Raw genomic sequence first — 144,179 nt, forward strand, 5'->3', positions numbered from 1 at the left:
AAAGGGTCCTATGCGAGTTTGGTCCGAATGCGATACAAGTTCAGCCATACTATCTGTATGGCTGAAATTGCATCGCACAGAGATCGCATGTGATTTGCACTGCAGTGCGAATCACATCCGATGTCGGACATCGCACCAGTGGGAACTGGCCCTAAAACCTAGATGCTGATTGATTACTATGCAGAGCTGCACCAGATTCTGTGTGCTCGTTTTAGTAAATTCCCCTCCTTGTATGCGTATTACAAACAGAAAAGGAGACTTGCTTGTTTTTAGAATCAGAGTTTATTATATAGGATAGAAGCAAAAATATACTACACACATTTTAAAATGTGTATTTCATATTTTTATTGCACAAATAAAGATGTGAATGTTTTATAACATAAAGCAAAGATGAAAGAAGTATGCATACATACTCAAAGCGAGAATTTGTTACACAGTAAAAGAAGACAGAAAAAGCTCACATAAAGGAACACTGAAGGAATTGTACTGATATGTGGTTTATTAAAGAGGTTGTACAGGCAAAATAATGCATTCCTTGTAGTACTACACATTAGACAAGAGATGCATATTATCTGTTTTCTTCATCTTGCACACAGTATCCCATTTCTGTTAGCCACGCTAGCCCAATGCTAAATATTCTCAATATAAGATATATTCAGGCAGTCAGATAGAGGCACTGCCTATAATCTCATATTCCTATTAAAAGCCATTGGCAGATGTTATTACAAATCAAAATGATAATTCAGTTTATCACAACCATTTAACTATTGTTTTATTTTTCAAACCATCCAATCAAATAACATTTCTGAAGATGCATGTAAAAGTTCAAATAGTTTATTAACAGTTAAACAGTTATATTTCAGATTAAATAAACAATACAGCATATTTGATACAAATTATGAATATTGTTTTAACAGTCAAACTGAAGTTCATGTTTTGTAGAAATCTTGAAACAGTTTTATGTTACAACAGTTAATTAAGGTAGACAATAAACTCACAAATTTAAAAAAAATTTAAGATTTTTTCAATGTTCAACACAACTTGGTATTATTTTTGCTGATTTATTGTGAAATATTGACACATGTAATTAAAACACTATGAGGGGGAATTTACTAAGGCTCCCTTCACACTTGTGCGACTTCAAAGTTGCGCGATTTTTCCACGATTTCGAGGCCGCGATTTTGACAAAACAGTCGTAGAACTGTGGACCCGACTTTGCCCTGCGACTTGAAGTCTGACCTCAATGAACAGGGATCTGACTTTGATCCCTGACAATACCAGGCACTGTCTGGTATGAATCTTTAGGGGGAACAACACGCACAATGTAAAAAAAATGGCATGGGTTCCCCCTCCAAGAGCATACCAGACCCTTATGATGTCACTGCCAATCATGCTCCGGTGGTGACATCATGAGGGCGGGGCCTCTGAATGACATCACACCGTGACCCCGCCCCATGCCAATATAAGTAGTGGCACACCACACACCCAGCATTAGAGCTGGAGAGAGCATCGAGTCAACATCAGAAGAAGAACAAATAGAGAAGACAGCGGAGAAGACCCAGCAAAAGAGGAGAAGATAGCGGAGAAGACCCAGCAGAGGCAGAAGACAGGGGACAGAGGGAGAAGACCCAGACAAGACATCGGAAGAGACCTCGGAGCTGCCTAATAAATTACTTTAAAAACATGTGTACTGTGTTTTATTTTTGACACTTTTTTAGGTGAATGGGTAGGGGTACAATGTATGCAATACTCATTCACATAGGGTGGGGGGGTGTGAAGGGGGCTTCCGGATTCAGATAAGCTCCCCACCCACAGAACCTGACAACCAAATACCAGGGTTGTCGGGAGGAGGCCCTTGTCCTCTTCAACATGGGGACAAGGTGCTTTGGGGTGGGGGGTGCAGGGCCTCCCTGCCTCAAAGCACTTGCCCCCCATGTTGAGGGCATGTGGGGGGAGCTCACTCATCCCCACCCTCTTTCTGACCTGCCGGGCTGTGTGCTCGGATAAGGGTCTGGTATGGATTTTGGGGGGACCCCATGCTGTTTTTTTGGCATGGGGGTTCCCCTTAAAATCCAAACCAGACTGAGGGGCCTGGTATGTTCTTGGAGGGGGAACCCATGCCATTTTTTTTTTTAATTTGGCGTGGAGTTCCCCTTCAAGATCATCAAAGCACAAGTCACATTCCAAAGTCGGATCAGTTAAGACGGCGATACGACTTTGATCTGACTTCAGTGATATTCAATAGGCTGAAGTAGGATCAAAGTTGGATCAAAGTGCAGGGACAACTTTGAGGTTGGCACGACTTGAAGTTGTACTAATATGAATGGTAGTCATTGGAAATCATGGGGAACTAATTGTCATGAGAATTTGCAGTCCCAAATCATACAAGTGTGAAAGGGGACTAAGACTGCAGCAGGTAGAATCTGGAGTAGTTGGGTATGGCAACCAATCAGCTTCTAGCTTAACTGAACAAGCTGAGGCTAGAAGCTGACTCATTGCCACTCACAGTTGCTCCAGATTTTGTCTGCTCCAGTTTTAGTAAATTTCTCTCTGTGTATAAGAAATGAAGATTAAAGTCCAACTCTGGGCAAAAAAAAAATTCCCATGCGTTGGGGCTGTGTCCACACTGCAAGAGTCAACTGCTCATGTTGTCTAGGGGTGCTTATACTCTCTCGATCCTTCAATCCTCCAGAAAACAGTACTCCCCCACAGATCACGGAGGTGGACTGTTCCTGGTCTATGGAACCCTGCTCTGGGCATAATAACAGGAATAATCAAGAACAGTCCACCACATAAGACTGCTAGACCACCGGGGGAGGGGTTGGGACATGAGCCACAGTCTTGTGCTGGGAGGATCGAAAGATCAAGTAAGTATATCTCTGCTCTCCTCTCCCTAGAAAAAAAATGTGGCTATGTCTTAGATGGTGTCTATTTTGGCTGTAAAGGATAGGGGGTTTAGTTCCACTTTAAGAGATACATTTATGATCTCTACTATCATTAGGAATATAACTTATTTGGAAAGGTAATTTCCACATGGTGTCCCTATTATTTTCAATCTCCTTCAACAAGATATCCATGCTGACATGAAAGAACTACTTTGGTCTAGGATATTCAATATTTGCTGTATCGGATGGATCAATTTAGAGCACCTATTTTTTTCAAAATCAAAAGGACCCAATTTAAAGGCTCTAGGAAAAGTAAAAATCTACCCTTGCAGTGGGGTCACACTGCAAGGGCTGACTGCTCTTTTCTGTCTGGGACACAGAAAAAGCACTTTTGCTTACTTGTTTATCTACTCCCCTGGCAGACGGCGCTCCCCTATGCTCCAGCGGTGGACTGCCCTTTAGCATCCTCACATCCAATGCAGGCCTATTGACTCCTCATAAATGGAATCAGAGGAATCCAACTCCTGGAGTGTAAGGGAAAAAAGGCTACAGGGACTGGTCTAGCAGCACAGTGAGTGACAGTGAAGAATCAAGTAAGTAAAATTACTGTATATTTTCCCCCTAGAAATAAACAGGCAGTTAAACTTTTAAGTGCAGGAACAGCCCCACTGCAGGGGAGGACTTTTAGTTTTCCTGGTGCTCAGCTTTAACTAAATGTCCCTGTTCATTTAATGAGATAAATTTTAAAGTGATACTAAAGTCTCTTTTTTTTAATTGTTTCAAAAGAACAAACGTTATACTTACCTGCTCTGTGCAGTAGTTTTGCACAGAGCAGCCCAGACCCTCCTCTTCTTGGGTCCCTCTTTGACAATCTTGGCTCCTCACTCCCGTTGAGTGCCTCCACAGCAAGCAGCTTGCTATCGGGGCACTCAAGCTGTGCCGCTGCTCTGTGTGTCCATTTAGACATGGAGCCACGGCCCAGCCCGGCCTCTCCTCATTGGCTCACTGACTTTGATTAACAGCAGCGGGAGCCAATGGCACTTCGCTGCTTTCTCAGCTAATGTGGAGGGAGAGTCCCGGACAGTCGAGTCTTTCAAGCAACATTGCTTGAAATGTTTCTAGTCAAGTTCTGCTTCCACAGCCTTCATGGTCAAGGTAACATAAAACCATATGTATAACAAGTACTCATTCACAGTGCAGTTTTGTGCAGGTAGCGAGAAAATAAAATGAACTGCCCAATCTTTAACAAAGTTCAACATTTCAGTGTAAACACATTTGCTTCTGAAGAAACTAATTTTATAATTCAGTTGCCTGGGACAAGCTGTCCTGGGGTGTTAAATGACATGCACACCCTATCCACATGTTAGTAAGTTAGTGAAACGCCATGCTGCAGATCACAATGTCTGGAGACGTTACTAGTTGCAGGCTGCTGACACAAGGACATCATTGTAAGAACTTTGTTAAGGTATTCACAAGACATCAAATGAAAAATGACAATCACCACATAAGACTGATATGCATTGAACCAAAACCACATTTAAAGGGTACTAAATGCAAGAACAAAATGTTATATATAGAAGCTTATCAGTAATTAAATGTAGTGGCTGCATTAGTTTTCTTGTTTGTCAGGCAATTTATTAATTTCATCTGGTTATCTTGTCAGAAAGATATTTCTTGTCTTAGGGTGACAAGGAGGAGCAGCGTTGCAACCCTAGAATGGTGTATTAGGACTTCAAAACATCCTCCTCTCACCCCATCTCTGTAACTTAGTGGGATGTTATATATAGTCTAAAATTAAAAAAATTAGGAAGGAAGATAAACATTTTTTGAGAATGAAATACTGTACTCAAGAAGTTAAGAAGTTGCAAGGACACTGGATTTCTGGCAGGATCAACAGTTATGTTTCTGTATTTACAGAAAATGAACTTAGCCTTAAAGCATAACTAATGCTGCAACCACATTGGATGACTTGTAAGCTGCAATATATTAAAACGTTATTCTTGGTTTAGATAAACTTTAATTGTGAGAAAATGCAGAGTTAATTTCAAGAGAATGTAGCTCAAGGCTAGATTACAGAAACAAAGACCAACATGCAATATATTGGTTTTAATTATAAAGAAGGTCGGGCTTGCCCCAAGATGTTAGTAAAACCCTGACAATCCATAGGTAAGCAATACGTGTCAGTACAATTGCTGTAAAACCATAGCTCGTATCATCTGGTGGGAAAGCTCACATAGCATTTTGTAAACCACAGTTTCTGAGACATCAGCCATATTTTATAGCAGCTGTAATATCACAATTGCCTGACCTAGGATTACAGTTTATAGTCATATCCAAAAGAGTATATTAGTTAAAGAAAAAGAAGACAATGCTCCTTACTAAATTATAACATAATATAAGCCATAATCATTTTTATATATAAAAAGTTGGTGAAAGTATTTTTAAGAAGTTTTCTATTTTTTTAATTGTTTTACATACTTAAAAAAAATATTATTGTAATGCAATGTCCTTTTTATTAGTGTTGCCACATTTGCATGTCATGTTCAAGGCAACCATACCTGTACTTTTATGAATTGCTTTGCTTCACTTTGTCACAACAATGCAAAAATTCCTTTAGAGACCATTAATGTTTATGCATTTTAATGAGCGAGCATTGGCACGTGTCAAGGCATGTGCAGGTTTTACCATTGTTTTTAATGGTGCTTGTTTACAAATGCAATGCATTGACATGCATTGGCCAAAATAAAAGCCATGTCTGCTATTTTATCCATCAATGAGTGGTATAACAAATTTTAATATGAATGGCAAGGCATGTCAAGATATTAAAAAAATCACATAACCACTTTTGATCAGCATGTTACACTTCCTTCCTGTCCAGGCCATCTATTGCATTTTTAGTGTTGTGATAGTTTGACTTACAATTACTCTGTCATACAACCCTGTTCCTAAATTTAATTTAATTTTTTTTTTTAGCAATTTCTTTATGTGGTATTTAATAACCAATGTTTTTTTTTTTACTCTTTACTAAATAGAGGAAAAATATATCAAATAAAAGTTTCAGGATGACATGAATATTTCCAAAATGACCCCATTTTTGGGGGGGATAATAGACACCTCGAGATGATCAAATTTTTTGCCACAATGTTTGGAAATGAAGATACAAGCTGGTACTGATGTGGTTAAAAAATTAATCAATGTGTACTTTAGCTTTTAAAAGTCACCCATTGTAGCTAATTGCAAGTCGTCCATTATTAGAGGAAGGAAGTTGAAAGGATAAAAATTTGAAAAGCTGAAGTATGTTGAAATTGTATTGTGTGCAATAGCTAGAAGTCACAGATAAATCCACAAATAAATATGGGTGAAATGTGTAACTTAGTATAAAAGGTCGAGTTAGCCTTTAACCTCAAATGTTATCTGCAATATGTTTTTTTTGTTTTGTTTTTTAACAGCAATATTTAGGAACAGTGGTAATATCTCTGACAAAACTCTCACAAGTAGCAACTGTCTTCTTTTTCCTTGGTTTGATTTAGTATTAATTTGATGAAGGGTTAAAGGTCAAGAAACTTCAAATGCAAGCAAATTTTGATTATAATAAACATATTGACATATGTAAAATCTTCAAAAGTTTACTAATCTTGGGGTTATTGGACACCAACTTAGGTATGCAATCAACATTTTAAAGCAGACTCTAAGGCCTCATGTGCACTGCAGCTGTCAAAGCCCATTTTACAGACATTTGACTTTTTTTTTGCCCCTAAATGCCCCTCTATGTTAGCCTATATGTTCATGCACACACAGGATTTTAGAGGAGTTTAAAGACAGGGGTGTTTATGGGCAGAAATCGGAATGCACCAAAATTGCATTTGGGAGAGGAACGTTTGGGCAGAAAAACTCCGGATGTGCCTAAACTTGTATAAACGCTCCTAATCGCTGGCCCTATTTAATTAATATGAATTAATATTTAAATGAATAAATGACCAAACGCTTGATGCCCCTGAATAATTCAGCTTTTGCTGTGTTTTTAACGCTGTTTTTCCTCCTGTCAGACAAAAAACTTTCCAAAGAGTTCAGTGTATATGAAGACTAAGAAGTGCTTGCATATACCTTTAGCAGCCTTCAAAATCCTACTGTTGTGGCTGTTCTGAAAGGCAAACATTCAGCACCTCCTGTAAAAAAGAAAGCTTGCTTTCCTTTTCTACCTCCTGATGTTGTCCAATTAGGTAGCTCTTTATAGTGATCAGCCAATAGGGAATATGTTGGGGGTAGGAGCTAATGGCAAGCTCTGACACTACCCAGAAGTATCTGAGTTTTTCTTGTGTTTTTTTTATATAACATAGTCTCCTTAATAGCCCAATAATGATTTGGAAGAGCTGCCAACATGGTTTAAGATGCATTGTTCAACTGCTTGCACCCAGCATATTTTGCTATGTAATAATAAAATACATTCTGCTTAATACCATAACTAATGAGAGATTAGTCTGTCAGTTTGTGCTTGGCAACTATAACAGCTCAGTCTTGAACTGGCAATATTACTGTTCATTAATGTCCCAGGGAGACTTCGGTCTGAATTATGAATTCTTATTGAATTTAGGGATTATGTATTTTATGCCTGGAATGCACGCAATGGCTCCTGATATAAGAATGTTTTTGAAAACTGCCTATGGAATCCTGGAATTTCTTACATGATGCAATTAAAAAAAAAAAGGTCTGCCTTTAATCTACCTCCTGAACCCTCCAATTGACCAGTGAGGAAGCCCTTCATAGTGATAGGCCAGTTGGTAGAAGTTTATAGATTTTAGTAGGATACAAAAAAAGAGTTGCTAGGATAGGGGCATTCATACTCATGACAGTTCATATATTTATACTGCTTATCAATTTAAAAGCCTGAGATGTGCACCTCTGGATTTAACCATCATTCAACTATTCTGAATGTTTTTGGAGATTCTGCCATAGATTTCTACAGGTCAAAAACATGAGAAACATCTACATTAATAAATTACGATCATCTCACTACTCGTGTATTTAGTGGGTTTAAGTTTAGTAATACAATTGTTTGGATTTCTGATCTGTAAAGAGTCTAAGGGTTTTTACACAAAGGCAGGTTTTTTTATGTATCCATTTTGTTATCCATCTATTTTGTGCTGGCATTACTAGTTGGTAGCAGAGAATCATAGGTGCAAAAATGCACATATAGACAGCCTAAGTGTGCTTGCATTTTATACTTAATGGACCTTTAACACCCACAAAGTGAAGCTCTTCCAGAGCTCACAGAACAGTGAAGAAGATCTAGTCATTGGAGCAACCATGGTAATTCATTTGTCAGATTTCAGTTGCTGTAAATAACAGATAAAGGACCCCCCTGTTATGAACTGTTATGTTTTACTACGTAAAGCGGTTCCAAACCTATGTTAGGTGGAAATCCCCATATTTACTCATCTGTCCTATCTGTTTATCAACCAAACTCAAATCTAAACTAGACACTGTTTAAAGATATACCCTATGCTACTAAAATTATTAACAAACCAAATCTGGTGTGACTTAAAGTATCATTCTTTTCAAATGTTGTACTGGTTGCACCCATGACAGATCATTCTAGATAACACATTGTTAGTAAATCAATACAACTTTTTTGTTAGAATTTTAGTAAGGTAATACAAATATGTTAGAGTTTAGTAACATTAGTTTCTTTATTGGTCAGTAATATTAAGCAAGTACATTCACGTTTTTAGAGCAGAACATAGTTTAAAGGAGTTGGACATGCAAGCAGACACAATTCTGTCATAGAACATCAGGGCTGTGAAACTCCTTCCATTGCCAAATTGGTCCCTGCAGCAAACGGAAGTGTTTAGGCTATGTGCAGTGTTCCAGCTGTTATTATGGCAGTGTTTCTCAGCATTCTCTGCCAGCTAGTGGCTAGAGCAGAATGATAAGTGTTGCAGCTGAATCACAACAGTTTGCCTAAATCCGTAGCAGTATGCATTCAGAAACAATTATTTATCAAACTTACCTTACAAATTTTAAAAAAACATACCTTAAGTTAGTGATTTCCATGACAGAAATGAATCTCCATAACACATTTTAATTTAAATGTAACCAATTGTTAGCAGTGTGTTAGTATTTTAAGCACACAGCAGGTTTAAATATACATGTTAGTTACCAAATAGTAATTGATTCATCCAATCTATTAGTAAAGCACATTTTTTTGTTTGATCATAATTAGTTGTGTTAGCTCATCATTGTACAAATGATTTCATGCATTTTCATAAACTAAAGAGTAATATGTTTAATATCAATGGCAACCAATCAGAAAAATTAGGCTAAGGCTCCAAAAGGTGGTTTCTGATTGACCGCCTAGAATTATTGCACACCATCACTCTTCACACTGTAACTAAAACAAACTGGGCATGTAAAGTTAAAGTTGAAGATTATTCTGCTCATATTTTTCCTTCCTTGCCCCCCCCCCCCCATCAACATGCCAATAAGACTTTCTAATAAGACCTTTCAGTTCTCATTACAGACCCAAGGATGTCATCCTTGGGTACCTGTGCTTCTCTATGCAATGTAGGATGGTAGGAAAGGTTGGCACGGTGCTGTACCTGAAAATGTCACAGCACTCTGCCTCAGCACTGTTCCCAAGTGCCCTTAGTCCTGGTGAAAACCGAGAACTGGCTCTTAGGAGGAGTTTTTCAAATATCAAACTGCCTTTATTGAAAGATAGCAGTCTGGAGGAGTGGATATTCCTAGGCAGGTTTCATTTGGATGGAGACTGCCCTAGGTCAAAATGGGATGCTAAGCCTCCATGATTGAAAAAAATAAAATCCAATAAATGAAAGGGGTAGACAGGGACTGTATGGCTGGGGAGGAAAGAAATGGCTAGGTGATGCTAGACATTCTCTAGACAGGAAATAGGGCTGCTTTTATCAGATTGCTGAAGCTTCTAATGCACACCATGAAATGCTCACGTAAGCAACGACTAAAGGTAAGACTGGACTTTAGCTTAAATATAACAAAGAAAACGTTTTGTATAAAAACAAAAATCTATCTAATTGTTTTCTAATATAATCATGTAAAAACATTGTTCAAATGTTTTAGTTCTTAAAATGCTATGCAGATTTGGTGTATCTATTTACTTAAACTAATGGAAAGCTACCTATACTATATTTCAAGCAAACACTCTATTTAGTTACCAAATTTAAAGGAATCTTATCTAAAACATATGTCTGCAGTGTGTCATATGCTAGGACCACGCATGAATTAACTAGATCTGAAAGCTCACACACTCCAAGGAATGGTTGTGCATAGACGGTGAGCAGATGTTACTGAGATCTCAGGGTTTGTAGGCATATGTAATTATGTGTTTAACGGGATATTACTTTCACACAACATGTGGTCCCTCTAAACCAAATTTACTGTAAGCATGGATAGTTTGGATGTTAAAAATCACCTTAGGCACAAAAAAGGTAATTTGTAAGCCATAAAGATAAATATCAGTTGCATTGCCAACTGTGTATATCATTCCAAAAATGTTCACAATCTACAAAATCTAAAACATGAATTACATTTTTTTTACTATGCTAAAAAAATAACAGTAATATTATTATATATACTCTCCCTTTTTTTCTTTAGTGATGGCCTGTGTTTTTTCTAATCTTGCCCCTGTGTATACAAATATATAGTATTTATATCAGTATGACACTAAAAAATGCTCTGTAAGGCAAAGATTAGTACTATCTGCCCCTGCTGACAGCATTGTTTTAGAAGATTAAACTGGTATTAATGACAATCACATAAAGTCTATAGCACTGCATGTATAGTTTCTCCTATACATCTCGTTTCACCTTGTTCTGTATACTATTTAGTCATCAGATTGTGCATCTAGTAGTTTAGAGGTTTATAAATAATATAAATATTAACTATATGAAAATCCCTAATAAAGTACCCTTAAAAAATGTTGTTTATGATAAAGCAAATTTAATTGATACACTGGTGTTTTACTAACAGTTTTTTTCCTGCAACAATATATATATATATGACTATGTGGGCATATTAAAGAATGGCTTTTTTTTAACGACCAGAGCTTAGATTTGATATTTTATTGTCTCAAAGACAATGGTTCCATTAAAGACAATTGAATCAATAGAAAATAAGCCATAGTTTTTATTGCTAAAATACCACCTATTAATGATAACCCTACATCCCATTTGCATTTAAACCATTGATTAGAAAGAAAAGCCAATATGCTATGATAGAAAACAGTGATATAATTTTTGATGGTAATTTTGCAATGACTAAGGCCAACTCAATGTGTGGATTAGACAATTAATTATGGTAACACAGGACATAAGACATGCTTTATGTATAGAAGTGTTTCTAAATAGCAACGACGTTGGATATGTATACTTCTTTACAGTGAAAGTAAGATACCTTCATTAAATAATTATCATCATCACAATGAGTGCAATTTTATTACTGCATGCAAGCAAAGGAGTGTTTAATATTCTGTTAATGATGCCAGAGAAGAAAGAGACAGTTAATTAAATTATATTCAAGTTACAGCACCTAATAAACAGAAAATTCTTCATAAAAGGTATTTTTCAACAATCTCAATTATATGTCAATGTTTATCTGTAGTGGAATAGTTCAAAGTAAAAATTGAATGACATGTTAACAAAACCTTACCAGTCTTACTGGGATGGATACATAAAGATTAACAGAAGAACTGGCATACATCTGTCCTAAAAGAAATGCTGCTCCAGCCTGCATTTGGTGATGGGCACATGTGTGAAGGCCTAGGAATTTGGACTCCCCCCCCCCTCCCTATTACACATTTGGATTTTTTTTTTTTTTGGAAGGGGTAGTAGATTGCTTCCACTTCCTTATTCCTCCCCTAGGCATGAATGATATAGCCTTCATTCATCCCCCACCACCACCACCAACAGTCTCATGGGATATATGTCACACATCCCAGGAGGCTTCAAGACAGCCTCAACCTGTTGCCAGATCTGCCCGGGGAGGGGGACAGCTTTAAGTAATCAGAAAGTCAGTCAGTTCCTGCATCCAAGATGGTGGCATGGGAACAATAGCAGCTGTGAAGACTTGAAGGAAGACAACTTTGGGCTTCTTTGGCTGGTGAGTATGTTTTTTATAAATGCTTGTACTTGCTGACTTTTAGAGGGAATTATATACTAGTGTGAATGCTGACCTTCCCTTTCAGCAAATATCACATGAACAAATGCCTAGTTCTTCACCAAGCCTAGCACTAAATTTAGTCTGGAACAGCATTTTCTTTAGGAAAAATAAACCCCTTAACAGATTTTATTTAAAAAGAGAAGTATGGCCAAACCTATTTTTGGCCTTGCTTCTCTTGTGGGTCACAGGAGTGTTCTTACTTTTGCTCTCCTGTGACCCAAAGTCAACTAACAGCAGGCTATATTCCGCTATCAGGTGACATGGCAGAGCCACTTTAGGCTTTGGAAAGTTCCTGACAATTTTGTTGGGATACACCCAGTTTTCTAATTCACAGCTGCCTCCGCCACTCAGCACACAACTGAGAATCGGAGTTGGTTGCAACAACCCTCTTCCACTGAGGGTGAAGAGGGTGAGCACTGAAGGGGCAGAGTAGAGAGTGGTGACTGACAGTCACTGCTCTCTGCTCCAAGCAGACTGAGAACTGCCATCATGTGATTGCTCAGTTCTCATCCTTAGATCCATCATGGGACAGCTGCAGCATCCAGTGCTCCATGCAGTGCTCCAGCGTAGGGGTAAGCATATATGTTTATTTTATTTTAATTTTTTAGCAATCCCTAAAATTCTCCTTTATCTTTTCATTTTCAGCCTACTTTAGAATACTTGTTACAGAATTTGTATTTGTTTTGGGCAAGCTATTATTTCTATTAATTTTAGATTTCTCAGATACAGATGGAAAATGGTCTGATAGCTCCAAAAACATGTTTGTTTGTTTTTTTTTTTTTTGTTTGTCTTTTTGCAGCATTGCTGTATATTTAATATTTTAGAAGAAAACAAGGAATAATTGTATGGCCAGAATAAGTCAGGTTGCTATACTGTATTATGTCCATTCTAATCAGCATTATGGTATGCATAAAAATAACTTCACAAATCTATTTTTAATAGATCAGTTTCAGTAATATGCTGAAAATGTCATTTGTAAGCATTACCAGTAAAGCTGTAAATAGCAACAGTGTGTTAAATTAAGCTGCCCTTTAATAATGCCTTATTTTCTGTATTAAAAGCTAATTGGACGTATTAAGCCTTCTTTGTATTTAACAATCATGATATTGTTAAAACAACCAAAATAAAAATTACATTTAAAAAAAAAATAAAAAACAAAGTTAAAAAATAATTTGAATTAATAGTTGTACAGCATCCTGTTTCACTTCACACAAGAAAGATGTGGTGGCGTCTACTGACTGAGCACGCTAACATATGGGCTTTCATCATATATCAAGGAAAGATACACCAAATCATTGACTTAAGATTTCAGTATGTCAGTAATCTCAACAAGCACTGCTGTATGAAAAACATACTTTTTGCCCACTAAGCAGAGTAGCTTTGAAAGCAGAATGGACCAAAATAGAATCCTATGTTTTTTGGAGAGTGATGCATTTACATTCAATTATAAAAACATATTAGCAAATTCTTATGAAAAAAACAATGTCGATCTTAAAAAAATGTGTTAAATTTGTATTTGACATTAGCCTGCCCAAATAATAAAAAAAATATTCATATCTATACAACAAATTATGTCTGATTTTCCTGAGATATGGCCCTAAACAAAAACTGAGTTAAGTCCTTTGTGGGCCATGGCTCATCACTTTTGGGGGGCAGAAAATATGTTTTTCACTGTCTCTAATTTTTTTCCACAGTCAAACTTAAAGGGAATTTTTTCTGCTTGATATTCAGGTGTTGTTACTTCCAAATGAAAGCTAGAGTCTCCCAGCTGGAGATTCTAAATGCTCCCCCCCATAACGTATTAAAATATTTATGTGCACTCTTCTGTATGCTTCATTGTGGTTGAGAAGATTACTGTATACTTAAAAATCCATTAACGTGCTTTCCATTAATCTTTGCAGATGCATTGTGGCTTAGTGACAATGCCATTCATCCAGGTACGGAGCAATATAACAGGATTATGGCTGCTATCTAACTAAGTCCTGTGCATGCATGTTGAAGGAATTACAATTATCATTTAAAAGGCAAGTTAAATACAGCACATGTTTACTAGAGATACATTGAATAAACATGCAAGAAATGTACTAGTTTTACTCAGCCAGGGTAATTAAATATTATAAGAAAACAAATAGGCATGTATCTATGTTTCTATTACATTACAAAGAAAGAGCAAGATAAATAATATAGTATGATAACTTTTTGGATTATCCTTCACTTTGTAATAGAGACTTTTTTATGCAGTGCTGTAGTTTTAAAGATGCTCGGTGTGTAACTGTTAGTTAAATAATGAAGTGCAAGGAGTAAAATCTGGAAAAGTCAATCAATTAATCAATTACTCAATTAATATAAATTCACTTTTCGTTGCTAGAGCCATAATAACATCTGATATGCACTTGATTTCTGGTGGTATTTGTTTTAATTATAGCATCATTGCACTTATTGTATATTATCATATACACACCTAGGATATTATTGAATAAAGCATTGCAAATTACAAAGATTGTGCAAAAAGCAACAACTCAAAGCAACCAATCATAATTCATTTTTTAATGATCTAATATATGATGGTTGCTATTTGTTATTGAACAAAACAAACTGTGATTGCTTTTTGCACTTCCATTTACTTTTTGCATCTGCCCTTTGGAACATGGTGGTGTAATTACCGGTGACTTTAGGTTTTCGTATGTAAGTTCTTTGCACTTTACCTTACTGTTGATCTAGTCCCTTGAAAATGTTATGTCTTGCTTTAACGTACTGCTAATTTGTTTCTGATATTAGTATCATACTATAACAGCTTTCTTTGCTAGTAAACAAAATATTGTAGGGAAACTAATATAAACATGTACTGTACGCAGACATGCATTTATATTTTACGCTGTATATCCTAATAGCATATTAGTAGGTTTGAAAACTACAAAGGGGCATACAGCAGAATACATTATCTATAGCTAGGTCTTTATTGCACTGAACCTAGAATGAGAATAAATTAGAAAATAAATGTTGGTTAATAGGTTATATATCCAATGAACCTGCAATGGTTGGGCTTAAAACTCCAATTCTATTTAGTTGGAGATTTTAGCCAATCATATTCAAAAATACACAACGATTTCAGAGTAGGATTCTTACGCCAGTCATTAGCAAAGCAATTTATGGTTAGAGTCAGACAGGGTAATACACTGATAGTAGATCAAGTGTGTCATGCTTTAGATTAGTATAAGATCAGTTGATAGGTTAATTGCACAGATGCTCTTGGTAGAGCCTTCAGCATGCATCAGGAGTTAGTAGGTATTAGTCATTTTCTGTACAAGAATTTAAGCATTGCCTTCTAAATTATGAAGCGTTATGCGTGCATTTTGCATTAGTATTATTGTCACAAAGAGTTAGAAGTTTTATTAGTATATTTTAAAAAATGTATAACAGAACTTTTCTTTTTGCATGCATGAGTAGTCAAACAAAAAAACATGCAGTATTTTCTGTTGAGGGGAAAAAAGAAACGGGTTTGTGTTCCACAAAGTGTTAGAAAGCACATGTTAAAATTTAGCTTCTTTGGTGCACTAAAGCAAAATACTTTTTTCACAAGACAGTTGAACAAAATGGCAAGGTTCTCAAATCACTAAACATTTCATTTGCAGTCAGAGGAAAGACTTCAAGGTTTGGAGTTCATTTTACAACCGGTACGGTATATATTGTATGCCAATATCCGAGTAAAAGATTGTTTCAATGTAGCTTTATACAAATCAATAGAGTCAACGTTCAGTTTTTAGCAAGTGCCTAAGGAACGTGGTACTTTTGTGCTTTGTGTACTCACATCTTTAAACCTTTGGCCTAGGTGCTAATAATCCTTCAGATAAAATAGCTAAATGTTCACCAGATCATCAATTATGTGGCTTAAAGAAAAGAGCCTCTGCTAGGCTGTCTAGTTAAAAATGAATGCTTTTGTGCGTAACCATTTTGTTATTTATTTTTTGTATATGTACCTAACAAGTTCTGCAAGTGATGACGCACTCAGCGAACAGTTCCTTTAAGGGTAAATATGTGATAACACAAAACATATGTCCACCACTACTCCAAGGTTAGGAAATTAGAGGCCATATATAAAGAACAACAAAGGATATCCATTGGAAAACCATGGGAAAAACATTATTTATATTATTTTTTGTAATGTACCTAACAAGCTGTGCAAACAATCAGCTTTAGCATTGCAAGCAATGATGCACTCAGTGAGCAGTTCCTATAAGGGTAAATGTGTGATAACACAAAACATATGTGCACCACTACCCAAAGGTTAGGAAATTAGAGGCCATATATAAAGAATAACAAAGGATGTCCATGGGAAAACCATTATTTCTCCAAGCAATAGTTGTTATGTGAACTTTATCCTATAGTGATAATCATTTTTATTTTGAAATGTTGTTCTAGTGCCATACTAGGCATGAAGAATGCAAATGATCCCAAACATGTTTCAAATACCAGTTATTTAACAACAGGCTAAAAGTTTATGAAGGTAGACTTTAGCCACAGATTTTAAGTAGTACAGCCAAATGGCTAAGGAGCATCTAAATAGGAATCTTAGTTTACCCTTTGGAAAATTTCAGCATGAACATTTTAAGCTACAGCTTGGTTAGAATGTTAGCCAATATGGTGTCTGTTTACGCTGGCTTTTTTAGATCATTATGCAGACCACTAATTTTAATCACCTATGCTCTTAAAGATAAACACTTACATTGTAAACAGTAAAATGCTGTTCCATGTAAAATGCTGTGCAATAAACCGTTTCCATTTCTATGCAAGGCTACTAATTTAGTGTAATTAGGAATTTATTATAACATCCTATAACACTTAAATTAAATTATGGCTAGGATAGCTGTTCTGCTCTGGAAGATGTAAGCCACAACAAAGACATTTAAATGTAATGGTATCAGCTTTCGTAAATAAGAAAATGCATATCTATAAATGACATTGCAGGAGATATAACAGTAGTGCCATGGAACCTTCATATGCAGCCTCAGCTACATAGAAAATATATTGGTGTACTCTTATTAAAGTGTAAAACAGCCATTTCAGTACTATTACATGCAAACACAACAACACGTGTTTTACTTGGTAAATATGGTATATAAAGGGAAACAAAAGGGTGTTTAATTTAGTAACTGTGATTTTAAATGCTAGTTCAATGTGCAAAGTGTGGTGCTAATCTTATAGTGTTACAGAAGCTGTGGTGTTTGTATCTTTTTTTTTCTCGTTGTCCTGGAGGGCTGGAGTGGCTTCCTGCCATATAAATACTGTACCCTTCAGCACCAATTATTGCAACATATTTCGTCTAGCAGGCTGGAATCTCCTAAAAATGGGGATGCTTTATCTTTAACTGTGAAAACTAATCTTACAGAACATAGTTTAAAAAAACAAGCTGTCAGCAATGATAGCTACAGTAAAAGGCCAATATTTACCAAATGAGTTACAGTGCTCACTTCTTAATGTTTTTTACTAAGAGAACACCATTATATCTTCTGGATAACAATATTAGAACTGTATTGGTTCCATTTCAGGTAAGCTAAAACCACGTTCATTTGTCATTGCGAATAGCATTAGGTTGTTAAGGTGCAACAGACATTAGTGGATTTAATACTGTTAGTGCAGTTATTAGTAGAAAATGTTAGTAAATCAGCATTGCAGACTCCAGATCTTTTCCTCTGAGTTGTCAAACTCAGCTAAATCACGCCACCAGACAATTAAAAAGACAGGACAGGCATTTAATGTTAGTGGGTTTGCTTTTTACAAGTTAGTAGTAAGAAGAGAAAAGACAGGCAGAGTCAGGAACTTGAACAGTTTGCTGTTTCTCTGCATGGTTAGTAGAAAGTGAGGTTAGTACAGCATGCTTTATTTCCTGGTTAGTTTTGTTAGTTGTTTGTAAGTGGTGTTAGTCATTTTTAATCAAAAGCTGTAGACTCAGTGATTGCATTTACTGTGTGTCTGCAGTTGTTAGTATGTTAATACACATGCAGTTTTTCACCAATAATACGACTGGGATGCACACATAGACTGATTAGGAAAATATAGAAGTGACTTGATTGACATTTGTTTCTTGCTGACATCCTAGCAATCTCATTTCGGAAACTTGCACTTCTCTTTGGACACATAAATAAATAAGTTGAAGTATGTGACATAAGAGTAAATTCAAAACTAGCCTATTTTACCTGTTAATACTCATTGCATGATGGAGGGTACCTTAAAGGCATTTTCATCCTAAAGTGACTTTAGCTTTTAATCCTTTATACATTGCAGTAGAATCAGTACAAGCCAAAAAGCTAATGTCAGCTCAGGTTGGATGCCCCCATTTACATACTTGCCAACCACCATGAATTCCCTGGACTGTCCACTATTGAAGAGTAGAGTTTGGGTCTGTTATGTCCTGGAATTTTATATGGGAGTGTTGGCATGTATGCATTTTATATGCAAATATCAGAACAAATAATTCATATATAACTCATTTGCAATTGACTTATAGGTAATAACATTTATCATTTCCATTTTGAATAAATATGCTATGCAACATAACTATAATTTAGGAAAATATGCACAAATGTGTAATTGATTTAGCCTTAATCATGCAATTAATTTGTATTGGAACCAAATAATTAAGATAAAAAGAGATGCATACAAGGAGAAACAAATGCGGAAATCGCACCAGGTAGAATATACATAGGCAGCATGGGCAGCATAGTAGTTAAGTGGGTAACACTCTTGCCATTTCATTCTCCCCAGGGTTTTTTCCTTGAAGTACTTTATGTATGTTCTGTCACTGTTTGTAGAGGCCTTTAGGTGGTAAGTTAATTTGTTTCTGGGAAAATTTACCTAGTTCATGTTTGTCTGTAAGTCAGTGATAGGGACACTAAATCGTAAGCTCCTATGGGTTAGCGACTTATGTGAGTGGTCTCTTGTATTCACTATGCCTCATGGAAACATAGAGTATATGGTAATATATAAAAACAGAAAAATAGGTGCATCACAGAAGATAATGTACATCAACATATCCTGATGACCAGAAATGTTTTTAATGGTTCATTTATGCCAGGGAGTCTGTATAGCACCAGTTCCAGCCACCCGACTCAACTGCTTCATGGATGCAGTTTGTCAGATTTGCTCACAAAAATATTAGGGTAGCAAGACTATTTCCTTTATATGAGCCTAAATATAGGCCATTGACTGTATACATGGATCATTGGATCTACCAATTAAATCTATAATGTTCTAATGAGTTGAAATAACCTTTCCTTGTATAGGTATCATAATATGGTAGCACAGTTAAGTGGATCATGCTTTCATTTCAAGCACTGTGATTTAAACTGCTGATGCCATTTACAGCATTAATGTAATGTTCTCTGTTAGTATGCTCCTGACCTAAACTTGCCTTTTTTTATCTAAGTATGTAGCAGTGCATTCCTAATTTTCCATATATTCCCAGAAAGTGTTTCAATGCACATTCTGGAATAATTGTACCTTTTTAAAAAAAAAAAACAATTGGTTCTAAATTATAACTTCAGACATTCCAAAGTAATGAACTGTGCTCCTGAAATGATAATGCTCACCTATAAGTGGCAATTATTTTACAATGCCTTCCCCAGATTGAAATGGTGACATTTTTATACTACATCCTAATAATATTCTTTGGGTAATGAAAAGTCTAAAGTACTAAAATGAAAAAACTTCCCTACTTTATTAGTGGTTTTCACTGGAATAGTGAAACCCTCCTTAATGGGATGAAACTGCATAAGAATGTTGCCATGAAACAGATACATGTGTTTTTCTCTGACCCATGATTGTCATATCAGGAGCATTACACTGCTTTTTCCCTTAGGTAACAAAATGTAATTAGAGCTATAAGAGGAAATGTGGACATGCCATTGGAAAGGTAATCTGTTACAAATATATTCTGCAATGTCATACATAATTCATTTACTTTAAGTTCAAATATATATATATATATATATATATATATATATATATATATATATATATAAAAATATATATGTGTGTGTGTGTGTGTGTGTTACAGGAGTGTACTGTGGACCTTTATGGTTTGGAGTGGGTCATTTTCAGAAGGGGAAAGCCTCTTAATATAGCTGGTGACATTAAGGTCACAGAGGGGCTACAGCCTATCTTCTGTCTACTTGAGTACAATTATTGTGTAATCTCTTTTTCTCCTTCCACATAGATTGCCTATTTTCCTCCTAGTACATGAACACAGTCTGTTGCTATTAAATGTTTTTCAGACAAGTGTTCAAGATACAATTTCACCACAGACAAGTGGAAAATAAACAAAAGTAATGGAGAAAGCAAATTGCTGATGCAGCTCAAATGAAGAACTACAAACAGGCTCTTTACAAATCTGAAGTGAGACTTAGCAAAGAGTTGTAACGATAGCAAGTATTTTGGGAATAAAAACAATAACACTCCTAATGTTCCTCATTTACAGTCCATGCTTTCCCACTTAAGCATAATGCATAAGCATAAATGGAACATTAAAAGGCAAGTTCTCATGAGCTTCAACTAGATACTGTAATTATGCCTTGGCTCAAACTTCCATTAGATGATCATGAATATGTGCTTGTGCATTTGCTTTTGCATGCAATGGTCAAGGGCCATCTTTTATTAACCACTAGAGATACACCATCTCCATCAACCTTGCAAGAAAATAAGTGTAGCTAACTACTTCATTGTGAGCAGCAGATGAGTAATCTACTAATGCAGGCATAATAAAAAAAAATAAACAATCAAATAAGAGCAGATGACATTGGAAAGGTAATTAGCATAATTGTCTTTAAGCATCAAAGGAGTGTGAAAGCCTATTTCAGAATGGAATATGCATTCCGACTTCTAGCTGCTAATTATTCCCACAAAGAAAACTGCATTTTCCAAAATAATCTACTCAAACAAAACATCTGCAGAGCATTTGGAAACACAAAGGGTCTAAAAGACACAAAGCACCTTGCTAGAATAAAAACAAAACCAAAAATAGGTAAGCAGGCAAAAAAATACCTCCCTTGCCTTAATGCATATATTGTTTTTAAATGACATGGAGAAATGACAAAAACCACTGTTTTATGGTCATAATTTAGTGAGTGGTTTTGTGATAGTTGACATATCGTTTTAAAGACAAACCCTGCCAAATAGAAGAAAGATGGTGAGATAAACATTAAGTGAAATCCTTACTCATATCAATGCACTATTCCACTAAATAACCAAGTTTAAATTGTATTCCAATTAGTGTTTACTCCATCAGTTTAACACCTCCCTCTACCTGGAACTTGATATTAAACATAGGATTCTGATGACCCACAACTTAGATTAAGCAGAAGCAGGGAGACAGGGGTTAAAAGTATCCTGAAAATCTAGCACAAGAGTCTAATTTATTTGATGGGCAGAATCAGGGCATACAACTTACTGTAAGTGATAACAGACGTATCCCCTCCCTTTTCAGTGAACTCGACCTTGTGATCCTTTCCTTGAATATTTATAAATTTATATATTTTATACAAGGTGCATCAATATCAACACCTTAAAACTACCAAATATTAACAACACAAGCAACTATGGACAGTAAGGTCAAGGGAATCTAAATGGGATTCAAAAGTGTCTTTGATCTAAATGGGATTTAAAGGTGTCTTTGTCTTTAAGATATTCATCATAAAAATTCCCAGAAGTTCTTTAAAAAAATAAATTCTCGAAATAAAAAGCTAATCTGTGTATTCCTGTAATATGGTGTTTGAGTAAAATAGATGATCCTAGGCTGTTTTTTTTGCTTGCTTTCTCCATTCTGTTTCTAAGCTTTAAAGCTGCTGTTTTTCTATTATTAATTTTTATCTAATAATCAAAAAGTTCATAACTGTGCTATAAAACTCAGGTATTTCTATATAAATACAGAAAACAATTTGCATAAATACTGAAAAAAAATATAACTTTGAAGATTAAACTGTCGAATTGTACTGTATGGGCAGCGTAACGGATCATAGATTCTTCTTCGCATGTGAAGACGCATTGATTTCTGGAAACAGTATTCCACAGGCAAAGCACTTATCTGAAAAGAATTGAAATAAATACACCATCAGATGCCATTTAGTTGCGCCTGCAATGTTGTGTATCAGTAACTCAATTCTGCTGCCTCCTAATTACATCTGGCCCAGACTCTCCTCTTAAATGCATGCTGATTGGCAAAGTAGGTGGCAGATCATTGTCACGAATTGTATACACTTGGGTCTTCAAGACTTAAAGGATGATATTGATTAGTGCTTGTTGACATTCACACACGGAAAAAAAAATAATTGGTTCAGCAGATTATCGTACCTTTGGTTCATTTCCTTGACACAAAGAAGGTGTGACATATAAATGTGCTTTTAAATTGAGCTTTTCTTCATGATGAACTGACACCTTCTAAATTACCATTTAACATGCTATCTAGTGCAATTTAAAAGCTGACATGTGGATGATCGTTAGCTGATTAGTAAAATTAAGTTGCTTAGTTATAGCTCCACTTACCAGCATAAATCTAAGCTGCATATTTTTTAGTGATTTCCATATGCCATGACATATCTAACATTCACAAGCAGCTTGTACTTTTCCATTACTGGTTTAAACTGAAATTTCCATTTAAATGCTGAATAGTTAAATAGTTAATTTACTATAGGCAAACAGGCTGTTCACTTTGCAAGGGAATTTTCCCATAGCTTAATGAATAAGGTGAAGATCTACTGACGTCCATCATTCAATCATGAGAAAGCAAAAATTCTGCTATGATTTCCCTAAAAAAGGAGTTGTGCTGGGGGTGCCTGTGATGGTGCCCATAGACAAACCATTAAGGGACCTCCTGCCTCCCTTATCTCCTTCTTAAGGCCCTATTGACAGCTACATACTTTTGGTTTGATTTTTTTTTGATTGATTGAATGAATTAAAAAATGTGCCATGAAATTACAATGTTGGATGCCTAAAATATTCAGCAGTAACAATTCATATAATACATTATGATAATTCTTATCCTACAAACTTTACAGAGGTTCCAAAACAATATACAGTATATGCTCATTTTATCCAAATAAATTTGACAAATTATGTTCATACATTTTCTTGTGGCCGGATAGCTCTGTATACTCCATGCTTACTAGCACCAAAGCAGTTGCATGGTCTTATATGGTGACAGGTATGCCATTGGGAGTCCTTGGATTTAAAGCGATTGAAAAGGTAAAAAAAAAAAATAATAACATACATGTCTATACTTACTGGCTCTGTGCAATGGAATTGCACAGAACGGTCACGAACCTCCTCTTCTTGGGTCCCCTGCTGGTGCGCCTGGCCCCTCCTCTCTGTCCAATGCCTCTCATGGGGTCACTCATGCGTGCTTGCTCCTGAGCCCTGCTACTGTGCCCATTGACATAGACAGTGGGACACGGCCTCGCTCGTCACTGCCTTTGATTGATAGCACTGGGAGCCAATGGCTCCGGGTGCCCCATCAAAGCCAATTAGACCCAGAAGTGAGAGGAGAGAAGAGCTGCAGATGGGCACAGCACTCGATTGAATGAGGGCTCAGGTACGTAAAAGGGGGGATTCTGATGCCTAAACACTGCATTAAGGTAAAAAATGTTTAGGCTTTAAAACCACTTTATTACTGTTCATGCTTTGGTGATACAAACTTACATGCTTATGTTACTAAAGTCAGATGAAAGATCCTTTTATGGTATAGCATTTCAACATGACTACCTGATATCTGTGTCTGCTTACAGGTGGAAAAAAAATCTGCACAACTATTGACTATTGTCTATTGATACTGTATGTAATATCAGGCTCACATCTGTGTAAAGCAGAAAAGCGGGACTCGATGTACTTGTAGTGACATTAGTTCTTCATGGCACCCCAAACACAGGTAGCAGTCATGCAATTTGCCATGCGTTTAACACTTGACAAAATGCGCAAAAATTCTGCCACAAAACACGCTTGGCTCAGTGCCAAAATTTGGTACATGAGCTTCATTAGAGGGTTTTTGGTGCAGAGAGAAGCCCATTCAGATCAGTGGTACTGCTCCAAAAGTGCAGTATAGAAATGCACAATAAAGCACTAAAAACACATCATGGGAGTGTTGCTCAGCTGCGAACAGGGCCTCACTGCTGACAAGTTATGAGACCAGAGAGTGTATACACATTTATATATTCATAATTATATAAATGGGTATAATGTGGTTTAGATTCAGATTCATGTTCAGTTATGCTACATATGTAAGTACTCCATCAGAAAGGATGGGCGGTCCTGATCTGTCACTAAGCTCAGAATGTGTAGCCATATGTGAGCTGTTTAAAGACTGTAATGTTTTTAACAGATTACTTTATGAACTTCATGTGGATATGTTTAACTCATATAAGTGAGCTATGAATTTCATTTAGAAACAGTAATAATTTGAAACATAAATCCTGTATAAAGTTAAATACCACAGTTAGTAGCATCAAGTAAAGCAGATGCTTCATAAATACTGTATATTTATGCTTATGTGTTAATGTCTTTAGCAGTGTATGTTAGCACTAATTTACCCAACAGAAAAGCCACCAAACAGACAAAGAATATAGACCCTATCTGGAATTATTTTATGTAATTATGCTCTAAAGCAATCCAAAAGATGGTAACCTTGAATTAACAGCCCATTGAGAGCGATTTCTTACTGTATAAAAGCTGTGGGTTCACATCACTGCTCCAATTATCATCTCTGAAATGGCTAGGGATGTAGAAGAGGAAATATGAATAGGTACACAAATTCTCAATTTAAGATAGCAAGTTGTGTTTTTTTTTAAAGTAAAAAAGTATTTTTACCTTAAGCCCTGGTTCACATTGATGCGATTTGGCACACAATTTGACATGTCAAATCACATGCCATATTGGCGGCAATTGCTGGCAATGGAAGCGTCTGAATCAGTGCGATGCCGCATTTGCTGCGCCGCACTGATTCCCAAAAGTAGTTTCTGTACTACTTTTGGCGATTTCAAGGTGCAATTTTCATTGACATCTGTGCAGAAACCCATACAGATGTCTCTGAAATTGCCCCCCGAAGTCGGGACTGACATGCGGGAATGAAATTGTGCAAGGTCACCTGAACTCACATGATTCCATTCCCGCAGTCAGTGTGAACCTAGACTTAAAGGCTAAGTTCACCTTTGTAGAAAAAAATAAATGCACATGATTTTGTAGATAAAAAAATGTGCATTTATTTATTTTTTTGTTACACTGCAGCCTCTAAAGCATTGCACCCATGATCAGCAGATTGCAGGTGTAATGCCAGGATCCTGCAGACACTCAGTACAGCTGTCTGTCCGTACCTCCCATACAGGCAGACAGTTACTAAAGTGTCAATTAACTTTGAAAGGGCTCACCTGCACCCTCAAAATTCATTGTGAACTACAATCCATCTGCCAGAACTCTGCAAATGAATAATGCTGCTGTGTGGGTGGAGCCCTGCACAGCTGCACTGTTTTTTATTTGTGACGGTCAGTGCAGGGAGAAGATCCCCGCCCGCTGTCACGGGAAGGGGGGGGGGATTGGGGATCGGGAATGTGGCAGGTGCTAGGTGCTTTATAGTACCACAATAGGTGAACTTATAATTTAGGACTAACTAAGAGCCTGTGCACATAGGTGGTGTTCATCTGCATTGCATGTGAGTATGAAGGGCATTCCGTGCGTCAGCAAATTTACAATTTCCTCAATTATACCTTGTGGATGACAGTTCTGAAGCTGAGTTCCACCTGCTTTGCATTGCCTCACATTTCTCTAAATGCAGCATGTCCTATTGGAGATGCATTTGCATTGCAGGAAATGCAGGGTAAATGCAGTCATTTGTGGTAAAACACACGTTTGAGCTGCAATGTCCTCAATCCATGACTTTCATCATCCAATTATGTGCAAGCAAAAATGCTGTTTTTTAAATTTTTGCTGGTGATTGAGTACACTTTAGAAAGTGAAACTTCACTACGTTCACTAAGCTTTGGGGCAAGTTTCCTTGCAAAGTGAACAGTCTATCTGCCTTTAGTAAATCAACCCTATTGTGTATGGCAAAGCGAACATTCACTGAGCTTATTCTGAGTTCACTTCAGTCACCCAATCATGTCCCATGATTGGGTCCCAGCAAAGTTATGCTTTTATTTCACTTGCACATGTTTGGGTATTCAAAAGTTCACCTCATTCATTAAGCTAAGTGAAGATTTACTTTGCAAGCTGATTAACATATTTTCCAAATGAACAGTTACCATTATTTTAGTAATTCAAACCTAAAAAAAACTATATTTGAAGAAGGATCGCCAAAGCAGACCCATTTTGTAGCATTACAAAGCAGAGTCTGCATAGGCAAGGCACAAATATGGTTGCTTCAATGTACTGTACTGATCCAATGCATTTTCTCTTGAAAGCTGCCTCTTCTCCTCCCGCCGACATTCAGCTGCTGCAAGAGGAAAGGGGATCAGTATCAGTAAATGCCACCCCTGCCTCCCCTCCTGTCCCTGTTCCTCTTTTGGCTGCCCAGCCCCCCCATATACTTCCCTGGTCCCCCTCCTCCTGCAGCACTGTTGGCTTCCCTCCTCTCCTCTCCTGCTGCAAATAATTATTTCAGGATGGATGAAGGGGGAAGGGGCATATTAACAAGGCTGTTCCTTTTCTGAATGAACAGAGTGAGTGATCGGTGTCGATCACTCGATGTGTTTATTCATAACTGAAGCATAGTAAACTGTGTTCCTTTTTTACCTGAAGCATTGCCAATTGTGTTTACTATGCTTACATTTTTGAAAGAACAAGAATCCAATCAGCACAGATCACTTTCCATTCATTCACTGTCACAGCTGAGGCTGCAGAGAAAGGGACTGGGGAATCTTTGTCCTCACTCCTTTTCCCTGTTTAAAAAGCGAGATATCATTTGAAAAACTTTGGCATCCTTGGATAAAACAACAGTTCCTGTCAAACTTCAATGACTCTGTCCTGTTGCCATGGTAACAGATTAAATGACTTACAGAGACACCCATTCTAAGGCTTCAAAGAAATAATAATAAACTGATGAGCGGGACAACCTTGTGGACCATACCTCTACCTTTCAACCCTTTTTCTTCTTTCTCCACCTTACGATTAAAGCTCATTATCAGAATTTATTTGACCTATATACACTCTACTTGTAAACAATATGTATAGTAGGTATAAATCATTTAAATACCTACAAAAGTAACTAAGGAAATGATATATATCTTTAATTTAGGTTTACGTGAACCCAATGTTTAATATTTGAAATTTCATGATATTTACCTATATAAACCCTACTGTAAAACAATGAGCTTACTTTATAGATCCTTGTAAACTTACTTTATGTATCTTTATAACATTGTATACTCAATAAACTTCTTTTGACAAGAAAAAGCGAGATATCAGGGGTCTGTTTAGACCCCTGATATTCCATCAAAGCCCCACAAGAAGGCTCCTAAAAAATTGTAAAAAAAAATTAAACTATGTAACTACGTAAAAATAAAATAATAAAAATAAAAACGACTCCTCTGCCCTACTGACACAAACCTATGCCCTAATGACACCATCCACTTCCCTACTGACACCAACCTTTGCCCTACTGACACATTCACTGCTCTACTGCTCCCATCCACTGTTCTACTGACACCACCCACTTCCCTGTTGACACCAACCTATGCCCTTCTGACACATCCACTGCTCTACTGACACCATCCATTGTCGTACTGACACCAACCTATGCCCTACCAACACACCCACTGCCCTACTGACCCCATCCATTGCTCTACTGACACTGCCCACTGCCCCCTTGACACCACCCACTGCCCTACTGGCACCAACCTCTGCCCTACTGACACTGTTCATACACTATCCACTGGCCTGCCAACACTGTCTACACACCATCCACTGCCCTGCTGACACTGTCCACCTTTTAAGGCAGCATAAGTTTATATTTTTACAGTGACATTTTTTTAAACTATATTTTTTAAGTTTTCCTTACTATTTAGTTAGGCATTGTTAGTTACTTTCTTAAAATAAAGGTACCGAACCCAGGCGATCTTTGATTTCTTTCATGCTGTTTGGGTAGATCTCCACTTCTCAAAGGTTGTCTAACCTTGAATAAGACTATACGTTCCCTCTAATAAATTTGAACCTCAACACTACCTTGTATTAAGTGAGTGTTCCCTTTTCTGTTTATTTTGCAACATATACAGCTTTTCCTTCTTGTCTGGACTACTTTAGACAATTTGATCTCACTTTAAAGATATGGCAATGAACCAATCTGGCAATTTTCTTTGTATTTTAGGAAGGTTACTATTCCACACAAAAGAAAGAAGAACTGAAGTAAGCTCTGTCTTGGACCTACAGTATTATTTAGTTTCATGTTCTGCTTGTTTGAACAGCAGGATCAGTTTTTTCTTTGCATGTTATCGTAGGAGTATGTTGCTTAGATATTATTATGTAGAAGGATTAATGCACCCCTTACTGTGGAATAGAAGGATATTAGGATTTACAAGGCAGATATATCTCTGACTTAGTAATGCCATACAAAGCTGCACTAGTTAGGTACTTTATATTTCATTCTAGGAGTCTATTACAGTATATTACTCTTTATAGCAGTAATTTTTTGTATTATTTCCTTTAAAAAATAATATATATTTTCTAACATGTGTGTGTTTGTTTTTTTTTAATTTTTTTTGTTATATACTGAAATATTTGTTTACTTTGTCAATCAAATAAATTATAACATAAAGCTATAACTTGCTAAAGAATTGTGTGTAGGGGGAAGAAGGTTAAATAGATGACGAGTTAAGGTGGATTATTACATTATATATAAGGACGCAAATAAAAAGCGGTACATATTGTTAAGAGTATGGGGTTGATTTATTCAAATAAAAAGAGAATGTTGCAAAATAAATGTTCACTTGAGTTAGTAAAAATTAAACACAAAAGCTAAAATATAATATATTGCAACTTACCAGTTCTTTGATGTAATGGCTGAATTTGTTTTCATTTTCCAGGCTAAGAACATTTTTAGCAAGTTCAAAAAATACTTGTTGACTTGTCAAAAATCTCCTTGTCACTTCCTGTGAGCTGATGAAAAGTCAGCCATGGCTGCCCCCCATAGATACAAAGAAAGTGTAATGCCGCCTACACACGGGCGGACTTTTCGACGGACTAGGTCCGGCTGACTTTTCAACGGCCTTTCCGACGGACTTTGGAATGAACGGACTTGCCTACACACGATCAACCAAAGACCAACGGATTCATACGTGATGACGTACGACCGGACTAAAATAAGGAAGTTCATAGCCAGTAGCCAATAGCTGCCCTAGCGTCGGTTTTTGTCCGTCGGACTAGCATACAGACGAGCCGACTTTTCGACCGGACTCAAGTAAGTCGGAAAGATTTGAAACATGATTTATTTCTAGGACCATCGGACTTTTGGGAGAAAAAGGTCAGCTGGAGCCCACACACGGTCGAATTGTCCGCCGGAGTCCGGTCCGCCGGACCTAGTCCATCGAAAAGTCCGCTCGTGTATACGTGGAATAAGACATGAAGGGAGTGAAATCAAGTTTGCAGGATTACCAGGTCAAAATGAATGGGGAAAAACTTAAAAATAAAAAGTTATGAAGCCACCATATCTAATGACTTTAAGCTGTAATATATTACATTTTTGGTTTGGGAAATAGTTACACTCTAAGGGGGTTTCTTACCTAGAGAAATAAACTGTTCACTTTGCAAGGGAATTTGCACCAAAGCTTAATGAATGAGGTGAGGAGCTGCTGGCGTCCATCATCCTACCATGTGCAAACAAAAATTCTGTTTTTTTTTTTCCTTACACATGATTTATTCTTTGCAAATTCACTAAGCTCTGGTGTAAATTCTACTGCAAAGTGCAACTTCCTTTGCAATGTGAACAGCATGTTTGTCTTTAGTTAATCAACCGCGAAGCCTCACAATATAACAGAGCATAATAGCACAGAGAAAATAATACATATATAGAGTCTAATGGTTGATGTAAAACTTAGAACCTAGTAGAAGATACCAGATATTTACACTTAGAGCCTAGGCAAGTTCAAGTCAATAAAGTTTTTTTAGGATTGCAGCCACTACATCTAAGGTCTTGCAATATACTACATTTTTGTTTTTTAGCTTTGCTTTTAGCGTTTCTCCCTTTCAAAACATAATCATGCGCAAGGGAAAAAAAAGGATTTTTGTTTGCACATGAATGGATGACTGAATTGAGCAGTGGTTAACCTTATTCACTAAGCTAAGTGAATATTCGCTTTGCTAAGTGAACAGCCTATACTTCTTTGGTAAACCATTTCTTTTATGTCTATACTTGTTCTGGGTCAGTGGCTAAAAGTAATCAACCTAAAGAGTCAGCATGACAGCCGGGAAACCATGGCAACCAGACAATTTGCAATATGAGAACGCAGCTCTTTCAGCCTTCATGTATCAAGAATGATTTCCATTACATTGGTATGATTTTGATTACAGTTTATTTACAGCTGTCATATTAACCACTGTTTGGTTTAACAGTGATTGTAGTTGTATTAGTGCATCAGTGCTGTGTTTGATCATTTTTTCTTTCACTTATAAATAATTTTGTCTAGAGATTGTCAAAACAGTACTTGAAAAAGGCAATGGGGTTGATTTACTAAAAGCAAATAGACGGTTCAATTTGCAAGTGCAGTTATGTTCTGCAAGGGCATTGTTCCAGAGCTTAGTAAATGAGGGGAAGCTCTGCTGACTTCCATCATCCAATCATGTGCAGGCAAAAATGCTGTTTTTTTTGTTCTTTTTCTTGCATGTGATTGGGTATTCTTTGCAAAGTGAAACTTCACCTTGTTTACTAAGCTATAGAATAAGTGTACTGGCAAAGTGCACAATCTATTTACCTTTAGTAAATCAACCCCATTGTCTTTTGATTTAGCTTGATGGACATATGTCTTTTTCAACCTAAAGCTGGGTACACACTACAGTTTTTTTTTTTACCGTGCAATCCAGCATGTTGCACGAAAAAAAAACCTGCTGTATTAACCATGCTCTGTTAGTTCAACGATCTCCCCCACTAAGCTGTTGTGTTCTGACATGGGCACAGCCCCCCACCAGAACACTCCAATCAGCGTTTTCTGTCATTGGTTGAGAGCGCTGATTGGGAGTCCGCCGGCTGCTGGTTTTCCAGTATGCACATCCAACATACACACGGGCTGAATGTCAGCTGTTTTTTTTTTTTGAACCGGCCGTTGTCTCCCGACATTTGGCCCATGTGTACGGGGCTTAACTATGTAACAATGTAGAAAAAATAACTGTTAGTGCAATTAGAAAAAGCTCTACATATGTTTTGTTTAAAGTGGATGTAAACCCTCCCCTATAACCAGTGAAGTGAACAGCCTCAGATGATACACAGAGATGAAACAAATCTCCCTACATAAGTTTTACATCTGAATATATCCTTTAGAGGTGCACATCGTGTTAGAATTTGTTCTTCCTGCCCCAGCAGGGGAGGGAAGTCTTGGCATACACTGTGTGACAGCTGATTGGAGGAAAGACACCCCCCCCTCCACAAAGACAGAAGAACAAAGATACTTGCAGAGCTGTGCTGTGAATAGACAAGCTCTGTGCTAATCTATTTATAGCACCCACCTTGACACAAATTTCCAGCTGCTTTTATCTCCAGTGTTGGAGAACTTGTCAGAAGTTATCATGCTGAAAACAGAAGAATGGAGCAGCAGAAAGACATGTGACTTAGGGCTTTGGAGAGAGATAAGAAAACACTTCAGATATACAGTATGTGCCCAAGTCAAATTTCATGAATCAATTTTACATCCACTTTAACAGCTGGGATAGATGTAATGGTTACTTCCCATTACTGTTTTTTTTTCATATAATAGCCACCATAGAGAAACATCAGTATCCAAATTAAAAAGCTGACTAAAGCCACGTACACATGAGCGGAATGTCCGACAGAAAAAGTCAGACGGAAGCTTTTCATCGCCTATTGCGATCGTGTGTATGCCTCATCGGACTTTTTTTTAGAAAATTTTGACAGACCTAGAAAAGAAACATGTTCTAAATATTTCTGACGGAACCAATTCCTATCGGGAAAACTGCTGGTCTGTATGTTTTTCCGATGGACCAAAAACGACGCATGCTCTGAAGCAAGTATGAGACAGAAGCTATTGGCTACTGGCTATTGAACTTCCTTTTTCTAGTCCCGTCGTACGTGCTGTATGTCACCTCATTCTTTGGTTTGACAGTGTGTAGGCAAGACCGCTTGAATGGAATTCCGTCGGAGTTCCGTCGGAGAAAACTTCGGAGTTTATTCCGACGGCAAAACCAGTCGTGTGTACAGGGCATAACACCTACCTATGATAATAGTCATTCTGATTATGAATAGACTCTAACCATTTACTTTTTATATTTACTAAATAAAATTTTTAAACATATGGATTTATAAATGGAATGGAATTTTGGTTGAACTAGATGGACTTGTGTCTTTTTTCAATCTGACTAACTATGTAACTATGTACGGATTTCCTTTGGAATATGCACATAACTGTAATAATACCATCTAGTGTTTACCTTGCACTGATATGTGATTGCCACAAAAGTATTGAATCATCAAGTGCTCTCTGAAGTTGTATCAACAGGGAGTGGCGTCATCTTCCTTCACCAGTCAGTAAAACTGGAAGAAAAAGAGAGAAAAAGCAAACGACGCAGCAGAGAGAAAATGCATGCAGCTACAATAGTTCATGTGACAGCAGAGTGTTTTTTACAGGGCATTACAGGGTATTTTATTATTTAGGGCATAAATAATAAAATACTATACAGTCGCAGGCTGATCAATGACATTTTACATCAGCCTGTGTTCAGTTCACATACAGACCATTTTTTAAAAAATGATAAATCTTACTAGGAAGGGAACAAAAACTAGCAAGAAAAAAAAACTATCAGCCTCATGGTAATTTTAATATTGGAACATTTAGCCCATAAAAAATACTAGATTTTTGCTGAATGTATTTTGTTAGTACAGTTCTGATGTTCACGTGCAGTATGCATTTTTATCAGAATAAAGATTACATCTTCCTTTTAATGTTATATTTTAGGATATACTGTACATGGAATTTTTAGTTTTTATTAAGAGGATAAATAACAATGCTCTGATCACTGACCTTTTTCATCTTAATTGTTGCATGTGTGATGCAGATCTGTTTGTGTCTCATTGGTACTTTGGAGTGGTGAGTGACATCAGCTTCTTGTATGCTGCTTCCTATGCAATTGATTAAACTAAATGGTTACAATATATATAGCTATCAACTTAATCTCCACTTTATGCAATAAACAGGATAAAGAAAAACCTTGGTTGGGATAAGAATTACCAGTAAACTTCCAGCATCTGACTGGTTTTAGAAGAGAGCCCATTGCTGAATGGAATAGCACTGCATATGTACTGTAGCTAACATGTTTGCAATCTACAGGGGAAAAAAACACTTTGATTTTTAACCTTATTTAAAGGGTCAGTTTAGATTTTTACAAAAAATAAAAGGTGAACTAACTCACTACACCCTGCCCACACCCCTGGTCCCTGCTGCACTTATTTCCTTCCTTGATTACATTCTTCTGCCCTTGAAGCTGGTGTAGTGGTCCGGGCATCTGAAAAATGCAGTACACCACCCAGATGCTGTGGTGAAAGTGTATTGGTCAGCACCAGCATGTGATTGCGCTGACCAATGAGAATTGCTCTGAGCAGTCCAAGCATGAAAGAATGTAGAACAGTGCAGAAGAGCGTAACTTTCAAATGCCCAGTCAGCTACATCTAGTAAAACACAAAAGAAGAGAGCACAAAGCCGCCCTAGTGTAACTCGGCTTTAATATGGTAAAGTTAAAAACACTACAATGGTAAAACTCACATTGTGTGAAGATAGATACAACATAAGTATTCCACTGTGGCCACACTCCTATAACCACTTCAAGATCCCGACAGGCGAAGGGGGGAGCTGTGGGCATTCAATCTAACTGCCTGGATCCTGGCAGCACATTCATGGCTATAAACCACCACACTCAATGTGCAGGTCCTAATGCACATGCGCGCGGCCCAGCCGGCACTGCTCTTCGAGGACAAACAAACCCAAACGAGCAGGATACAAGGGGCAAGAGAGTGAGGATGTCACGCATGTTGAGCGTGGCGGTAGATAGCCTCAGATGTGCTGCCAGGATTCGTGCAGCTAGGTTGAATGTCCACGGCTCCCCATTCCCCTGTCGGGATCTTGAGGTGGTTATAGGAGTGTGGCCACAGTGGAATCCTTATGTTGTATCTATCTTCACACAATGTGAGTTTGAGCATTGTAGTTGTTTTTATTAACGTTACCATATTAAAGCCGAGTTACATTAGGGCGGTTTTGCGCTTTCTTTTGTGTTTTGTCTGGATGTGTTCCTGCCACTCAGAGGATCCATAGAGAGCAGCAGCACCCTTTCACTTGTCTAATTATCACCAATAGCCAGTTGGAGGGCTATATCAAACTGTTGATCAATGCACCTGCTAGTTTTTTCTTTTGTGTGTATTTTTTAGCTACATCTGTTACATATATAATGTTATGTATACAATTTTAAAATTGTGTGCTTCTTGGTCAAACCTGGCTTCATACCTAGTGAGACAGTTATTGAAGGATGCATAAATACGAATGTTCACACTTTAATATTGACTACATTTTAAGTACTTAATTCAAGTTGCCATATGTTTACCCGCACAGCTTGGCTGTAAAATGTTAGGTGTACACTATACCTCATGATGGTGAAACTTGAGCCAGTAATATCTCTGAATATGTCCAGTCACCAGTGTCTTGTAGTATTTATGGCACTGTATATAAAAGAATTTGTGGGAAAAAAAAAAGATTAGTCTCTTTCACTATCTCTTTGAAATATTTGTTTATATTTTTCTATATAATTGGTATTCTTTAAGGCAGTGGTCATCAACCCTGTCCTCAGGGCCCACTAACAGGCCAGGTTTGCAAGATAACTGAAATATATCACAGGTAATATCATTTGCTGCTCAGTGATTGCAGTATTCTAGTCTGCACCTCCCCAAAGTAATACATAAAACCTGGCCTGTTAGTGGACCAGGACAAGGTTGATGACCACTACTTTAAGGCATTGAGAAATGAGATATACAAATATAAGACATAATAATGAAAATAGATATTCAGGTAAACACGGTAATATTACGTCATAGTCTTTTTATTATTAATAGATTATTTTCATATTATTATTATTATTCTCATAAACCCCCTGTGACGAGGTTGGACATGAACAACAACATTGCTCAGCGCTAACACCCCTTTCACACTGAAGGCGCTTTTCAAGCGTTTTAGCGCTAAAAATTGCTCCTGTAAAGCACCAGAAAAGTGCCTCTCAAGCTTCCCCAGTGTGAAAGTCCGAGAGCTTTCACACTGGGGCGGTGCATTTGCAGGACAGAAAAAAAGTCCTGCAAGCAGCGTTTTTTATACACTGCTCCTAAACCGCCCCTGCCATTGAAATTGATGGGCATCACTACCGAAGCGCCTGCAAAGTGCTTCGACAGCAGTACTTTTCGGGCGCCTTTAACCCATTACAAATCCCTTCTTTGGGATTAAAAGCACCCTGCTCCAGCTCGCACAGTGCCGGTAAAGCGCTGCTAAAACTAGCGGCGCTTTCCTGCTAACACTCGGGCAGTCTGAGTGTGAAAGGGGTCTTAAAGAGAGATAAAAAGAAACATTGTATCTTTCTGTTCATTTTACAGAGTAAAGGGATAAACTTCGGTCTGCAAATGAGGTCAGTTTAACTACTTAAAGTGGTTGTTAAGCCACTTTCACATCTTCATACTCTCTGTGTTCTAATCGTGTGTGACCCTGTGTGAGTGATTTATAAAAAAAAGCCTGCTATACCTTATTTCACAGCTCTTCTCAGCGATGAGCTGGTGAAGATGAACATGATCAGCTGGCTCTCTCCTCTCCTCATCTGACAGATGCAGGGGGCGGGGTCAAGATTCCCCTGCTGATGTCACTCGGGAAGGGAAGAGGTGAGGAGAGAGAGAGACGGCCAGTCACATGATCGCTGAGAGGAGCCGAGCGGTGCTGTGAAATTAGGTATAGCAGGCTTTTTTTGTAAATCACTCACACAGGGGGACACAGGATTAGAACACAGAGGGGATGGAATGAAGATGTGAAAGTTATTTGAGCAGGAGGAGTTGCGGGGTGGGCACTGTCACAAGCTGACAGGCAGGGAGGGAAGGGGGAGAGCACAAAGAGACACATAGCAGGGCTGCAGATGACAGAGGAACGTAAACTGACCATGGTGTTAGGGCTCAGCAGACATGATATACTGTGGTCGGTTTACAGGTGGGATGGCATAGCCAGGCAGGATCAGCCAGGTATTACAGGTGTTAGAGGGGGCCAAATGACACAGCAAAAGCACTGTGCTGTATAAAATGCTTTAAAGGAACAGGATCTTTTTTTTGGAGGGGTTAACAAACGCTTTAAAGACTAATGCCGCCTACACACGATCGGAATTTCCAACGGGAAATGTTCGATGTGAGCTTGTTGTCGGAAAGTCCGACCGTGTGTATGCTCCATCGAACATTTGCTGTCGGAATTTCTGCACACAAATGTTTGAGAGCAGGTTCTCAAATTTTCCGACAACAAAGGAAAGTCTGATCGTGTGTACACAAGTCCAGTGCACAAAAGTCCACGCATGCTCAGAATTAAGCAAAAGGGGCCACACTGGCTATTGAACTTCATTTTTATAGTCCCGTCGTACGTGTTGTATGTCACTGCGTTCTTGACGTTCGAAATATCCGACAACATTTGTGTGACCGTGTGTATGCAAGACAAGTTTGGGCCAACATCCTTCGGAAAAAAATCCATAGTTTTGCTGTCGGAAAATCCGATCCTGTGTACGGGGCATTAGCCTTTTTCTGACACTTGTTGCTTACAAGTTAAAATCAGTATTTTTAGCTAGAAAATTACTTAGAATCCCCAAACATTATATATCATTGTCAGGTTGCGGTTTGTAAATAAACCAGCCAGGCACCATGAGAGATGTCGTGGACCAAATATGGTCACACATTCTTGTGACCATATTTGGTCAAGGATGTCACTTAGGATCCCCAGCTGGTAATGCTACTACCTCTAAATGACAGATCCCTGGCTGGTTTGCTTACAAACAGAAGCCAACCAGGGATCTGTCATTTAGCGGTGGTAATGCAACTACAGTTCAAGGACATATAACATAGCCCTGGCCATTGATTGTAAACAAACAAGCAACTTTAAAAGGGTTAAATTGTGCTGTTTCCTAACTTCACATGCAGCTTTAATTCATTCCTAAGAATGGTATTCAAAAGATTTTTGTACTTTTATTGTTTCCCCTTGGGGACCCATTAAAAGACCCTCTATCCACTGAGCAGTATATACAGTATCTCACAAAAGTGAGTACACACCTCACATTTTTGTAAATATTTTATTATATCTTTTCACGTGACAACACTGAAGAAATGACATTTTGCTAACAATGTAAAGTAGTGAGTATGCAGCTTGTATAACAATGTAAATTAGCTGCTCCCTCAAAATAACTCAACACACAGCCATTAATGTCTAAACCGCTGGCAACAAAAGTTAGTACACCCCTAAGTGAAAATGTCCAAATTGGGCCCAATTAGCCATTTTCCCCTCCCTGGTGTCACGTGACTCGTTAGTGTTACAAGGTCTCAAGTGTAAATGAGGAGGAGCTGTGGTAAATTTGGTGTTATAGCTCCCACTCTCTCAAACTGGTCACTGGAATTTCAACATGGCACCTCATGGCAAAAAACCCTCTGAGGATCTGAAAAAAAGAATTGTTGCTCCAAATAAAGATGGCCTAGCCTATAAGAAGATTGCCAAGACCTTGAAACTGAGCTGCAGCACGGTGGGCAAGACCATACAGCGGGTTAACAGGACAGGTTCCACTCAGAACAGGCCTCGCCATTATCAACCAAAGCAGTTGAGTGCACATGCTCAGCGTCATATCCAGAGGTTGTCTTTGGGAAATAGACGTATGAGTGCTGCCAGCATTGCTTCAGAGGTTGAAGGGGTGGAGGGTGAGCCTGTCAGTGCTCAGACCATACGCCGCACACTGCATCAAATTGGTCTGCATGGCTGTCGTCCCAGAAGGAAGCCTCTTCTAAAGATGATGCACAAGAGAGCCCGCAAACAGTTTGCCGAAGACGAGCAGACTAAGGACATGGATTACTGGAACCATGTCCTGTGGTCTGATGAGACCAAGATAAACTTATTTGGTTCAGACAGTGTCTGTCAAACATGTGTGGCAACCAGGTGGGGAGTACAAAGACAAGCGTGTCTTGCCTACAGTCAAGCATGGTGGTGGGAGTGTCATGGTCTGGGGCTGCATGACTGCTGCCGGCACTGGGGAGCTACAGTTCATTGAGGGAACCATGAATGCCAACATGTACTGTGACATACTGAAGCAGAGCATGATCCCCTTCCTTTGGAAACTGGGCCACAGGGCAATATTCCAACATGATAACGACCCCAAAAACAGCTCCAAGAGGACCACTGCCTTGCTAAAGAAGCTGAGGGTAAAGGTGATGGACTGGCCAAGCATGTCTCCAGACTTAAACCTTATAGAGCATCTGTGAGGTATCCTCAAATGGAAGGTGGAGGAACGCAAGGTCTCTAACATCCACCAGCTCCGTGATGTCGTCATGGAGGAGTGGAAGAGGACACCTGTGGCAACCTGTGAAGCTCTGGTGAACTCCATGCCCAAGAGGGTTAAGGCAGTGCTGGCTGGAAAATAATGGTGGCCACACAAAATATTGACACATTGGGCTCAATTTGGACATTTTCACTTAGGGGTGTACTCACTTTTGTTGCCAGTGGTTTAGACATTAATGGCTGTGTTTTGAGTTATTTTGAGGGGACAGAAATTTACACCGTTTTACAAGTTGTATTCTCACTACTTTACATTGTAGCAAAGTGTAATTTCTTCAGTGTTGTCAAATGAAAAGATATAATAAAATATTTACAAAAATGTGAGGTGTGTACTCACTTTTGTGAGATACTGTATATATTTTTTAATCTGCATTGGTACAGCACATGTCCTTTCTTGCAAAGTGGCATTAAAAAGGTCAGAAAATTAAAAATTTAGCTCCCAAAGAGTTCAGCTTTCATCATATTGAACTTTGCCTGGTTTGTTAATTCCTAATTGCTTTCACCTTTATTTATTATTTCTTGAGGTGCTTGCAGATGCACACACAAATCTAAAACCAATGTCTAAGAAAAATATCTAACAATAATTTGGTGTTTATTATCAAATTTCCTGAAGCTTCTGTACATTCTGATTCCTGATTCCTCTTGTATCAAATTGTAATGTCTGCCTTCATTTTGTAAAGCGCTGGGCAAACTGTTGGGTCTATATAAATCCTGAATAATAATAATAATAATTCTGATGAATTCATATTAATTGGGATTTCTATAAAAGGGACGTTTGAAAGAATAAACTTAGCATATTGCCTGAAATGTGTCTTGTTTATGCTCTAAATGATAGGATGTTGTATTTTATATCTAGAATTTATAATTACGTTTTATCTTATCCCTTTCATGATTAAGCCTATTTTAGAAATTTGGTGTTTACAAGTTAAAATCCGTATTTTTTGCTAGAAAATTACTTAGAACCCCCAAACATTATATATATTCATTTTTAGCAGAGAATCTAGAGAATAAAATGGAGATTGTTGCAATATTTTATATCACACGGTATTTGTGCAGTGGTGTTTTAAACTCAAATTTTTGGAAAAGGGACACTTTCATGAATTTTAAAAAATCAAATCAATCAAACAGTAAAGTTACCCCAATTTTTTTGTATAATGTGAAAGATGATGTTACCCCGAGTAAATAGATACCAAACATGTCATGCTTTATAATTGCACACACTCGTGGAATGGCGACAAACTACGGTACCTAAGAATTTCCATAGGCGATGTTTTAAATTTTTTTTACGGTTACCAGGTTAGAGTTACAGAGGAGGTCTAGTGTTAGAATCATTGCTCTCACTCTGACGATTGCAGCGATACCTCACATGTGTGATTTGAACACCGTTTACATATGCGGGCGCGACTTCCGTATGCGTTTTCTTTGCTGCGCGAGCTCGCGGGGATGGGGCGCTTTAAAAAAAAAATTTTCGTATTTATTTTATTTATTTTTATATTTATAAATTGTATTTAAAAAAAAATAATTTTTGATGACTTTTATTGCTGTCACAAGGAATGTAAACATCCCTTGTGACAGTAATAGGTGGTGACAGGTACTCTTTATGGAGGGATCGGGGGTCTACCCCCGATCCCTCCTTTGCACTTCAAAGTATTCAGAACGCCGAAAAAGGCAATTCTGAATACTGTGTATTTTTTTTAAACCGGCGCCATTGGCAGCCCAGTAAACGGGAAGTGACGTCATGATGTCGCTTCCGCGTTTACAATTAGAAGGCTTCGTTCCAGCTCGCCCCCAGCCACCGGAGGCAGCCGATTGGTCACCGGGCCTCCCGATCGAACGGGAGGCCCGGTAAGAGCGGTGGGAGGCAGCGGGAGGGTATAACAGCCGAGCGGCTTTTAGCCCCAGAAAGCCGAGTACGCACATCTGCGTACGCTCAGCGGAAAGGGGTTATACAATAGTTTTGGGGATAATAAATATGTAAAAAGCAATCATTAAAATTATGTACCTGGTAATACAGAACTAACAAAAATGTTACATTCTAAAATATAAAGTTAGGTTGATTATATATTTGGACACAGGCACACTTTTCATACTTTTGGCTCTGTATGCCACCAGAATAAAATTTAAATGAAACAATCAAAATCAATTTGAAGTGCAGTCTTCAGTTGTTCTTTGTTTATGGGGATTTCTGCCCCATAGTTTTGCCTTCAGCAAATGAAATGCATGCTCAATTGAGTTGAGATTAGGTGATTGACTCAGCCATTGTAGAATATTCCTTTTCTTTTCCTTCAAAGGCTCCTGGGTTGCTTTTGCAGTGTGTTTTTGATTAATGTCCATCTGTACTGTGAAGTGCCAATCAATCAACTTTGCTGCATTTGGCTAAATCTGAGCTGACAGTATATCTCTAAACACTGCAGAATTCATCCAGCTGCTTCTGTCTTCTGTCACATCATCCATAAACACCAATGACCCAGTGCCACTGGAAGCCATGCATGCCCATGCCATCACACTGCCTCCACCATGTTTTACAGATGATGTTGTGTGCTTTGGATCATGAGCTGTTCCAAGCCTTCTCCACGCTTTTTTCTTCCAGTCATTCTGCTACAAAATAATCTTAGTTTCATCCATCCAAAGAATGCTTTTCCAGAACCGGTCTGGCTTTTTAAGATGTTTTTTGGCAAAGTCTAATCTGGCTTTTCTATTCTTCAGGCTTATGAATGGTTTGCACTTTGTGCTAAACCCTCTGAATTTTCTCTCGTGAAGTCTTTTCTTGATTGTAGACTTTGAAAATGATACGCCCACCTCCTGGAGAGTGTCTTTCACTTGTTTGGATGTTGTGAATGGGTTTTTCTTTACCATAGAGAGGACCCGGCGATCATCTACCACTGTTGTCTTCCACAGATGAATTTGTTTCTTTTAAAATCTAAAATTGTGTCTGTGTCCAAATACATATGGACGTATCTGTATTATATAATAGTCATTCTCTCACTTAAAAGACTTGATCATAGACTAGCTCTCCACAGCTTCAATGCTCAGTTAGGTTAGCTTGTCTTTGAGCCGAGTAGGTAACAGTTTATACACAGGTGTTCCAAAAAAAACCTCAGTTTTCCTGATAATAATTAAAATGACATAAAAATCAGCTATAAACTCCCAGTGTTACTTCAAGACTGAATCTCTAAAGAAAGAGTAAAACTTTTTCAATTGAATTGAAAGTATATAAATTACTGTATATTATCAAATACCATGGTAACAGAATGAGTTACGTGAAAATGTGTAGCTTGCATAATGCTTAATAGGTGTTAAAAGGTGTGAATCCCTGCATAGTAAAAATTTGCCATGCATAGTATGCACACACTTGGATTAGTTACAAGTTTTGGAAATGCATTTAATTGCAGCTAAGACTGAGGTAACTTTAGTCTTTGTTTTTTTTTGTTTTCTTGGATCTTGCAAAGTATAATTATGAAATACTGGTAAAGACCCTAACTTAATAATGGCCTTACTTTGTGCTTTATTTTAACTTGTAACTAGTATGTATAACCACTTCAGCCTCGGAAGATTTTACCCACTTCCTGACCAGAGCACTTTTTACAATTTGGCACTGCATCGCTTTAACTGACAATTGCTCGGTCATGCAATGCTGTGCCCAAACAAAATGTGCATCCTTTTTTTCCCACAAATAGAGCTTTCTTTTGGTGATATTTGATCACCTCTGCGGTTTTTATTTTTTGAGCTATGAACAAAAAAGGAGCGACAATTTTGAAAAAAAGACAATATTTTTTACTTTTTGCTATAATAAATATCCTCAAAAATGTTTTTTTTTTTTTTTTTAATTTCTTCATCAGTTTTGACCAATATATATTCTTCTACATATTTGTGGTTAAAAAAATTGCAATAAGCATATATTGATTGGTTCTCGCAAAAGTTATAGCGTCTGCAAACTATGGAAAAGATTTATGGCATTTTTATGGCATTTTTATTATTTTTATTTTTTTTACTAGTAATTGCGGCATTCCGCGATTTTTAGTGGTACTGCGACATTGCGGCAGACAGATCTGACACTTTTGACACACATTTACACAGTGATCAGTGCTATAAAAATGCACTGATTACTGTGTAGATGTCACTGGTAAGGAAGGGGTTAACACCAGGGGTGCTCAAGGGGTTAAATGTGTGTTCCCTAGATGTGTTCTAACTGTATGGGGATAGGACTGACTGGGGGAGGGAGGAGACCTATCGTTGCTCCCACTTAGTAGGAACAAACGATAGGTCTCCTCTCCCCTGACAGAACAGGGATTTATGTGTTTGCGCACACAAATCCCCGTGCTGGCTCTCGTGCGTGCGGCTCTTAAAGGGGATGACGTACCCGTACGGGATTTTTCCCAACCATGCCATTCTGCTGCAGTATATCTGCGTGAGTCGGTCGGCAAGCGGTTAAAAAATGTAACCATAATATGCTGATAATATGTCTATGACTAACTTTAAGATGTGAATTACTAGCAAATGCTGATAAGTTTGAGAAGTATATGTCCACAACAATCCCATGAAAGTGGGTCTGTCCTTTTATGATGACAAGCTGTGGGTGAACATTTTCTATTGGTTTAATGTCTTAAACATGGCCCACTCATATCCTGATAATATACTGTATTTGATATACTAACAAGTAAATACCTGTCCAAATATGCCCGTGTATTCCCCATTCATGGAGACAACTGACTGTGGTGTTATCTCTTCTCCTTGGGGAGGACTTTTATTGTTTGCATTTATTGCCTTTCAGAGCAGCTCCAGCCCTTTATTGCATACTTACACAGTTGATCCAGCAGCAGTGATCTATTCAGGCTTTACTTTCCTGTGACACCCACTTCGAATAATGGATATTTTCTGTTTCTAGGGGAAGATTCAATGACTGATTTTTTGAGCAGCCAACTGCACTTTTTTCTAGTGGTGACATCATCTCCATATTACTTACCGTGCAATTTATGCTCCATATTTTTACATCCATTGCAGTTTTTACTATTTTTTCCTTCCCATATCCTGGTGGTGTGTGTGAATGATATGCATGATTGAGGTGTGCTGCTAGCAGCTCTACATACCCTTATTGACAATGTTGTCATTTTTATCCTTTTCACTGGTGGTAGCGTGTACTTTTTATCCTAATATACTTTTTGTAACATTGTTTCAATAAAGTATTTTTTTCCTTAAACCATGGTGTCTCTATAGAAGGTAACTTTAGGGATCTGTTATCCTCAACATTTTTTCTATATGCCTTTTTCCTTCCAGAGACCACACCTGAGGTGATCAGGAAGTATAGGGATTAGGGATTGGCGATACTTCCAAGTAATTGGTGATCCTCATTTATTACATGCAGCTGTAGTAGTGGTTATTTTTATTTTCTTTTGATTTATTTATTGTAACTGTACTGTCTGCCTTCATTTTGTTAAGCACTAAGCAAACTGTTGGCGCATTATAAATCCTATATATCTTCATCTTTGCTTACCCAAAAAAAAATCCCCACCAGTGACAATAGATCCACCAGCACCAATAGAGCTGCGACTACACCCTAACACCCCTTGTGTCTACATACATTCAGTGCTGGAGGTGCTGCATTCCCCCACATTCCTGCTGAAAAAAGCCATATATATATATTTTTTATATATTTTTTCAGCAGGAATGTGGGGGAATGCAGCACCTCCAGCACTGAATGTATGTAGACACAAGGGGTGTTAGGGTGTAGTCGCAGCTCTATTGGTGCTGGTGGATCTATTGTCACTGGTGGGGATTTTTTTTTGTGAGGAGATCAATTGTTGCTGGCCGGGATCTACTGTTGAGGGAGAGGTCTATTATTGCTGGCTGCTGGAGGGTCTATTGATGCTGGCTGTTGAGTGGTCTGTTTTTGCTGCTTGGGGTCTGATGTTGCTGGGGTGGTATTTTGTTGTGGGGGTCCATTGTTTCTGGGGGAAAGTCTATTGTTGTGTGTGGGATCTATAGTTGCTGGGGTGTGGTCTATTGTTGCTCATTGCAAGGGATCTGTTTTACTATCTTTCTTGTTATCATTAACAAATTCCATGAGAAATGACTGAGTAGCACAAAATGATACTTTGTTCTGTATTCTCTGAAAGGTGCAGTACTGGAAGATAGGTAAGGGGTGGAGCCAAGAAGTGGTGCTCTGAGATGGGTAAGCAAAGATGAAGAGTGACTCAGAATGGGGGAAATTTCTGCGCCTATTCCCTAAGAAAAAGAGCCCTGTTTACATATATTATATTTCAAGCATAAATATGCAGAATAACTGTGAATTAAATAGGAGTGGTCTGTAATTGGCAACATATAAGAAAACAAAAACTACAGCTTAATACCCCAGCTAACTTATTTAGGTTTGAGTTTTTCTGCTGCTGAAGACGTTATGTATGTATGGTAGAAAACCATCAGGATTGAAAAATCTTTAAGCAGTTTGAAATGTTTGGCAGCACGATTTTGACTCTAAAGAACAACAAATGAATATAGTTGTGCAGCCAAATGAATGCATGCATTTTTTTCTTTATGCCCTTCAAGACAACCTAAATATACCTTGCATAATTTATATTTAAAGAATAAGAACTCTCAGAAATTGCATTGGGTATGTGACAGTAGTATAAACTAACAAGGGTAAGTGCAAGTGCCAGACTTTAAAAAGTCGTTTTAAAACCCTGTTTTGTTCTACTTGAGTATTATAATGGTTTTCATTGACCCTTGCGCATATGACATGCTTTTTATTTCAGTTCTCTTTCCGACTCACCTTTTTATTTCATTCTGAAGATTTTCACAATCCAATATATGGGCAGGAAGATGCTTCTTGTAGATATATAGAACATTTCCTAATCCTGGCATCTCTTCTGTCTAAGTATTCTAAAATAAAAACAAAATTACAATTTTAATGAAAGTGATTCCTAAAATCACTTGATTTGCTTCATTGATGCACTTCATTCACTTAAAATCATATTAATTTTAAAAATACCATATAGTTTTCTTAACATTGTGGAAACTAAAAACAGGATCATTAAGGCTATGATCCATGTCAAATTAGATGCGGTCCTTCCGAATGGAGTGGATTGCTATGCCAAACTATGGGTACAACACTTTCTCCCTCCTCACATTGATAAAACCCTCTTGCTCCCATGAGTTCACCGGGCCCTCATTCACTACTGTGATTTGGCCTGCCGGCGGAGCCAGATGCTGGTTGGAACTCCCCCCTCCCCCTTACTATTCTTTCCCTTGCTGTTCCGCCCTTGTCTATTTTCTAATCTTCACTTATCCGCTTTATCCACTCCTATAACTATAGTACAGTTACTAAATGGCATGACTCCCCTGGGAGTCTACGCTACTCCTTATGCTCGTTCACAACCTTAATATGTTTACCAACATCTTTACTGAACCCCAGATCTATGTTCACTGTACATACTCTATATAGGTATTTGATGCCATGGGTATTTGTTTTGTTCCTGATCTATATTGGTTATAATCGATTATTCTAACCCTAAAGGTCCCTGCCTGGAAAACACAATAGCTCCACAGGCAGGATTCTCCGATCAACACTGACTGTGTTGATGGGAAAATCAAGAGATTTTCTTTCCTGCAACCAGTGGTTGCAGGAAAGAAAATCGCATAATCTGTGACCTGCCTTACACAACAAATTAATTTGTTTTTATCCTCCTGATTTAACTGTTGAAAAGCTTTATAGACTTGGCAACAAGATAAAATTCTGGCAGTAAGTACACAATTCAAAATATCTAGATTTCTATAAAAAACAAAAGAGAGCAGTGTTGTCTACTGACTTTGAATAAACTTTAAATCGCACATATGCAAAGGTTCTGCCAAAACAATATATCCAGATCCACTTCCTCCTCTCCTTATACAGAGAAACTTGGACATTTCTAAGGGCCTTCAAACTAATTGTGTTTGCAAGAATCCAGTCCTTGACTATTTAAAATAAAATGCCTAAATACATAAACAAATACCACTGCAGCTTGGGAATTGGCACATAACCACACTCTCTCCTGACTCTACAGCTTCCTTAGGCAGATCATTTTTATTTATTTTATTACAGGCACTTATGTAGTGCTGTCAATTTGCATATATATTATATATTCACATCAGCCCCTGCCCTGATGGAGCTTGCAATCTAAAGTCCCTACTCCCTAACTAACATTCATACACACACTAGGGCTAATTTAAATAGCAGCCAATTAACCTACCAGCATTTATTTGAAGTGTGGGAGGAAACCCACACATCTAATGGAAACAGGAAAAGTCCTGGAAGTTACACACCTCTGGAAAATCCAGTAATAAGGTTTATGGCAGCTTCAGCCTGAGCTCCAACCAGGCCATGCCCACAACATGTTTCCCTCTTCCCATGAAGCTTAGTCTGAGGCTGTGGGTGAAGTGAAAGGTATTGAAGGCATGGCCTACTTGGACCAGAGGCTGAGACTGCCATATACAGTGGGGACGAAAAGTATTCAGATCCCCTTAAATTTTTCACTCTTTGTTATATTGCAGCCATTTGCTAAAATAATTTAAGTTAATTTTTTTTCCTCATTAATGTACACACGGCACCCCATATTGTCAGAAAAACACAGAATTGTTGACATTTTTGCAGATTTATTAAAAAAGAAAACCTGAAATATCACATGGTCCTAAGTATTCAGACCCTTTGCTGTGACACTCATATATTTAACTCAGGTGCTGTTCATTCCTTCTGATCACCCTTGAGATGGTTCTACACCTTCATTTGAGTCCAGCTGTGTTTGATTATACTCATCGGACTTGATTAGGAAAGCCACACACCTGTCTATATGAGACCTTACAGCTCACAGTGCATGTCAGAGCAATTGAGAATTATGAGGTCAAAGGAACTGCCTTTGGAAGAGCTCAGAGACAGAATTGTGGCAAGGCACAGATCTGGCCAAGGTTACAAAAAAAATTCTGCTGCACATAAGGTTCCTAAGTGCACGGTGGCCTCCATAATCCTTAAATGGAAGATGTTTGGGACGACCAGAACCCTTCCTAGAGCTGGCCGTCCGGCCAAACTGAGCTAACGGGGGTGAAGAGCCTTGGTGAGAGAGGTAAAGAAGAACCCAAAGATCACTGTGGCTGAGCTCCAGAGATGCAGTCGGGAGATGAGAGAAAGTTGTAGAAAGTCAACCATCACTGCAGTCCTCCACCATTTGGGGCTTCATGGCAGAGTGGCCTGACGGAAGCCACTCCTCAATGCAAGACACATGAAAGCCTGCATGGAGTTTGCTAAAAAAACACCTGAAGGACTCCAAGATGGTGAGAAATAAGATTCTCTGGTCTGATGGGACCAAGATAGAACTTTTTGGCCTTAATTCTAAGTGGTATGTGTGGAGAAAATCAGGCACTGCTCATCACCTGTCCAATACAGTCCCAACAGTGTATTATGGTGGTGGCAACATCATGCTGTGGGGTGTTTTTCAGCTGCAGGGACAGGACAACTGGTTGCAATCGAGGGAAAGATGAATGCGGCCAAGTACAGGGATATCCTGGACGAAAACCTTCTCCAGAGTGCTCAGGACCTCCGACTGGGCCGAAGGTTTACCTTCCAACAAGACAATGACCCTAAGCACACTTAAAATAATGAAGGAGTGGCTTCACAGCAACTACGTGACTGTTCTTGAATGGCCCAGCCAGAGCCCTGACTTAAACCCAATTGAGCATCTCTGGAGAGACGTAAAAATGGCTGTCCACCAACATTTACCATCCAACCTTACAGAACTGGAGAGGATCTGCAAGGAGGAATGTCAAAGGATCCCCAAATCCCGGTGTGAAAAACTTGTTGCATCTTTACCAAAAAGACTCATGGCTGTATTAGATCAAAAGGGGGCTTCTACTAAATACTGAGCAAAGGGTCTGAATACTTAGGACCATGTGATATTTCAGTTTTTCTTTTTTAATAAATCTGCAAAAATGTCAACAATCGTATGTTTTTCTGTTAATATGGGGTGCTGTGTGTACATTAATGAGGAAAAAAAATGAACTTAAATGATTTTAGAAAACGGCTGCAATATAATAAAGAGTGAAAAATTTAAGGGGGTCTGAATACTTTCCGTCCCCACTGTACCTTCTTATGTGGTTTTGCAGAGATGTGTGACTTCAAAGACTTTTTCCTTTTCTGTTGGATGTCTGGAGCTGGGATGAGCTTTGTCCCTTTTTGCACTCCAAGCGGTTGCTACATAAGAGGACCAGGTGGATCCTTGAGTGCACCTTTAAATTTAGTTTTGGTCACAGGAAACCCACGCAGGCACATGGAGAACATGCAAACTCCGGGCAGGTAGTGTGGTGGTTGGACTTCAAACCGATCACTCTAGTGCTGCTAGGCAGAAGTGCTAACCAATTAGCCACCATACATGCACAAACAGAATCCACAATAGGAGTAAGCATCAAATATAACATTCAAAAGTATTTTTTCCCACAATTCTTTGCAAAATTAAGTTTTTTTTTACAAAATTGTCATATTATCAGGTTATTTCTCACACACAACATATGCATACAACAAATTACACCCCAAAATACATTCTACTACTCTTCCCGAGTATGGCGATACCACATGTGTGAGACTTTTACACAGCCTGGCCACATACAAAGGCCCAACATTGAAGTAGCACCTTCAGGCATTCTACGAGCATAAATGACACATCTCATTTCTCAACCACCTGTTACATTTTTGAAGGCCCTGGAGCACCAGGACAATGGAATTGCCCACAAAATGACCCCATTTTGGAAAGCAAACACCCCAACGTATAATCAATGAGGCATAATGAGCTTTTTAATGGTTCATTTTTTTCCAGAAGTTTTTGGAAAATGTGTAAAAAAAATGAAAACGCATTTTTTTTACACAAAGTTGTCAATTTTTAAAGATATTTCTGACACATAGCATGTATATATGGTGATACCACATGTGTGTGACTTTTACACAGCCTGACCACATACATACAGAGGCCCAACATTGAAGTAGTACCTTCAGGCGTTCGAGGAGCATAAATTACACATCTCATTTCATTCCTACCTATCACACTTTTGAAGATCCTTGAGCACCAGGACAGTGGAATTACCCACAAAATGACCCCATTTTGGAAAGCAAACACCCCAATGTATATTCTATGAGGCATGGGCTGCAGATAGGTACTTGGATAACTTGATGAGCTGCAGACAGGTACTCGGGTACTCTGATGGGCTGGTGACAGGTACTCGGGTACTCTGATGGCCTGGTGACAGGTACTCGGGTACTCTGATGGCCTAGTGACAGGTACTCAGGTACTCTGATGGCCTGTTGACAGGTACTCAGGTACTCTGATGGGCTGGTGACTGGTATTTGGGTACTCAGGGCGGTGACAGGTACTCTGGTACTCAGTACTCATATAAACTGTGACAGGTACTCAGGTACTCAGATGGACTGTGACAGGTATTCGGGTACTCAGATGAACTGTGACAGGTACTCAGGTACTCGGGTACTCAGATGGACTGTGACAGGTACTCGGGTACTCAGATGGACTGTGACAGGTACTCGGTTACTCAGATGGACTTTGACATGTACTCAGATACTCAGATGGACTGTGACAGGTACTCAGGTACTCTGGTACTCATATGGACTGTGACAGGTACTCGGGTACTCAGATGAACTGTGACAGGTACTCGGGTACTCAGATGGATGGTGACAGTTACTCGGGTACTCAGAAGGACTGTGACAGGTACTCGGGTACTCAAATAGGCTGTGACAGGTACTCGGATGAACTGTGACAGGTACTCAGATGAACTGCGACAGGTACTTTGATGGGTGGTGACAGGTACTTTGGGTGGTGACAGGTCCTTTTAATTGGGGGACAATCAGTGTGTGTTGGTATAAGTGGTCTGTAAGTGGTAACGAGATGTTACTTCAATCTCCTTCTCACACATGATCGGTGTGTGAGGAGGAGAACCCGGTAACATCTCGTTAAAGCTCTGTATTTACATTTAGTGATCGGCTGTGAAAGGATCACAGCCGATCACGTGGTAAACAGACGCCGGCTAATGGCTGTTTACCAGCATCGGTGATGAGCAGTGTTCCTAGGAACACACCGCCACTGACGTGCACGCGCAGCACGCTCGCAATCGTGCGCATGTATCGTGCAAAGTGGGGCGGCACCATCTGGGATCGCCCGTTACTTTGTCACGGCTGATCACGTGGTAAACAGCCATTCCCAATGGCTGTTCACCCCCCTCGGTGGCGAGTGGTGTCTCCGTGGCACGCCGTCACCAAAGGTACAGGGCTGCGCGTGCACAGGTTCGTGCACATGCGCTGTTTAAATGGATGGATGCCCCCCAAAACAAGAGCCATGCCACCTGGCCGTCATATGATGGCCGGCGGGCGGCAAGTGGTTAAAGATATGGTATGAACCAACAATGATTTATATCTCAACTTGGATTTGGTTATGCGAATAAATCACACCATACAATCATGTACAAAAAGGAAAGGGATTTGCACCAAAGACCGTAATGTACACAACTTTCATCATCACTAGGGCCAAAACATGAATTGCATGAAGTCTATTTACTTACTGTATCGAGCTGTTTGCCTCAGAGCAATATTCAGATTCATCCCATACCTGCCATATTTTAGAACATTTTTGTACTGAGTCATCTATTAATGCTGTAAGATGTTCCATCCTAATTTGTCTGCCAAGGTAGCTAAAAATTGTGAAAACGTGGGGGGTGAGGTAGATAACCAAAGTCTGGGGATAATCCATTTAGCTGCCAACAATATAAAGGACATCAACCTCCTTTCAGCCCCAGAGATACCTAAGAAAGGGAGACCAAGCAAATAATGTATAGGGTTCAAAGGAATGGAGGTCTCCAGCAGTTTTTGCAGAAGATTTTGAATCTGAGCCCAAAATTGGCTAATAGAAGGGCACTCCCAGAAAATATGGCAATGGGTACCTACAGCCTCATTGCATCTCCAACATTGCTCAGAAGCTGCTGGGTTATGGGTGTGTAAGATATCTGGGGTCCTGTACAATCAGCAATTTTACTGAGACATTGCAGTGGACAAATCTGACACAAAGTGATACTTTTTGGGGACCAGTGACACCAATACAGTGACCAGTGCTTAAAAAAAATTGTCACTGCACTAATGACACTGGCAGGGAAGGGGTTAACATCAGGGGAGATCGAAGGGTTAACTGTGTTCCCTCAGAGTGCTTTCTAACTATATGGGGGATGTTAGCACTGTAGGAAAACATAGATCCGTGTTCCTGCCTAGCAGGAGCACATGATCTCAATCTTCCATACTAGCAGAATGGCGATCTGCCCTGTTTACATAGGCAGACTGCCGTTCTGCACCTCTCTGAGTGATTGCTGGGTTTCCAATGGGTTTTTTTCAGGATCCTCTGGACCAACTGATTGGCTCCTGCTGTGTCCTGCGGGAGTGGGGCTCGGGTGGCGTACGCGCGCCCCAGAGGCCTTGAAAAAATCACATACAGGTACGTAAATTTGAGCTTAAGGGCTGCCACAGTAAATGTATGTGGGGCAGTCCTTAAGCGGTTAAACTGAATGAGTTGTCACCACCACGCACCCTAAAACGTCACAGTCACAGCATGCCCAGGGACTGTGACAGCATAAGGGGGGCGGGGTCACCGCCTATATAAGTCACATCGGAGCGCTCAGAGAGCATTCCAGCCAGAGAGAGCGTCGTGTCAACATCGGAAGAAGAGAAGAAGGAAGAAGGCAGAAGTCCGGGCCACCGCTAGCAAAAGAGCCGCAAAAGAGCAGAAGATAGTGAAGGAGCCCAGCAGAAGACCCGGAGAGCGCGGAGAAGAAGCGGAGAGACCCCCGAAGTCAGAAGAAGACCCCTGAATCTGGAAGAAGACCCCCGGAGCTGTCTAATAAATTACTTTAAAAACCTGTGTAGTGTTTTTTTTATTGACATTTTTTTCCTAGGTGAATGGGTAGGGGTACCATGTACCCCATACTCATTTACATAGGGTGGGGGGCAGGTATCTGGGGCCCCCTTATTAAAGGGGGCTCCCGGATTCCGATAAGCCCCCCGCCTGCAGACCCCGACAACCAACGGCCAGGGTTGTCGGGAAGAGGCCCTTGTCCTCATCAACATGGGGACAAGGTGCTTTAGGGTGGGGTTGCCCGCAGGGCTCCCCCTCTCCCAAAGCACCCACCCCCCCATGTTGAGGGCATGCGGCCTGGTACGGTTCAGGGGGGCTCTCGCCCGTCCCCACCCCCTTTCCTGGCCGACCGGGCTGCGTGCTCGGATAAGGGTCTGGTATGGATTTTGGGGGGGACCCCACGCCATTTTTTCGGTGTAGGGAGTTCCCCTTAACATCCATTCCAGACCGAAGGGCCTGGTATGCTCTTGAAGAGGGAACCCATGTCATTTTTTTATTTAAAATTTGGCGTGGAGTTCCCCCTCAAGATTCATACCAAACAGTGTGAGTTGGTACCCTGTCGGGTTGCCATGGAAATGGCAAACCGCAGCTAAACACAACCGCAGCTAATCGCACTGTGCAAATGCAGCTGATCGCAGTGCCTAGAGTCTTGAATTGCACAGGAAAAAAAACATGCTATTAACTGCAGCAGAATAGCCATCCGTGTGAAAGGCGCCTAATAGCAATCAAAATTAAAAACATTGTATCATTATTTTTAGATCATCATAACACTAAGTATCAATTAAACAAGGTTAGCATTCATTGAATGTTTTTTCATGCACACAATTAAAAATTGTGTGCCCTCCAGTGGTTATTTCTGTCCATATGTGGAAGATCTCATTAACTGCCCACATGGCAACCAGTCAGTCTGCTCAAACTTTATTTAATGCACCTGTCTACAGGAAGAAGATCCTGAGGAAAGAGAGGATCAACAATTAATAATAGGAAGACACATCCCACTCAGAGTTTAATCCTAGGGGTCTTGTATATACCTTACAGTTATTTGTCCACCTGTACTGTAGTTATCAAACAAAGAACCAGGTGTTTTCACCTTAGCCCATACTAACAACTAAATGCATATTTGTTTATTCGAGCCTATTGAATTCAATAGCTTTCCAATATAATTTTTATATTTACCATGTTTAGAAAAAAAAACATTGAGTTCCGAAGAAAAAATGGGTAAAAAAATACTGTTATTATTATTTAAAAGACTAATGCCCTGTACACACGATCGGACATTGATCGGACATTCAGACAACAAAATCGATGGATTTTTTTTCCGACGGATGTTGGCTCAAACTTGTCTTACATACACACGGTCGCACAAAGTTGTCCGAAAATCCGATCGTTCTGAACGCGGTGACGTAAAACACGTACGTCGGGACTATAAACGGGGCAGTAGCCAATAGCTTTCGTCTCTTAATTTATTCTGAGCATGCGTGGCACTTTGTGCGTTGGATTTGTGTACACACAATCGGAATTTAACCAATCGGATTTTGTTGTCAGAAAATTTTATAGCCTGCTCTCAAACTTTGTGTGTCGGAAATTCTGACGGAAAAAGTCCGATGGAGCCCACACACGATCGGAATTTCCGACAACACAATCCGATCGCACTTTTTCCGTAAGAAGATCTGACCGTGTGTACAGGGCATAAGTGCTTGAAATGTCAGTACAGTGTTAAGCATTCTCTGTAAAGGATCATCAAAGATTATAAATGAGCTATGTTTTTTAAAAAAACAGTTTTACACTTAGGTTATATTTAGGTGCAAGGGTGTTTTCTGCCATTTGCACCTCTATGTGATATCAACTAGTTATAGTTCTATTAACAATGACAATGTAAGATGTCAGTAAACACTTAGCATATATATATATATATATATATATATATATATATATATATATATATATATATATATATATATATATATATATATATATACATATATACACAGTACACAGTATCTCACAAAAGTGAATACACCCCTCACATTTTTGTAAATATTTTATTATATCTTCTCATGTGACAACATTGAAGAAATGACACTTTGCTACAATGTAAAGTAGTGAGCGTACAGCTTGTATAACAGTGTAAATTAGCTGTTCCTTCAAAATAACTCAACACACAGCCATTAATGTCTAAACCGCTGGCAACAAAAGTGAGTACACCCCTACGTGAAAATGTCCAAATTGGGCCCAATCAGCCATTTTACCTCCCCGGTGTCATGTGACTTGTTAGTGTTACAAGGTCTCAGGTGTAAATGGCGATCAGGTGTGTTAAATCTGGTGTTTTCACTCTCAATCTCTCATACTGGTCACTGGAAGTTCAACACAGCACCACATGGCAAAAAACTCTCTGAGGATCTGAAAAAAAGAATTGTTGCTCTACATGAAGATGGCCTAGGCTATAAGAAGTCTGCCAAGACCCTAAAACTGAGCTGCAGTATGGTGGCCAAGACCATCCAGCAGTTTAACAGGACAGGTTCCATTCAGAACAGGCCTCGCCATGGTCGACCAAAGAAGTTGAGCGCACATGCTCAGCATCATATCCAAAGGTTGTCTTTGGGAAATAGACGTATGAGTGCTGCCAGCATTGCTGCAGAGGTTAAAGGGGTGGGGGGTCAGCCTGTCAGTGCTCAGATCATACACCTCACACTGCATCAAATTGGTATGCATGGCTGTCGTCCCAGAAGGAAGCCTCTTCTAAAGATGATGCACAAGAAAGCCCGCAAACAGTTTGCTGAAGACAAGCAGACTAAGGACATGGATTACTGGAACCATGTCCTGTGGTCTAATGATACCAAGATAAACTTATTTGGTTCAGATGGTGTCAAGCATGTGTGATGGCAACCAGGTGAGAAGTACAAAGACAAGTTTGTCTTGCATACAGTTAAGCATGGTGGTGGGAGTGTCATGGTCTGGGGCTGCATGAGTGCTGCCAGCACTGGGAAGCGATAGTTCATTGAGGGAACCATGAATGCCAACATGTACTGTGACATACTGAAGCAGAGCATGATCCCCTCCCTTCGGAGACCGGGCCACAGGACAGTATTCCAACATGATAACGACCCCAAACACACCTCCAAGAGGACCACTGCCTTGCTAAAGAAGCTGAGGGTAAAGGCGATGGACTGGCCAAGCATGTCTCCAGACCTAAACCCTATTGAGCATCTGTGGGGCATCCTCAAATGGAAGGTGGAGGAGAGCAAGGTCTCCAACATCCACCAGCTCCGTGATGTCGTCATGGAGGCGTGGAAGAGGACTCCAGTGGCAACCTGTGAAGCCCTGGTGAACTCTATGCCCAAGAAAGTTAAGGCAGTGCTGAAAAAAATGGTGGCCACACAAAACATTGACACTTTGGGCCCAGTTTGGACATTTTCACTTAGTGTGGTGTACACACTTTTGTTGCCAGTGGTTTAGACATTAATGGCTGTATGTAGAGTTATTTTGAGGGGACAGCAAATTTACACTGTTATACAAGCTGTACACTCACTACATTACATTGTAGCAAAGTGTAATTTCTTCAGGGTTGTCACTTGAAAAGATATAATAAAATATTTACAAAAATGTGAGGGGTGTACTCACTTTTTGTGAGAATATATATATGTAAATGTGTGTTTGTGTGTGTGTTTATATATATATATTTATATATATATATATATATATATATATATATAAACACACACACAAACACACACAAGCACACACAAACGGGCACAAACACACACAAGCACACACACACAAACAGGCATAAACACACACAAGCACACACAAACAGGCATAAACACACACAAGCACACACAGATATTTATAGTACATTTCTTTTTACAATAGCTGCTGGAGTGTTTATTTTATGCTTTTTTTTCCTTCTCAATATGTAAAAGTATACACATGTAGCCTGGCAATCTAGTCAGTCTTGTTATTACATAAAGATGCAAATAGTAGCAATCTTCTGAGCCTTGAATACTTTGCAATCTTTTATTAAATGTTGGGGATAATACTACAGAGCACACTCCTGTTAATAATTTTCAAGCACTACATACCCCAGTAATTACAGCTTAGAATGTTCAGCACACAGATATTTAAACACAAAAATAAAATGCCTGATTTCCAAAAGGCTTTTGGAAAGTATGGTTTAAAACGCACAACTGTAGACTAAAGAAGAAAATGAATGATAACCACCATAGCTAAGGACTGATAAACTACAATGTATTACATTTTTGTTATTGGGTTTGGAAACACATTAAAGAAACCCATCCTCATGGAAATATGAAATTTTCATAACTGGTCCTTTTCTGAAATGCTAGGAGTGGGACTGGTATGCTTGCCTTCTGATTTTAATTCCTTTTTGAATCACTGCCCTGAAACAAGTTTTAGGATTAACAGTTATGACTTAACTCGCTGCACACTTGTTCTAGGTTATGAGTTCAAAGCACCACAGCCAGAGACAGCCAGCCAAATAACATCTTATGAAGCAGATCAGCAACCCCCCCCCCCCACACAATTAATTTCATGTTGTTTCCTTTTAATTACTCTAGGTGCAGATAAGTAAGTACAGTAGTTCATGCAATAATAAAGTTATAGGACTAGCATATCACAGAATTTAAGTACATTTAGGCTCCATGCACACTAAAACTCATAAAAACTCATATTTTCATATTTTGAAGCTCATTTTGGGAGTTTGGGCATTTTTTTTAACAGCCCATAAACTCCCCAATGTGTTATCCTATGTGTCCATGCACACATGGACATTTTTGGACGTTTATCAGCAGTGAAGTTTATGGGCTGTTCAGGAGCTGTTTTTCTGCGATAAAGAATGATGTGGTTCAATGCACCAAAAGTAATTGGCCTCCATCCCAAATTTTAGACAAAGAAAAGGGAAAGTGGTCAGCAGGACTTTAAATGAGGACAATCCCTATATAAAGTAAACATGTGGGATATGAAACACAGTGTTGCTTTTATGGGTTCCAACAAAAAAGGGGGAGTTTTTGAATGAGAGATGTATACCAAAAAGCAGTCTTGGCAAAGAACATTTTATTATACCGTGTGAGATCATGTATAACATACTGAATAACACAAAAATGCATACACAGAATCACATACACGCAGGGCATGCTGAAAACTGCATATTGGCATATCATAAAGTAAAAACAAGTCCTGCACAACATGGGCCCATGGAAGGATTGAATGATGTTGGAAAGTCTAGAGTAAAAGAAAATAAGAGACATAAAATTATCTGTATGAACATCATGCATGTATGTAAGACTGACGCATTTCGTTGGGGTATATCAACTCTTCAGGGGCGAATGCAATGGTGAACTATAAAGAAACATAACCATATGGTATAATATTGTAACTGAATAATAGGAATAAATAATGTATAAGAGACAGGATGGACATCCCTATAGATACTCACGTCAACTTCATAGATGTGAACAGTGTATCAGAGCTGTTAAAAAGGTCTGGCACAGGAGTTGAGGTAGATACACGTGGACAAGCAGGGAGCACTGTAGATTCGCCAGGGTAAATGTGCAAATGTGTGTGACGGTGAGCCAAAACTTCTGGGTGTATGCGTTTTATGCTAAATTCTAAACTGTTATTAATATATTTTTATAGAAATGGAGAGGTGTAACCATTCAGCAGTCTGCAAAGCATTTTTCAATTGCATGTTTTCAATCCATGATAGACCCAATCGTGGCTTTATTATACTTTATATTTTCTCAACTCTCATGACTTACTCATACATATATATATATTTTATACTTTATTTCAATCCACCATATCTTGTTCCTAGTACCCAGTTCCACATGGTAGGGTTTGCTTAGTGTGTACATGGATTTTTGGGCCGTTTGCTCGTCTGTTCCCTGGGAGCTGCAATGCGATTTTTGGCGCCCCTCCCTCTTCCACCTGTTCCCTTCCTCCCCGTTCATGGTGGATGGAGGTGGGGGTGGTTTGGGCGGGTGCTCCCTACCACATTGACGCCACTTCACAGCTCTGTGTGTGTGACACCTTTTGATGTTGCACCACACGAGCAGGTTTTTCTTTCCACGTGACGCTGGGCAGGACACGCTGTATCAGCTGGGAGCATTTAAATTCGCCTCACTTGGTGTTTGTCTTTCTGGCAACACCTCATATGCAAGCATTCACCTGTTGATTTTGGTTCCCCATTTCCTTGTGAACCAACAAGGTAAATCATCATAGGTTTCACCTATATTTTTAGCACTTTGTTCTTCATTCTCTTTGGTTCTTTCACTATCTCACCCAGGATATAATTTTCTTCTCTTTCTTTTCTTTCTTTCTTTCTTTCTTTCTTTCTTTCTTTCTTTCTTTCTTTCTTTCTTTCTTTCTTTCTTTCTTTCTTTCTTTCTTTCTTTCTTTCTTTCTTTCTTTCTTTCTTTCTTTCTTTCTTTCTTTCTTTCTTTCTTTCTTTCTTTCTTTCTTTCTTTCTTTCTTTCTCCTTCCTATTTGGTGGTTTTTGAGTATCTAGTTTTTTCATCTATGCTCAGTTTTTCCCTTCATCTGACCTGGTGTATGGGCTTTTCACACTCTTCATCAAAAACATTATACATTCAATATATATTACTGATCTCAATTCGCAGAAATTTTGGCTCACCGTCACCCACATTTGCACCTTTACCCTGGTGAATCTACAGTGCTCCCTGCTTGTCCACGTGTCTCTACCTCAGCTTCCATGCAAGACCTTTTAAATGGCTCTGATCCTCTGTGCATCTATGCAGTTGACATGAGTATCTATAGGGATGTCCATCCTGTCCCTTATACATTATTTATTCCTATTATTCAGTTACAATATTATACCATATGGTTATGTTTCTTTATAGATCGCCATTGCATTCGCCCCTGAAGAGCTGGTATACCCCAACGAAACGTGTCGGGCTTACATAGATGCATGATGTCCATACAGATGATTTCATGTCTCTTATTTTGTTTTACTCTAGACTTTCCAACATCATTCAACCCTTCCAGTGGCCCAAGTTGTGCAGGACTTGTTTTTACTTTATGTTATGCCAAGTACCGTGGCGTCAATATTTATATGTGGTTTACAGCATGCCCTGCGTGTATGCGATTCTGTGTATGCATTTTTGTGTTATTCAGTATGTTATACATGATCTCACATGGTATAATAAAATGTTCTTTGCCAAGACTGCTTTTTGGTATACATCTCTCATTCAAAAACTCCCCCTTTTTGTTGGAACCCATAAAAGCAACACTGTGTTTCATATCTCACATGTTTATTTTATATAGTGATTGGCCTAATTTAAAGTCCCACTGACCACTTTCCCTTTTCTTTGTCTAAAATTTGGGATGGAGGCCAATTACTTTTGGTGCCTTGGACCACATCATTCTTTATCGCAGAAAAACAGCTCCTGAACAGCCCATAAACTTCACAGCCCATAAACTTCAATATGAAAATATGAGTTTTAGTGTGCATGGAGTCTAAATGTACTTAATGTAATTCTGTGGTATGCTAGTCCTATAACTTTATTATTGCATGAACTACTGTACTTACTTATCTGCACAGATATTATTAAAATTAGAATTAAAGGAAACAACATTAAATTAATTGTGGGGGGATTGCTGATCTGCTTCATAATATGTTAGCTGGCTGTGGTGCTTTGAACTTATAACCCAGAACAAGTGTGCAGCGAGTTAAGTCATAACTGTTAATCCTAAAACTTGTTTCAGGTCAGTGATTCAAAAAGGAATTAAAATCAGAGGGCAAGCATACCAGCCCCACTCCTAGCATTTCAGAAAAGGACCAGCTATGACAAACTTCATACTGTATTTCCATGAGGATAGGTTTCTTTAATGTGTTTCCAAACCCAATAACAAAAATGTAATACATTGTAGTTTACCAGTCCTTAGCTATGGTGGTTATCATTCATTTTCCTCTTTAGTCTACAGTTGTGCAGGAGCTGTTTTTCTGACCACAAAAAATGCTTAAAAACGTTAAACGCTGATAAACGCTCAAAAACATGACTTACCAGTGTTTTATTGACGTTTTTGAAACATTGAAAAAAAAAATTTTTCTTCTTCTTCAAAAAAAAAGGCGCTACTAAACGCTAATGTGGAAAAACGCTAATAAACGCTATTGGAAAAATGTTAAAAAATGCTGAAAGACTCACTGCAAAGCTAGTGGTGTTTTTATAGCATTATATTAACATCCAGTGAGCATGAAGCCTAAAGAATATAGCATTCTCTAACAAGCATCACAGAATAAAGGGTATTAGAAAAACAACATCTAAAGTGACAGTAGTGTAGATAGAATTGTAAAAGGCATGAGACACCCTTGGGTGCCCTAAGGAGGAAGCTGTGATGTGGAATGCTGCAACAAATGGTAGGTGTAGTCTATTTGTGCTAATAAGAGGGGCTTAAAGAGGTATGTTTAAAGCGTTTGTAAAGGTTTAGCTTTTCTTTTTTTAAATAACAAACATGTCATACTTAGCTGTTCTGTGCAATGGTTTTAACCACTTGCCAAATGGCTCACGCCGATATATGTCGGCAAAGGGGCATGGGTGCACATAATCATGTACCCGTACGTTGCGCCCCCGACGTGCCCATGGCAATCGGATTCGTAGCAGAACCGATCAGTCTTTAGGTCCAGGCCAATGATTTCTGGCCTGGCCTGCTGATCGGTTCTGGCGAATGAAAATGCTTCCCCTGTCTGCAAGTGTAAACACAGACAGGGGAAGTGATGTCATCTCCCTCTCTGGAATTCTTTTCCATTCCAGAGAGAGGAGAGAGAGCGTCTTACCGTGAATTGCACAACACTACACTAACACCAGTACACGTAGGTACACTTGTCACCCCCGATCACCCCCCCAGTTAACCCCTTCACTCCCTGTTACTGTGTCACCAATTGCAATTTTCAGATTTTTCATTGATCACTGCATTGATGTCACTTGTGACTCTAATCAGTGTTAGGGCAATTAGGCAATTTCTAGGGTACCCCCCACAACTAGTGTCCTGCAGCCTCCAAGAAGACAAAGACAGGCCTGTCGAGCCCATAGTGCCCTTCCTGCTGCATTTGCTAATCCCAGTTGGAGCCCACCGCTTCTGCAGCACTCGTACTTCCCCCATTCACTGGCCAACCGAGAATTCAGGTAGAAACAGATTTTACGCCACTTGAGTTTTATTCACTGTTTTTCACGGAAGATCTCTATAGATCTATTGTGGACCAAAGCAATTTGTATGCTGGTCAATTCATCACCGCTAATCCCCAGTTGACCCTTGCCAGAGATTGGAGACCTATCACTATCTTCGAATTTAAGACTTTTCTGGGCCTATCTCTCCTCGTGGGCATAACTAAAAAAAGTGAGTTGCGGTCATTATTGTCCACTGACCCAATTCACCATATGCCCGTGTTCTCTGCCTCCATGACCAGGGCTAGATACGAGCAGATCTTGCAATTTATGCACTTCAACGACAATGAATTCTGTGGTCCTTGAGGTGACCCTGAATATGATCAGCTCCACAAAATTCAGCCCCTCGTAAACCACTTCATCCAACAGTTTGCAGCCTTGTTTACTCCCAGTCAAGTTGTCTGCATTAATGAGTCCCTGATTAAGTTTTCTGGCCGCTTGTCATTCAAACAGTATCTTCCCAGCAAGCGTGCCAGATATGGGGTCAAGACGTATAAGCTCTGTGACAGGGCAACAGGCTATACATATAGTTTACAAGGGAAAAGATAGTCACGTGGAGTCAGAGAACTGCTCAAACTACATAGGGCAGTTTAAAATTGTGTGGGACTTGGTGTCACCCTTATTCAGAAAGGGATACCACTTGTGTGTGGATAATTATTACACAAGTGTGCCACTTTTTAGTCACTTGTTTGATCATGGAATTGGCGCATGTGGCACCGTGCGATCTAATCACCGGGGCCTTCCTCAGAGGCTTGTAGATTCCCGTCTTAGGCTAGGGGAGAGAGCCTGCTTGAGAAGTAATAATTTTCTTACAGTGAAGTGAAGGGATTCACGGAATGTTTTGCGTCTGGTCTTGTAGAGAAACCCCTCTGTGTGCTTGGTTTTCGGGGTCCTGTACACGGTTAGACTGCCAAAAAGTCCCACACATGTGGTATTCCTGTACTCAGGAGAAGCAGCAGAATGTATTTTGGGGTGTAATTTCACATATGCCCATGGCATGTTTGAGCAATATATAATTATATAATTATTGACTACTTTCTGAAAAAAAAAATGATTGTAATTTTTCCGAAACTTGTGGCAAAATATAAAATATTCCATGGACTCAACATGCCTCTCAGCAAATAGCTTGGGGTGTCTATTTTCCAAACTGGGGTCATTTTGGGTTTTTTGGGTTTGGGGGGTTTTGTGCTATCTGGGCATTTCACGGCCTCCGAAACTGTGATAGGTAGTGAGGAGTGAAATCAAAAATTTACACCCTTAGAAATCCTGAAGGCGGTGATTGGAAGCAGCAGAATGTATTTTGGGGTGTAATTTTACATATGCCCATGGCATGTTTGAGCAATATATCATTTCAGTGACAACTTTGTGTAAAAATGTATTTATTTATTTATTTTTGTCATTTTTCAATCACTTGTGACAAGAAAATAAAATATTCAATGTGCTCAACAAGCCTCTCAGCAAATTCCTTGGCGTGTCTACTTTCCAAAATGGGGTCATTTGGGGGGGGGTATTTTACTGCCTTGCCATTTTAGCACCTCAAGAAATTAGATCGGCAGTCATAAACTAAAAGCTGCATAAATTCTAGAAAATGTACCCTAGTTTGTAGACGCTATAACTTTTGTGCAAACCAATAAATATACGCTTATTGAAATTTTTTTACCCGAGACATGTGGCTGAATGCTTTTTGGCCTAAATGGATGACTAAAATTGAGTTTATTGTATTTTTTTATAGCAAAAATGAGAAAATATATTTTTTTCAAAATGTTCGATCTTTTTTTTGTTTGTATTGCAAAAAATAAAAACCACAGAAGTGATAAAATACCACCAAAGCTCTATTTGTGGTGAAAAAAGGACGCAACTTTAGTTTGGGTACAGCATTGCATGATCGTGCAATTACCAGTTAAAACAGCACAGTGCCAAATTGTAAAAAGTGCTCTGGTCAGGAAGGGGTGAATCCCTCCGGGGCTGAAGTGGTTAAACAGAGCAGTCCTGATCCTCCTCTTCTCAGGTCCTGGTGCTCCTGGCTCCTCCCCCCTGCTGAGTGCCTCCCTAGCAATCTGCTTGCTCTCTGGGGGCACTCGTGTGCTCACTCCCAAGCCGCCTCTGTGTCTATGAGATACACAGAGCACAGCTCGGCCCCACCCCCTGCTCCCACTGCTGTGTCTCAGTCAAAAAGGAGGAAGAGACCTGGGAGAGCTTCTGCTCTTATGAAAATCACTGGATCAGGATCAGGCTCAGGTGAGTATAGGGGGGTGGGGGCTGAGGGGGAAGTTGCACACTGAAGGTTTTTTTACCTTCATGCATAGAATGCATGAAGGTAAAAAACCTTCAGCGTTTAGAGCCACTTTTAATAAAATCTGAGCCTGCTAAATGTATACATGAGAACACAGTCTTCAGTACCCACAAAATATGGATTAATTACTGTGCCAGAAGGAAAAGTCTCACAGAAATAATGCTAACCTCAGCACAATAATTAAAAAAATAAATTAACTCGTCTATTACATATGCTTTTCTGCACATTAAAATAGATAGTGACTTGTCGCATCTGCCTATCGTAGTGATCCTTTACATTATTGTTCAGTGTAGTAGGGCTTCCCCTACTGGCGGCCAGTGTCTTTCTTGGTGGTCATTTTAATAGTTTTCATTACATTACCGGTGTGTCCTCTTTCATTGGTGGTTTGTGTAATAGATGTCTTTTATATTGGTGGTCAGTACAGAAGTTCTCCCTGACTAATAGTGTATTACTCCTTTTCATGGTGGACATGTAGAAGTATCTCCTTACACTGGTGATGAAGATGAAGCGTCTGTTTACACTGGTATTCAGTGGTGAGGTCACCCTTTATAATGGTAGTCAGTGTAGTAGGAATTTTTTTCATTGGTGGTCAGTGGTGAAGTGCCCCTTTATATTGGTGGTAAGCACAGTAGTGACCCATTACATTGATGATCAGGAAGTTGTGTCTCACCACATTAGTGGTGCATGGTAAAGGAAACCAACAAGTGCACTAAATCAAAATGCGCTATGGTTTTCTTTCAATATAGGGCAGAATTCAGGTAATTATTCTAGCAATATTATTAAATACAGTGCATGAGTTCAAACCTTGCAGTTGTATGTACATAAATATGAGGCCTATTAGAGGTGGGCAGAGGTGTAGCATGCCCCCAGCATGGAGATTGAGCTGTCACCAAAAGCTCCAGGTCTCATACTAATGATGAGGAGTTGAGAAGACCAGCCTCAGATCACACATTTGCTGTAATAAACTAGCATTGGCTATCACAGTGATCGCTAACTATGCAGCCTGCACATGTTCTCTTTCTCCTCTTGAATGGAGAAAAATATAAACTGTGTTATAAAACTTTTATTTAGTGTCAATATGGTTTAGGTAGGGGAAAAAAATCAAAATGCACTGGTTCTGGGCCCTACTACAGGTACAAATAACAAATAATGTGGACATATGTGGAATGGCTGTGAATGTTTGGTTGTGCTGTGGTGGTGGGTCTTGATAATGGGAAGATAAATACTGTATAGCTATATAACTAGTTTTTCTTTGATAATAGGTATAGTTCACCTGGATACACCAAGTAGTTGCAAAGATATTACCGTTTTACTAACACATGCCTAATCTGGATTTAGGCCCTGAGATTTGGTTTTAGCTTTCTCATTGTAGAAAATCTGTCATGGAAATTTTTATTTTACAGTCCTGTCCCCCCTGGGGCACAATACATGTAGTATTTAACTCTAGGTATGAAGGTTATAGCTGCAGCTTGCCTTGGCTTTGAGGGCTTTCCCAAACAAGCAATGGCAAGAGGATTGCAGAGGCTGACATGTCCCCCCTCCCTCTACATTCCTCTTGCCATTGCTTGGTTGGGAAAGTGCCCACAGCTGAGGCAAGTTACCGTTATGAAGCAGACATCTCCTTCATAGCTGTTATTGGATTGATTGTGACAGAAGGGGAGAGGGGTAAGTTGGACCTCAGAACTAGGGTTAGAGACCAGATAGAAATATGAGACAGAGGAGTACTACATGTCATTTGTTCTATAAGAAACAAAACGGTAATAAAATATAGGGATAGATCTTCTTTGGAGGTTTAAGGGTTCTCATTTATATTTCCTTGGTGTTCTGCAAAGGTTTGAATAGCAACTTCACTACAACTTGCTTATCTCCTATACAGGCCTTCTTTTTGCTAATGCTATGAACAATGACAAGTCAAGTCTGTCCCACAAGAATAAGCAACAGCTTCTGTTCTGGTGATAAGAAACAAGCTTTTCCTTATCAACCTCATGTATCACTAAGTGCTAACTAAAGAATTGTCTGCGATTCCCACAGCTACCAATCAAATCTTCCCTTTTGACAGCAACACAAGTAGTATATTATGGGCAAAGTCATTACGTCCTTTGTTGAGCTGCACATATTATCAGTTCTCTTTCTACAGTCTTATTCTACATTTATTGCAAGAGGTATATATCTTTCATCTTGGAATCATGATTAAATACATATTGCAGCATAACTCATAATGTGTGCAAGATAAGTAATAAAGACAATAATGTTTAAAAAAGTGATCAAAGTCAAATTCCATTGCATTGTTTCTTTAGTCCTTGTTTTTAACAAAGGCTTTGCAAATAAAACTATAGTTTTTTTCCTATTAAGATGAAAGTGGTGTTATTCAGTGCTCTTTGACGTTGCTCAGAAAGGCCTTCTAAACTCTCTAAAACAATTACTGTCGCATTTGCTAACAAGCTTCATAAATTACTTACAAGTGTCTACTTTAAAAACACATCAGATATAACTCATTAGACCCATTTAACATCACTGCCATTGGTTTATTTTGTTCAGCACATTTCAAAGAGGCCTCTGGACATCAAACTAACAAGGACATTTTTGTTGGCAGACAACTGACTAGCTTGAGATGGAATCTAGGGATTCAAGGAAGTCTTTCTTTGCATTTATGTCATCATAAAAGAGCTAATACATGTTATGTTTTTTTTACCACTACCTTTTCAAAAAATGCTTATTCTTGAGCTCTAATATTGTATTTCTGTAGCAAAGCATTTTTATCTCTCTTTTGCTAAAAAAAAAAAAAAAAAAAAAATCTGTTTTGTATTTCAGCTTTGAGATTCTGATAAGCTTGGTAAAAGTGCAAAGAAATTTAAATTAGGTGGCTTTTTTAAAATCTGCTTTATTTGCATACTTCATATGTGTGTATTTTGGGATGAGATTTAAGTTTTTTTCAACTATACCATTGTATGTGCATAGCAGTACAGAAATAAGATTCCCATGCCCTTATTTTCTGAAGAGCAGCGAGAAGGTTTCTTTTTGTCAGGGAACAGACCACTGAAACAGTTCCAGAACCGATGAATCTTGTGTTTCATTGGGCTTGATTATTATTAGACAGGATTTATATACTGCCACCAGTTTGCACAGCTGTCAGGAAGACTGTGTGCATAGCCATGGCCAAAGATTTCCCTATGAGCATATGCATTAGCATGAAAAAAGCCTCATACACACAACTGGATTTTCCGCAGACAAAACCTCTGACTTTTGTTCGAAGGCATGTGCCCGGATTTTGTCTTGCATACAAACGGCAAGGAATTGTCGGCCAACAACCTCAAATGTAGTGACGTACTATGTGGTTTTTCAGCTCTTTAGCACCACCCTTTGGGCTCCTTCTGCTGATTTTGTGTTAGTAGATGTTTGGTGAGTGTTGATTTGCGCTTTTCATTTTGCGCTTTTCAGTTCGCGCTTTTCATTTAGTTCTTTTCAGCTCGTTTCTGAACGGCCGTTCTCAACCAGACTTGTTGTGGAATCAGAGGAGATAACGTGTTACATGTATTTATTATTGGCCTTGGAGTTATTGCTTTGACCCAAGTCCAGTCCAGGAACAGGAGGAGGAGGATTTATTGGACCAAAAATCGGTGATATATTAACCACTTCAGCCCCGGAAGGATTTACCCCCTTCCTGACCAGAGCACTTTTTACAATTCGGCACTGCGTCGCTTTAACTGCTAATTGCGCGGTCATGCAATGCTGTACCCAAACGAAATTTGCGTCCTTTTCTTCCTACAAATAGAGCTTTCTTTTGATGGTATTTGATCACCTCTGCCATTTTTATTTTTTGCGCTATAAACGGAAAAAGACTGAAAATTTTGAAAAAAAATGATATTTTCTACTTTTTGTTATAAAAAAAATCCAATAAACTAAATTTTAGTCATACATTTAGGCCAAAATGTATTCGGCCACATGTCTTTGGTAAAAAAAATGTCAATAAGTGTATATTTATTGGTTTGCGCAAAAGTTATAGCGTCTACAAACTAGGGTACATTTTCTGGAATTTACACAGCTTTTAGTTTATGACTGCCATTTCTTGAGGTGCTAAAATGGCAGGGCAGTACAAACCCCCTCCAAATGACCCCATTTTGGAAAGTAGACACCCCAAGGAAATTGCTGAGAGGCATGTTGAGCCCATTGAATATTTATTTTTTTTGTCCCAAGTGATTGAATAATGACAAAAAAAAAAAAAAATTTACAAAAAGTTGTCACTAAATGATATATTGCTCACACAGGCCATGGGCATATGTGGAATTGCACCCCAAAATACATTCAGCTGCTTCTCCTGAGTACGGGGATACCACATGTGTGGCACTTTTTGGGAGCCTAGCCGCGTACGGGGCCCCGAAAACCCAGCACCACCTTCAGGATTTCTAAGGGCATACATTTTTGATTTCACTCCTCACTACCTATCACAGTTTTGAAGGCCATAAAATGCCAAGATGGCACAAACCCCCCCAAATGACCCCATTTTGGAAAGTAGACACCCCAAGCTATTTGCTGAGAGGAATGGTGAGTATTTTGCAGCTCTCATTAGTTTTTGAAAATGAAGAAAGACCAGAAAAAAATTTTTTTTTTTTCTTTTTTCAATTTTCAAAACTTTGTGACAAAAAGTGAGGTCTGCAAAATACTCACTATACCTCTCAGCAAATAGCTTGGGGTGTCTACTTTCCAAAATTGGGTCATTTGGGGGGGTTTTGTGCCACCTGGGCATTCCATGGCCTCCGAAACTGTGATAGGCAGTGAAGAGTGAAATCAAAAATTTACGGCCTTAGAAAGCCTGAAGGCGGTGCTTGGTTTTCGGGGTCCCGTGCGCGGCTAGGCTCCCAAAAAGTCCCACACATGTGGTATCCCCGTACTCAGGAGAAGCAACAGAATTTATTTTGGGGTGTAATTTCACAAATCCCCATGGCATGTTTGAGCAATATAACATTTAGTGACAACTTTGTGCAAAAAAAATAAATAAAAATTTGTCTCTTTCCCGCAACTTGTGTCACAATATAAAATATTCCATGGACTCGACATGACTCTCAGCAAATAGCTTGGGGTGTCTACTTTCCAAAATGGGGTCATTTGGGGGGGTTTGAACTGTCCTGGCATTTTAAGCACAACATTTAGAAGCTTATGTCACACATCACCCACTCTTCTAACCACTTGAAGACAAAGCCCTTTCTGACACTTTTTGATTACATGAAAAAATTATTTTTTTTTGCAAGAAAATTACTTTGAACCCCCAAACATTATATATTATTTTAAAGCAAATGCCCTACAGATTAAAATGGTGGGTGTTTCATTTTTTTTTTTTCACACAGTAATTGCGCAGCGATTTTTCAAACGCATTTTTTGTGGAAAAAACACACTTTTTTAAATTTTAATGCACTAAAACACACTATATTGCCCAAATGTTTGATGAAATAAAAAAGATGATCTTAGGCCGAGTACATGGATACCAAACATGACATGCTTTAAAATTGCGCACAAACGTGCAGTGGCAACAAAATTAATACATTTTTAAAAGCCTTTAAAAGACTTTACAGGTTACCACTTTAGATTTACAGAGGAGGTCTACTGCAAAAATTACTGCCCTCGATCTGACCTTCGCGGTGATACCTCACATGCATGGTGCAATTGCTGTTTAAATTTGACGCCAGACCGACGCTTGCGTTCGCCTTAGCGCGAGAGCAGGGGGGACAGGGGTGCTTTTTTTTTTTTTTTTTTTTTTCTTTATTATTTTTTTGCTTTTTTATCTTATTTTTAAACTGTTCCTTTCATTTTTTTTTTTAAATCATTTTTATTGTTATCTCAGGGAATGTAAATATCCCCTATGATAGCAATAGGTAGTGACAGGTACTCTTTTTTAAAAAAATTGGGGTCTATTAGACCCTAGATCTCTCCTCTGCCCTCAAAGCATCTGACCACACCAAGATCGGTGTGATAAAATGCTTCCCCAATTTCCCAATGGCGCTGTTTACATCCGGCGAAATCTAAGTCATAAAATGCTCGTAGCTTCCGGTTTCTTAGGCCATAGAGATGTTTGGAGCCACTCTGGTCTCTGATCAGCTCTATGGTCAGCTGGCTGAATCACCGGCTGCATTCTCAGGTTCCCTGTTGAGACAGGAGAGCCAGAGAAAAACACGGAAGACGGTGGGGGGGGCATTCCCTCCCACTGCTTGTAAAAGCAGTCTAGAGGCTAATTAGCCGCTAGGATTACTTTTACATGAAAGCCGACCGCTGGCTGAAAAGAATGATACCAAGATGATACCTAAACCTGCAGGCATCATTCTGGTATAACCACTCAAAGTCGTGAATGGCGTACCTGAAGACAAAAAAATGGTTAACAATAAAGCACAGTAAACGGTAAAGTATAAAAAATTGCATACCTGAAAAGCAAACATGATAAAACATAATAACAATAAAACATTGCAGAACAGAATACAGTAAAAAAGAGCAGAACAATAGAGAGAGAATAGAGAGAGAGAGAACAATGAAACGATAACTATTTTTTTTTATTTTTGTTTGTGTTTTTTTTATTTTTTACACTTTTTTTTGTAACTGTAACTTTTATAACTGTAACCGGTTCCAGGTTCGGGTCTCTCAAAATGCGATGGCATCTTGGGAGACCCTGTGAAAGTGTGCCTAGTCTGTGCAATGCTGTACCCTACGCTAATACTCAACTAGTGAATGGTAGCGTTCAAAACATTCACCAATGCAAAAACCAGGATTGTCAGGACAGGAGGGACAATAATAGCGGGTGTCACGCCTATATCCGCGCTTGCTACAGACACAACATCTTTTTTGGGGGGGTTCGTTGGGTAGGGGTACTCGGGAGGACATAAAGAAAATGCCTCTCATGCAGCCGACTGCATTTGGTTGGGGATGTGAATGGGGGAAGTACGGGCGCTGCAGAAGCGGTGGGTTCCCAATTAGGATTGGCGAATGCAGCAGGAAGGGCATTATGGGCACGACAGGCCTGTGTTTGTCTTTTTGGTGGCAGCGGGACACTACTTGTGCTTGCCACCTCACCAGCTTGAACTGCACTTATGGGACTCGCCACGTCACCAAGTGTTACTGCAGTGCTGGTATGACCACGACCGGGGTGTACTAGGCCGCTGGCGCTTGCCAGTTCCCCAAAACGCTACAAAAAAAAGTGACAGTGATCGATCAATACTGCACTTGGGTGGGCTGGGCTGGGCTGGGCCAGACGGAGGGGCAAAACGCAGGTGCTAGCAGGTATCTGGGCTGATCCCACTAACACTGCGTTTTTGGGAACCCTAAACTGCTGGGGACGCTAGTATAAATCTGATCGGATCAGATATTGATGCGTTCAGATACTATACCACTAAGGGAGGTGTATGCTGCGTGTGTGGGTGTTAGCGGTACTGGTGCTAATCTGACGCTGCCTGGGGCTGGTGCTTGCCAGTTCACCAAAATGCTACCAAAAAAACTGTTAGCGATCGCAGGGATCAGGCCTGACTCTGCGAACGCTGCAGTTATGCATTTAGTGTTTTGTAAGTGACAGTGATCGATCGATACTGCACTTGGGTGGGCTGGGCCGGGCCGGGCGGAGGGGAAAAACGCAGGTGCTAGCAGGTATCTGGGCTGATCCCGCTAACACTGCGTTTTTGGGAACCCTAAACTGCTGGGGACGCTAGTATAGATCTGATCGGATCAGATATTGATGCGTTCAGATACTATACCACTAAGGGAGGTGTACGGTGCGTGTACGGTGCGTGCGTGGGTGTTCGCGGTACTGGCGCTAATCTGACGCTGCCTGGGGCGACGCATATCACCGCCGGGCGATCAGGGGGCTAAACCTTTATTCGGTAATAAACGGCGGGTGCCCTGACACTATAAAAAATAAACGAACTAACCAGCGTCACCTGTAACAGTTATACGGTGATCAGTGGTGAAAGGGTTAACTAGGGGGCCATCAAGGGGTTAAAACATTTATTAGGTAGTATATGGGGGTCCCTGTCGCTATAAAACGCTGACAGCGAACCTAAATATTTACGTTCCTAACTAGCGTCACCAGTGACACTAATACAGCGATCAGAAAAATGATCGCTTAGCGACACTGGTGACAGGGGGTGATCAAGGGGTTAAAACTTTATTAGGGGGGTTAGGGGGGTACCCTAGACCTACAGGGGGCTAATACTAACTGTCCTACCACTGCTAACTGTCACAAACTGACACTATGCAGTAATCAGGAAAAAAAAAAAAAAAACCTGCTTGGTGTCAGTTTGTGACTGGGGGGGGTGATTGGGGGGGGATTGGGGGGCGATCGGGGGGGGATCGGGGGTGTTTAGTGTGCCTGGCATGTTCTACTGTGTTGTGTGTGAGTGTTGGTGCACTTACATGTCTTCTCTCCTCGGCGCTGGAACGGAAACTGCCGAGCCGAGGAGAGATGACATCACATCCTCTGCCTCTGTGTACTATACAGAGGCAGGGGATGTTTCTCATTGGCTGGGAGCGATCGCGAGGGGGGGGCCACGATCGGATGGTCTCCCCCTCGTCTCTCATCGCTCCCAACTAAATGCCGACCGCCGATGGCACCGGGGGGGGGGTCCGATCGGACCCCCCGCCCACGGGAAGGCAATCACGTACCAGGTACGTGATTTTGCCTGCCCGTGCCGCTCTGCTCACGTATATAGACGTGAGGTGGTCGGCAAGTGGTTAAATGTGACCAATTATGTTATATACCTTTGCTGTGGGAGCTCCAGGAGAATAATCCAGATGATTTTTGGCATTATCTCCGTATGACGGACCCCTGCTTTCACCAACTCTTGGTATTGTTGACCCCCTATATTAAGAAGCAGGACACATGCATGAGGCTTTTATTTTATTTTTTGGTTGAATAATAAAGATTCGATTTGTTATATTTTCTATATTTTTGGATGCATAGAATGTACATTTTGGTTAAGTTCTATTGGTAGATAGCATGTCTAAATGTATTTGTTTTCTTTTTTTAATGCACAATAAAAATATTGTGGTGAATAATACTTAGCTATGTGTTTTACTTCAAATGACAGTTTGGGAGTAGGCAGTTACATTTGAAAAAATACAATGTAAAATTGACAAGGGACACCAACATAGTTGTATCTTTGATCTTAAAAACTACGTGATAATGGTGTTGTGATAACTTCCCCCCCCCAAAAAAAAATGCATAATAATATTATTCTTGATATCACTAGAAAAAAAAAGCCTTTGAAAATTTGTTTGCAATAACTACATCAGTATCACTAGCAAAGCAGCTTCATTGTTATCCCATTAAAGAAGAAGAGAATGTGCTCTGCATTTCGAGATTTCATAATTTGCCACATCACGAATGTTAATTCTCCATTACAAATGCTAGTTTACAAGACTGGCCGCTTCTGGCTCATCCTTGGTTCCGAGCATGCATGTTTGTACTTTGGACTTTTGTCTAACGGACTTGTGTACACACGCTCTGAAAATCTGACAACAGACATTTGTCGTGCGGAAAACCTAAAAAACCTGGCACCCAACATTTGTCCGCAGAAAATCCGACAACAGTTGTCCGATGGAGTGTACAAACGGTCGGATTTTCCTCTAACAGCCTGTCATCACACATTTCCCGACGGAAAATCCGATTGTGTGTAAGCAGCTTTAGTGTGCATGCTTGACACTGACTTTTCACAACCAGAGCCCTATTTAAAGCCTAGGACAACTAAGGAGAATTGCTGACTTTCTGAGGCCCATGACCTGACTTGTGTTCTGCTGCACTGGGGGAGATTTACTAAAACTGGAGCACTCAGAATGTGAGTATATTGAACATTCAAAAAAAAGCTACTTGTGTGCTTATGTTGTAATATGCAAGCACGATATGCATGTTAACATTAAAAAAAAGTGTATGCCACTGAGGGCATATCTGTGTATGTGGACTGTGATACACTCAACACGATGAGCACTATGACTTTTTCACTTTTAGTGTTTTTGTCACCATTCATTATTGTGCCTATTAATTGTATTAGTACACACATGCAGTTTTGTTTCTATGTGGGATGCCCAACTAAAATTCCTAACAGTGGTCAGATAAAGCCAAAAGCATTAAAGATTATTTAATCTAGACTTGCCACAGTTTAGCTGTCATACATTCGGACAATACAACATATACTCTGTAGCAAACCACACTTAATAAATCTATTTTATGTGCACTGGAGCCGTACACATGCCCGCACACATGCTGGGTGAATATAGAATACCGTGAGGATAAGATATTTTTTTGTTTGTACATAATAAATGCACCAGCATACACACATAAGCTTTGGTAAGTCAGGCCAACTGTGTGTAAAAGAGGAATAGAAATAAATGGAAATATGACATTTTCTTTTATTGCTTGAAATCTCAGAGCCCCAAGTAAATGATATATTTTTATATACAGCTGTGTCCTTTTTCCATGTATGCATTTTTAAAATAAGTGATGCAGTGCAAGCAATGAATGCAAAACAGCACATAAAACAGATTGGCCACCACAATATGTGTCTAGCCTTTGGCAAAAGAATACTCTCCATTGCTTATTTGCATGCACTTTAAAGTGTTTTGAAATAATCCCTATATCCAATGAATACACGCTTTCATGTGATAACTCTCAATGGTGTCCTATTTTAAAGGGACTCTGAAAGGCTCTATGAAACTAGATGCTAAAGAACCTTCTGATGGAAACAGCCATTGCCTGCAATGATTTAAATAGATTATTTTTTGCTTCTCTGTCCCAAACCTGGTATGTGGTACATTCTGAAACACTGTTTCCTAATCACATAGATGTCTTCTCCTTTGACACAATCATTTCAAAGCATACCTATACAAACATTAAAAAGCCACCCTTCTACCATGACTGTCTTGCTTTCATACAAATATAAACACATTTTGTAATAATTTCATGTCCTGCAGAAAATCTCTGCTCTCAGAACAACTACTGATAGGACCAGAGTATATATATATATATATATATATATATATATATATATATATATATATATATATATAAATATTCTTCTTACTGAGATGGTCAACTGTTTTCAAAACTGGGAAGAATTAGTAATGAAAACGAGTAAGAGAAATAAAAAGGGAGAGTGCCTTTGTCTTGTACTATAATTTATGTTGTTAAGATTACAGGTCACAATATTGCTGATCTTTGAGGTTAAGAGGATACTGTGGTAACTAAGAAGCTCTAGTTACTGCTTTGTCACTATAGTTACGCTATTGCCACTCTTAAAACTGGTAAAATTCCCAGCGCTTTTTAGTGTTTCAAAAAACCTGCTATATCTATTATTAAAATTAGTTTTTACTGCGGTATGCATGAATTCAGATACTTAAGCCTCATTGGCAGCTTTACAAGCATTTGACTAAAATCACTCCTGGGACATTAGCTGGGGCTCAGTGTTTCATAAAGCATTGTGTCACAGATCAGCTGGTTCTACAAGCTTGTGGTTTGTTTTTACTTCCTTGCTGCTGTAGTTCCATTGGTACCTGTGGTTCTACAAGCATGTGCTCTGTTCTCATTTCCTTTGCTGTGCAAAGCTAGCAGCTATGGACATTGGACATACCTTGCTTTTTGGCTACTCCCTTCCCAGTATCTTAAAGGATAAGTTCACTTTTAGCACACAATCGCCTTTTATAAGCTCAAAATACACTAAAAAAAAAACGCTGGATGAAAAACGCTGATAATATTTTTTTTTTTTGCCAGGTTGTAGTAGCGTTTTATTAGCTTTTAGGAGCGTTAGCATTTTATTATCGTTTTTACAGTACACAAAGAAAAAAAAAGTTGGTAGGAGCATTTTAGTAGAGTTTAGAAGTGTTTTAGTAGCGTTTCGGAGTGTTCAGCATTTTTTCTGCTGGAAAAACGCTCCAAAAAACTCTACAAAGAAATTATTATTTTCTTTGCTTCTAGATGCTGAAGCTCAAAAAATGCTAATAGCCTAAAGTAGTGTGCATGAACACATAGGATGACACTATTTCGCTTCTAGGAGTGGGAAAATGCTAATAACAGCTTCTAGGAGCTTAAACAAACAAACAAACAAAAAACAATAGTGTGCATGGAGCCTAAAAAAAAAAAAAAAATGCACATTTTGTGCATTTACAATTTTTTTTTTTGTAGGAGCCTGGAAAGCATTGCTGATCACAGGTGCCCGTACATCGTATGGGCAGGCAGTTTAACAAAGACAAGAAGAATCAATGAACTACCTAAAGGGCTCAACAGTTTTTGAGAACTACAAGCTGACAGCCTCAAATGATGTTGATACTTGTAGTTCATTCATTCACAGAACTCTGTGGATAAATGACGTGGCAGTGTGGGCAGAGCCCCGCACGGCCACACGGTTTTCAAATAGTGACAGCAGGTACGGGGAGAAGGTTACCTGCCTGCTGTTACAGAGAGGGCTCGGATCTGGGAGTGGCTGCAGTAGCGGGAGCATGTTATGTGTTAAACCCTAAAAACAGATTAGGATGAACTTATCCTTTAACTACTTTCCACCTAGCCTATAGCAGAATGACAGCTTGGCGGTGGTTTAGTTATCCTGACTGGGCATCATATGACGTCCAGCAGGATAATATGCCGGCACGTGCCCGCAGGGCACGTAGCGCGGCGATCGCGAGTGCGGCGTTTCAGCCTGACACACTGTATCTCTGATCATGGTATGGAGCCTCTGACAGAGGCTCCTTACCACGTGATCAGCTGTGACCAATCACAGCTGATCATTGTGTGAACCAGGAAGTGCCAGTAAATGGCATTCCTCGGGTTCACGCTGACAGGGAGAGCCGATCGGCGGCTCTCCCTTTCAGAGGGGGGTCAGTGCTGATAATAAGCACACTGATTATCAGCACAGCCCCATCAGATGTGCCACCACAGCTGCCAAATAGGTGTCCATCAGCTGCTAGTCAGTGCCCCATCAGAAACAGCTGTAGGTGCCCATCACAGTTCCAATCAGTACCCATATCAGTGCCAATCAGTGCCCATCACAGTGCCAATCAGTTCCCACCACATTGCCAAACAGTGCCCTACAGTAACACCTGTCAGTACCTCATCATAAATGTTGCTCATCAGTGCCAATCAGTACTGCCTATCAGTGCCAATCAGTGCCACCTGTCAGTGCCCATCACAGCCTCCCTCCAGTACCCATCACAGCTGCTTGCCAGTGCTCACCAGTGCCACCTGTTAGTGCCCACCAGTGCACATCAGTACCGTCTATCAGTGCCCATCAGTGCCGCCTATCACTGCTCATCTGTGCTGCATATCAGTGCTGGCTATTGGTGCCCATCAGTGCTGCATATCAGTGCCACCTATCAGTGCCCATCAATTCTACATATCAGTGCCTCCTCATCAGTGCCCATCAGTGCCACCTTATCAGTGCCAACTCATCAGTGACCATCAATGCCACCTCATCAGTGCCCGTCAGTGAAGGAGAAAAGAAAATTTTATAACCGAAAGAAAGAAAAACTTTATTTGTTTTTCAAAAATGTTGGTCTTTTTTAGTTTGTTTAGCAAAAGATAAAAACCCCAGTGGTTATCAAATACCACCAAAAGAAAGCTCTATTGTGGGAAGAAAATGATAAAAATTTAGTTTGGGTACAGTGTTGCATGACCGCGCAATTGTCAATCAAAATGCGACAGCACTGAAAGCTGAAAATTGTCCTGGGCAGGAAGGGGGGGAAGTCCCTGGTATTGAAGTGGTTAATTTCCCTCAGTATTTAAAATTATGCTAAATCCTGTTTTTAAGCACTTTCATTAACCCCTTCCCGCCCGGCCCTTTAAGGGTTCTAAATGCCAGGAGGTAGAGGCAGGCTTTCAGGTCATGTGATCGCTGTGATTGGCCGCATATATGTGCGGCATGAAGGCCCATATGCTGAGAAGCCCCATATATATAGGTTCGGCTGGCATTAAGAAGTTAAATCACCTATTAACCACCCTGGCAGTATGATTATGTCAGATTTCTGTGTCTCAAATCGGTACATCGTTTTGCATAGAAATTTGGCGTTTTATATTGTAGGCCTGTAATTCTTAGTAATAACACACTTAAATCTGTCCAAACAAGAGTCTAGTAGACATCCCGGGTATGATAAAGTTTGAAACATGAAATCATAAATTATAATATAATAAGTAACTATAAATAATTATAAAAAATAATAATATAAATAATAATAAAATGAATTTCAGCACCAGCATGCAGCAATATCCATCTCCACCATCAGGAGTTCTGGTTAAAATTGGCTGGTGCTTAGACTCTGAGCCGAAGGGAATTCCACCTCACCTAGTATATGTCCCTTGTATATGTAGGAATGTGATTTAGGGACCTTTTAGATTGTAAGCTCCTTGAGGGCAGGGACTAATGTTTATGTTTAATATATATGTAAAGTGCTGCAAGAATTGTTGGCACTATTTAAATACCCATAATAAATAATTATGAACACTAATGGAAATTGTGGATATTCTTTTGCCTGCAGCTTGCAGAAGCACTGTGCTTTTTCTATTCTTTTGTCCATTAAATTTTACTGTGGTCTGTGGATTATTCTAAAATCTGCCCTGCATCACAATACCTAGATAATGAAAGCAATTACAAATAACATGAAGTGCAACCTTTTAGTGAAATAGAAGGAGAAATAAATAGCTTATTTGCATTAAAAACTTTAGAAAAAGGTCATGAATTGCTTATATAAATGCAAGGTACACATTATGTGTATTACAGAAAAAGATATAAAATGAGTTTGTTCCATGCAGTTGCCTCTTATGCTAGAATGCCAACTCAAACCTTGAAGGTTTCATGGGAGATATTTCAGACTGTCTACAGCTGTACATTAACAATATTTTCTTTGGTTGTCATAATGTAATGAGCTGTGAGTTCAGATAGCTATTTTCCCCAAAAGGGCTTGCTTTCTCAATTTCTTGTGATTTATTTCTAGGTCATAATATGCTCACATAATAATAATATTCTGGTTACTGGTACCTGATATGCGTTAGCATATTTGCTTACTGTCCTCTCATTTTCATGCTGGAAATTTCCAGCCATGCAGATGTCTCTGATTTTTACATAATTCCGTTACGCACCCAGTCCTTGGCATCATGCAATCTTGGCATTTTACATTTATGTTTTTAAAGCTCAGGATTAAAATGCATAGCAAGTACTTTTTCAAGCAGCTTAATAAATATGGCATTACTGGATTGTAGTACACAGTAGGAAGACACATTCCTCTCTCTCTTTTTCTCTCTTCCCATTTTATATGAAAAAAAAAAATCTTTTTCATTAAAATAATATTTAATGTTAAAATAGATTTAAAAATAGTCTGTTTACTATTAGTAACAAAGTCATACTATGCCAAAAATATACCATAAAGGGTCTACCAAAAGAGGTATGCAGCTTTTTTTTCCCGCTTTTCTGTGACTGTAAAGAAAATAATACCACTAATAATGACTCAGAGGATACAACCGACCTGCTAAGAAGTCCTTAAAGGTTATACGGTATTCATATTTTGCCTATTGAGCTGGAGCCTTATATTTACTGACATTGTCATTTTTTAAAAAGACCTTTAATAAAGGTTTTCAAAAGATCTTAAATAAGGGTTTCCATTAAATAATCATGAAACATATTCTTGCATTCTCCTTATGAAAGTGGTATTTACCTGGCTGTCATTCTGTTTCTATGATTAAATTCACTGGCCCAGAATAAAAATGTAGATATGGAGGACTGACTTTTGTCAGACTTTTCTGTTGTGCATACTTGTCATGATTCAGAGACTTGGAAACCATTTAAGGTAGTCAGACAGCATGACAGTCAGTTAACTAGCATGCTCAGAATGAGCTTAGTAATGGTGATCATAAAGTTATCCCATGGCAGGTCCAGTTTAACCTGAACCTGTGGAAATGAAGGCCAATGTGTTTTCCGTGGGTTCAAGCACCACCATACCCCTAAGACCGCTGCAGTATCATCCATATAGTTACATATATAGTTACATAGTAGGTGAGGTTGAAAAAAGACACAAGTCCATCAAGTCCAACCTATGTGTGTGATTATGTGTCAGTATTACATTACATATCCCTGTATATTGCGGTCATTCAGGTGATTATCTAATAGTTTCTTGAAGCTATCAATGCTCCCCGCTGAGACCACCGCCTGTGGAAGGGAATTCCACATCCTTGCCTCTCTTACAGTAAAGAACCCTCTACGTAGTTTAAGGTTAAACCTCTTTTCTTCTAATTGTAATGAGTGGCCACGAGTCTTATTAAACTCTCTTCTGCGAAAAAGTTTTATCCCTATTGTGGGGTCACCAGTACAGTATTTGTAAATTGAAATCATATCCCCTCTCAAGCGTCTCTTCTCCAGAGAGAATAAGTTCAGTGCTCGCAACCTTTCCTCATAACTAAGATCCTCCAGACCCTTTATTAGCTTTGTTGCCCTTCTTTGTACTCGCTCCATTTCCAGTACGTCCCTCCTGAGGACTGGTGCCCAGAACTGGACAGCATACTCCAGGTGCGGGCGGACCAGAGTCTTGTAGAGCGGGAGAATTATCGTTTTATCTCTGCAGTTGATCCCCCTTTTAATGCATGCCAATATTCTGTTTGCTTTATTAGCAGCAGCTTGGCATTGCATGCCATTGCTGAGCCTATCATCCACTAGGACCCCCAGGTCCTTTTCCATCCTAGATTCCCCCAGAGGTTCTCCCCCTAGTGTATAGATTGCATTCATATTTTTGACACCCAAATGCATTATTTTACATTTTTCTACATTGAACCTCATTTGCCATGTAGTCGCCCACCCCATTAATTTGTTCAGGTCTTTTTGCAAGATTTCCACATCCTGCGGAGAAGTTATTGCCCTGCTTAGCTTAGTATCATCTGCAAATACAGAGATGGAACTGTTTATCCCATCCTCCAGGTCGTTTATGAACAAATTAAATAGGATTGGTCCCAGCACAGAACCCTGGGGGACCCCACTACCCACCCCTGACCATTCTGAGTACTCCCCATTTATCACCACCCTCTGAACACGCCCTTGTAGCCAGTTTTCAATCCATGTACTCACCCTATGGTCCATGCCAACGCACCTTATTTTGTACAGTAAACGTTTATGGGGAACTGTGTCAAATGCTTTTGCAAAATCCAGATACACCACGTCTACGGGCCTTCCTTTATCTAGATGGCAACTCACCTCCTCATAGAAGGTTAATAGATTGGTTTGGCAAGAACGATTCTTCATGAATCCATGCTGATTACTGCTAATGATATCATTCTTATTACTAAAATCTTGTATATAGTCCCTTATCATCCCCTCCAAGAGTTTACATACTATTGATGTTAGGCTAACTGGTCTGTAATTCCCAGGGATGTTTTTTGGGCCCTTTTTAAATATTGGTGCTACATTGGCTTTTCTCCAATCAGCTGGTACCATTCCAGTCAATAGACTGTCTGTAAAAATTAGGAACAACGGTCTGGCAATCACCTGACTGAGTTCCCTAAGTACCCTCGGATGCAAGCCATCTGGTCCCGGTGATTTATTAATGTTAAGTTTCTCAAGTCTAATTTTAATTCCGTCCTCTGTTAACCATGTAGGTGCTTCCTGTGTTGTGTCATGAGGATAAACACTGCAGTTTTGGTTACTGAAGCCCCCCGATTCACTTGTGAAGACTGAGGAGAAGAATAAATTCAATACCTCTGCCATCTCCCCATCCTTTGTAACCAGATGTCCTTCCTCATTCTTTATGGGGCCAATATGGTCTGTCCTCCCTTTTTTACTGTTTACATACTTAAAGAATTTCTTGGGATTTTTTTTGCTCTCCTCCGCTATGTGTCTTTCATGTTCTATCTTAGCCATCCTAATTGCACCCTTACATTTCTTATTGCATTCTTTATAAATTCTGAATGCTGTGGATGATCCCTCAACCTTGTATTTTTTGAAGGCCTTCTCCTTTGCTTTTATATGCAATTTCACAGTATTATGTGATGTGACGCAACTACCTCTCAGAAGCAAAATAAACATCATGATAATTCAAAATGTGGGACATTTTTAAAAAGTCTTATTTAGACTATGTGCACTCCATCCCACTACAATCACACCTTTGATAAAGTGATATAAACCAACAAAGAACCCTAGTTCTCTTTTTAAAAAACCCAGCACCACCTACAAAAACAGACATCAGAGAAATTTAGGAGAAAAATTAGGTGAAATATCTATTATATCTAATATCTAATATCTATGTTTAATAAAAAATTACAAATAGGTAATTCTTTGAGCACATAACCTGAAAAGGAACCTGTAGGAAACTGAAATAAAAAAATGAAGTTGCATGTTTCTTTATCTTTATGATGCACCTTGTTAGCACCGCTCAGAATACCACTGAAGAGTCTACACAAATAGCGACTTCCTCAAAGTAACTGTTTGCAGAAATGAATCCCATGCACTACGTTCATACCTTCTGATAGGTCACATAGGCAAGAAAGGCTCAAAATGATGCAACAAAAGCACATAATCTGTGAGAAAATTTGAGCTGATGGTTAATCTTGGCAGCTAACAGCTACAATTTGTATTTAATATGCATTCAGTTACATATTTTTAATATATATCTTCTAGAGTATATATAATTATATTTAAAATAATATTTGTTCTTAGAAAGGACACAGTTGAAGTATGTCTAGTGTATGTTAGACAAAAGAAGAAAAAATAGGCCCTTTTCCCTTTTGCATATTCATATTTAACATTGAACCTAATATACTAACCTATAATTATTTTTCTGTAACAAGCGTTAATTTTGTCAATGAGAGCCAATGAGAGCTGAAAAATAACAGCTACATGGCTTAGAATATTTACCTTTATGCCAAATACCACATGCGTTGAAGCCTATGGAATGGATCCTATAGCATTATCTGTTTCAACAACAATTTTCTTGTTAATTTGTAGTGAAGAAAATTAATGATATAGTATTTAAAACTATGCTACACATCAAAGCTTTTATACATACACTAGGCACATTAATTTAACAAAATTATTTTCCCATACAGGTAGCAAAATATTTTAGCTCAATTGACTAATAATAACCATATCTTTGAATATACACATGAAAGTCCAGACTGTGACAGACAGTGCCTTAGGCTTCACTTCACTGCAGTCATTGTCTGATTGGATTTTTACCTCAATCCTTTGAAATTTGTTCCATCAAGATGACAAAACTAGCTCACTAGATCATGAGATGTATAAAGCATTATAGACTTTATCCAAGCCAAGTTAGTAGCTACACAATGAGAAAAGAAGAGAAGAAAATAGATATGTCAGTCTATGACATGCTTCAAAAAATTAAGACGGTAACTAAATGAACCTAAATACTCTTATTTGCTTTATTAATTTATAAAGCACCAACAAAGTTCACATTTCACGGAGTGCTTACACCATATACATTGCTTGCTTCTCTTGAAGGAGCTTACAGACTAAATTCCCTACCACAGTGTTACATTCATATACATTATTACCCATGATGGAAGGAAGCCACTTAAAAGAACCTGTCAGAAAACAATTAAGGTAGTTGCCATTACCTACTTGCTTGTAAAATCTAAGGAAGCCATTATCCTTACCCTTCCTATTCTACATGGCCAGCCTCTGACCTGGAACACACATGCACATATCAAATGTTGGGACACCTGATGCCATTTTTATTTTATATTAATGATTTTCTAACCATTGAAGGAAAGATAATGATAGTGTCCCTATAGCCTGTACCTTCCAAAAAAAATAGCAAAAGTAGCTTTACACATTTTGTCCTGACAGATACCCTTAAAGTTTATATATACCCCAAATTTCTTTGTTTACTTTTGGATAAAATAAGAAAAAGATAGAACCTTAGTAAACTTTGTATTGTTTATTGTTTCCCTGCTAGGTAGATACACCCTTTTTGTCTGTCCTTGTGACCATCATAAGAAAGTAATGGGAAGCCAGAATCTGACAGTCATCAGAAAAATAGGAGGTGAGGGCAACTCTTCCAATAAAGACAACTTTTTGGGTGACAGTTGTCTAAGAGGGGAATTACTAACTTTTGCAACTCCAAGACAGGAAGCAAAGTGATTCCTACCAACTGAACACAGACAGAAAAAAATAAACTGAGATAGATTTTAACCCTTCTCAAATATGAAAGCATTTGGTTATATGTGGCGCTACCCCCTGAAGGGCTGCTGATTTGCTACAGGTTCCTCTGCCAGATTAATGCAGTGGCAGCCAAGCACACAGCAACATTCACTCTCTTTGGCTCACTGAACAGTCTAGAGGTTTGCCTTTTTATTATGTGTGCTGCTGAATAAACTTGGATAGGGCATAGAGAGCTGTGGGATACTCCATGGACACTGAATTGTACAACCAGAGGACTTTTCGCCGTGTCCCTGCTTCTTGGACTAGTCCCTTTAGTAGGAGCCAAGGGGATGAGCAGCACTAAGACACTATAAGTAATGCCCCACGTCAGGCAAACATTAGCACAAAAAGATAGCAGCAGCCACAGTCACCAGAAATCTACACTAAGGTCTGTAGTCACAATGCCCCTGGATAGTTGGATGCCTCCTTCCAATATCAGACATTTCTCCAATGAACTCTCCAGAACATATCTCAGTAAAATCTCTTGATTAACTCCTGAGATTTCCAGCAAACAGACCCTCCACCCTGCCACAGATGGGACCTCGATAAGCACATGTAGAACTTCAGCTGGGCTGGAAGGGCAGCAGCCTTTCAGGATGGGAACTCCCACCCCTGAAGAAGAACAAGACTGCTGCAGACCCCAAACTATATATGTGCTCTGCAGCCACCTACTGGGCACACCTCCCCAGGGAATGGCTGAGACCCCATAAATATTCAGACTGCTCATTTGGATTGCCCTAGTCCTATGTTCTGGAGCCTTCCAGAAAGCAGGGATAACTAATAAAACCTGCAGCCTATGAAACCCTGATCAGTACTAACCAATCAGCAACTGCTCCACTGATTACAGAAAAGCCTAAACGGGCTATTTTTAATTAGCATCCTAGCACCTAACTACTGTAGGAGGGTCCTACATATACATACTCTTTAAACCTACTAGTATGCTTTTGTGCTATGGGCAAAAACCAGGGCACCAAGAAGATATTCACACAAACAAGGAGAAAATGTACTAATCTGCAATTTCCAAGCATAGTTACTCTGGAGAAAACTGAACCCCAATAGTGTTATCATTTAGCCACTATGTTGCCTGACCATAATAATAAATATTATTTCCACATTTTTGGTGATTTACTAAATATTCTCTAAGCCCACAAAGGATTTGTTCTTAAAGGGGTTGTAAAGGTTTGTGTTTTTTCTATCTATCTATCAATCCATCCTATGCATTAAGGTGAAAAAAACATCTGTCAGTGACCGGCCCCCTGCCCCCCCCCCCCGTTTTACTTACCTGATCCCTTGAACTTGTCCCACGGGGACACGCTGCCTCTCTTCCCGGGCTTCTCGGCTGTTGATTGGATAGATTGACAGCAGCGCAGCCATTGGCTCCCGCTGCTGTCAATCAAATCCAATGGCGCAAGCGCCGGGGGGTGGGGCCGAGTCCTGAATTCGGCCTCTATGGATGCCGAATGCTGGACTCGGGAGCGCACCCGCAAACTAACCCCCCGGGAGAGCGCTTCTTCCAGGTGGTTATCTACTGTGGGGTGGAGCCGCCGAGGGACCCCCAGGATCGGGGCCACTCTGTGCAAAATGAGCTGCACAGTGGAGGTAAGTATGACATGTTTGTTATTTAAAAAAAAAAACAACCTTTAGTGTCACTTTAATGCTTGAAGGTATTTGAATTGGAGACAGTTCACTTGTATGGTGTATTTTTACTACAATTATCCTAAGGTAAAATATTTTGAAATAAACATTGTTATCTCATTCCCGCCCAGTCCCGGCATCCTTTTAAATTACACAAGCAGAGTGGGACAGACTTCTCGATCAAGTGACCACTGTGTTTGGCTGTCACAGTGCTCACATAATCATCAGCCCCATCATGACTAGAAACTGAGAGCTGTCTATGACGGTCAGGTCATAGACGGCGGGAAGTGTGCTGTCAGTGGGTTCTCAGCACAGAAGCCTTGGCCACTCTTTTTGCAACCGCACATATGTATTACGTGGATGGAAAAAGGTTGAATAAAGTATATGTAAACTCAAAACCAGAAATGTTATATATTGCAGTTTACCAGTCCTGAGATGTGGTGATTGCATTAGTTTTCTTTTTTTTTTTCTGACTTTTTTCTTTTATTTTTATCAGATAATCCTGCAAATAACACACTTCCTGTCCCTGGGTAGCTATATTTATGCTTCCATATATTTATGGAGGAAGTCATGGTTGTCCCTTAGGCTGGAGTTCATACATATTCATACATATTTTGGCATTCTCAAGCATTCACACAAAAGATCTTTGGACATATGTTGCTATGCAACATGTATAACAACAGTCCTGGCAATGGACTGTTATGTTTTGACTTTGGAGTCAGAAATTAATGTACGTTAGCCTCCCACCCCCCCTTTTTTTTCAAACCCCTACCTGCCTTGATTCAGGTTGTAGCCATTTCAGATCCTTATCTGTCCAGTGGATCCAGCTTTGTCCCACCAAATCCTCTCACAATTCTGCCCTGTTTAGTTCCGGACCGCCATCTTATTTTGTGATGTCATCTTGAGGCCCTTCCAGGTCTCATGATGATGCCCTGCTAGGCCCACCCCCTCCTCTTTTATCAATGCAGCACTATGACCACTCACCTAAGTGAATGACATACACTGCCCTCCCCTTGCCTCCCGGGATATACACGTCACATATCCCAGGAGTCAAAGGGAGGGCAGTGCATGTCATTCGCCTAGGCGAATGACATGCAAGGGGGACAGGACTGAACTTCTTTCAGTAAAAAAAAAAGGAAATAAGTAAAACAAAAGTGCACTCCCTTTGTAAAGGAAGAGAGGAGGAGTGCAGAGGGTAAAGATCGACTTTAAAGTAAAAAATGGTAAAAATATTATCATGGCAATACATTTTACAGGGATTTTAAGAAACTTTAGTTCAGATTCCTACCTATGGATATTACACCAAATGTTTCCTATGTAAAGTGGGGCAGGACTTTATTTTATGTGACCACAGAACCTACTTTAATTCCAGCAACATAATTTCAAAATAATCTGTAGGAAACAAAGAATTTCATGTGTTCTAAACGCGCAATATGACTGGTATAGCAGTACAATTTATTTATTACTCTAATTGGTTAACAGCTGATTTCCTTACTGCACAATAATTGCTAATTGGCTGTTTGCTCAGTTCTCTGCTGCACAATAAATGATAATTGGTTGGCTTATAGATCAGAAATCCCAATTTTAGAAAATAACTCTCTTTTTCAAGCTTTACCAAGGATTTTGAGATGGCAATGTTTGTAGTATCCTTTTATCTCTGAAGGACATCTGAGCAAACTTGTTTAGTACATTGGTTTTTGAGACTGGGACCCCAGAGCTTAGAGCGTTCAGTGCAAGGATCCCAGAGCACCAAAACGAATGTGTGAATACTGTAGTTTCAATGTGTTTTGCTAACTAATAAGTTATGCTCGAAATTTAAGCAAGCTCTAACAGTTAATCTCACCGTACATAAATAGCTAAAGTTGAATTCCAGCCTTAGCTTTAGTCTTGCCCAGTTGTACAGGCTTCTCTCCTGCACTGAAATTGCTTATCCTAATTTGATTACACACCGTGATGTTCTCATATTGTGCATAGAACATCATATATGGGCATTACTAGGGTCTGCAGACAAATGCAACCTCACTCTTCTAGACAGACATTCATCCAAAGGCAATTTGAAATTTTCATTACTCCTCTCACTGCTTTCATTGAGGCTGATGACTGTTGAGAGGGGCACTGAAATAGGGTGCTGTGATGTTTTCAAGAAGCTATGTAAAGCAACCTGCTGGACCCTCCCACCAGCCATGATCTGCTTGCATTTGCTCAGAGAAACATAGAGACTCAGGGATGACATCACCTGGTCTAAAATAAGGTATGCAATGAAAACAGAAAGGTTTGTCATTAGCATGCTGTTTAGGGGGCAAGGAGAAACCAGGAAAGGCAAAATAAAAACAGATTTACTTTCTGCTTTAACACCAAGCCCAAATGTTAAAAGAAATCATTAAACTCCTAATATCTAAAATGAATCCCAACAATAACCTAATTCATAAACAAAGCCCTAATAAACAATCAGCCAAACATTTCCTCTGATTTTCCCTATTCATAGAAGCTGTACTACACTTTCTTTGAATAAAAAGGTGATAGGTGGATGGATGGATGAAAGGTCCACCTCTGCTATTCAAAAATCATTTCTCATTCATAGAAGTACAGCTTCTAAGAATGGAGGAGGAGAAAGGGCGAGCATAGTTAGTACACCTGATGAGTGCATTGGACAGGTCCTTCTGCTCTATTAACCCCCACTGCACCAAAAGAATATGGTGGCGGGGATGGGGTTGGATTAAAGAAAGGAGATTTAAACATCACCAGGGTCTATAAGCATAAGGCACACATCACAATGATACTAGTAACAATGTCCCTTGTGTTGATTTTTTTTTTACTAAACTTAGTCTGGCCACAAACAGTTTGAATCTTGGCCAGTATGGGTAGGCTGAATTTATGGTGTGTCAATCGATCAATTTGGGTACAACCAGCCTGCCAGATTTTACTTGCAATTATCACTAGCGGCTGCTATAGCTGCAAGCAATAATCACTGTCTTCTCCTGGCTGGGACGGCTTCCCCCCCCTGGGAGAACACAATGTCTTGGCAGGAGCGATTCGCCTGTCAGCACTGTCTGTGCTGTTGACGGGATTGTGAAAATTACTTTCCTGCAACCCATGGTTGCAGGAAAGAAATGCGTGTTTCCTGTTGAAGCCTGCCTTAGGCTTTAACTCCCATTCTACATACTTGACTCATCCTGTACCAGGGCCTATCACAGCAGTTCATTGCTTCAAAAAAGACAGGTGCGCTACAACACAGACACGCGGTGTACTGTGCATTGTATTGCAATAGAATGCACACAACACTTTTTTTTCATGCGTTCAGGTGCATTGCAGCCTATTAATTTTGACATGAACAAGCCATGAAGAAAAATAAGATTCCACATTGAAACCACACAGCAACCTCACAGATCTGAAACTGTTGTTTGGTAAGGCCATCTAATATTGAGTTGTGTGTTGTATTTCATATATTTTGTATAGACTGTTTTACAGTAAATACACACAGAAAAATGTTTTATTCATTACTCTAACCTTCATTATATATTAACATGTATTTTCTCAAAAGAAAAACATTATCTATGCTAATTTAATTCCGGAGGGCAGAATAAATTCTCAGAAAGAGACACAAGGTAAAGTATAAATTAGCATCATTTATGTGGACTTGCTTGACTTGTGAAAATTCACACTCAACTGTAAGCTTAGCAAATGTATCTGACAATATGATAACACTTCCATCAGTTTATTATTCAAAGTAAAAATTCAAAGGAGCAAAGAGAAATGTAGTGGTGTTAGGCTTGATGTACACGGGTCCTTTTTACAACCTCTCCTGGACGATTAACTTGACAGATAGTAACCCACGTTTAAAACGTCCGTTTTGTTGCATTTACATGACGCGTTTAGCAGCATTTTGCCGCGTTTGCATTTACAAACATATGGCCCTTGAAATGCCACTAAACTCAGCGTCTGAACTCATTTTTTTGCTTTCCAAAAAAGGCCCCTAAACTCAACTGCCTAGATACGACTATAAACGACCCTGTGTACATATACTGACAAGATAACATAGAGGAGAGTTCAGGAGCAGTTGAAAAAAATGCCCAACTGCTCCTAAACGTCCGTTTAGCAGCAGCAGTGTACATGAGGCCTTACCAACAGTAATGCCGCGCACACACGATCGGACATTTCAACAACAATATCCATGTTTTTTTTCCGATGGATGTTGGTTCAAACTTGTCTTGCATACACACGGTCACACAAATGTTGTCGGAAATTCCGAACGTCCAGAACGCGGTGACGTACAAGACGTACAACGAGTAGAGAAAAATTAAGTTAAATAGCCAGTGCGGCTCTTCTGCTTGATTCCGAGCATGCGTGGAATTCTGTGCATCAGAATTGTGTACACACGATCAGAATTTCCAACAACGGATTTTGTTGTCGGAAAATTTGAGATCCAGATCTCAAATTTTGTTTGTTGGAAATTCCGACGGAAAATGTCCGATGAAGCATACACACGGTCGAAATTTCCGTCAACAAGCTCCCATCGAACATTTGTTGTTGGAAAGTCTGACTATGTGTACAGGCATAACTCTTCTAGCTCCAGCAAAACAAATCCTAAAGCTGTCTAAAATAAGACAAGGAAAAAAAAAAGGAACAATAGCATAGCTGTTATCCCCCAGTGATCAGTAACATTTCTTGCTTTGTTTTCCCAATGAATAAAAGAAGAAACCTGATTGGTCACCATGGGCAACACTACTGCTCCTATTCCCATTTTTTTCTTCAGTTATTTTTTTTTTTAAATCATTTTATTTTTAACATTTTTTATTGTGATTAGATATACCACTATTTTAAATAAGGGTTTGAATGGATTTTGGAAATAAGCGTTATGATTTGGAACCATGAAGCTATGTACTGATGTTAAAAAAGACAATAAACCTGAACACTGGGAAGGTACAAAACCACTACTTTAATACATTCACAGTTATCAAAAGTTGGCTCCAGAATAGGCACTCCTGAAATGTTTTATCTCTATTAATTTAAGACAAGAGAAGCGCGGGGGCTAGTAGTTGGCATTTCTGCCTTGCAGCACTGGGGCCCATAGTTTGAATCTCAGCCTGCACACTGCCTTCATTAAGTTTACATGTTCTTCCTGTGCTTGCGTAAGTCCCCCCCCCCCACACATGCTGATAAGTTAATTGGCTCCTGTCTAAATTGTCCATAGTATGTGTTTGTTTGCATGTGAGGTAGGGCCTTTAGATTGTAATCTCCCTGAGGACAAGGACTGATGGTAATGTATGCCATGCAATGTAAATTGTTGGCACTATACGAATACCTATAATAAAAAATAAAAAAAAGTTCATATAGCCGTTGTTGTTTCTGTGACCTCTGCAGCGATGGTGCAAAACAAATTAATTCTCTTTAAGTTTAACTAAATGTAACTCTTTGAAGCTTAAAGGGGTTGTAAAGTCAGAATTTTTTTTATCTTAATGCATTCTATGCATTAAGATAAAAAGCCTTCTGTATGCAGCAGCCCCCCTCAGCCCCCTAATACTTACCTGAGCCCCATCTCTTTCCAGCGATGTCCACGAGTGTCTCGGCTGTCCAAGATTCTCCCTCCTGGTTGGCTGAGACACAGCAGTGGCGCCATTGGCTCCCACTGCTGTCAATCAAAGTCAGTCAGCCAATTTAGGAGAGAGGGGGAAGGGCCGGGCCACAATGGACACAGGGAGCTGTGACTCAGCTCAGGTGCCCCCATAGCAAACTGCTTGCTGTGGGGGCACTCGACAGGAGGGAGGGGCCAGAACACAGAAGAGGGACCCGAGAAGAGGAGGATCCGTGCAGCTCTGTGCAAATCCACTACACAGAGCAGGTAAGTATAACATATTTGTTATTTTTATAGAAAAAAAACGGAGACTTTAGTACCGCTTTAACGCTAGGTTTACTTTAGCTGGCTCAAATGAACTATTTCCTTTACTAATTAATGTGGCTGCTGTGTAAACTGTCATCTACATACGCTGTGTTCCAGCACCAGTATGGGGACTTCCTGTCTGCTGCTGGAACAAAATCGAGTAGGGCTGAGTGCCGGATCATCAATCTACAAGAAGCCTTGTATTTTTATCAATGAATCCAAGACTTCCACTGATTGGTTGAGGCAGGAAGGTGGGCAGATGATGTCATGATCTATCATACAATTTATGCAGTGCTGACAGCAGACATAGCAAATAGTTGAGAAAATAGTTCATTTGGGCCAGCTTGGCCCAAACAAACTATTTGAAGTAAAAGCAAACCTGGAGTTAGGCTTTAAATGTCTAGCATCCAGACTGGTGTTCTGCTTATGGCTATTAAAATGTTCTGCAAATTAGTTTTTTTTCTGTAGAAAAATGCAAAGCAAATTGTCCTGGTCTGCAGAAACAAGGGGCAATTTTGGCTTCAGGAGTTAAAGCCACATTTGGTAGTCACATTTTAATTTCTTGTTTGGGTAACCATATTCCAGCAGAACAGCACTGCTCAAGGTTCTCTTTGGGTGCAGGATAACTCAGGGCCTAGTCCCATCACCCTTATTCTTCAGTGGCAACACAAATGAAGCTGCACAGTACTCTGTGCTAGTCAGTGCTAGTCAGTGATAAATAAACTTTATTGCTCAAACTGATATATACTGCATCCCACTCCTGGCACGCCGATTCTGACAAATTTTGCTGTATTGCAGAGCTTAAATGTAAAGACAGAAAAGATCAAAAGAAGTGGAGGTGTTTAGTACATAGGCTACAATACTACAAGTGATGTTCATGAAATTACAGAGCTTAGGTTCTTCCCCAACCCCTAGTCATATTAATAGTGTTTTTGAAATTACAAAGCTCAAGATATTTGTTGCTCCTGTGATTTACTATGGACTATGAAATTTGCAGTGTGTGCATAGAGCATTATGACTACAATTATTGTGCACTGCTCATTCCATACAAATGGAAGTGATGGAGAAAAGGAGAGGTTCAAGAACTGATAGAGAAAGGTTACAGGAAGGCAAAAAAAACACAGTAAAAAATTATTTCATGAAAAATAGGTTACAGGGCCACTAAATAGAGGATATGTTTGTAATATTTTTGGACGATTAGGATATTGTTTACTGTCACCTTAACTGCAGGAAAGTCTGCAGGGAGGTTAAGGACTTTGCTATGCTGTCTGATATATGTTCATGGATCACAAGACTGTATGAAGGGAACTGCAAATCTTTTTTAAAGCATAACAGTTCATGTATATGAATTTGAGCTGTGTATTTAGCTGTGCGCCTGGAATTCAGCTATAAAGTGTAACTGTAAAATTAATAAAATGCAATTTAAACTCTGAAGTGGTTTTGCTACAGTGAGCAGCAGTAGTATACAGTAACAGAATTCCTTGAAACCCCTTAAAACCCCTCCAATCAAAAAACCTTATGTTACTCCTGGGCCTCCTCTGCTACTTCCAAAACCACTTCTACTATCACTTAGGTAGTTGGCCAATATAGATTTTCTGGGTGAAGAAGCTGGATGAGGATTTACGTAAAGAGTAACTACACTTTTACTGAGAAAAAAATCCCTCTTGGGTGTTCTGTGTACACTGCAAAGATTTGAATAAACTTTGTTGCAGATTCCTATCTTTTCTGCTTTGAAAAAATAACTTTTTGTTTCACCATGCCCTTTCCAGACAGATTCCTGAATGACAGGGTCTGGTTCATTATAACCAACATGTGAAATCTCAGCATTCTGATGAGGAAAGCTGCGGTATCAACATGCCTTTAGAAATAGCTATCCCTTGGGGAGTATCTCACGAAAAATGAAATTCCTATTGCAGAGGATGCCTGAAATCTGACTTGCATCTTAGTGCAGATGAGAAAATCAGTAGACCAATAACAAAAGCAATACAATTACATTTCTGAGGGTATACGGAATGTATCCAGGCTGCCATATTACATTGTATTTTTAGAAAATTACATCAGCTGCAGTTTGAAATGCAAAATTTTATTTTTAATACCATAAAATGACAAAATGGCATGTGCACTGTATTATTTGTTTGTAGCCTCCCTGGCGGTATTCCCGAGTGTGGCTCGGGGTTAAAATTCAGTACCATTAGCGGTAACCCCAAGCCACACTCGGGATCGCATTGCAGGATCCTGGGGCGGCTTTACTTACCTTGTCCCCGGGATCCTGCGATGTCACCCGCAGTGTCCGAGGGCTCCGTCCTCCTCCGAAGCCTCTCCGTGCCAGGCTCCGTTCCCTGCGAGCGGCGCGACGCACGGGGGCGGAGCCTGTCGGCAAATTAAAAAAAAAGTAAAAATCATAATACATACAGTACTGTAATCTTACAGATTATAGTACTGTATGAAATGATTTCACATCCCTTTTGTCCCCAGTGCTTTGTCCCATGCCCTGCATGCAGTTTTACATGATATACACTGTTCTTTCTGCCTGGAAACTGGAGATTGTCCATAGCAACCAAAAAGTGTCCCTTTACGTCAAAAGTGGCTTTAGACCAGCTAGAAAACAGCGATAGTAAATTAGAACACTTGCAGAATTGAGCGATAGTGAATTGTGGGGAAATTTATTTTATTACTATTTTTTTTTTTTTTTTTTTTAATTATTTATTTTTATTTATTATATTATAATTTATGTTTTTGTGTTTCAAACTTTATCATACCCGGGATATTTACTAGACTCTGGTTTGGACAGATTTAAGTGTGTTATTGTTAAGACTTACAGACCTACAATATAAAACGCCAAATTTCCATGCAAAATAATTGTACCGCTTTCAGCACCTAAAATTCGAAATAATCATACCGCCAGGGAGGTTAATGAAAGTGGAGTTCTCCTTTAAAAATTTGCATAATACAAATTAAGTGGACTTTACGTTTCACTGACACTGAATTGTTTGAACAAAAGAAAAGAGTTCCTGGAGGAGTATATTTAATTGAACACAGTATACAAATTGAGAGGAGTCAGGTCAGCAGTAACATATATTTTCTAGAAGAACTCATGGTGTGTTTGATCTCATTAAATTGCAGACTGGCCTCTGTTTCGGGTTTTAAATCTTTCCAATCTGCAAGTAATAGAGCGAATCCCTGATCACACCATCTGAAGACATTTTAGACAGTTGAATAATTTGAAAGGACACTTTCTGAATTACAGGACAGCATTTTCACTAGAGAGGAAAAATTGTAAAAGGTCAAAGAGCATTCTGCAGTCATTCTACAAGGTGGAATTAGAAAAAAACTGTCATCTGTGTTCAGAGAAGAGAAAGGTCTACTTCTTAACATGTGAAATGACCAAGCAAGTATCTGCTAATATTCAAACAAAGCAAGATATAATTATCATGTGCAGTTCATCGGCCTTTTGTGTACAAATTAATGCGCAATAGGACACAGATACCTCTGCCTAGTTAAAAATGCCACAATATTTTTTTTTTTTTTAGAATTAAAATACTATTAATAATTTTATGCAATATATTGCATACATGCCAACCGTCTTTTTGGGGGTAAACACAGAGGTTTATTTACTAAAACTGGAGGGTGCAAAATCTGGTGCAGCTGTCCATGGTAGTCAATCAGCTTCTAACTGCAGCTAGTTCAATAAGGCTTTGAAAAAAAGACCAGAAACCTGGTTTCTATGCAGAGCTGCACCAGATTTTGCACTCTCCAGTTTTAGTAAATCAACTCCATAGAGTTTTGGAAACTAAAGGTCAGATTTCAGGTCTGAGTTGACTGACCATTCAAAAGAGAAAAGGTAAATTGTAGTAGAACTGGCTTCCATATTATAAGGAAATATGTAAAAAAAAAATAAGAACTCTAGTTTGACTGTTTATGAAAATCATTTAAAATTTATTTAAACTGAAAAACAATTATTAAAAAAGTAAAAAATATAAATTATATATTTCAGCTTACTAGTCCCTAAATGTGGTGGCTGCATTAGTTCTGTTTTTTGGGCCCAGTTACATACTTCCTGTCCTAGAGTAGCACACTAGGACAGGGACTGTTTTAGGATTACAGAACACCTCTCCCTCTACGCTTCTCCATAAGATAGAGAGACATAGAGAGAGATATTTTGAAGTCCAGAGAAAGAGCTAAGATTAAGTGCATCAGAGTTAGCGTATACAGGAAGTTACCAGCTTACAAGATTACTGCAGGATTAACAGGTCACTTTTTTGCACTTATCAAACAGATGTAACAGAAGACTTTTAATGGTAAACTTTGTGGGCCCAGAGGGAAAAAAAATAAGTTCATTGCTAGAGTTTACATACACTTTAAGCAATTTCAGTAGGAATGCAAAAGATTTTTACTATAATGTATACACATACACAAAAGTCCTCTTCCCACCCTTTGTGAGCCCACCACTTTGATGATCATCCTCACTGACCAATAGCAAGATGTTTGAGTAGCCTAGTTTTTTTAGCAAACATCGGTGTTTACATAATTGAGCACACTGCCTTTTGTAATTGTTAGGACATCCAACAAGGAACATAAACCTACTTATCTAAGTGCTTGCTTTTCAACCCCATTTTTTCCCCAGACACATGTATAATTGAATCCACAATTTTTCAGGACCATACTCCTAATGGGTAAAAGAACGGGGTTAGTCTCAAAATAATCAGGATGGTTAAGAGGTTGTATTGAAATAAGATGGACATAAATACTATGATAGCAGTTCATACATGAAATTCTTGACAGTAATTTTCTACCTGCAGTGCATTGCAAAAATAATGATACACTATTGTCTTGGCATTCATAAATTCTTCTTCTTTTACATAACCCCAAAAACGAGAACCACTGGTAAAGAAAAGCTGCAGATGCACTAATTAGATCATGCATCAAGGAAATTGCAAATATAAGTGTATCTTTCTGTTTCCCTTTACATACATTGACAGTATCTTTGCTATTATAATTTGAATAGATATGCCCTATTTTCATAGTTAGCCCTAATGGGTTTTACAGTTCATTTGTTAAATGTAGATCTGCACCTTCAATGTCCTCATGTGTTAGATAATATACATTTACAGCAACTCCTGCTTTCCCTTGGCTCATCACCCCTTGTGCACATGCAAATGCTCTTACCAGATACTGTTCTACAAATAGCTGCATGGATCTCATACTACGTATAGTGGCCTCCTGCTTTGTATATAATGGCTGCATGTGGTAAAAATTAAGGTTAAAAGGCTAGCTTCAGGGAGCTTCTATAATGAGTAAAATAAATAAATAAATAAAGTAACCAGATTTATTTATTTTCAAGTATCTTTACTAATCATAAAATGAGGAATGCAGTATTATTTTTTTTAATCTTTTTGAAGTGAAAGATTGCAATTTGCAGATTAAGTCATCTATAAATGAAAAATACTCTCACAAAGTACTAAGTATTTCTTGTATCTAGTATTATACTTTTACATTGCATTAAATTATACTCTTGTAGATTTTTTATTGGCTAAATGAGAGGTATTAAAAGAGAGGCAATCTGACTGGATATGGTTATGACTTTTAAAATCAGAATAAAATAATATGAAATTATACTTAATATAATTGGCTCCTGTATAGGATTAGTTTTTGCTAAAGATGTTTTAAAGCTCAACTCTAGCCTATTTTTTTGTTTTGGAGGGTGGAAGGGTTGTTATTGCTGTCTGGGACTCCATTGAAGAGTTGTATTCTTATGTGTGTCTCAGTGACACCAGGCAAAAATGGCGGGAACTAACTGTCACGTACTGTCCCTCTGGCTATCTGCATTTCCTGAATGAAAATACCAAAAGAAATAAGAAATGGTAGCCCCAAACTAGTTTGTACAGTCCAATAAAGATTGTATTCTGCAACTGTTCCAGCTTGTTTCAGTGGCTCAACAGTCTCCTTCATCAGGGCTAAAATCAAGACAATAAGGAAAGGGGAAATCATTTAAAAATTGCTTGAGTACATTAAAAAAAGTGTAATTAAAAACGCAGTTAAAATATAAATTACACTTTATATACAATCCAGTCCATACAGCACAAAATGGTATTGTTACACCAATCTCAATAGAATAGATTACAAATTGCTGGAAAGATTATAGGTTATGGAATATATATGACCAAAAGGGGATAATTAGAATAGATTGTGACAAGAATAGATTTCTTACTGTCTTGATTTTAGTCCTGACAATGAGGTAGTGCTGAGCCCCTGAAACACTGTACAGTGGCTTTTGTTGCAGAATAAAATTTTGTATGGACTATACAAACTAGTATGGTGCTCCAAACTCTTCAATTTTAATTATCTCTTCCGATGGTCCAGCAGCATACCACATTTGTTGGATAGCAGCTTCCAGTACCGCACACTACATATAATGTTACAACAAAGTTCAGTTCTTCTATTCCACAAAAAGACTCAATGGGGATACAGACAGAAAAAAAAATAGAGGTTCTATCCCTCTTCCATACGATTTAAAGCTAAAAGGAAAGTGTTGGCTGGAGTTGGCTTTACAAGATTAGTACCAGAGTGTCAGTTTCTACTTGTTTTGCCACATAGGAACCAATCATTTTAAAACATGCAGCAAAAGGTAGTTTCCATGAAGAAATAAGCTGAATCTCATTAACTGCTGTGGGCAACACCAAACCACAAATTACAGCAAATTAAAGATATTTTTTAAACAAGTGGCCCATGTGAGTAAATCATCATAGGGAACACTATGATATATGTTCATCTCTCTGCTTAGTATAGCTCTTCCAGTGTCTGGATGTAGTAAGACCACTGTGAGCAGCTGTACACTACACCATCTTTGTTCCAATCCTGTTTATACTTTCTAAATTTTTTATGACATAAATAACAAATAATACACTAAGCAATGGGAACATATATTTATTCTGTTGCTTTATTGTAGAGGACAAAACGCATACATACATGAATGCACCTTCTGTACAGGTACATCTCTTATTCTATTCATTCTTTGGTTGGTTTGTACTCATAGCAACCCCAGCCATCTATAGCAGTATTAATCTTGCCAAAGGAATAGATGGTAGTAAGTAGATAGTGTGTTTTAATGCCTCCCATACATTACTATTGCCCCATCATTCCTCAATAGCTAATAGAAGGGGTGGGTTAACAGGTGAACTTTTTAACTTTCTCTGACTTTAGTTGATATTCATATTTCAGTATGATCTTATTCTAACAATTAGAATGCACTAAATCATTAATCCTTTCCTATACTGTCAGGCACTTCCTTGAAATAGTGTGGACACAGGAGCAATGCCAAGAGAAGATTTTTCACACACAATACTCAAATGAGTCTGATAAGACTAATGTCTATTGTGACTATGGATGTCCATGTGAAAATAGTTCACCCACTTCTGACAAATGTAACAGTGAAATAGTGTGTGTTGTAACATCCCCTTCATAACAACCAATCATTAATTACTACCACTACCATATATTACCATATGTCCAAGTGTCCATATTGAAACAAGGAGTTATTGGAGTTTAAGGACTGTGACAGAACCCACTGTCACTGTGTGTTTTGGAAGGGGCTGTGGGCTCGCCTCCTACCCACAGACTATGGCTTAGCAGAGAACGTGAGATTTGGAGGGCTATTTGCCATCTCCCACCACCTGGAGAAGATAACACCTCCAGACATTTGTGTCCACGGTCGCCGGTTCATCGGAACCGGGTGAATGCGGTATCTGTGGCTGTGCTCATGGAGTAGTTTCTGGCTACCTAAACCTATTGGCCCGGCTGGGCTAAATATATACTTTTATTCCACAAACAATGTACTTTTAACTGATAAAGGCATATACAAGATGGCTGTATTCCCAACGCGTGGGGCTAAGAGACTTGGGGACAAAATGGCATTGAGATAATGTAATGTAATGCTACATCCCTTCTCCCCCATTCCACCCTCTTCTTGCTGTGTTTAATTGTGTTGGTTCATGGCACATAGACATGGCACATAGACAAAGGTCTGGAGACACGTCTCAGCAGGGTATGTGAAAGGAGGGGCTGCCTGCTTATCATAATCCCTTCATGTGTTTAAACTGTAGTTGTTTAAATATACAAGTGCTGAGTTTCCATTGGTTCTTCCTTGTCCCCTATCCCCTCTATGACAAGGCTAATGGTGTTTATGTATGTATGTTTGGTACTTAATAAAGACTTTATGCTCTGGATGTTCAACCCTCAACACCTGTGTGGCTTGTCTCGTGATTGAGGGGTTAAGGGCTGGTTATGGCGAGTCTGCAGGCTGTGGGTGCATTTGGAGGACAGGAGACATAGGTCTGGCGGAGGTTCTCATATGGGGGAACTGAGATCCGTCACAAGGACCCACCAGTGATCCAGTAAAACAGGACTAGGGACAGGTGCTGGTCTACAAAAAATACTAAACTACCAAATCAAATTTAGAGAAATAAAAAATACACATTACCTGAATCTAATTACAGAGCACAGATGAAAAATTACTTCTTTGAGAAATATGTTCATAAACTGGACTGCTACAATTGGAATGTACATTTTGTATTCCAAATGTATATAATACAGTATGAAAAAGAAAAACATGAAAATGATTTTCTAAAAATTAATAAAAGAATAGCATGACCAACAATTTAAAGCTATGTAAAGTCCAAAAATTATTAAAAGGAACATAATATTACTTTCTCTGAGGACTTATTATACACCTGTCACAAAACAAGCAGAACAAATTAAAAAGGACCAAATTAAAGTGGGAGGAGTGTTGTGGCACCATTATGCTACCCAGAAGTAATGTAGTACCCTATGCAGCTCTATGGAAGACAGTGGAGTACGAGTACATGTGAGCTGATTAAAAACTGATAATTAAAACTGGTGATTGTGAGTTTTTAATTGTTGCTTTTTTTAGTAAAGCATGTTTAATGATATGGATATGTCTTCTTCAATGAATTTTCATAAATAGTGAGATGGGAAGTTGTGAAGGTGACTAGATGTTAAAGCGGTTATAAAGGCTGAAGGTTTTTACGTTCATACATTCTACACATGAAGGTAAAAAAAAACCTTCAGTGCGCGGCTCCCCCCTCAACCCACCCTAATACTTACCTAAACCCGATCTCGATCCAGTGATCTGCACAAGACCCAAGGCTCTCCTGGGTATCTCCCTCTTGATTGGCTGAGATGCAGCAACAGGAGCCATTGGCTCTCACTGCTGTCAATCACATCCAGTAAGGCAGGAGCATGGGGGGATGAGCTGCGCTCTCTGTGTCTTATGGACACAGAGAGCCAGCTTGAGAGCAAGCAAGAATGAGTGCATCCACAGCAAGCATCTTGCTATGGGGGCACTCGGCAGGGGGAAGGGGCCCAGAGCACCGGTGGGTGACCGTGAAGAGGAGGATCGGGGCTGCTCTGTGCAAAGCCGCTGCACAGAGCAAGTAAGTATAACATGTTTGTTATTTTTTTTTTAATAAAAAAAAATCCTTTACAATCACTTTAAGGGGGTCTTGGATAGAGGCACCATGGAGCATTTGTAAAATGCACATTTGACCAAATGCACATTTGACCAAAATTAGCAATATGTGGTGTAAATAGTATTTTGGTAAATAGTATTCTGGCCATTCCCAGAAGGGAACACCATTCCCAGAAGGGAACACCATTGGAGGTTCACATTTAGGATTCATTAATGTTTGTATACACAAAAGATTGCACCTTTCATAGGGCTATGTATATTTTTTTATATTATTAGGTGTGTTTGGACACTTCAAAGCCCAAATGTGGACTTTTTGTGCAGAAAAATCTACTGGCTGTAAGCTAATGGGTTTTGCATTGGTTTATTGTGTGGATACTTTGTTAGGCTCCCTGCACACTAGATTTTTTTTAAGCTCCTAGAAGCTATTATAAGCATTTTTTTCTGCTCCTAGAAGCTAATAGTATTATCCTATGTGTCCAAGCACACTATTTTATGCTAGAAGCATTTTTCAAGATTCAGCGTTTAGGAGCAGAAAAAAAATTGTAGAGTTTTTCCCAGGAAAAAAAGTGCTAAACGCTCCTAAACGCATCTAAACACTACTAAAACACTCCTAACAGCTTTTTTGAGTGATAGCATTTTTTACAGTACATAAAGTAAAAAAAAAAAAAAACGAATAAAATGCTGATGCTCATAAATGCTCCTAAACCGCTATTACAAGCCAGTACAAAATTCTATTATCAGCGTTTTCATCCAGCATTTATTTCTAGCTATATTTAATATGTTGGCTTGCAGGATTATTATTGTTTATATTGTGATCAGTATATAAGTGTGATGAATGCGGCACATATTATACAAAGTTGCTTAACCTCCTTAGCGGTAATCCCGAGTGTGGCTCGGGGTGGATTTTCAGTACCAAAAGCAGTAACCCCGAGCCACACTCGGGATCACATCGCAGGATCCAGGCAAAGTTACTTACATTGTCCCCAGGATCCTGCGATGTCTCCCCACTGTGTGCGAGCTGTATCCTCCACCAGATTTATCACAGTGCCGAGCTCCGTTCCCTGCGAGCGTTGCGACTCACGGGGACAGGGAACGGCGCCATGTACAAAAAGTAAAAAACACATTACACATATAGTATACTGTAATCTTACAGATTACATTACTGTATCAAATTATTTCACATCCCTTTTGTCCCTAGTGGTTTGTCCAGTGCCCTGCATGCAGATTTATATTATAAATACTGTTCTTTCTGCCTGGAAACTGGAAATTGTCCATAGCAACCAAAAAGTGTCCCTTTACATCAAAAGCGGTTTTAGACCAGCTAGAAAACAGCAATAATTAATTAAAATCACTTGCAGAATTGAGCGATAGTGATTCGTGGGGAAATCCGTCAACAAACACTGAAAACAAATTTTAGTGTTTTTGATTTGATTACATTATTGAATAATTATTATTATTATATTATTATTTGATATAATTATTTATAGTTATTTATTATATTATAATTTAAGATTTCCTGTTTCAAACTTTATCATACCCGGGATGTCTACTAGACTCTTGTTTTGACAGATTTAAGTGTGTTATTACTAAGAATTACAGGCCTACAGTATAAAATTTCCATGCAAAACATTGTACCGCTTTGAGCATCAAAAATCTGAAATAATCATACCGCCAGGGAGGTTAAATACTAATAAGGAGACTGGTATTGGGGGCAGGATTTATTTCATGTATGTATTTATTGCACTAGGGGATTGTACAAGAGCAGTGAATAAATAATTTAAAAAACAGCATAATACACAAGTTCTACTAAGGCACACATATGCCTGTTAAAGATCAGATACAAAACAAAGGGCTCTTTGGTATCAAACATCAAATATTGCCTTTGCTATGTAGATTACAACTGAATATTTGCATGCTCATCTCTCTTCTGGCAGAGTATATACTGTTATCTTATGTCTTTATCTTATTAAGATCTTCTGTCAAGGTGTGTTCATGCTCATTGTATCTGTGTGATAGATTTAGCCTTCAAACTGTACTCTACTACTGTGCTATGTGACACCTGCTACAATGTCCACGATCACTACAGCATCTTGTCACAATACAGTGCAGACAGTAAAGTGATAGCTTCTTTTGGTGTTGAAGAAAATATCAGTTGTATTACATTATATAGATTATAAACAGAAAAGGATTGTTCTTCGTAAAATGGTTTGCTGTACAAATTATATGGTTTGGGTAGTTCTATAATTATTTTATAACCATGATATTCAGAAAATGCTGTTGGTTCTATACTAGAATTCTAGATTCTGTTCACATTACAACTAACTGTAGTAAGAGATGAGGAAATGATTGTACAATCCAAGAATCAGTCAATCCAGTCAAGGAGCCAAGTTACATGTCATTCCATTGACAATTAAACAGCTGTAAAATGTTAAATTCCAGCTGTGATTTTAAGACACCTTTTTTTCTAGCTGGCAAAATCCCTTATTCAACATCTATTCTCCTGTAAATGATCAGATGTTTAATACAATCACTAATATACCAAATTTTGACATTAATAACTAATATAAATATATATATAGCATACACCTATGTATGTATTTTTCCACCCTCTTGTAACCTAATGCCAGTGGAACTAGTGGAAACAACCAAAAACAGAACACATAAAAAAAAAATTAAAAGGTATTTTTACATTACTAGGAGTTTCCGTACCTCTATTGTCAAACCTCCAACATTATATCTCTTCCTGAAGCATGTTCACCACCAATGTTAAAACATTTACATTTTTTAAGCCTGTGATACTTTTTGGGATTACTTTACTAAAGGAGTAGAATGTTCATATAACCAAGTGAAGACATAGAAATTGTTATTGATAGAGCACGTGAATAACATTTTCTGTTTAGATTCCCTTGCACATGATTGGGTATAGGAAGTGAACAAAGTTTTGTTGTAAGTGAACTTTCTATTCTATAATCTATCGATCACTTACCGTACACACAAACCCGTGCTGACCTTGTTCACATAATACTGCAATATGTTTATAGGTCAGGCTGCAGTGAACTCAGAGAAATGGTTCTTCAACCATGGAACCCATTGGTCTGTATTGCTACAGGTTCAGATTAAAGTAGACCTGTCCTGAGAGAAATAAAGAGCCTGTCATTACTGATCTCTCATTCTGAAAATGCTAATTACTTGCCTGTCAGTCTGATCCAATGGATTCAATACTTTCTGAGTCACTGAACCGAAATAATAATGCAGATCAGGTATTCTGATGTAACTTGCTGCAGGCTCATTTCAAGTCATTTGAAAAAGTAATTGATTTACCAAAGAAGTAGGAACTATACATTTTGTAATGCAAATAGTCCCTGAGCTTAGTGAATAAGATAAAACCATGATTTTTTTTTTATCTTATTTTATATCTAATAATGTGGTAGCAAAAATTTAGGTTTTTTTTGCAGATGATTAGATACTTAAAGTGGCCAATGCTTTATCTTATTCACAAACCCGAGAGAACATTTACTTTGTTAAGAGAACAGTCCTTTTTACATAAGAAAATCAACCCTGTTGACTCAAAACATATTGAATCCAGAGATAGCCAGGTAGATAGCATTTTCAGTCAGCAATGGCAGCCTATATTTTTTTTTCAGTACAGGTTTCCATTAAACACAAAGTACTGATTTACAGGTGATCAACAGTAGTGGTGTGCAGCGATAGGAATCTGTCAGTGTCACAGACAAAAGTTTATGATTATTTTTCAGAATTTATATGTGACAGAGCAGCTAAACATTGTCAGATGTGGTGGTCTGTACAACATCTTCATCAATTATTTTGCTAATTATTTCAAAAACATTTTAACAGCAGTAAAACTCCCATTTTCTCTGCAAGCATGTATATAATCCGTTTATTTCACAACAGATCATAAAAATCTGCAATAATAAAAATCAATACCCAAGCATGCCAAATGCCAGATCACTAATGGAGCCTTATTTATTATTATTACAACTAAAAAAAGAATAGCCTTTATTACCATATATCATCCAAGCAGAATTTCATAGTTGCAGAATAAGAGAAAGAATCAGATTGGTTGTTAGAACCTGCATAGACAATTCATCTCTGAGACAATGATAAAAGAGACTCAATATTCTGAAACCATAACATAGTTGGCTGTACTGGTTTTGGAAGAACTATAGAACTTCAGTGATCCCAGTCTCTAGCTTCAGTCTTACTATGATAAATTAAGTATCTAATAAATGAGCCTTAGTCTAATTTACAGAGTAGAAAGAGAACAATTAAAGCATTAGAATGATTTTTCTCAGTGGCCAATATAAGCAAAGTTTCACATTTACATGGCAACGGTTCTATTAAACTGTTTTATATTCAGTTCATAAAGAGCTATGGATGAAAATAGTCATTTTCACATACATTTGTATCTGCTACAATCTCAAAGCTCTTATTAGTCATCCAATCAACCAGAAAAATATATTTTTGATTGACAGTCGGCTGCAATGGCACATTACGATAAGATAGGCAAGTGGTGGATGTAATGGTCATAAATCTTCAAATGACTAAATTATATTCCACTTAAAAATTGCCAGTTCAGATTTTTGAATATCAAGACAATAACTAACCAACATAAAACGGAAACCTGATAGGAATCTTACAGCCTTAGTTGTAGTGTACAACATGGAAACATGGGCAATCTTCCAATCTAATGCAATTAAAATATTCTAATTGGCCTTATTCATTGTGTTTAATATTGCCATTGAAAAGTGTAACCTTAGTATCATAAAACAACTCATTATACTATATGCTATATAGATAACATAGGTCATATAATGCCCTATATACTATTTTCTTGCTATATTATTAGTAGTCTTATAAGACAAAGGGACAGCATGGGTTTAAAATCCTCCCCCAAAAAATCATCACAAAGCTACTTATCTAATTTCATCCTACCCATATACCTATGGTCTGACTTGTATTATTTACAAAGACAATTGTCAAGCGAGAACAAAAACAGCTGATAATTGATAATATATTGAATGACAATAACTACATAGATAAAAATGAAAGCAAATGGTTATTAAAATATAAAAGTAAAAAATATAATAGGCCAGGTTAGAATGAAAGCACTTTTTGTCATCCGTAAATTATAATATAATTTGCTTTGAAAAGTCTGAATTCCATTTTTAATGCAACCTCAAAGCATTTTAACCTATATTGACTCAACATTTCCAGTTTTACGGAGTGCTATGTAAGTGCTTTGTGTGGCTATTACAATCTGTTCAAACAGTAGAATAAAAATTCTGTAATAAAACTCCTGTACAGCACTGGCTCCATGCAGCAGCTGTCGAGTATCTGGAGCAGATAGCTCTGCAAATCTTGTACTCCCAAGAGATTGTGGGACAATTAAATTCACATTTCTGCCAAATCAAAATGGGACAGATGAACAAGCCAAAGGAGAAATTTTAATATGGGCTTTATAAAGCCCGACCCTGATAATATGCTGAAATGAAAAAGCATAGCCCTTTCATTTGGTTTAAGAAAACCTAGCCTTTAGTATAACATGGAAAGTCATCATCAACAAGCAGATGAGACAGTAATGAAGGAGTTAATTGGTGTGTGCACTAGCTGTTGTCTTCTTGTTCACGTATATCCTTTTTATTCATCCTAGTATTTACTATACAAATAGGCTTAATTCCACTTTGTTTTACATCTTTTTTTCTTTCACTGTATAGCTTTATTGCATTGTATGTAATTAAAGCTCCCTAAAAACATTATTCAGAATAGCAAAAGCACAAAGATGAAAAAAAAAAACGCCTCCCAGCTAAGGGTAAATGAGATTGAAAGAAAACTATTGTGTTCCTTTTCATTTCATCTCAAAATCCCTATTCAGAGCTTCCCAGAACAGATGAGGTTGCCTTAAGAGTATTCCTGATATAATGGACATTCTGAACAACGATAAAATCTACAAGTAACCATTTATAACTTCTAATTCCTTATTTTCCAGTTTTAACTATGGTTTGCTGATACATACTATACTGTACTATAATAAACATTCATTATCTTCCATAATACACACCAGTCTACTAACACATGATTATTGCTGCGCTGTGAAACATTGATATACATGAATCATGTATACTTAAAATACATTATCACTTATGCATACAATTAACATATATATATATATAATATATATATATATATATATATATATATATATATATATATATATATATATACTGAATTCTAAGTTATGCTGCAATTGGATGGTTTTGTATTCTCCTCACTGTAATACTCTCAGCTATCAGCTTGATCCTCATTTATTAGAAAAAAATGGTGGTATACTTATACACACAAAATATACTCAGGGATAATTGTTCTAAAAGAACTTTAGCTGTTCTATCTAATACTCAGTTTAAGTTATGAATAGCAATTACCTGTCCGGGAAGACATTTATTCCTTAGTAAGGAGGGTGGCTTTTCTGTAATAAAACATAAGTAATATTTTTTTATTTTTTTTTTTATTATTCAGATCAAAGGTTTTTATGCAAACAACTGAAAACATAATATGATAATAAAATAGTGTTTTATTAAGTATTATTACCCTAGTATAAACCCATTTAAAAAGCTTTCATTCCAGAATGAATACATATCACACCAGTATTAAAAGAGTTACCATTCCTTTTGTCTAGTGAGTTTGAAAAATATAACTCTGAGATCTAAACACATTCAAATGATATACAAATGCTGTCATGGATCAAGTGGTCAGACACACAAGCCTATCTAAAACATAAGTTTTGCGGCAGTCTTTTTATTACATTCTCACAATGATTTATTAAAATCCACATAGTGAATACTGCAGAGATATCTACTTGCAAAGATCTTCCTGTTCCCTATGTATGTTTTAGTATTGCAGATGCATTAAATGCAGAAGATAATGTAGCAAACATATCCAGAACGCAAGCACATTTTATGCAGCAATGTATATTGCACTGTATATTTCCCCCAACAGCACAAAGTATAACAAATATAAATTCTAAGGACAGTCCCAAAATATATGCGATCCTATCTATCTACAGAGTTAGCTTGCCTTCCTCCCGATATGTAAATATCATTAAAGGTAATGACAGCCTAAACTGATTTTCATCAGTAAAAGAGAATTACAGAGGTTCTGTGGTTTTACCTGGCAAATCTTCCCCGTCTGACAGCTTGTGCAGCGGCCAAGCGTATGATGTCTGTTGAAATACACGGATCTCTCCTTTGTACTGTAGCTTAGCTCTTAAGAAAAAAAAAATACAGGGGGAGATTTTGTCTGTCAATCTCCTCCCACTTTTCAGTAAACGGATCTCCTTATAAGCACTGCCCATAGAGAAAGCAGAGGGAAGAGAAGGAGGAAAAAAAAAATCTGCTGCAGATACTATTAAATTTTAATGGCAAAATATATCCAAGTCACCTTCGCAAGGGCCTGATCTATAAAATCGTTTGTACTTAGCGTGGCCATTTTAGCCAAGGAGCTGGAGGCAGTGGTGCTTCTGTGGCGTGTGCCCAAAGACAGTGTGCTGTTTTTGCTCAGAATGTGTACAGGTCATTGCATGACAATCCAAAGTAATTAGTGTCTACGCGAATAAAGGGGCACCACTGAAAAGCTTCGAATAATCAACCCATCTGTACTTTGTTGAATGGGCTGTGTCGAAAACCAGCTGCTTGCTTATTCAACAAAGAATGCATGTCTATTATTCACCTTCTGCTGGAGCCTAGAGTTAAGTACCATCTGTGCTGCCATAGCAACATGGCGTTTACATCGAGGGGATAGTAGGGATGATTTTTTTTTAAAGGGAAGAGAAAGTACAAAGCAGGAACCCTGTTTCATTCTTTTTTTTTTACTGTCTTCTCCAAAGCCATCTGTCTTGACGTCACCTTAACAACTATATCAGTTACATTATGGTCTCAGCCACCATTGTTAGCCTTGCAGATAAAGTCACATCATGTTTAACCCATGAATGCCCTGTGTAGTTAAAGCCTCTGAGTCTGGTACCTGTCTCCCCATGTAATCAGCCTGTTATGTATGACAGAATAGCTGGGGAATCAACGCACGACTTTTATCTCTTTTTAATATGTAATTATGTACATTTTTAATTTGCTGCTATTACTGCAAATAGGAGCTCAGGTTAGAACAACATCCATTCTAATAATTACGCTTAATTAATTTAACATTTTAAAATACACAAAGCAGTTCACGGTTGTGGAGATTAGGCTTCATCACAAAAATACAGAGAGGTTTAAAACAGGACAATATAGAGCTGGTTTATTTAAAACAATGGGTATGTGGACCACAGCAACCAATCAGGTTCATCTTTTTTTCTAAAAATGAAAGTTGTGTTTGGTTGCTATGGGCAAGGTTATCTCATTTTCTTTTTCCCAGTTTCAATAAATCACCTTGTGTTCCTTTACTTTTAACACATTCAGGACATACAATTGTGATGTTATAATATAAAAGGATATACTTTAAATACACTTTTAGGGTTATGCTTAGGTGGAAGGAGATAAGGTTTGGGTTAAGACAGCTGTATCGTTGGTGCAAGTTGTCCTTTAAGGCTTGCTCCCAACTCCTGCAGCTCACCTGGTGAAAAACATACCTTCATCTTCGAATCAGCGGTCTTTGCTATGCCAAAGATACACAGCACAGCTGAACTTTAAAAGTTGATTTGCAGATTATGGGCAAAGGGTTAATTTAAGGAGGTGCTTTCAATGTTAAGGTTAGGGGGAGGGAAACCTTGCTAGAGTTATAATATTGGGTGGATATGGATATAAGCAGAGGGGTCTACGGGTGATAAGAGAAAAATGTAGACATGTACATACATGTGTGTGTGTTTGTGACATAGGAAGAGTGTTGCATGATCCTTTGATGTTCAGTGCTATATGTATACTTCCTCTATAAAACATCCAATAATATGTAAAGGAGCAAAGTTTACTCACCTATGTCCATGTTTTTTTTTATGAGTTTTCATTCTGCTTCTGTGCTGCCTGGGTCCCTGCTCCTGTGCCAAATTTTTGAAAAATTTTAACACTACTCTGTCATACTGCACGTGTGAGATGAAGTGCATGACACCATGTGCTTTATTTTGTGCATGCGCCTTATGACATTACAAGCATCTGTTGGAATAATAAAAAATAACCCTTCCCCTGGATATTATCATGAGATCACAGGGTCATTTGTTTTATTTTTTTTTACCATAAGTGTAATTTTGTAGGGCTCAATCATAAAATGAGCCACATGATGGCATTCACTTCATCTTGCACATTAATGTGGGAGTTTGCAACATATCGAAGGTTAGGTAAAAGATTTCACTGAAGGCAATGATGACATTATATTAGTAAAAAGTCAATCTCGCACTGCCAACTCGTAGAACTAAAATCCAAAAACAATGTAACTGATATACTTCAACAATAATAAATGTTGGTGAATCCTGATAGTGACATTGGGTGTATTTACTAAAGCTGGAAAATCCAAAATCAGGCTCGCTTCTGCATAGAAACCAATCAGATTCCAGGTTTTATTGCCAAATCCTAATTTAACCAGCTGAGGTTAAAAGCTGATTGGTTTCTATGCATAAGTGAGCCTGATTTTGCACTCTTGCACTTGTCTTCCCAAATGGCATCTGTGCCAATGGGGATATGTCACCCCTGCCTGCAGGGAAACCAGGAAGTAAAAACCACAAAAAAACTGTGTAACGTAGGGAAAAAAATAAGTGTTAGGCACATAGAGAGGCATGCTAATGTAAATTTTAGTGAAAGAAGGAAAAGGTCCACTTGTATAATCAGTATACAAGCTGAAAGTACAAGCTCCTTTAGATCTCCCATAAAATATGTAGTGCATTCTATACGTTAAGATTAGGTCCTGATGTTCGAGTCGAATGTAAGTTTGACTCGAACATTGGGTGTTCGCCCATTCACCAAATCCCGAACATTATTGCCACAGAACTCCCCATAATGCACTGTGAGATCGTAGTGGAGTGGATCATCAGGCATCAATGCACTGCGATCTCGTCTGATGACTGGCCAAAGCATACACCTGACCTGCATTCTTTTGCCAATCACAGTGCACTCTTCTGTGAGAGCCATGATTGGCCAAAGGCAGGGTGCCTTTAGCCAATCATGGCTCAGGGGGCTAAGTCCATGCCCCACACTATATGAGGCTGCTTACACGGCAGCCTATATAATGTAATGCTTATGAATGAGTGAAAACATTATCTAGAGGCAGGTTAGTTAGTGGCGTGCAGGCAGTTTAGTATATTATTGTAGTCAGTGTATTAATGTATATATACCGTGTAGTATATATATATATATATATATATATATATATATATATATATATATATATTCTGCATTCAGTGTAGACTATATACACAGTGCAGGCAGTCTAATATATATACAGTATCTCACAAAAGTAAAATATTTTATTATATCTTTTCATGTGACAACACTGAAGAAATTACACTTTACTACAATGTAAAGTAGTGAGTGTACATCTTGTATAACAGTGTCAATTTGCAATTTGCTCAAAATAACTCAACACACAGCCATTAATGTCTAAACCACTGGCAACAAAAGTGAGTACACCCCTAAGTGAAAATGTCCAAATTGGGCCCAAAGTGTCAATATTTTGTGTGGCCACCATTATTTTCCAGCACTGCCTTAACCCTCATGGAGTTCACCGGAGCTTCACAGGTTGCCACTGAAGTCCTCTTCCACTCCTCAACTTCTTTAGCAAGGCAGTAATCATCTTGGAGGTGTGTTTGGGCTCGTTACGTTGGAACACTGCCCTGCGGCCCAGTCTCCGAAGCAAGGGGATCATGCTCTGCTTCAGTATGTCGCAGTACATGTTGGCATTCATGGTTCCCTCAATGAACTGTAGCTCCCCAGTGCCGGCAGCACTCATGCAGCCCCAGGCCATGATACTCCCACCACCATGCTTGACTGTAGGTAAGACACACTTGGCTTTGTATTCCTCACCTGGTGGCCACCAAACACGTTGACATCATCTGAACCAAATAAGTTTATCTTGGTCTCATCAGACCACAGGACATGGTTCCAGTAATCCATGCCCTTACTCTGCTTGTCTTCAGCGAACTGTTTGCGGGCTTTCTTGTGCATCATCTTTAGAAGAGGCTTCCTTCTGGGATGACAGCCATGCAGACCAATTTGATGCACTGTGGGGCATAAGGTCTGAGCACTGACAGGCTGACTCCCTCACCCCATCAACCTCTACAGCAATGCTGGCAGCACTCATACGTCTATTTCCCAAAGACAACCTCTGGATATGATGCTGAGCGCATGCACTCAACTTCTTTGTTCGGCCATGGCGAGGCCTGTTCAGAGTGGAACCTATCCTGTTAAACAGCTGTATGGTCTTAGCCACCATACTGCAGCTCAGTTTCAGGGTCTTGGCATCTTCTTATAGCCTAGGTCATCTTTATGTAGAGCAAAAATTCTTTTTTTCAGATCCTCAGAGAGTTCTTTGCCATGAGGTGCCATGTTGAGAGAGTGTATGAGAGAATGAGAGCGATAACACCAAATTTAAATACATCTGCTCCCCATTCACACCTGAGACCTTGTAACACTAATGAGTCACATGACACCAGGGAGGGAAAATAGCTAATTGGGCCCAATTTGGACATTTTCACTTAGGGGTGTACTCACTTTTGTTGCCAGCAGTTTAGACAATAATGGCTGTGTGTTGAGTTATTTTGAGGGGACAGCAAATTGTCAATGTTATACAAGCCATACACTCACTACTTTCCATTATAGCAAAGTGTCATTTCTTCAGTGTTGTCACATGAAAAGATAGAATAAAATATGTAATATTTGGCATGGGGGTCCCCCCCAAACTCTATACCAGACCCTTACCTCAGCAAGCAGCCTGTAGGACAGCATAGGGGGACGAGCGAGCGCCCCCCCCCCTCCTGAACCATACCAGGCCTCTTGCCCTCTACATAAGAAGGGTGCTTTGGGGTCCCCCCAAAGCACCTTGTCCCCATGTTGATGGGAACAAGGGCCTCATCCCCACAACCCTGGCGGTGGTGGGGGGCGGTGGTGTGGGTCTGTGGGTGGGGGGCGGGGGGCTTATCAGAATCTGGAAGTCCACTTTAACAAGGGGGCCCCCAGATCACCCCCCAAGTGAATGGGTAGGGGTACGTTGAACACTCACCCATTCACCAAAAAAGTGTCAAAAAGTAAACCCAATACCCATTCACATGGGGGGGCAGGACCTGGGGGTCCCTTGTTAAAGAGGGCTTCCAGATTCCGATAAGCCCTCCACCTACTGATCCCCACAATCACTGGGCAAGGGGACACCAAAGCACCCTGCCCATGTTGAGGGCAAGCAGCCTGGTATGGTTCAGGAGGGGGACACTCGCTTGTCCCCCCTATCCTGGTCTGTCAGGCTGCTTGCTCAGTTAAGGGTCTGGTATGGTTTTTGACCCTTTTTTTTTACATTTTGGCGTGGAGTTCTCCTTAAAATCCATACCAGACCCAAAGGGCCTAGTGGACTGGGGGGAACCTATGCAAATGTTTTAATCGATTTATATCTATATTGCCGGGCGCCGGCAATACATTACAACCGTGAGCAATTTTAAATGACATTTTTTCCTTTAGAAATATAATTTTGCTGTGGCACTGTAAAATACAACAGACAGATGTGCCACTTTACAGGCAAACTAAGGGGACCCCCAGGCACTTTATTTAAAGAAATATTTGATTTTTTTGTTTCACTTTAAGCATTAATAAAATCACTGCTCCTGAAAAAATGGTTGTTTTAAATACTTTTTTTGCATTGATACATGTCCCCTGGGGCAGTACCCAGGTCCCCATACACTTTTTATGGCAATAACTTGCATATAAGACTTTAGAATGAGCACTTCTGATTTTTCATGTTTGTGTCCAAAAGACTAATAGGATTCGCATACTCGTACAAATTTTTTGTCTGTTCGCATGTTCTGGTGCAAACCGAACCGGGGGTGTTCGGCCCATCCCTAATTAAGATAAAAACCTTCAGTGTGCAGCAGCCCCCTTCAGCCCCCCTAATACTTACCTGAGCCTCATCTCGATCCAGCGATCCAGCGATGTTGCATGACAGCCTCGGCTGTCCGGGACTCTCCCTCCTGATTGGCTGAGACACAGCACCATTGATACCCGCTGTCGTCAATCAAAGTCAGTGAGCCAATGAAGAGAGAGAGGGGATGGAGCTGAGCCACGGCTCCACATCTGAATGGATACACAGAGCAGAGGCTTGGCTCAGCTCAGGTGCCCCATAGCAAGCACTGGCAGGGGGGGGGGGCTAGGAGCAGCAGCAAGAGACCCAAGAAGAGGAGGATCAGGGCTGCTCTGTGCAAAACCACTGCATAGAGCAGGTAGGTATACATTTTTAATAAAAGTATAAGTATAATTTTTAAACAAAAAAAAACAAGACTTTAATATCAAACTTCGGCATAAATGAGAACTTCTACGTAAAGTACTGGTGCTTACAATATAAAAAAAACCTCTAGCTCTAAAGATGGCCTGTTATAAAAGAAATATGGGCGTGCAACCTAGTTTTTCAGTACCCAGAGGCAGATTTGATTGGTTGTCTATAGCAGGGATCCTCAAACTACGGCCCTCCAGCTGTTGCAGAACTACACATCCCATGAGGCATTGTAAAACTCTGACATTCACAGACATGACTAGGCATGATGGGAATTGTAGTTCCTGAACACCTGGAGGACCGTAGTTTGAAGACCCCTGGTCTATAGGATCCTTCAAACCTCAGGGGGTAAATCCAGACAGGGGTCTGTAAAAAAATAACCAGTCTAATCTGCGCAAGGTTATTGAACAATGCAAAACCTGATTTCTAATAACTATAGACAGTTTGAAGCCCCATGCTGGCATATTGCAAGTGCAACAAATTTTCATCATTTGCTCAGATTCACAAACAAAAATACTTCCATTAAACATGGGTATGATGAGTATCTCCTGCCTTTCCTGGCAAGAATAAACTGAATATTGCACTTAAAATGGGTTGGCACATTTTCTTTTCATCTATACATATATAATTTTGAAGCAATGTTTAGCCAGATACAGGATGTAGGATACATGAAGATATTTTTTCTTTTCATCTATACATATGTAATTTTAAAGCAATGTTTAGCCAGATGCAGGATGTAGGATACAGGGAGATATTATATAATTTTTAACTGAATCAACTGACATTCCCACATTAATATGCTCAAGAGTGCTTGCCAGCTACCCACAAACAGAGATAATGTCTGAATGGATAAGTTATCAAACCCTCAGAGATGAATGGCACAGGAGTGTCTTCTTAACCCTCCCCTCTCTTGACATAAACATGTGCAGTTGGCCAGGCCAAGTACATGTATACATGTTTTCTATGCACTTTGCAGATGTAATGTTTAAAGCCCAACTTCAGCCATTTTTATTTTATTCTGGGCAGAGTAGAAAAAGCTAACATTTCTATAAGGATTTTATTTTTGTCTTTGACTTAATTTTTGATTGATACCTGTACATGAACTGGAAGTTGTTACTTGGACAGGTACGTACAGGCAGCAATACAAATATTGTCAGATGTTCAAATCCTTCCTTCTGCTTCTAAAATGTGTATTTGTTTTTGTCTGCATATATGTTGGAGAGATTTTTCCTCACTTCCTGTCTAGACAGGAAGTAAGGGGGATTCAAAGGAGACACAGACAGCAATAAAAAAACAGATGCTTAAACTTATCCCTACTCTATACAAATCAAAATACATTTTGGCTGGTGTTGGGAAACAACCTGAGGGAATAAAGATGTTATATGTACATCTGACTGTCCTCTAAAAACTGTGGGCACCTTAAAATGGAATTAAACCTAAAAAAAAAAAACTAATACGTAGGATTTGTGACAAAAAGATACCCCATTGGTCTCTTCTGTCATCAACTCTTCTCCCTTTCTATCAGCTTTTATGTATATTGAGCCACAAATGGGGTGTATTATAGTATCAATCCTGTGATGGCTGTGATCTTTGGACACAGCACATCACAGATCAGGACATGGGCGCTGTGATTAGCCCTCCTGATCCCATGATGGCTGTGTCCAATCACAGCCTCCACACCGTGTAAACAGAGACACATGTCTCTGTGTCAGCTATCCCTGCTGAGCTCAGTGAGTGCTCAGTGAAGGGGGAGGGGGTTGCTGCAGCCTCTGTGACTGTAACTGTAACTGATGATTTTAGTGTTCAGTTACACAGAGATCCCACAGACTGCAGCCATCCCCGCACAGTACACCAAAGCACCATCTGTCCCTGTCCCTGTTCAAGTGTTCCATGAATATCTGTATCAGTGTCCCATGAACAGCTGTACCAGTGCAAAAAAACACCTTCAGTTGTGTTCCATTGCAACATCAACATCTGTCAGTGTCTGCCAGTGGGCGATCAACATCTGTCATAGTGTACAAGTGAATAGAAAAAATCTAGTCCAGTCCAGATAGGACCCACAGGGACTTCCCCACATGCGTGATTGATCAAACTAGAAATAGTTGATAGTGTACAGTTGCACAAAATCATCTGTCAGTGTTCCAGTGTCCTACCAACAATAAATATAAAATTGAAAGCGCCCCTCCATCCCCCTGTGCTTGTGTGAAAAGCCATACACATGCGTAAACAGTGATCGCACCACACATATGAGGTATTGCCATGAATGTCAGAGCGAGAGCAATAATTCTAATAATACCAGACCTCCTGTGTGACTTTAAACTGGTAACCAATAAAGGCTTATAAAGCGTCGCCTATGGTGATTTTTGAATACCAAAGTTTGGCGCCATTTCACAAGCATTTGCAATTTTAACAATTGATATGTTTGGTATCTATTTACCTGGCACAACAGCATATTTTATCAAAAAGATGGGTACTATATTGTCTTTGTGTACATTGAAATTCATTTAAATTGTATTTATGCGTTAGTGTGTAAAATTGCATTTGAAAACGTGTGGCACAAATATAGTGTCACTTAAAAAATTAGCAAAACCCACAATCTTATTCTCTAGGGCGTCTGCTACAAAAATAGATACTGTTTGGGGGTAATTTTCTAGCAAAAATACTGAACAAAAAGTGTCAGAAGAAGGCCTGGTCTTAAAGTGGATAATGCCTGAAGATACTCCTTGGATGTTGCTCCTCTCTATGTGGCTAGGCTGTGAAAAAGTCTCACACATGTGATATCTCTGTTTTGGGGTGTAGTTGCAAGTATGCCTATGATGTGTGTGAGAAATAACTTGTTAATATAGCATTTTTTGGGGGAAAAAAAATTATTTAACCACTTAACCTCTGGAAGTTTTACCCCCCTTGCTGACCAGGCCATTTTTTGCGATACATCACTGCATTACTTTAACTGAAAATTGTGGGGTCGTGTGACGCTGTACCCAAATTGCCCTTTTTTCCCACAACTAGAGCCTTTTGTTTGGTGGCATTTGATCGCCTCTGCGTTTTTTCAATTTTTTGCACTATGAACAAATAACAACCAACAATTTTGAAACAAAAAAAAAACAATATTTTTTACTTTCTGTTCTAAAACACGTCCAATAAAAAAATGTAAGAAATCAAATGTATTCATCAATTTAGGCCAATATGTATTTTTCGACATATTTTTGTTAAAAAAAATCACGATAAGCGTATATTGGTTTGCACAAAAGTTATAGCGTCTACAAACTATGGGATTTTTTTTAGTAGTGTAGTGGGGGAGGACATGACCTGAGTTTTAGGAAGTCTCCCATGTCGAACATACAATCTACAGTAAAAAAAATAAAAAAAATTGACATGGGTTTTAATCATTCCCAACGCTATACAAAATTTAAAAAAAAATGTTGGCTTTTGCTTCAAGTCCGAAATACATGAACTGCATCTTGCAGAGTTTTAAAAGGATTAAATGCTGTACATAAACATTCAACATGTTTAGGAAAAGGAACATTTAAGCCATTTGAACCACTTCATTTTTTTTTCTTAAAAGAGGTTACCTAACAGTGTGCACCAAAGCGTACACGCCAAGAACAAAATGTATCTTGCTGCAACAAAGAGTAAGATAATGCCTCCATGTCACAAGTGAGCATATAGAAATGTAAGTGTACTGAACTGTAAGAACTCTTGGCTGAGATCCTGGACCTCTGATTCCTGAGAGGGGAAAGTTCCCTATGCAGTATATGGATTAGTGCAATAGATCTCAACCAATGACTTCATTCGATACCTGTATAAAAAGCTGCAGTAGCTGAAACATTGAAGTACAAACAAGAACCTATGTTGTCTTTATTAAAGCTTACTGTATATGACATATCATATACTGTATGGTTATACAATAAGCTGATATCTAACAAATGTATTCATGTTTTTCATGCCAAGGGAGGGGAAAAGTGACCAAAAGTTGACCAAGGGAGGGGAAAAGTATTAACATAAATTGTTTGATCCGTGTTACATTTACACTTCTGAAGTTAACTCTTGTTCACCTGATCACAATGAAAAATTAGATCTGTAGTTTGACTGGACTGTACACCTCTCTATACTATATCATATAACAGAATGGTTATAGATACCTAGGTTATAAGGAAACGTAATTACAGTGAGTGCTGGAGGAATAACGTTCTACTGCCAGGTTATTTCTGGCCTTAGACAAGCTTTTGGTACATTTTACTAAAAGTAAAGGTTTTACCCCTGGGCCTGATTCTGTGAATGTATGTCACTGTATATAGGGCATGTTGAAGAACTGTAAGTCGAACTAAACCACTATATGTGAACTTTCTACCACCTAGCTGCTCAGCTAATAGACAAACAGATTGCTAAAATGAGTAGATTTACTAGAAATACCTTAAAGTGGATGTAAACCCGAAAATGTTTTTTTTTTTATGTCATAATGTAGAGTATAATATTTCCTATCATTTGAGCCCAGTCTTGCCACACAGAGTTAATCCATCTCTGAGCAATCCTCTTTTATTGTTCAGTGAGATAAATCTTGACAAACAGAGAAAAACTTTGTCAAATCCTCCCCCTTGCTGTGAGTGACAGGTGATTTACATATCTCGTGCACTAGCCTAAGACATGCATTATTTTTTAATTCCCACCCCCACTCCTTTCTTCAGCAGCTCTGCAAGGATTGGCTGTTCCACACCTCAGCATGATTTGGCATGCTGAAGTCATGTGGTTCCTTTCCTGTTTTTTCACTGGATGTTAGAGATCATAGCAGAAGTTCAGTGTAAGAAATACAAAGGAGAAAATGCATATTGACAAGGGGAGTGTAGAGGTGGGCGGGGAATATACTGAAATCACGACTCCACCCACCGAGCTCCAGACAACAGACCCACCCACAGAATCTGCAGTTTTTCGGCTCTCATAACAGACAGAGGGGAGACATTTGTCAGGTAAAGATACATGCAGGTATATCCTTATAGATAACCCCTATGGCAGTAGTTTAGAAAGGATGACACTGGGTTTACTTCCACTTTAAAGGATTACTTTCTGTGATGTACAACTTAAGCACATATTCGTAAACAACCTTTAGGCACCAAGAGGTGTTTGTATGGACCAAACCTGGAACTGTCTGCATATCCACATAAAGGTACATGTAAATATGTCACCTAGAGGTGTCTGCACATACATAATCCAGATGTGCCTGTATGTACTTCATCCAGGGGTGTCTGTACATACCTCATCCAGGAGTGCCTGTACTGTACATACCTCACGAGAGGTGTCTGCACATACTTCACCCAAATGTGCCTGTATATAGCTTATCCAGGGGGTGCCTGTTCACCTAAAGGTTTCTGCACATATCTCATCCAGAGATGCCTGTATATACCTCACCTAGAGCTGTCTGTAGATACCTTATCCAGGGGTGCCTTTACATTCCTCATCCTGGGATGTCTGTACATACATCCCCTAGCAGTGTCTGTGCATACCTCATCCAGAGGTGCCCATATGTACCTCATCCAGGGGTGCCTATACATACATCATCTATAGGTGTCTGCACATATGTACCTCATCCAGGGGTGCCTATACATACATCATCTATAGGTGTCTGCACATACCTCATCCAGAGGTGCCTGTACATACCTCATCCTGGGGTGCCTGTATAAACCTCATCCAGAGGTACCTGTACATGCATCGCCTAGAGGTGTCTGCACATACCTCCTCTAGAGGTGCCTGTATGTACCTCATCCAGAGGTGTCTGTACATAACTCATCCAGGGGTGCCTGTACATACAGTATCTCAACTAGAGGGGTCTGTGTATACCTCTTCCAGGAATGTCTGTACATACTTCATCCAGGGGTGCCTGTACATATATCACCTAGAGGAGTCTGCATACACCTCATCCAGGGGTGCCTGTATGTACTTCATCAATGGGAGTCTGTATGTACCTCATTCAGGGGTGTCTGTTCATACCTCATCCACAGGTGCCTGTATATACCTCATCCACAGGTGCCTGTATATAACTCACCTAGAGGTGTCTGTACATACCTCATCCAGATGTGCCTCTGCATACCTAACTCAGGGATGCGTGCACATACCCTGTGTACTATATAGGTGCCAGCACATACCTCACCTAAAGGTGCCTGCACATACCTCAGCTATAGGTGCCTGTAAATACCTCACCTAAAGGTGTTTGCACATTGCTCATCCAGAGGCCCCTGTACTAACCTCATCCAGGGGTGCCTATACATACATCATCTAGAGGTGCAATCAACTACCTCGCCTGAAGGTGCTGGCACATACTTCACCTAGAGGTGCCTGTAAAAACATCAGTTAGAGGTTCCTTCCAATTCCTCACATACAGATGCCTGCACATACACCACCTAAAGGTGCCTGTAAATACATCAGCTAGAAGTGCCTTCACGTACCTCACTTACGGGTGCCTTCATCTAGAGCTGTGTGCATATACATCATTCAGAGGTACCAGCACATACCTAATCCAGAGGTGCTGTACATACCCCACCTGGAGGTGCCAGCAAATGCCTCAGCTTGAGGTGTCTCCACATACATCAACTAGAGGTATCTGCACGCACCCTATCCAGAGGCATCTTTACATGCCCCATCTACAGGGGCCAGCACATACCTCACCTAGAGGTGCCTGCACATACCTCATCTAGAAGTGCCTGTACATTCTTAATCTAGAGGTGCCAGCACATACTTCCCCTGAAGGTGCCTGCACATAGTGTACCTCACCTAAGGGTGCATGAACATACCTCATCCAGTGGTGCCAGCATCTGAGGTGTTACCTGGATTGAGCTACAGAGAAATTGCTGTGAATAGTACATGTTAGTGCACATTTCATAGTCTGTTTTGTATTATTCTCCAGTGTATGCATGCTCTGTTCTATCCTTAACCTTTGCATTATTGCTTCTAATTTTGCACCTATTTAGTAAACTTTAAGTTGAAGTTGCTCCCTGCCTGATCATTCCCCCGATTACCTATCCTGGCAAATTATAATATGCTTTCAAGTATAGGAGCATCTACATGTATATTTAAAAGGTTATAAAGAACTTCCTTATATCAAACAACATGTGATATGAGTTTAGTGGCCCTTTAACAGTAAGACCCCCTTTGGATAACATATAAAAATCTATTTGTGCAATTTTGTTTTTTGAAACACTTTGAATTTGGCTGTTTCTTCCATTTACAGTTTCTTGCCAAATTTTCACAGTACGTAGGCAAGCCCTAAACATGAGCAATAACTTGCACTTCCAGCAAACAGCTGCTGGAGATAACCACGCTTTGTGGAGATTAGCACTGTTGACATGTTCTTTTGAAATCCAAGAGGCGGTGAATCAACCTGCTCATTGTGGGCCATTTGCCACTGACATTACTAGAGTTGTCTATGAATTTAAAGTTAGACTAAGACTTCAAGGTGGGTTAACCCTTTTTATACATGAAGTCATTGTGTGTGACCTATTTCAGCATCCTTACTACTGATCTACCCATCTTGATGTCTTATATAATATAAAAATAATTCTGAAACTGAAAGCTATAGACATTATATTACAGGTGTAATGCATTAAAAAAAAACACTTGTGCATATAATTATAAAATACCCCAAAATTGTTAAAGTGTTTCTTTAGGCAAAGTGAAACAGAAATGACAACCACCTCTAGCTTTTAGAGTAAGGTGCACATGCAAAGACTTTGCACAGAACAAGCAAAACATATTTTATCCAACACACTTACGAGCTAGCCAGCAAAAAAACAAAAAAAACACTCTAATGACCTGTACACACGGTCGGATTTTCTGACAGAAAATGTGTGATAGGACCTTCCCTGTTTCCCCGAAAATAAGACCTAGCGTGATTGTCGGTGATGGCTGCAATATAAGCCCTACCCCCCAAATAAGCCCTAGTTAAAGTCCTTGTAGGTCTTATTTTCAGGGTAGGGCTTATTTTTGGGGAAACAGGGTAGGGCTTATTTGGGGGGTAGGGCTTATATTGCAGCCATCACTGACAATCACGCTGGGTCTTATTTTTGGGGAAACAGGGTTGTTGTCAGAAATTCCGACCGTGTGTGGGCTCCATCACACATTTTCCATCGGAATTTCTGACACACAAAGTTTGAGAGCTTGCTGTAAAATTTTCCGACAACAAAATCCGTTGTCGGAAATTCCGATCGTGTGTACACAAATCCGATGCACAAAGTGCCACGCATGCTCAGAATAAATTAAGAGACGAAAGCTATTGGCTACTGCCCTGTTTATAGTCCCGATGTATGCGGTTTACGTCACCGCGTTAAGAACGATCGGACTTTCCGACAACTTTGTGTGGCCGTGTGTATGCAAGACAAGTTTGAGCCATCATCCGTCGGAAAAAATCCATGGATTTTGTTGTCAGAATGTCCGATCAATGTCCGACCGTGTGTACAGGGCATAACAGTTCACGTTATACAAAAAGAAAGGGTTCTCCTATTGGTGGACTTTTTAGGCACATATAAAAAGGCGTAGAAGAGTATATAAAGTACAAATAAAGTTTATTAAATAGAAAAATACTAAAAAATATGACAATAGTGTAACGTCTATTATGGGAATGCGAATCAAGCAGTTTTACATTTGTATATATACAATGTAAAAAACAATACTCTTGCACCCGACGCGTTTCGGAGTTAATTAGCCTCCTTCCTCAGGGTTGGGTGTGAGTTAGCAATAGTTCTATATTAGAAAAAATAAATTGAGAAAACAACAGTAAACATGTAGATATACGTATATGTAAAGAATTACATGGTATATTTTTCATGTCTTTTTCACTTACATTAACACTGTATTGGCTGACTTGGCATTCCATGAAACTTTCAATTAAAAACAGTGACAATGACACAGTCTGTCTACCCAGTGTGTTCTTGATTCCGAGAGAGAATGCTTGTTTTGCATATTAAAAATTAAATTCCTATATTGATAACGGTGAGAAATCTCACCGTTATCTATATAGGAATTTCATTTTTAATATGCAAATATATGCGGAAGGCACCCTGCCTCATCAAGGTCCCTATAGTATGGTGCTAAATCTAGTCTATGAGAGCTTCCAGGTTGGAACATATATAGCAATGAATAAATTGAGGTCACACAACAAGTCTAGCAAAGCACAATGGCAGCTAAAAGCTTCTAATGGGCCTCTGCACCAGTTATAAGATAAAATGGCAAGCGTAAGAATTCGAGTGACTACGACAAGGGCAAAATTGTAATGGCTAGATGACTGGATTAGAGGAACTCCAAAACTGCAGCCCTTGTGGGATGTTCCCAGTCTGCAGGGTGCCTTTGCAGGCAGGTTATTCAGTTAGTGGCAGTATATATATATATATATATATATATATATATATATATATATATATATATATATATAGTCAGTCTAATTTATATATGTATATATATATATATATATATATATATATATATATATATATATATATATATATATATATATACTCTGCATCCAGAGTAGCCTATATCTACAATGCATTCGGTGGTGTACTGTTTCTAATACACTTCAGGCGGTGTATTAATATATTAATATATATATATATATATATATATATATATATATATATATATATATATATATATATATAGTATTTTTGGGTTTTAACAGGCACCCAGCTCCCATTTCCTCCCCTGGTGCCTTGGTGCCGGTAGGAAGCTCACCTCTCCCCCTCCCTCCCTGCAATCTTCTGGGACACGTCACAGGTCTCAGAAAATTAACCGGCCATTCACAGCATGCAGCGCTGCTCGTGCACTGCGCTGTGAAGCCACAGCTGGGCGCCCACAGTTAGAATTCCGCGGAGAGGAGGGGGAGAGGAGTGGGGCTTTATGCACCTGCATTGCTGGACCGTGGGACAGGTGAGTGTCTGATTATTAAAAGTCAGCAACTACACTTTTTGTAGCTGCTGACTTTTAAATGGGTGGAACTCCACTTTACTATATATATACAGTCTACTAGTATATATATATATCTAAATATAGATATATAGATATATATCTATATATCTATATAGATATATAGATATTTATTTACATATCTATATATCTATCTATATATATATAGATATATATATCTATATCTATAGATATATATATCTATATATATATATATAGATATATATATATAGATATATATATCTATAGATATAGATATATATATCTATATATATATATATCTATATTTAGATATATATATATACCATATATATACATATATTTCTATATATACGTATATCTTTATACAGTGGGGACAGAAAGTATTCAGACCCCCTTAAATTTTTCACTCTTTGTTATACTGCAGCCATTTGCTAAAATCATTTGTGTTCATTTTTTTCCCTCATTAATGTACACAAAGCACCCCATATTGACAGAAAAACAATGTTGACATTTTTGCAGATTTGTTAAAAAAGAAAAACTGAAATATCACATGGTCCTAAGTATTTAAACCCTTTGCTCAGTATTTAGTAGAAGCACCCTTTTGATCTAATACAGCCATGAGTCTTTTTGGGAAAGATGCAACAAGTTTTTCACACCTGGATTTGGGGATCCTCTGCTATTCCTCCTTGCAAATCCTCTCCAGTTCTGTCAGGTTGGTCACATGGTCCTAAGTATTCAGACCCTTTGCTGTGACACTCATATATTTAACTCAGGTGCTTTCCATTTCTTCTGATCATCCTTGAGATGGTTCTAGACCTTCACCACAGTCCAGCTGTGTTTGATTATACTGATTGGACTTGATTAGGAAAGATGGTTCTAGACCTTCACCACAGTCCAGCTGTGTTTGATTATACTGATTGGACTTGATTAGGAAAGCCACACACCTGTCTATATAAGACCTTACAGCTCACAGTGCATGTCAGAGCAAAGGAGAATCATGAGGTCAAAGGAACTGCCGAAGAGCTCAGAGACAGAATTGTAGCAAGGCACAGATCTGGCCAAGGTTAAAAAAACATTTCTGCTGCACTTAAGGTTCCTAAGAGCACAGTGGCCTCCATAATCCTTAAATGGAAGACGTTTGGGATGACCAGAACCCTTCCTAGAGCTGGCCGTCCGGCCAAACTGAGCTATCGGGGGAGAAAAGCCTTGGTGAGAGAGGTAAAGTAGAACCTAAAGATCACTGTGGCTGAGCTCCAGAGATGCAGTCGAGAGATGGGAGAAAGTTGTAGAAAGTCAACCATCACTGCAGCCCTCCACCAGTCGGGGCTTTATGGCAGAGTGGCCCAACGGAAGCCTCTCCTCTGTGCAAGACACATGAAAGCCCGCATGGAGTTTGCTAAAAAACACCTGAAGGACTCCAAGATGGTGAGAAATAAGATTCTCTGGTCTGATGAGACCAAGATAGAACTTTTTGGCCTTAATTCTAAGCGGTATGTGTGGAGAAAACCCAGGCACTGCTCATCACCTGTCCAATACAGTCCCAACAATGAAGCATGGTGGTGGCAACATCATGCTGTGGGGGTGTTTTTCAGCTGCAGGGACAGGACTACTGGTTGCAATCGAGGGAAAGATGAATGCGGCCAAGTACAGGGATATCCTGGACGAAAACCTTCTCCAGAGTGCTCAGGACCTCAGACTAGGCCAAAGATTTACCTTCCAATAAGACAATGACCCTAAGCACACAGCTAAAATAACGAAAGAGTTGCTTCACAACAACTCTGTGACTGTTCTTGAATGGCCCAGCCAGAACCCTGACTTAAACCCAATTGAGCATCTCTGGAGAGACCTAAAAATGGCTGTCCACCAACGTTTACCATCCAACCTGACAGAACTGGAGAAGATCTGCAAGGAGGAATGGCAGAGGATCCCCAAATCCAGGTGTGAAAAACTTGTTGCATCTTTCCCAAAAAGACCCATGGCTGTATTAGATCAAAAGGGGTCTTCTACTAAATACTGAGCAAAGGGTCTGAATACTTAGGACCATGTAATATTTCAGTTTTTCTTTTTTTAACAAATCTGCAAAAATGTCAACAATTCTGATGATTTTAGCAAATGGCTGCAATATAACAAAGAGTGAAAAATTTAAGGGGGTCTGAATACTTTCCGTCCCCACTGTATATATCTATATCTATATATAGATATAGATATATATACTCTGCTTTCAGTATAGCCTATATATACAGTGCATTCGGTGGTGTAAGCCATTCTTATCCTCTTCATCCTCTGTCACCCAGGCTCAGAGTAGTTTGCCTTCCAATGTAGCTGCCAAAGCAGCCTATTCCACCGGCTCCTTGTCCACAGTCACTCCTTCCATAGACCACCATAATGCACGGAGGAGTCCTCAGAATTATTTGACCACAGTGTCGGTTATATTCTGCTGCAGGATGTGCAGCGATTTGAAGGCTCCAATTTTGGTTCACAGGTTGAGGAAGGGAGTAACATGAGCCTAAACAGAGGGGGTGCCACAGAAGGACAAGAAACTGGCAGTCATGTTCCCCCAGCTGCAGCATACTGCCAAGTTTGCTCCAGTGACAAGGAGGGAGGGGATGATAAGGTCACTGACTGTACTTGGGTGCCTGAGAGAACAGAGGAGGAGGAGGAGGCACCGCTCCAATGAGGCAGGATGTCCTCTAGGGAGCAGCTTAAGGGAAGCCACCCTATTGCATCACACCGCAGAGCTCCGCAGGTGCAGGGCACTGCTGACTCCCCGCTGACTTTTAAAAGTTCCTTGGTGTGGGCCTTTTTCAACACATGTGCAGTAGATCGCACCATTGCTGTTTGCAACCTATGTCTGAAGCGGATCAAGTGCAGCCAGAACAGCAGCCGCTTGGGCACCACATGCTTGACCAGACATATGACAACCTGCCATGCAGTCCATTGGCAACAGCACGTTTCAAGACACACATCATAGAAAAAGGTGGAGTTCTCCTTGCTCCTCATCTGTGATCTCCAACCCTACTCTACCGCCAGTCCTCTCAAAACCTGCACTAAGAGGAATGAAGGTATAGCAATAGGTGTCCCAAGTACTTGCAGCCAATCTGCTAGCCAATTGATTTTAGCAGGCAAGTTTCCCTACCCCAGTTGCTGAACCATAAAAAAAATTTGGTCCTAGCCATCCACATGCTCAGCGTCTAAATGCTAGCTTGGCCAAATAGCTAGCACTGCAACTGCTGCCTTTTCAGCTGGTAGACTCTGCCCCTTTCGTGAATTTGTGGAATGTGCTGTACCTCAGTGGCAAGTTCCAGAACACCATTTCTTTTCACAAAAGGCCATTCCGGCTCTCTGCCGGCATGTGGAAGCCAATGTTTTGACCTCGTTGGACAGGGCGGTCAGCAGAAAGGTTCATATTACCGCTGACTCCTGTTCCAGAAGGCATTACGTCACCTTTCCTTCATGGCGCACTGGGTAACTCTGCTGGCAGCTAGGAAGGATGCAGGACAGGGTTCAGTGTTGTTGGAGCTTGTTCCACCACCACACCTCCAAAATGCTAGTGGTGATTCTGCCACAGTTCTCTCCTCCATCCCCTCCTCTTCTTCTTCCTCTATGGCCTCTGCAGAATTGTCCTCTGAACCAGCATTGCTCCATAATCATTCAAGGGGCTACGCAAGCAGTCAGGCTAAAAGATGCCATGTGGTGCTTGAGTTGGTCTGCCTAGGGGACAGGAGCCACCCCGGGGCAGAGATTCTGTCAACTCTGCAGGGGCAGGCTCAGAGGTGGTTGACGCCACGCCAGCTTCAGCCAGGAATGGATGTATGCGACAATAGCACCAACCTTCTCTCCGCCCTCCAACAGGGACACATGACCCATGTTTGGCACACATCCTGAATTTGGTTGTGCAGCCGTTCTTGACCATGTACCAAGACTTACAAGATCTCCTGAGGCAGGCGAGAAAAGACTGTGGTCATTTCTGCCGGTCATACATTGCCAGTGCTCGGCTGGCTGACATTCAAAGGTAATGCAACCTGCCCACCGACCGCCTCATTTGTGACATGCCCACCAGGTGGAACTCAAGGTTGTCAATGCTTAAGGGGCTGCACACACAGCAGAGGGCCATCAATGAGTACCTGTGCGAGTATGGCACCAGGACAGGGTCAGGGGAGCTTGCCTTCTTTTCACCACACCAGTGGCTACTGATCAAGGATGCATGCACTGTCCTGTCACCATTTCAGGAGGCCACAAGGCTATTGAGCTGTGACAATGCTTGCATCAGTGACACTGTTCCTCTAGTCTTCCTGCTGGAGCATGCGCTTCATGGAATCATGGACAGGTCACTTGAGGCAGAACAGCAGGAGGAAGAGGAGGACTTCCTTTCCTCTCAAGGCCCCCTTTATCCAGATAGCATTCCCCCGGGCCTGCCAAACACACTGGAAGAAAAGGAGGATTGTGTCAGCATTGATGTAGAGGATAACACTCAGCAGCAGTCTTCAAGGGATGGTTTTCAGTCCCTAGAAATCCAAGGAGTTGTACGTGGCTGGGAGGAGGTAGTTACGGATAATGTGATCCTTAGTGACCCAGAGGACTCAGAATCTAATGCCTATGCAAACTTACACTGCATGGCCTTCCTGATTCTGCAAAGCCTGCGAAAGTCCCTAGGATTCGTGGTATCAAGGAGAGGGATCATTATTGGCTGGCAACCCTTCTTGATTCACATGACAAGGGTAAAGTTACAGAACTCATCCTGCCTTCCCAGAGGGAGCAGAGGATGAAACATCTTCAGGCGGCCTTGAAGAAAGGTTTGTGTAATGCATTTCCAGACCCTGGGAGGTTAACATTTCCTGGTGCTGGACAATGTGTTTCTGAGGCTTTGTTCAGTCAGAGGAAGAGCGGTGGAGAAGGTGGTCGGCTGACCGATGCCTTTAAACAATTTTTCATTCCTCAGCGCCAAGGTCTGATCCATTCAAGCAACCATCACCAGCGTCTGCATTATATGGTGCAGGAATATCTAGGGGCAAGAGCAGACTTGGAGACCTTTCCAACAGAGCATCCACTGGGTTACTGGGTCTTGAGGATGAACCACTGGCCAGAACTTGCTCAATATGCAATTGAGCTACTGGCCTGTCTTGCATCCAGCGTGCTTTCTGAACGCATATTCAGTGCTGCTGGAGGGTTTATAACGGATCAAAAAGTGTGCCTGTCCAAAGACTTCATTGATAGGCTCACATTCAAAAAAATGAATCAGTCTTGGATCAGCAGCTATCAAGCACATGATACGGATGTAACTGATTGAATTTGCTATGGATCTGGGACCCCTTGAAGAGTGCCTATGCTGACTATCCTATTCCTCCTCAATCTTGATGATGCTAGCTTCCAACAATATTTTCGGTTTAGGGCAACACCACCACCACCACCACCCAAGGCCCAATTTTTCTGCCCCTGTTTAACAGGGGCATGTAATTACAATTTTTGATAAAATATTTCAATGCAGGGCCCGTTCCTGCACCCAACAAGAGTAACTATGAGGGCTTACAGTGCCACCACCAAAACCAAAGGCCCAATTTTTCTGCCCCTGTTTAACGGGGCCATGTAATTACAATTTTTGATATAATATTTCACAGCAAGCCCGTTCCTGCACCCCAACAAGAGTAACTGTGAGGGGTTACAGTGTTCTGGCACCACCAACACCTAAGGCCCAATTTTTCTGCAGAGTATATAGGGCAGGCCGTATAGTATATATACTGCTGTTTAGAGTACTGTTACTGGTACTGTTATAAACATGGGAAAGATGTGCTACTTTACAGCAGATTAGGAAGACCCCCCAGGCACGATATTTAAAGGAATATTTTTTTTTTGTTCACTTTAAGCATTATTAAAATCACTGCTCCTGAAAAAACTGCCTTTTTTTTAAACTTCTTTTTGCATTGATACATGACCTCTGGGTCAGGTCCCGAGTCAGGTCCCGGGTCTCCAAACACTTTTTATGGCAATAACTTGCATATAAGCCTTTACCAAGACTAACCTTTAACTCTGGACCCTAATCCTAAACCTAATCCTTATTTTCAGCTTATTATTTATGGATACAAAGAATTCTCATTTGTCCTCTTGTGAAAAAAACTTTGTGAAACAAAATTAGAATTATTACAAGTAAGCTGTAGTGATAGAAATATGGATACAGCAGTAACAACAGCAGCATCACTACCAAACCCACCTAGCAGGGACAGGGTGTACTCTTAATTTTGTAAACACTGTATATGCTCAATCACAGTCAATGAGACTCTGCTTCTTGCAGCGGTAAATTGGTGGAAATTGCCAGGAGGTGTGGAAGGCATCTTAGACCCAAGCTTGGTTCATTTTGATTAAGTTGAGGCAATAACCATTGCCAGTGGACAGGTGATTGCATCTGTCGCTCTGCAGCAGTGATAAACACCCTTTCTGAGAACACACTTGCAGCAGGGCAGGCTAGCGCATGTTCTGCAAGGTCTGTCTTAGACACCCAGTAGTCCATGAAGCATTTCTTAATTTCTGAAATTTTTAGTATTCATACTGGTGCCAATATGCTCATTAACAATTATGGTGAAGCCATGCCTGTGAATGTTACCTTGGATCAGGATTGAGCTGCTGCCTTAGAAAATTTGACTTGTTTTGGCTGCTGCCTGATTTCCATCTGTGGGTAGCAGAGCTGTGACAGATAGAGGCATCCCTGTTGCATTCGTAAAGTTTTTGAACGTAAAATTTTAAATCTGTATCTCTATTATTTTATGCATGTATTGAGGTATATACAGTATATATGTTTTTAATGACCTATTTATTAATAATTTTATTTGGTAGAATCCACCTAGGGCTAAGTCTGAATGCTGTGTCTTTTAAGGGCCAGATAGTGTTGAAAACCAGACACAGGAAGTGTTCTTGAAAAAGGACTTAAAAAAGAGGAAGAAAGAGATCTGGGTGAGTGACTCGTGCTGGGGTCACTCACCTCTTCCTAAAAGACAAAAACAGAACATTCCATAACTCAACTCACCAACCACTCTGCTGATTAACCAGATTAACCTGTCCAACAGTCTGCATTAAAAATAGGGGTTTAGTTAGCACGCATTTGCAAACGCATGCGTAAGTTGCAAGGCCTCTTCACGTCACCCTGTGTATGCTTGCAGTCCTAAACGCTACTCAATTTTTGAGCATCTCCACAGTGGTAGCACATGCATTCAGTGGATAGATGAGGGTCAGGTGGGCCTGGAGGCAGCCCAATCCCCCCTAAAGGAACAAGAGCACACTGGACACCTAGCAAGTAGCACAGGGGCAGCAAAGGTGCATGATGTGTCTTTGGAGGGCCAAATAGTGTTGAAAACCAGATACAGGAAATGTTCTTCAAAAAGAAGAAAGTGAGAGAAAATTCCTCCAAAGTGAGCAGATCTAGCGGTGGTGCACAGCATTTCCTGCATACTGCACCTCTGTTGACAGATAATGGCATGCTACGTGATGCCCACTGCCCCGGGCTCCAGTTGTTTTTGTACATCTTGCAGCAGTATATTTCTACTCTGCAACTTCCTCCTCATCCTCCCACTTCACATCGCCTTGCAATGCCTTAATCTCATGTTGTGTCAACCACATCGTCATCTACCACCTCCTACTATTTGTCTTATAATAGTGTTGTAATTTAAACCATAGGTTCACCTTTTCACAAAAAATTAAAAGGTGATCTAACACCCTATCCCCCCCCCCCCCACCCCCCAAGTGGTCCAGAGATTTTCCCATTTAGAAAAAAAACCCTGCTTTTCTTTCCTTAGGATTTCCAGGAGATGGATCAAAGTGAGCCTGATTGGTCACATTCTGGCATGTAACCTTTTTGACTAATCTGAATCACTCTTATCAATTCTGGAAGCCCTAAGGAAAGATGGGGAATATTAGCTGGTCTTTTCAAATCCCTGGACTGCTGCACTGTCTGTGTGTGCAGTGACAGCTAAGTACTCATGGAAGTAAGTGCTGCACTTACTTTTATTTTTTTGTGAAAAAGGTGAGCTTACACTTTAAAGAAATATTTCACCTTTATTTTGGTTTTAACATCAATAAGAAAAACAAATGATAAAGGACAGTACAAGCAATGTCACAGCATCACTTTGTCACTAGAGAAAACATGTATTTGCCTTATAAAAAATTTATAAACACCCCATGGCATTTTTTCACAGCAATGACATAGTGACAGTGGCCTTAGAAAAAACTGTTAAAAAGTTGGCACTGACTTTTTCTATTGCTGGTCTAACATAGTATAACTGGAGTAGCTCCACACAGCCATGACATGGTCAGAGTGGCCACCTCTCTGTTTAATCTAACATGGTGTATATTCAGTATGATAAGCTGCACAGTACAAAGCAATGGAAAGTAATTCTGGCCAGAAATGAATCAAAATTTGGCTCCGACTTCTGTTGAATGGTAATGTTGGAAACTTTTGTCTATCAGTGGATGCAGTCGCTGAACAGTGGATAGTTCAAACAGCAGAGACAGGATGCATGCTTATATAGGTGGACATTTCTGAATGTCCTCTTGCATTAGAGGCTCCTGCGTGGCTTACAGAGCATGCGCACTGGAGCATGGTAATCAGTGTGTCCCCTAGCAGATCACATGGATGCTGTGTCTGGGTGATCACATGGTCTTCTACCATGTTATTGCTCTATCCAATCACAGAAATCACATGGTAAGAAATAGAAACGGAATATAAACATTAGTTCTCTCTGCTCTCACACAGATTGGCTGTGTGCCAGCCAGCTCCAGTGTCCTTAATCACTGCCCCAAGTGAAGTACCAATAAATAAATCAGCCAGCCTCTGTCACCTGTCCCGCTGTCACCATTTCTCAAAGTAACACCACCATATACAATACCAATGTTCTGATCATCACCATACCCCATACTAGCTCCATAATCACTGCAATTGGCCATACCAGCCCCCTGATCACTGCCATATGCCATACCAGCATCTTAATTACCTCCATACCTCATACCGGCATCCTGATCACCGCTATATGCCATACCAGCATCCTGATACCACCATAACTCATATCAGTGTCCTGATCACCACCATATGCCATACCAGCATCCTGATCACTGCCAAATGCTATACCAGTGCCCTGATCACTGCCATGTCATACTAGCATCCGGATAACCGCCATACACCATACCAGTGTCCTGATCACCGTCATACCTCATACGAACATCCTGATCACCACAAAACCTCATACAAGCGTCCTGATCTCCACCATATGCCACACCAGTGTCCTCATCACCACCATATACCATACCACTTCCCTTATCATTGCCATACCCCATACTGATCACCACCATACCCATACCAGCATCCTGATTCCCGCCATACGCCATACCAGCATCCTGATCACCACCATACCCAATACCAGCATCCTTATCACCGCCATACCTTAAGCCAGCATCTTGATAACCACTATACCCCATACCAACTTTCTGATCACCGCTACACCCATACAGGTGTCCTGATCACTGCCATATCAGTGTCCTGATCACTGCCATATCAGTGTCCTGATCACCTTCATATCAGTGCCAGTGTCAACAGAGCCAATGTCCCCTATTGTTTCCACTGTCCTGGTTCTCCAGGGCCTCCAAAAATGTGTATACTAAATATTTAATCAGAGATGTCTGTGAACTACCACAATCCTCCCACAGGCATCTAGGAAAAAATGAGAGGCGCTTTCAAGCAAAGTTCAAGTGCATTAAACACAATGATGGTGTGACCCCCTACAAGTGTGTTTAGACACTAATGCAAAGTGGGATCTTAATCTAAACAAATCTAAACAAAATATATATTGGTGTACATGTACCAGCCATATAAGTGTTCAAGTGTCTATTAACACAGTGATGGTGCGAACCTCTTAATGTGTATAAGACTTACATACAGTGTATTCTTTAGAAAACTCATATCTCAATGCATTTCCAGTGATATAATCTGTACTGCCACTTCATATCATGCTGCATATGCAAAAACTATCAAAAATCTTCAAATTAAATGAGTCCACAAAAAAAACGTGACCACACAAGTGAAAAAAATGTCCAAATAAAGTGATAATAAATCTTGATAAAGGCACAGGTGATGTTGTGTCTCTTCCACCTCTCCCCTCGTGAGCAGTGATTCCACTCCCTCAAGAATTGCACTCACCGACTTAATTTGCCAGCACTTTCATGCAAGGCAATAATCGCTTGTCTACCACACACCAGGGTAGTTGGATCAATCGTTGTTCCACAGTGAATGCTTTAAACCCGGTCGACTTAATTTGCCAGCACTTTCATGCAAGGCAATAATCGCTTGTCTACCACACACCAGGGTAGTTGGATCAATCGTTGTTCCACAGTGAATGTTTTAAACCCGGTCCACATGAAAAAATAATATGTGCTCCAATAGTGTAAACCAGTAATACACATTTATTAAAACCACTGCAATCTTCAATCAGTACACTCACATTTAAAATGATAAAATACAGCCAAAGTAAAGTGCAGATCACATCAAACGCAATTCAGTGGAACCAAATATAACAATCGGTCACGGCGGACCCGAGGTGTACTGGTGCCGAGCTTCCAATCTCACCCCTCCCTTGGATGTCCTCCGTCCCTCCATGTAAACAATGCTCCTCTCCTTCAGTGTGGCTCACAGTGCTAAACGTGACGTCTCACAGCCACGCCCCCGACATGTTTCGTCATAGGTTGACTTACTCATGGGATAGGCTGTGCTCCCTGCCACTCATCCCTTATATGCAAATGTGATAGATAATCAGGAAATTAGATGCATAATTTATGTCACTAGAACATATCTCATACCAACGTCCTGATCATCACTATACCCTATACCAGCAACCTGATCACCACCATACCCCATACCAGAATCCTGATCACTGCCATATGCCATACCAGCATCTTGATAACCGCCATACCCCATACCAGTATCCTGATCACGGCTATACCCGTACCAGTATCATGATCTCTGCCATACCAGTGTCCTGATCATCGTCATGTCAGTACCAGTGTCAACAGAGCCAGTGTCCCCAACTGTTTCCCATGTCTTGGTTCTCCAGGGCCTTAAAAAATGTGATAGATAGTCAGGAAATTAGATGCAAAATTTATGCCGCTAGAACACCTTAACCGCTTTCAGTCCAGCGACGTTACAGTACCGGCGATTCCAAAGCCAGTAAAAGTAATCTGAGTGGCCAAAGAGTGCTCAGATTACAGGCAGTAGAAGGGGGTCCCCCCTCCTGCCGCCACCATTATTGGGATCTTGTAAGCAAGCAGGGAGCCGGTAATGATGCGAATGGTGGCATCTAGCTCTGGGCAAACAGTGAGAGGAACTGATATTGTTCCTCCCACTGTGTGATGTCAAAAACCAGAAGCGATCAGGATTTTCATCACTTCCAGTTTTGTTTTTTTTTTGTTTATCTGGCTGTTAGCGGCCAGAGAAGCAGCAGATTAGATCGATCTGTGTCTGATCGGTTACATTGGAGGCCAGAAGAGAGGTCTGGGGTCTAATAGACCCCATGCTGTCACAAGGGATGTTGTTCATCGCTTGTGATAACAATAAAATAACAAACAATAATTAAAGAGGCCGTAATTTTTTTTTTTTTTTTAAAGTAGTAGCCATAGTTTGGCACCATTTTACAAGCAGGTGAAAATTTAAAGCATGACTTGTATCGGGGTAACATCATCTTTTATATTCTACCTAAAAACTGGGTTTTATATTGTGCTTTTGTGCATTAAAATTCATTAAAATGTATTCTTTCCAAAAAAATGTTTGTTTGAAAAACCGCTGTGGAAATATTATGTGACATAAAAATATGCAACGCCCACCATTTTATTCTCCAAGGCCTCTGCTTAAAAAAAAGTGTATAATGTTTGGGGGTTCTAAGTTGTTTTCTAGCAAAAAAATGATGTTTATACATGATTTATACATGCACCAAAGGAATCTAAAAATTGGCCCAGACAGGAAATTATGGATTTTGGACCCCTCTGTGTGGTTAGGCTGTGAAAAAGTCTCACACCAGTGGTAACTTATTTTGTGGGTGTTTCTTCTGTCCTGGTCCTCCAGGGCCTCCAAAAATGTGATAGGTAGTCAGAATATTAGATGCATAATTTATGCCCCTAGAAAGCCTAAAGGTACCCTTGGATTTTGGGCCCCTCTGTGTGCCTAGGCTCTGAAAAAGTCTTACACATGTGATATCGCACACTTAGTAGAACAGAATGTGTTTTGGGGTGTATTTCTAAGCACATCTGTGTTGTTTGTTAGAAATATCTAATTAATTGACAACTTTGTGTAAAAAAGTTAATTTTCATTCCTACGTTTCCGAAAACTTGTGGCAAAAAATACATTTTTTAAAGATTCATTATGTCTTTCAGAAAACACCTTGGAGTGTTTGCTTTCCAAAATGGGGTCATTTTGTGGGCATTTCCACTGTCATGGTGCTCCTGATAGGTAGTCAAGAAATGAGATGCGTAATTTATGCATAATTTATGCTCCTGGAATGCCTAAAGGTGTTTCTTGAATTTCGGACCCGTCTATGCACCTAGGCTATGAAAAAGTCTCACAATAGCTTGATAAAATGACTTTGTGAAAAAAATTAAATTAATTTCTTCATTTTCCAAAAAAACTGTGACAAAAAATGACAACCTCACTCACCTACCATGCCTCTTACTAAACACCTTTGACTGTCTACTTTTCAAAAAGGAGTCATTTGGGGGGTATTTGTACTGTCCTGTCATTTTAGGGTCTCAAGAGAAACTGATCACTTTTCAAAATTATATTGCATAGTTTGTAGACTATAACTTTCACATGGACTAAATAATATACACTGTTTTTGATTATTTTTACCAAAACAAATGTAACAGAAGACATTTTGGCCTAAATTTATGAAGAAAGATTATTTATTTGCAACATTTTATGACAAAAGCTAAGAAAAAAGTGTTTTTTTTTCAGCCCAGTTGTCAGGAAAGGTTCCCTCTGCTGGTAATATCTATAATTTGGCATGTAGTACTGAGGTCCACCAGCAGGTGTCGCCTGGCAGTTTGGAACTGTCAGGAGAGCCTTTCCCTGCTTTTATTATGTGCTCTATGGGCCGCAGTACTGATGACCACCAGCGGGTGGTTCCTCTGGCAGTGTGGGGCCGACATTACCTCTTGCAATCAGGCATCACCTGAGTCCGATTGAGATGTGTATAAATACTCGGCAAGTGCACACACACCTTGCCCTGGTATTGTCCTTGTGCCCTGACCTGCAGCCTGTTTATCTGTTATCCTGATCCTGTTCCTGGACCTGAACCTGAACTCTGATTCCTGTATCCTGTATCCTCTATCCTGAACCTGTTTGTATCTGTTCCTGTATACCTGGATCCTTGCCCTGCAGCCGGACTCCCTCCATCTTGTTCCCTGTCTGTTTACTCCTGGCACCCATCTGCTGATCTCCTGTCTATGACCCTGGCCTGGCTTGACTATGATTCTTGTACTCCCTTTTGCTATATATGCAGGTTGGTTTATTATCACTGTTTGGTTGTTCAGTTTGTTCACTCTGTATTGGTGGTGTGTTCACATTTATATGCATTTACTTTAATAAACTTACTTACTTTCACCTATTTATGTCTGGTTCACTCTACCGCAGTCACACAGTTCTGGTCACATCTGGTTTATGACAGAATACCAGGGCCATCCCTGACCAGAAGTGGCTGCACAGGGGAACCATTTTGATTCAGTTTGGTTGCAAACATGAATGCCGATGAGGTTATTTATTTTTCTCTGCTGGCATCTGAAAGTGGTGATTATTGCCGCCAGGCTTTGAAAGAATGGTCTAGTGACTAGTTGTTTGCAACTAACTGTTTGGCTCACTCCCTGGTCGATCAGGGTTATATATTGTTTGGGGAGGTGCGGCCTTTGATCAAGATCTGTATTGAGCTGGCCTTGTCCTGTATTCCAGATGGCCATGATGATTTCACTCCTCCTTTTAATGTGCTTCAGGTTGTATCCCTAGTGTGGCTTTTTGAAGATGATCCTGCCGATTTTTGTGAGGACTACTCAGCCTGTTCCCCACAGGTGATTGCTGAGTGCATTGTGTCTGCTCAGTCTTTTGTTAGACAGGGAGATTTAAAACTACAGTTTGTACAACCTATACTTTCGGCAGGGTCTGACATGGTGCAATCAGCCCCAGCCAAACAAACCACCTCTACCATCAGACACCAGCCTACCCAAATGTATGTTTCCCCATCACCCATGTCAACCTCAGTTGCAGCCCAGTATACGCTGCTTCCAACCAAATACTCAGATCCGGTCTCTGCTCCCTGTACCTATCCTGCTTTCAACCCAACTGCCTCCTCTCAGCTGCCTACAAACCCACAAGATCTTCCCCCCTACTGTTACCTTTTCTCTGCCATATCCCAATCCTCCTTTCCAGTCTGCTGCACCCCTTACCTACAGTCCTGCAGTCACCTACAGAGCTTCAGTGGCTAAACCAAAGAAAAAATGAAAGTTTTTCCCAACCAAAATGATCTTGCCATTAACCCAACCTACCTCCACACCCACCAATCTGTCCCAGCTTTGCCAGAGTTCCAGCCCGAGGTGCCAGTGTTCCAGCCCGAGGTGCCAGTGTTCCAGCCTGATGTGCCAGTGTTCCAGCCCGAGGTGCCAGTGTTCCAGCCTGAGGTGCCAGTGTTCCAGCCCGAAGAGCCAGAGCCAGCATTCCAGCCTGAAGAGCCAGAGCCAGTGTTCCATCCTGAAGAGCCAGAGCCAGTGTTCCAGCCTGAAGTGCCAGAGCCAGTGTTCCAGCCTGAATAGCCAGAGCCAGCGTTCCAGTCTGAAATGCCAGAGCCAGCATTCCAGTCTGAAGAGCCAGAGCCAGCGTTCCAGTCTGAAGAGCCAGAGCCAGCGTTCCAGCTTGAAGTGTCCGTGCCTGCTGCCCAGCTTGAAGTGCCCATGCCTGCTGCCCAGCTTGATGTGCCCATGCCTGCTGCCTAACTTGAAGTGCCCGTGCCTGCTGCCCAGCTTGATGTCCCCATGCCTGCTGCCCAGCTTGATGTGCCTGCTGCCCAGCTTGACGTGCCCGTGCCTGCTGCCCAGTCTGATGTACCCGTGCCTGCTGCCCAGCTTCATGTGCTCATACCTGCTGCCCAGATTGATGTGCCTGTGCCTGCTGCTCAGCTTAATGTGCCTGTGCCTGCTGCCCAGCTTGATGTGCCTGCTGCCCAGCTTAATGTGCCCGTGCCTGCTGCCCAGCCTGATGTACCCATGCCTGCTGCACAGCTTAATGTGCCTGTGCCTGCTGCCCCGCTTGATGTGCTTGTGCCTGCTGCCTGCTTGATGTTCCTGTGCCTGCTGCCCCGCTTGGTGTGCCTGTGCCTGCTGCCAAGCTTGAAGTGCCTGCTGCCCAGCTTGAAGTGCCTGCTGCCCATCTTGATGTGCCCGTGCCTGCTGCCCAGCTTGATGTGCCTGTGCCTGATGCCTCGCTTGATGTGCCTGTGCCTGCTGCCCTGCTTGATGTGCATGTGCCTGCTGCCCAGCTTGAAGTGCCTGCTGCTCAGTTTGATGTGCCAGTGCCTGCTGCCCAGCTTGATGTGCCTGCTGCCCCACTTGATGTGCCTGTGCCTGCTGCCCCGCTTGATGTGCCCATGCTGGCTGCCCAGCTTGATGTGCCCATGCTTGTTGCCCAGTTTGATGTGCCTGCTGCCCAGCTTGAGGTTCCTGTGCCTGCTACCCAGCTTGACGTACTTATTGCCCAACCTGATGTGACTTTGCCTGATGCCCGGCTTGACGACATGGACTTTCCCCAGCAACGGCTAGCTGGAGCGCCCAGAGGTTGCTCCTTCAAGGGGGGTACTGTCAGGAAAGGTTCCCTCCACGGGTAATATCTATCATTTGGTGTGCAGTACTGAGGTCCACCAGCAGGTGTCTCCTGGCAGTTTGGAACTGTCAGGAGAGCCTTTCCCTACTGGTATAATGTGATCTTTGGGCCACAGTACTGGCATCCACCAGCAGGTGGTTCCTGGCAGTGTGGGACCTACATTACCTCTTGCAATCAGGCATCACCTGAGTCTGACTGAGATGTGTATAAATACCCGGCAAGTGCACACACACCTTGCCCTGGTATTGTCCTTGTGCCCTGACCTGCAGCCTGTTTATCTGTTATCCTGATCCTAATCCTGGACCTGAACCCTGATCCCTGTATCCTGCATCCTGAACCTGTTTGTATCTGTTCCTGTATCCCTGGATCCTTGCCCTGCAGCCTGATTCCCTCCATCTTGTTCCCTGTCTGTTTACTCCTGGCCCCCCATCTGCTGATCTCCTGTTTATGACCCTGGCCTGGCTTGACTACGATTCTGTTACTCCCTTTTGCTATATATGCTGGTTGGTTTATTATCACTGTTTGGTTGTTCAGTTTGTTCACTCTGTTTGTATTGGTGGTGTGTTCACATTTATATGCATTTACTTTGATAAACGTACTTACTTTCACCTGTTTATGTCTGGTTCACGCTGTCACAGTCACACAGTTCTGGTCACATCTGGTTTATGACACCTGTGGTGATTAAATAATACCAAAATAAAGCTCTGTCTATCTCAAAAAATGACGTTGTATGGGTACAGTGTTGCATGCCTGAGTAATTGTCACTCAAAGTATGACTGCACTGAAAGCTGAAAATTGACCTGGAGTGAAAGATGTGAAAGCGTCCGGACTTGAGGTGGTTAAGACAGCAAGAGTCAAAACCCTTTACCCCCCTAAAAAATGGCTTATATTAAAAAGGCTTGGGTGGGGTCATATACTGTACTTGGTGATTATAGATTTCAAACATGGTGTCCAGAGACTATTTGGGAAGTCATGTTTCTCCCCACATAGGATTGCATGCTTGCTTGTCCCAGATGCTGCAAAGGCTCAGAGCATTAAGGGGTAGAATGTTTCCCCGTGAACATCACAGTTGTTTAGTTCAAGCATTGCCAAATTTAATATATGATATTTGGGGAGAATTTGACTTTTTCCTGAACATGAAAAGCAACACTATTCCTATCCCTAAGCCTAACTGCCTCTTAAAGCTTAAAGAGGAACTTTATCCATAACAACTTAATAAAACACATTGTTCTTTAGCAAGGAACATACATTCCTCATTAATAATTATGCTACAGAAATCAGTGTGTGCTGTAAATTGCCTCCAGCATTGCTCCAGCTTCTTCTTGTCGGAGGCTACCATTTTGCTGAAGCCCAGAGCCCCTGAACAGCAGTAAATCATAAAGAAGAACTAAACTCATAAATTTAACACTTTCAAAAAACAGTTACATTCCTAGAATGCCGAGATTGCTAACTGTCACATTTGCTTGTGTTCTCAACCAAACTGTCAAACAATCAAATGGCTGGTGTCATAACTAATCATGTGTGCAGCACCATGGCAGCTGCAGATCAAACAGAAGCAGCTTCCTTGGCTGTAAAGGATCGGGGGGTTTAATACTGCTTTAAGGCTGTCAGCAGATTGGCCTCTACAAACTCACCAGTGCCTAAAAATGCCTAAAAACGGAGAGCAACTGAGCATGTACAGAGTAGGGTGAGACAGTGTATTACTGGATTTGATTTCAAACAGTAGAGGTACTTATTTTTTATGTTTTACATAGCTATACATGCAAAAGGAGACATTCTGAAATGATCTAGCATGGCTTAATTTTCTGACTAAAGTTCCACTTTAACATAGCTAACTCAAAAAAATAAATAAATAAATTTCTATTAATAATTTATCAATGATCAGCTATCAAGCCACTATTTTCATTGTAGTGGAAAGACCCAATCTGCAATGGCCATGAATAGCTGTATGTTTCCCACCTCAGCTGTATACCTGTGTTTATATACAGTTTTCAGAAAAATATTTTATTGACTTAACCTTTAGTTTGACATTGTACCCTACTGTAACAAATGCTGCACAGTCATATTAATCAGGGTTTTGCATCTTCATGAGCAGAGTGAATCAATTTGATGCCATGGGCTTCTATACTACAAAATACAGATGGTGACTTGGCATGAGTCTGTACATGTATGGTGAGCAAATTAGATTCAGTTTATGCACTGTGTCTTCCATCCATGATGACTTTTCCAAGTCACACGTTAAAAAGTAGTTATGATACATGACAATGATCGTCTGCAGCAGAGCATATGGGATTACTCCCTGGTGATGTTTTATGAAAATGATTCTTCTAGACAGTTAATCAATATTGTGTGTAGCTGGCTAACTTGCAGATAACATAATACATTTACCTTTGCTATAGGAAATGGAAATGAATCTGCACATTGTCATGCACTTTGTGAAGACTCTACATTTTCACTTTAAACTTACACATGTATTCAGGTAGGTATATGAAAACTATATTTTAAGAGTACACCTGGAGTACATTTTTGTTGTGATTCTTATATTTTTACTGTATTACAAGTTAACATTTTATACTGTTATTTCATACACAGATTTGTAGAATATCTTGTTATTGGCTGTAGGTGTGTCAGAAGTGTGCAGTTATTAAACTTACTTAATAACCACTGAGATAAAACCAATTACACCTGGTTAATCTACCCTCTATAGTCAGTTTAATTAGTATTATAGACATGTATTAAATGGTAGAAAAAAAAAAAGCCCAAACATTTTACAGCGCTTAGAAGCTGCCCTACCTTACCTCAGATATTCTATATTGTCAAAAGTATTGGGCTACCCCTCCAAATCATTGGATTCAGGTTTTCCAATCACCTCCATGGCCACAGATGTATAAAATCAAGTACCTAGGCATGCAGACTGCTTCTATATACATTTGTGAAAGAATGGGTCTCTCTCAGGAGCTTAGTGAATTCAAGCGTGGTAACGTGATAGGTTGCCACCTGTGAAATAAGTCCATCCGTGAAACTTCCTTGCTACTAAATATTCCACGGTCAACTGTTAGTGGTAATATAACAAAGTGGAAGCTGGGAACAACAGCAACTCAGCCGCAAAGTGGTAGATCAGGTAAAATGACAGAGCAGGGTCAGCACATACTGAAGCTCACAGTGCGCAGAAGTCGCCAACTGTCTGCAGAGTCAACAGCTGCAGACCTCCAAACTTTTTGTGGCCTTCAGATTAGCACAACAACAGTGCGTAGAGAGCTTCATGGAATGGGATTTCATGGCCGAGCAGCTGCATCCAAGCCTTACATAGGGATGGACCCTTCCTGTTCGAATATGACTGTGCACCAGTGCACAAAGCAAGGTCCATAAAGACATGGATGAGTGAGTTTGGGGTGGAGGAACTTGGCTGGCCTGCACAGAGTCCTGGCCACAACCTGATAGAACACCTTTGGGGTGAATTAGAGTGGATACTTTGAGCCAGGCCTTCTCGTCCAACATCAGTGCCTGACCTCA

The 144,179-nt window shown here is 39.7% G+C and overlaps 1 long non-coding RNA gene across 2 annotated transcripts; it reads right to left on the minus strand.

The window, feature by feature from the left end:
• Window positions 1-818: 818 nt before the first annotated feature.
• On the minus strand, window positions 819-109,148 carry LOC141143813 (uncharacterized). Of its 2 annotated transcripts, XR_012244331.1 has the most exons (7): window positions 108,584-109,146; window positions 107,839-107,882; window positions 45,615-45,724; window positions 34,894-34,968; window positions 33,284-33,381; window positions 32,694-32,796; window positions 819-22,149 (listed from the first exon to the last, which is right to left on the minus strand). It is a non-coding gene; the product is annotated as an uncharacterized lncRNA (long non-coding RNA). The 2 variants fall into 2 exon arrangements; XR_012244330.1 differs by having other exon boundaries at window positions 32,694-33,381; window positions 108,584-109,148.
• Window positions 109,149-144,179: the final 35,031 nt, after the last annotated feature.

The sequence above is a fragment of the Aquarana catesbeiana genome, linkage group LG01, assembly GCF_042186555.1.
Source record: "Aquarana catesbeiana isolate 2022-GZ linkage group LG01, ASM4218655v1, whole genome shotgun sequence".
Lineage (NCBI taxonomy): Eukaryota > Metazoa > Chordata > Amphibia > Anura > Ranidae > Aquarana > Aquarana catesbeiana.